We start from the raw sequence: 140,245 nt of genomic DNA, 5'->3' as shown, positions 1-140,245 counted from the left end.
TGGTGCATTAAAGGATCTGACAAGTCCTGCAGCAAAGAAAACTATTTTGCTTTGTGTTAACCCAGTGTTCCCCAAACTTCTTTGACTCAAGAATCCTTTTCTTACACTGAGCACCCATGAGCATCCCAAGGGCTGTGTTTTTTGGAAACACCGATTTATTCAATCCCCTCAGTGTAGAGATGGGGAAACTGAGGCTCAGAAAACTCTTTCCTCAAGTCACACCCTGAAGTGGCACAGACCTGGGACTAGAATTGTAGTCTCCTGACTCCCAGTCAAGGTATCACTGTTTTCCCACAACCATTCCTCAGCAGAAGCAGGGGGTCCTTTCTCCTCTCTCAGAACCATGATGTTATTGGACAATTGGCCTTCTTTGCAGCTCCGTCCTTCTCTGTTATGGGTGTGAATTTCAGAGGCAAGTGGGAAGGGCATGGCTGCCCCTTTCTTCTGACCCATTCCAGGAGACACTTTGGGGGAACTGCTCTCTGAATTTTATTTTATTTATTTATTTAAAGATTTTATTTATTTATTTGAGAGAGAGAGAATGAGAGAGAGAGAGAGCATGATGGGGGGAGGGTCAGAGGGAGAAGCAGAATCCCCATGAGCAGGGAGCCCGATGCGGGACTCAATCCCGGGACTCCAGGATCATGACCTGAGGCAAAGGCAGCCACTTAACCAACTGAACCACCCAAGTGCCCTTTTTTTTTTTTTTTAAGATTTTATTTATTTATGCTCTCTGAATTTTAGATAGTTAGCCTGGTATCTTTGAGTTTCATTGCAGGCCCTCAGCTTGGGCCATCAGCTCATTACCCCCAGCCAGCATTTCAAGCAGCTGGGGAAGGGCCTCCATTTCCCAGCCCCAGGCTGGAGGGAAAAGGCCCAGTGGACTTCCCCACCCTCCTTGAATCGCAGGCAGGGATCTTAGGGACAGCTGGCTGCCGCTCCCCTCTGTGCCTGCCTCTCTCCTTCAGGGACAAGAAGGTTATGACTTCTGTGAGACAGATCCAAACTCAGTAGCCTCTTCCTGCTCATGAACTAAAATTCACAGTCCTCCATAGGCCTCCTTGAGCCACGAGAGCATAAGTCGAATTCCTCCCTCGGGGGAGGCCGTGTTCCCTCCAAGTCCTCTTCTTTCTGTGCTGAGGGCCCCCACTTCTTCCCCTGTCCTCCTGTCACTGTTTCTCCTGAACACCGTCCTTTCCGGCCATCTGCCCTGTAGACATGCTCCGAGCTATCTGTGTCTTTCTTAAAATGCGGTGCCCGGAACGGAGTAGCAAAGGCCAGCACCGGAGGTTGAAGACACGGGCTTCAGTGCTGGGAAGCGCTGGGCGTGAGAGCTAGCTCTCCACCAGCCAGCCTTCTAAAACCGCGGCTATGTCATGACCCCTCTCTGAGCCTCTGTGGTCCTCGTGATTGAAACAGAACTTAGACAAGTACTTAGCTCAGAGGCTTTGAGAATGAAATCAGGCAAAACGTTTAGTGCACTGAGCACACAGTAAGAGCTCAAGACATGGTAACTATTATTAAGATCATCATCGTTGTCATCATCAACCTAGGACCATCCCTCGATTTGACCTCTCTGTTAACCGAACTAAGATCGAGGTGGCTTTCTTAGCGCCTGAGCCACCCTGCTGGCCTCATAAATTTGTAGTGACCAGCCACCCCGAGGAGCTCCTGCAAATGACATATTAGCCCAGCTAAGAGCAGTTGATTTTCTCAACCTAGAGTATCTTTGCATTCAGCCCTGTTTGATTTCATCTTCTTATTTTGGGGGTGGGGTGGGGCTGTGTCACAGTTCCAACCTGGCCTCACCTCTTTGGTCTCTTCTACCGGCAGCCCATTACCCCAGACCTGCTGATGACCCCCAGTGACCAGGGTGATGTAGACCTGGACATGGATTTCGCCGCCGACCGGGGGAACTGGACAGGCAAGCTGGATTTCCTGCTGTCCTGCATTGGCTACTGCGTGGGCCTGGGCAATGTCTGGCGTTTCCCCTACCGGGCCTACACGAACGGAGGAGGTAGGGGCCGGAGGGCCTGCTGGAGGGGCGTCTAGGCTTGTAGGCCAAGACTTGGGGTGGAGTGAGGTTTTCAGTGGCTTTGGCCACCATCTCCTATGTGGCCTTGAGCAGGATTCACCGAAAGCAGTGACATGGAGCTGGGAGAAGTGAGCTCTCTCTGCCTTGTGTTTTTTCATCACCCAAACCCCTCCTCCTCCTCTCATGCCCAGGGTGGATACCTCCTCACCTCTCCCCTGAAGCCTGGGCCCTTCCCGGGCCCTGAGTGATGGGCAGAGAAGCTGCCTCTGCTTCATGACAGCAGGCTGTACCCACCTGGCAGCGATCACTGTGCTCTCACAGTTCTCCCACCCGCCCTCCTCCCCCCACCCACCAGTCCTTCCCGCTTGTGAATCTTCGATCTGTCCTCCTCTCCTGGTTCCTTCCGTTCAGACTACAAACACGAAGCCCATCCTATCTTAAATAAATCCTCTGTTGTCCGTGCTTCACCATCAAGTGACTGTTCTGAGTCTCATTAACAATAGCTGGCGTTGAGCACTTACCCTCTGCCAGCCCCAGGCATTTAACCCTGATGACAGCCCTCCTGGGCGGGCACGGTTGTCCTGATGTGACAGCCGGGGCTTGGAGAGGCCAGGTTCCTTGTCCAAGGTCGCCCGCTGGGCGACCCAACATTCCACCTCCAGGACGACCTGCCCCAGAGCCAGTGTGCTCCTACCCACCCTCGAAGCCTCCTCCCGTCTCTGCCAAACTCATGGAAGAGGCACCTATTGGCAGAGTGGCAGAAATCCAAACAGGAGGGGATGAGGCGAGGACAAGATGAATGGCCGTGACCGGGAAGCGTGGGACTGGAGCTGGGGTCTGACGCTCTAGGAACTCCATAATGGCCACAGTTCTGTGGACTCTCCCTTTCCCTGGCTCCCAATTCTGTTTCTCTCTGGGTGCTGACCTCATTTTCTCCTGGGACCGGCTCCCTCCTTGCAGTTGGGTGGCGGGTGGCCACAGACAACTCTACAATGACTTCATCCTCAGAGCTGCGCTCTCTGGGTGCGGCCATATGCAACGGCAGGGAAGGTCTCTAACCGGCCCGCCTTGGGAGCCCGGCCCCTGTGGGGGTGGGGGTGGGGCGGCGGGTGTGACTGACAGCCCTTCCAGAGCCCTGTCGTGGGGGGCAGTCTTCTAAAGGAGCTGCCTGTCAATAGGGGAAGCAAATGGGGAGAGGTATTGGGCACATGCGACCACTGGTGGCAGCCAGAAGCCCCTAAGGTGGCATGGCAGAGAGGACAGGGGGAGGTCTATTGGGGCCAGATCCCGAGCACGTTCATTTCCTACTGAGGAGTTTGCGCTTTCTTTGGCAGGGAATTCACTCATATTCCTTCAGTCACTCAGTGTTTGCTCTGAGCCCAGCCCTGCTCTGGGCACTGGGGCTGCAGAGGAGGGTAAAGCCCCACGAGCCCCTGTAGCCCTCTGTGATCTGGTCCATCCACAGGAGAAGTGCTCCGTGGGGTTGCAGGTGTCTGCCATCAGGAGAGGGGCGGGGCTGGAGCTGGGCTTTAGGGGAGCCGGCCCACCTGAGACCTTCCCCTGACTGCCCTCCTCGTCCGCACAGGCGCCTTCCTCGTGCCCTACTTCCTCATGCTGGCCATCTGTGGCATCCCCCTCTTCTTCCTCGAGCTCTCTCTGGGCCAGTTCTCCAGCCTGGGACCCCTGGCCGTCTGGAAAATCAGCCCCCTCTTCAAAGGTGAGGCCTCATAGTCCCGGCAGGGGCCTGGGCCCGGGGGGAGGCAGGGAGGTTGTCCTCCATGACCCAGCCTCTAGGAAGAGGGAAGTGAAGCCCAGACAGGGGATGGCTTCCAGGGCCACACAGCCTGGCCTGCAGAAGGCTTGACCTGAGGGCAGCCCCCTCTCCCCCACGCCCAGGTGCCGGCGCCGCCATGTTGCTCATCGTAGGCCTGGTGGCCATCTACTACAACATGATCATCGCCTACGTCCTCTTCTACCTCTTCGCCTCCCTCACCAGCAACCTGCCCTGGGAGCACTGTGGCAACTGGTGGAACACGGACCTCTGCCTTGAGCACAGAGGCTCCAAGGATGGCAATGGGGCCCTGCCCCTCAACCTCACCAGCACCGTCAGCCCCAGCGAAGAGTACTGGAGGTCAGGCCACTGCCAGCCCAGCAGCTGTCTGGGAGGGCCCCGAGCTGCTGGGGATGGGGTGGGGGGGGACTGGGGGCAGGAATGTGCCAGGGTCCCCAGGGGGCTCAGCGTGCACCTGGAAGGCCGAGTCCAGGTGCTGGTGTTAGGTGGACCCCGGGTTCTAATTCCAGCTCTTCACTGACCAGCTGTGTGACCTTACACAATGTACTGAGCTTCCGGTGCTTTATCTTTGAAGTGGGTATGGGAATAGCATTCTGAGGGTCGTTGTGAGGATTAAGGGAAGGAAGGTATAAGTTGCACCCCAGCCTATTGGATAATCATGCTGGGTAAACGCCAGCTGATAATCGAGATGCTGCTGACACCAATAATAGTAACCTTGCTGGCCACAGCTTTACCCCATGCCCACGGAGTGTGGCGGGCTGACCAGAGGACACTCAAATCTTCCTCTCCCACAGCCGCTATGTCCTCCACATCCAAGGCAGCCGGGGCATTGGCAGTCCCGGGGAGATCCGCTGGAACCTCTGCCTCTGTCTGCTGCTGGCCTGGGTCATCGTGTTCCTCTGTATCCTCAAGGGCGTGAAGTCCTCGGGCAAGGTGAGGCCCGGGAGGTCCTAGAGGCCTGAGGGGCTGGGAGGGGTGAGGGTTTCCTGGAGGAGGCAGCTAGGGCATGGACTGAGTCTGAGAGGATGAATAAACGTCGACAGGGAAGAGGTTGGGGGTAGGAGTGGGGGGTGGGGGTCGGAGGCACTGCCTGGAGGAAGATTTGGAGGTGAGGATGGATGGTGGCCAGGCTGGTTCACCAGACCGGAAACTTGCCAAGGACAGGACCTGTTACTCAAGTTTGTATCCTAACAGAGTGCTTGGCACTTTGAAGAGGCTCCTCGGGTGTTTGTTGAATGCTTGGAAGGTGGGTCTATGACTCAGGGTGGTGGGGGCTTTGGGAATGTGCAGTGGCGGATGACCACACAGGGTGGGTTGCATGGGCTGGGGGCAAGGGGAGTGGACACATGGAGGGGGAGAGTCTCATCAACCCTAGGCAAGGCCTCCAGGCAAGGGCCAAGGGTGGCCTGGAGCAGGGCACAGCAGAGCTGGAAAGGGTGGATGGGTTGGGGATGCTTTGAGAAGCAGTGACAGGACTTTAAAGAGGGATCCATGTGCAGAGGGAGGGAGGCAGGGAGGGAAAGAGAAGCATCATGGATGGTGGCTGTTCTCAGCTTGCGAGTTAGGTAAGATGGGGAATTCTGGAAGAGGAACAGGATAGAAGGAAGGTCACCTCGGCCTTCCATCCCCACTTATCACTCTCAGGTGGTGTATTTCACGGCCACGTTCCCCTACCTCATCCTGCTCATGCTGCTGGTCCGAGGAGTCACCCTCCCAGGGGCCTGGAAGGGCATCCAGTTCTATCTCACCCCCCAGTTTCACCATCTGTTGTCTTCCAAGGTGAGGTCCTCGGGGCTGCGGTGCAGAGGGAGGGGTCAGGCCTGAGCCAGAGAGTAGAAGGAGGAGGGCTCCCTGGGGAAAAAGGGGCAATGGGTAGGAATCCTCCCTGTGGTGGGCCCCCAGTACCAGACCCTGTGCTCTGCACTGTGCTCAACACTGTATGTCTTTTTCGTTTCTTGTTCTTCACTGTCCTACAAAGTAGACATTATTCTGGGGCACCTGGCTGGCTCAGTCAGAGGAGTGTGCGACTCCTGATCTTGAGGTCATGAGTTTGAGCCCCACATTGGGTGTAGAGATTACTAAAAAAATAAATCTTAGAAAAGGGTAGACATTATTCTCCCATTTTACAGATGAAGAAACTGAGGCCTGAAAGAATGATAAGCTTAAGATCACACGGCTAGGGGGTGGCAGAGCTGGAATTCCAACCCAGATCTGTCTGACTCCAAACCCCAAGGAGGGCATTAGGTAATGATGGAAACAGTGGTGCCGACAGCTAACATTTCTTACTTATTAACTGCCAACGGGCTGACCCTGCACTTGGCATGGATGCAGTCATTAAACCTTACCACCACCCTATAAGGGAGCTACTGTTCTTATCCCTGCATTACAGAGGGGGGACCCTAGGCTCAGAGAGGCGATGTGGCCTTGCGAAGGCCATACAGCCGCAAAGTGGGGCAGGTGGAATCAAATCCAGGCCCCTCCAACTCCAGGGGTTCCATGGGCTTGTTGTCAATATGGATCTACTGGAAATTCACATAAGACACTACTTCCTTCAGAATTGGACCAAGCTTAGCCATCATCTAGATCCTGGATGGGGAAATTGAGGCCCAGAGAGGGAAAGGGACTTACCCGAGTCCCCCGTGGAAGTGCTAGAACAGGGTTTGCCCCGGCCCATGTCATTTTGAGTCACGCCCTTCACCACGCCGTCAGCTGGACCTGTGGACTTGCTCCCGCCCCACCTCCTCCCTCCTCTTTCCGTGGCCCTCTGGACAGGGCCACGGCGTGCCAGCCCTTCTCTTTGCTCTCCATCTGCATCCTTCCCTGCCACAGGTGTGGATCGAGGCTGCTCTTCAGATCTTCTACTCCCTGGGTGTGGGCTTTGGGGGTCTCCTCACCTTTGCCTCCTATAACACGTTTCACCAGAACATCTACAGGTGAGTGCAGCCTCCCAGACCCCGCGGCCCAAGCAGGGAGGAGAGTGGCCGGCCAGGGCAGGCCCTGTGGGCTGGGGGCGGGGCCAGCTTGCTCTGGCCTGGACCTGTGTGCCCGGACGTCCCCCGGCAGAGACACCTTTATCGTCACTCTGGGCAACGCCATCACCAGCATCCTGGCTGGCTTCGCCATCTTCTCTGTGCTGGGCTACATGTCTCAGGAGCTGGGTGTGCCCGTGGACCAAGTAGCCAAAGCAGGTGGGCAGGCGGGCCAGCCCTGGGGGTGAGGGTGCGTGTTGGGGACTGCCGGGGCCGGGCGAGGGAACATACGTGTGCACCAGCAAGGTTGTGGATGGCTACATCCCGTGAGTGTGTGAATGGGCGCCCACACAAATGAACGTATCTTAACTGGTCTCTGGGTGTCCAAGTGCAAAGGGGGTGGGAGGGCAACGGAGTGTGTCCGGAGATAAATGAATGTGTGTACGACATTGTCTTAGGTTTTGTCACATCTTAGTAGCTTGCCTTGCTTGTCCAAATGAGTCATTTCCTGTGTAGCGATGTCTTGTGCAAGTGAACTGAGGGTTCAACTGATGATGCGAAGCAGTGTTTGTGCTGGTGGACGTGTCCACGTATGCGTTGGTGGGGTTGTCTGTGTGAATGATGGTGCACATAAGTGTATTCAAATGAGGCCTTATACCGAGTCTTGTGTTTCTTCCTGTACTCATTATTAATTCATTTATTTTGTCCACCTGTGTTCATTGAGCACCGACAGCGTTTACTGGCCGGCGTCCTAGGAGTTAAGTGTCGGAAGTGTGCAGTTAGGGTGCATCTCTGCGTTTCGCTTAACTAGTGTGCCCACGTGGGTGGAAGCGACCATGTGTGTTTGAGTGTGCCTGTGGGGGCCTGCCTCGGGCCCCAGGCTGCTGACCCTTTGTGCCCTTGGCCCAGGCCCCGGCCTGGCCTTTGTCGTCTACCCACAGGCCATGACCATGCTGCCTCTGTCGCCCTTCTGGTCCTTCCTTTTCTTCTTTATGCTGCTGACTCTTGGCTTGGATAGCCAGGTGAGCCTTGTCTGTGTCAGCGGGCACCTTGTGGGGGGGGGGGTGCGACGTGTGCGTGCGTGTGTCCATCTGCGACGTGTCTGTGTGTATGACGTAGCTGTGTGTGTGTGTGATGTGTGTCTATCTGTGTGGAGTGTGTCTCTGTGTGAGCGTGTGTGTCCGTGCACGTGTGTATGTGTGTGTGGTGGAGGCAGAACTCCGACCCTCCCCTCCCCTCCCCCCAGTTTGCCTTCCTGGAGACCATCGTGACAGCTGTGACTGACGAGTTCCCTTACTACCTGCGGCCCAAGAAGGCTGTGTTCTCGGGGCTCATCTGCGTGGCCATGTACCTGATGGGGCTGGTCCTCACCACTGACGTGAGTGCTGCGGGGGGTGGGGGGCAGCCAGCAGGGGAGGCGAGGCCGGGCGCCTGCAGCAGTATCCGTGACTGCCCCCTGGGCTACCTGCTTCTTCCTCTTCGGGAGGAAGCTAGCCCAACCCAGGCCCTCTACCCAAGGGCAGCCTGGCCTCTGGCCCAGAGTCCTGACTTCAAGCCCGGCTCTCCCACTTGCCAGATGACCTCAGGACAAGGGGCTTCCCCTTCCTCAGCCTGTGTTTCCACCAATAAAATGGGGTCTACATCTAGGATTGTGGTGGGGCTCCAATAAGATGATGTGTGTAAAGGGCTCGGCAGGTGGGCCGCGGTCACACGGTCATCGTCTTGCTGTCACCGCTGGCCTGGGCTCGCACTAGGGAGCAAGACTGGGGTGAGGGAACCCCAGAGCTGTGGCTTGTGTTCTAGGGAGGCATGTATTGGCTGGTGCTTCTGGACGACTACAGCGCCAGCTTCGGGCTCATGGTGGTGGTGATCACCACGTGCCTGGCCGTCACCCGGGTGTACGGTGAGAGGGGCCGTGCGAGAGGGAGTGAGGCTCCCCCCGTGGGAGGATGGGAGTCTACTCTGGAGCCCCCCTGCACTGGGTCCCGGGTCCCAAGGGCCAGGGTCTCCAGTGGGGGCAGTGGCATGGAGGGGGAAGGGGCTGCTGGTGCTTGGGGGGGGGGGGGGGCTGCTGGTGGGGCCATTCTCCTCCCCTCCCCTCCCCTGCGCAGGCATCCAGAGGTTCTGCCGGGACATCCACATGATGCTGGGCTTCCAGCCGGGCCTCTACTTCAGGGCCTGCTGGCTGTTCTTGTCCCCGGCCACGCTCCTGGTAACTGGTGGGAAGGAGGGATGGGGCCCAGGGCTGAGAGTAGGGTCCCCCTCTGGGCATTCAGTCTGGAAGGCTGCTCTGGCCCAGAGTGGACCTCTGTCCGGGCTGAGGGGTGGGTGGGCACCAGGATCTGGGTCTACTCCCCCCTGCCTCGATGCCCCCAGCTTTTGTAGCTGTGCTGGGCCTAGCCCCGCGTGTTGTTAGCAAAATGAGGGGGGCTTTCCCAGGCACCAGGGCCTTAGGGCTGGGGCTTTAGACTGGTGTGTTGGTGCATGTCTGTGCTTTCTGGGCCTTGGAGTTGGAGTTCAGGCACAGGCTATCTCAAGAACTGGGTGCTTCAGAGCTGGGCTGTCTCAGGCCTCACAAAGGCTCCAAGGATGGACCATCTCAGGTTCTATACAGCTTAGGACTGGGTTGTCTCTGACACTGGGTAGCTCTGGGCTGGGCTCTCTCAGGCCTTCAGGTAGCTCAGACCTGGGCTGTTCTAAGCCCTGGGGCCTGCCCAAAGCCCACTGAGATGCTGGGGCCCCCACCTGCAGGCCCTGCTGGTGTATAGCATCGTCAAGTACCAGCCCTCAGAGTATGGCAGCTACCGTTTCCCAGCCTGGGCAGAGCTGCTGGGCATCCTGATGGGCCTGCTGTCCTGCCTCATGATCCCAGCCGGCATGTTGGTGGCTGTGCTTCGGGAGGAGGGCTCGCTCTGGGAGGTAAGTCTGCCTGGCCCTTGTCTGCCCCTGGCCTTCCTGCCCTGGGGCCCTGCCCTGGGCCCACCTGCTAGAACAGAAAACATCTGCGCCAGCACCTTACCCAGGGCCTCACAAGCTTTTCCAACCAGTAGCCTGAGCTATGAATCCTCTCAGACCTGCTGGGGGTGAGGCAGGCTCAGGGGGCTTAGGGTCCTCCCCTGTGGCCCCTGGCACCATGCGGGGCCTCTGGGGGTGGGGGAGCACAATCCCAAGACCACCGATGTTGGCCAATGCCCACATATCTCGGGGAGAGGACAAGGGAATGGCCCAGGATCCTACTGTGAGTCAGGCAGGGGTCAGGACTGGAACTCTGGTCACCGGCCCAAAGCTTCCCTATGGGAACTCAGGGTCAGAAGGCAAGATTGAGAGACCCCGAGGGTGGGCTGCAGCCCATGGGTGACCTGGGAATGCACTGATGGTGGGAGCCCTGCCCACGCCAGGCTTTGTGAAGAGATCCAGAAAACACAGAGAATGCAAGCTGTTTGGGCATGGGGATCTGCAGGTCTCAGAAGAGGGGAGTGGACCAGTGAGTGTGCGGTGAAGCTAGGTGACCACTGCAATGTTCTGGCCCTCTCTGAGCCTCACTGCACTCTCTGCACTTCTGAGGCCATGCGTGTGGAGTCCCTCTGGTTGGGGGAGGTTGTCATAGAGAGCAGAGCTGAGTGAGCCTGCTAGGGTCTGGAGAGAGCCTAGGGACCCCAACCCATACCCCATAGATCCCATCAGGACTATGCTGGAGCCAGCTGGTACTGTCTCATGATAGCTAATTGTTAAATTTTCAGGGATGTTGTGAGCTGGTTTGAAATCGATCTTGGTGGGAATATTTATACCACTGGAATCGGCTACAAATCAAGCCTCCTGCGCCCCTCCAACCACTGCCCGCAGCCCGCTTGCCATCACCCTGCTGCCCCCACTCCCCATACAGCTGCACTGTGCCCTCAGCTGTCCCTCATCCCACCCTCATATCTGCCCCTGGAAAGTCTCAGAGCCTTTCCCCAGCAGAAGTGGGTTGTGGCCACAGCACCAGCCCGCAGGGGCAGTCCCGGGGTCCAGCCACTGCTGTGTGTGTGCCTGGGGGCAAACCCCTGGCCTGCTCTCAACCTCGGGAGCCCCACCTTGCTGCTAAAGGAAATGCGTCTCCTTGCTTGAGAGCCAAGGTGTCTGCAAAGGAAAGGAGGAGAGCAGGGTTGCTCAGGGTAGAGGGCTCCAGCCCCCTGGAAGTTCATGGTTCCCAAGACTTGCTACGCTTCCCTCTTGCCCTGCTGCCACAGCCGCCAACCGCCAGGCCCAGGGCCGTGTTGTTGGGTGGGGAGCACTGCAGAGGAGTCCTTGCCCGGCTCTGGAGACCTTCAGAGACCAGGGCTTCCAGCACTGACACCCTAGGAAGAATTGGGGTCTGCCTTCTGCCAGCTGTGTGACCCTAAGCAGTTAATGCACCTCTCTGAACCTTGCTTTTCTCTGTCCTTAAAGTGAGGACAGTGATCCTTCCCCTAAGGCTTGCTGTGAGAAGAAAAGAAGCTCATCAGTGTTGTCAGAACCGTGAAGGGCAGAAAAACAGAGTATTTTAAAAGTTTAGGATGGAGTCAGACTGCCTGGAGTCAAATCCCAGCATCGCCACTTGTCACCTGTGTGACCTTGGCCAAGTTGACTAACCTTGCTGAACTTGACTTCCAGATAATATCTGTGGGGGTGGAGGGTGAAAGGCCTAATGCCCCCTCACAAGGACGCTGTAAGGATCGAAGAAGCCCACACTTAGCACAGAGCTGGAACATGGTGAATGTTTTGTTCCACACCGGGGATTCTCACGGGGGTGATTTTGCTCTCGGAGGCCATTTGGTAGCATCTGGAGGCATTTTGCTTGTCATAATAGAATGGTGTGCACAGCGGGTGGTACTGGCTTCCAGTGGGAAGAGAGCTGGGATGCTGTTAAACCCCCCTCAGTGTGCAGAGAGCTCTTACACACGGACTCTCCAGCCAAAATGTCCGGAGTACTCAGGTTGAGAAGCATTGGTCTAGGCTCTAGTGTTCAGCTGGGAACGAATCTAAGTGCTTGCTCTCAGGGACCTTGGATTTTAATGTGGGAGATAGACAATAAACAAATACACAAAGGTAGTAGTAAGTGCTATATTTTAAAAATAATTTAAAAAACTAAAACAAAGGCAAAGTTTAGGAATAGAGAATGATGGGAAAGTATTTTGGCCAGGGTGGCCGGGAAGACCTCTGAGGGGGTGACAGACACCTGACCGAACCAACAAGGTGATCGATATAGATATCTAAGGGGAGAGCATTCCAGGCAGAAGGACAATCAGTGCAAAGGTCCTGAGGCGGGGGGGTGCTGGCATGTCTGAAGGCAGCAAGGTCAGCAAGACTGGATCAGAGTGGGTGTGGGTGGAAGGAGAGTGGCAGGAGCTGAGGTCAGGTAGGTAGACAGGGCCCAGGACATAGAGGCCGTGGTGGGCACTTTGGGTCTTATTCCAAGTGAAATGACAAGCCACAGGCAGGTTTCTGAGCAGGGGGGTAACATGCTCTACAACAGTTCAGTAAGTGTCACCACGCTTTGAGTGTGGAGCCATGCTGGGTCCCAGGCTAAGGGCTCTGCACACATTATCCTCCTTGAATCTGCACCTAGTAGGCTCCACTTAATGTTGATTGTCTATCCTCCTTCAGGGGTCTGGGGCTCTTCTCCCCGCAGGGCAGGCATAGGGCTTTGGGAATGTGGTTTGGGAAGGGAGGAACCCTAGAAAGTCCAGACTTAGTCATTACCTTAGTCACCTCCCTCCTTCCATGGAAACTGGAGCTCGAGGAGGAAAGGTCAGACATCAGAGTCAGAATGAGGCCAACTGGGAGACACTGGAGGGTCAGCGACGACCCCGGCTGCAGTGCCCCCAGCTCCTGGCTCTTCCCCAAAGCTCCCCACTGCTTAGGACTCAGCATTTAGGGGAAAGGACCCAGAGTGGGCTCCTGGATTGGCTGGCAGGTAACCCTAGCCTGTTCCCGGCACCCCTCTAAGTGCTCCATCTCAGTGCCTGCTGATCACCCTACGAAGGCATCACGATCCCCCAGTGACAGAGGGGGAAACCAAGCATGGAAAGCCTAAAACCCATGCCCAAAGGCCACCCGGCTTGTGAGTGGCCAAGCAGGACTCTCACAGGGCACGTGACTCATTCCCCTGGGGACCTCCCCACCCCCCATGCCCCGGGATTGTTGCTGGGGCTGACACAGGTGACGTGGTGAGGTCTGTGCGGGGTGCCCACCCGCAGGAAGCGCTCCACGAGCGCCAGCCACCCCCGTTTTCACCGCTGTCCTTGCTCTGCCACAGCGGCTCCAGCAGGCCAGCCGACCGGCCATGGACTGGGGCCCGTCGCTGGAGGAGAACCGGACTGGCATGTACGTGGCCACGCTAGCGGGGAGCCAGTCGCCCAAGCCACTGATGGTGCACATGCGCAAGTACGGGGGCATCACCAGCTTCGAGAACACGGCCATCGAGGTGGACCGCGAGATCGCTGAGGAGGAGGAGTCTATGATGTGAGGCGGGAGGCCGGGGGCCAGGAGGCTCTGCCCGGCTGCGAAGGCTAGCCGTGCCCCGTGGGGTTCCGAGAGGCCCGAGGCCGTGGCAGGGCGCCACGGGGATGCCAGTGCCCAGGGCAAGTCCTTTCTTGTGGCCTCTCCTCTCTGTCTACCTTCTCCCCACACGCACACAGACCCACTCAAAGCTCAGTCCTCATCGTGCAGATGGGTGAACTGAGGCCAGGGAGAGGGCCTTGCCCGAGGTCACATGGCGGAGGGCACTGGACCCCAGGCCGCCTGGCCAACCAGTTTCCTTTCTCATGTGGCGGTTGGCATCATTCTCTCCTCTGTTCAGGGCCCAGGCTCCTCCACTCTTTTCTAGGAAAGTCTGTCCCCACACATTTCAAACAGCCAGAATCTCGAGCTGGGCAGGGACGCTCAGGGCGTGGCGAGGCCCCCAAGGTCCCAGGCCTCGAGGGTTAGCAAGTGCAGTGGGAGAAAAGCCCTGTGGGCTCCTGTGCCTGGGCCAGGTTTCCTGAAGGAGGTGGGGTCTGAGGGCCCTGGAGGATGGGCAAGTTGGGAGGGAGAGAGGAGGAGGAGGGCAGGGTGTGGAGGCCCCAGTGTAGCCCCTGTGCCCCACCCCCCAAGCCCAGGGCAGAGGTCAAGGTGTTACCAGATTACAGCAGGGTCCAGGTGGGAAGGACGCATGAGGGGGAGGGGGAGCAGGGGACAAGGGGCGGGCAGGGGTTTGCATGATCTGGTCGTGCTTTAGATAGAATCTCTATCAGGTCAGTGTGCAGGGTGGATTAGAGGGGATGGGGTGGAGGTGGGAGGCCTGTGGAGGGCAGGCAAGAGGGGCTGGTGGCCTGAGTGAGGGGGTGGGGGTGGGGAAAGGAGGAGGTCCCCACACTTTTCTTTCCCCCAGAGAAACTAATGTATTTTATTTTGACCCACACTTCTGAGAAGGGCCCACAGCTTTCCTCACTGGACCCTGTGCCCTCCCGTGTAGGGAGCCCTGGGAATGATTAGGACAGAGGACACAAGTGAAGAGGTGGGAGTGAGGGCTCGTAGTCAGGACCCAAAGCCCCACCATTCTCTTCTCCCTGTTCTGGTGGCCCTCACTGTCTTCTCCAGCTCCAGGCACTGCTGGGAGACTGGCCTTGGCTGTGGACCCACCAAGGCAACTAAGAGGCTTGGAGGTGGTCCGCACACATGGCTGGCTGTCCTGATGCTGGGCCCGGGGCATGAGGATGGAGGCAGGGAGCCAAGGACAGCCAACACCTCAGGCCTGTGGCCAGAGGCCTTGGCGTCTTCAGTCCCAGGCACGGGAGGGGCTGCCCTGGGGTCCCTCCTTCCCTGAGAGATGAGGGTGGAGCGTGAAAACGTGCCCCCCGGGGGGGGCAGGGCACCCTCATGCAGCTGGGCCGGCCTGTGCGCCCTCTTTCTCTCCTGCTGTCTCCCCAACCCATCCATGTTCTGTTGGTTTATTGTTAATAAACACCAATGAGGTCATCCTTCTTACCCTTTCTCCTTACTGCTGAGAACCTGGGGGTGGGCAAGCACAGGGTTTTCCAGCTTCTGTAGGACGGATGAGGGGACTGAGGCTTGGCTCTCCTGGCTTCTGACACTTGCTGTCCCATTTCTCTGTGGCACTGGCGGTGGCGGGGGGGGGGGGGTGGATGTTGAGGAAGGGCGGTGAAGATGAGGAAGCCACTCAGCCCCCGGTACGTATACGGACAAACTGAGGCCCTTCAAGGGGAAGACTGGCTCAAGGTTACCCAGCTGAGCTCCCCTCCCCAGCCCCAGCTGTTCTCCGGCCTTATCAGCAGGTGCAGCTGGGGCTGGAAGGATTTCCTGGTGCTACCCACCCCCTCCTGGCAGGACCTGGCCGCATAAAAGAGCCCTAGGGCCTTTCAAATGCGAGGCCCAGGTGTTCGGGAAGGCTTTGATTGCGGGTGGAGAGAAAGGGCTGCCGCATATTTCGGATATTAATAAATTTCCCCTAACAAAGGGCCAGGCCCCCTCCTGCCCCTCTTTGTTTGGGGCTCTAGATGGAGGAAGAGCATGGGTTTGCTAATTTGCTGAGGGCTCAAGAATGGCCTTCACAATTCAAGGTGCCTCTTCCCACACCCTGGGGGCAGGCTCCAGCCTTGCTCACAGAGCCCCTGGGGCCAGCTCAGGAGGAAGCCCTCTCCAGGCCCTCCAGGCTCCCTCTAGGACAGGCCCCAGCGGCCCCCCCCCTCCCCCGCGCCCTGCCGGGGCCATGGTCCTATGAGGACTCCTCACCCAACCTCTTGGCTGCAGCCTGGGGTCCTGGGAGTCTGGAATGGGCGATCCTAGAAGTCTGGGCTTCTCTTCTCCCAGATTCCCAGTCTGCAATTACAGGATTCTAGGAGCCTAGGGAGCCCACCAGCTTCACCTCCCCCTGCCTCACTTGCCCTGCCTTGCTTCCTCCGACTGCTCTTGCACTCGCTCACCGCGTCAGCACCTGGGCCTGAGGTTCCTGGTCTGTCCTCCCCGGCCCCATCTTCCCATCTTCTGCTTTTCCACTTCCGCCGCTCCCAGACAGGCTGTCCTGCCACCTCACCCTTCTCCCGCCTCTGCCACGTCCCAACAGCCCCCATCCCCGTCCCTTTATTGACTTCAGGTCACCCTGGCTCAGAACAGACCCCCAGCCAGGCCCAACGGCAGTGGGAACCGATTGAAGGAACCCATGGCAGCACAGGGACAGCTCAAGGAAGGCATCAGCCCTGTTTGGAGTAGAACCCCAGCCTGGAATCCTGGAATGCCCCAGCAGGGGACAAGCCCAGTGCCCCCAGAGCCAGGCAGAACAGCCAGGTGAGCGAAGCCAGAGGTGTGAGCCAAGAGTAGGTGGTGACTGGCCCCCAGGGGTTGTGGCAGAGAGGAGTGAGGGGTGGGGACCGTGGTGCACTAGAGAAGAAAACATGGCTCTCTGCAGGGGAGGCTGCCCCTCACAAGGATGGGCCCAGGTTGCCAGATACCCCAGCTTTTTAAGAGAAGTTGGAAGTTTGGATTTTTGTGAGAAATTTCCCATTTTTAAACATGAGCAACTGATTGAAAAGCAGTGAAACAGCACGGCCCCGTTCGGGTGGCTGGCAGGCCCACTGCTCTGCAGAGGCTGGGGATTAGCAGGGCCGTGGGCCACGGTGAGAACATACCAGAGCTGAGGCCAGGCCCGGGGTCCCCACCCCTGCTCAGTGCTCTGCTCCCCTTCTCAGCTGCTCTCTGTGTCCATGGCCACCTGACCTGGGGAGGCTGGGGCAGGGGGGGAGGGGCTGGGAGGCAGCATCTGTGCTTGGCTCAGGTGTGGAGAGGATGACCTGGGGCCCTTTATTCCTGTTCCAGGAATGTTCTAGGACTCATCAGAGATGGTGTTCTCTTGGTGGGCACCGGGAAGCACTGAGATGGGGCGCTGACCCCCCCCCATAGTCACTTCTAGCCTATGATCTGTGAGAGCAAATATCTGGGAGGCCGGGGGAGGAAGGGGAGCAGGAGGGGGCAGGGGAGAGGGCTCCACACCATTACGGTGAGCCATAGTCCCAAGGTCAAGTCAGAGTCAACAGACAACACTGGGGTCACACTGTTACCTTGTGTTTGGTTCTCAGTAGGCCCTGCCCCCTGTGTTCCCCTTTACCACCCCAGCCAAGTTCACCTTGTATGATACCCTGAGTAGGCCCAGGCCTCCAGCTCCAGTGTCTTCCCCGTTCACCCATGGGACTCCTGTTCATCCTTTTAGGTCTGTCCTCCATACGCCCTCCATTCCCCACCAGGTGTAGGCTCCTGGAGTCTTCAGGGAGCCTGGCTCAGCCATACACCTGGTGAGCCGTGACAGCCCAGCTCAGCCTGCATGGGACGCTCACGGCCTCCAGAGACAACCCCCTTCATTTCTGTGCAGTTAAGACCCTTCTAGCACTCTCCCCGGACCCCAGAGTACCTGGGGCCACGGCAGGGCATCATGGTGGGGGGCTTGTGTTGCTCAGCCACACAGACCTGGGTTCATTCCCAGCTCGGCCCCTCCGTGGCAGTGCGGCCTTGGGGACCCACAGAGCCCGTACACAATTTTGCACAACACAGCAGCAACTCAAAGCAGCGGGTGGCTCTGGGGACAGCCAGTGAAGAGTTAAGACCGCCCCAGCCCCTCTGAATTCCACGTGACCCTGGGTTGCTGAGCCTACGGTTTTGCGGTGGACACTCTTCTCCAGACTCATTTTTTGCCCATGGCTCATGGAAAGTTTGGCTCCTTGAGCTCCAGGCCATTCCCTCTGGGGCCTGAGGCCTTGCTGACGCTGTCCTGCCCTGGAAGGGCGTCCAGGGCTGCCTGCCCGCCCGGTGATCCTTGGCCAGCGCTCCACCCCCAACCCCCTTCTGTCTCCGCCTGACTTCCTGCAGGCTGACCTTCTCCCCCAGGACAGGGTAGCAGCCCGCCCCCCTTGGCCACGCTGAGTCCTCCTCCCAGCGCCCCATCCAGGATCGCTTTCTATTTGAGGGAAAAAAAGCCTCTTCCCCTAATGTCCACAGCATCTGTGAACAGCCTCCCATCGAGAACGATAGCCAACAGGAGTCAAGGCAAGCTTGGACTCTGCCCCTCGGAGCCCAGTCTTGGCCCTGCTGTCCACTGGCTGGGCAACCCAGCTGGATCTGCTGCTTCATCTCTGACCCCCAGTGTCATCAGATGGAAGATGAAGACAATGGATTTCCCCTTGCAGGGAATGAAATGGAATAATATAGGTGCTTAGTGCATAGTTTTAAAAAACCCGTCAGTGCTTAGTGCAATCCATGGCAGGTAGAAGCCCTGTAGGTGGGATGGTTCTCAGGAGCCTGCTGTCCCTAGTACAGATCAAGAAACTGAGGCCCAGCTCCTGCCTCCAACCAGCAAAGGGAGAAGGAGGGTGGGGACGGGTGTGCTTGGAGTCTGGGTGAGGCAATGACGGAAGCCCGAGGGCGAGCTGGTATCTTCCAGTTCCACAGCAGGGCGCCCTGGAGGCTGGGCCTTGGTGTCGCCATCTGTAAAATGGATGGGTTGGAGAGCCACAGAGGGGAACAGTGCCTATTCCTCAGAGCTGGGTTCTGGGACTGGCCCCTCTTGCTGGATGGAGTTAATGATTAAGAGTTCTGATGGCCTCTCCAGCGGGCGGGGAGGTCTAGCCAAAGCAACAGGAGGTGCGGATGCAGATGTGCTGTAGGAGTAGGGCAGCACTAAAATCCTCCAGGCCCCAAGGCTGGCTTTGACCCTGACTCTGCTGACCCAGGGTCAGGGTCTCACAGAGTTTTAGGAATTGGGGTAGCAGGAGGGCAGGGGCAGGGGTGGGGCCGATGGTCAATATTGATCTAGCTGTGTCAGGGAAGTGGATGGAGAAGTGGGAAGCCTGGGGTGGGGCTTGCTGATAACTGGTCTTCCAGCTCCCAGTGTGGCTGTGGGAACTGGGGAACGGGGTGCTTGGGGCAGAATTCCCAAACTGCTTACTGAAACTACAGCTGCCTGGAGGCCTGCCCAGGCTTCATGCATCCTGTCCTCTGAGGGTAGGGCCTAAACATCTGTATTTTTAGCCTACTCCCTGGGGGATTTGCAGCAGCCAGCTCAGTTCCCATATTTGGGGACCATAGGTTCAATCCCCTTATTGTAACAATGAGAAATCTGAGGTCCAGGGAGGAAAAGTAACTCGCTCAAGGTCACACTGGGAGAGAATGATGATAATTCTCCCCTTTTTCTTGGGTGAAAGGGTAGTCGACTTCTAGATAGCTCCATCCATCCCCCAGCTGTGGCCCAAAGCCCAGGAAAGGATGGTGGGGACAGGATGCCCACAGGGAAGTGGCTTCTGAGACCTTGGTAGGTCCAGTTAGAGAAGGGAGGGTGGGGCTTGTCCCAGGAGGAAGGACAAGGAGCAGGGGCCATTCCCACAGGACTGGACCTGCCCCACCCTGCCCTGTGCAAACACTCCCAGCACCTGCTAGAGGATGTTTCCCAAAAGATTTACTGTGGCCCAGTCTGGAGAAGGCCATTTCCATTGCTGGGGACCTACCTGGGCCCTGGAAAAGCACATCTACAACAAAGGAGATTTGGGACACACTCTGACACTCTGGCTTCCCACAGCCTCCTCCCTAGCCTCGTCTCTCCCCACCCCTACCTAATCCACTGTTCTGGGCGGTCAGCCTTTGCCTTGTTTCCCCCCACTTCACCCCTTTGAGCATGTTCACAAAGCCTCCCCAGCACCCCCAGTCACTGCCATGCTTTGGCTGCTCCTTCCTCTGGCTCTGGTCCACTTCGCACCTCCAGGTCCAGCCCCCACCCCAGCCCACCCTGCACTCTGGTTTGCTGCATGGCTCTCACCCTCTGGGGTGGCCCCTTTGGGGACAGGAGACAGGTCCAGCTCATCACTGGGCCCTACTCAGAGCCCAGCTGGCTGCCGTAGTCCCCAGCAGGTGTTTGGAGGGGCTAAAATTCCGAAACCCACCCCCCTCCCTCACATCCTGGGCCATCCCAGTCAGGTTCCCTCCCTCTGCACTACAACGTCTTTGAAAATGAAAAGAAGAGAAAAGTAGTGGCTGGTGGAGGGGCAAACTGAGGATCCTGCGAGCACACACAAAGGAGCAGGGCGTGCCTGGTCCTTGGTGTGAAGGAGGAGTGAGCCTCTGTTATCGCAGAAGTGGGTGAGTGGGTGGGATGCTCAAGCCCCTGCACTATCCATCCCTCCTCCATTCCTGCAGCACACGTTTGCCGGAAGTTTACCCCATGCCAGCACACTGATACCCCCTGCACACGTGGGGAGCAGGGGCAAGATGCTGTTCTGCCTTCAAGGAGCACTGAGTTTTGCAGACTCCTGCTTAAGTGCCTTCAGCCCAGAGCGCTATGGTGAGGTGGGTACAGGAATTGGGTAAGCCCACAGAGGGCCCTAACCCAGCATGTGCTGGGAGAGTGTGGGAGAGGCTTCCCCAAGGAGAAGACACTAGGGCTGTGTCCTGAAGGGTGAGGGGGCATTGCTGTGCACTGAGCAAGAAAAGGAGAGGAGCCAATAGGTTTCATAGTAAATAGGCAGTGGGGAGGTAGGAACTACGGGCAGTCGCTGGAAGGGATGGAGGGTCAAAGAGAGGAGATTCCTAAGAACCCCAGTCACAGTTTGCTGGCTGTTCAGAGACAGGAAAACATGGACTGAGACACCGGAGGCCCTGGAGGGACCCCCGGTTCTGTCTGGCAGGAAGCGTCTTTGCCTCTGAGCCTCATTGTCTTCCTCTTCAGGATCGGGCTGTTCTGAAACAAGAGGTATTGTGAAAGCACTCTATGAACTCTAAAGGGTCATGTTCCTGTCAGACAACAGTAGTGTTTTGGGTGGAGTTGGTACTTTCTGAGAGTTAAAGGGTACCTCTTGAGGTTCACTGAGAGCTGGAGGTTCAGGGCCCCAGGGGCCGCCTGTAACCTGTTCCTGCGCTGCCACCTGCTGGTGGGTATCTGCAATGGCAGCATGAGCCCTCAGGCCCACCCTCAGGCCCTTCCTCCCGCCCAGGCCCGAGATCCCGAGGCGGCAGGAAGGCCGAGCTGGGAGAAGTCCAGGCGCTAACGCTAGTAGACTCCCCTGCAGGAGTGCAAATGGAAGGCCCCGATCCCTTTGCAACCCACCGCCTGGCCCTTCGCAGCCTTGGCCTCTACCCTCACTGTGACGATCCTTGTGTGTGTGCAAGGGGCACCCGCCTCGCGGCCCCTCTGCACACCAACAGTGAGGATGGACTCTGGAAGTGGCTGGTGCAGGAATTCTGGAGTCCCAGACACCCCAAGCATGGTCTAGAGGGGACTGCGGGCTCCAGAAGGCACATCCCCCCTGGCGCTGTGGAATCCAAGTAACTTAGGTGGCTGCGTGGCTGAGTGACCATCTCACCTGGTTTGCTTGGGACTGTCCTGTGTCAGCAAACCACGACAGGTGGTCACCCTGTTGTGGCCCGAGGGCCAAAGCCTCTGCATCACCGTGTTGGCTCTGCCTGCAGTCTGGACGCAGAGAACCAAACTGGCCTCTCCTGTGGCAGGGGCCTCCCCTTGGCCATTGGAGCCTCTCATACCATCCCTCTCTCTGGCCCCAAGGACCCCGTCCCAGGCACTCAGTCTGCAGATAGTGTGTGGGTATTGAGGGATTTCTCCCCTTACCCCTTTCTCCGAACCAGTCTCCAGGAGTTCTGAGGCCTGGCAGCTTGTCTGTGAGGTTGGGCTGGGGGAAGAGAATAGGTGTGGAGGGACTTCTTCTGGAACAAGTTCTCATTTCACAAGGAAACCGAGGCCTAGAGGAGAAGAGCCTTATCCCAGGCCCCTGAGGGAGACTTTGCTGCTGGCTGGCTGTTTGTGGCAACCCCTGTCCAGCCCCCTACCGCTCCCCCCCATCCCCCCACCCCCAGCCCCGCTCTAGATAAGGGCCCCTCATGTGCCTGAGAGAAAGCTGGCCTCCTCCCGGGTTCTAAGGCTATAATCCCACTGTAATTGGTTTAGCCTTGAGCATGAGACCAAGTTGGCCCAATCAGAATGGAGACCTTGACTTTTATTTTGCAAATGGTGAGTTCTTGAACAGGAAACAAACAAATAAACAAAACCCACCCAGTGCTGATGATTGACCGAGACCGAGACCGGGAGACAGCAAGGTGCACAGAAGTTGGTAGCTATTTATTGCACTGAAAACACCAGTAAAACAGACACCCCTTCTCCCCCCCTCCCACCCAATAGCAGAAGTTTTGAGCAGTGGTCATTCAAGTTCACAGCCACATATTTAAAAAAAAAAAAAGAAAAGAAAAGAAAGAAAGGAAGAAAAAAAGAAAAGAAAAGAAAAAGAAAAGGAAAGAAAAAACTGAAACAAATCCCCAAACCAATAGTAACAAAGAAACCAGCATGGGGAGTCTGGCAAACACATCCCCCCCCCGCCACCCCAAGGATCTCCCCTTGGGAGACAGGAGGCCAGGATTAGCGCCATGGTGTGCACAATCCTGGGAGAATACTTTCCTATAGAGGTGTTTGCATGCTGGAGCCTAGGTCTGGTCTTAGGCCTGGATTTTTTTTTTGCATCTACAGGATGTTTTAGAGGAGCAGAGTTTCACTGTCTGGTGGGGGTGGGCTCTGGGCCACTTTGTCTGCCCGCCTCCCCTGCGTGCCGCCTCAGGATCATGCTGGTGCCCCGTGGTCCACACTGGCTGACTACCCACCCGCCGGAGTGGCCTTCCTCGTGGAGGCCGTTTCCTCCCGGGGTTGGGACCTGCCTCCATTTCGCTGGCACTCGGAATGGGACACAGTGGATAGGAGGCATGAGACATGTCAGCAAATAGGAATCGGGACATTGGCGTCCTCCAGCTCAGTTCCTCCTGGTGGAAAAACCCAGGGCCAGAGCAGGAAAAGGTCACACAGCAAGTCTGGTCAGAACTGGGAATGGAATCCTATTAACCCCCAAAGCATGGCTCTTTTCCTGCAGTCCACTGCTAATGAGCAGTCGACAGGCACCAAAGAAGGGAATGAGGGGCAGGTGGGGGCGTGGAGGGGGGCTGGCCAGGCCCAGAACAAAGCAGGAGTCTAGCCAGTGACTAACCCTGTCAGTTCTCGCAGGTATATTGGGCTTCACTTCACCGTCCCATTGGATCCCCCATCAGCCCTGCAGCAGAGGCTGGGCAGGAATATTTAACCCTTTTGCTGATGGGGAAACTGAGGCTGAGAAAGGGACAAGACTTGGTCTTGGTAATTGCAGCATCCCCTGTGAAGGCCACACCCTCACCTTGGGCTTGGGGATTGCTGTGGAAGCTGGCAGCTCCACAAGGGAGGCAGGCGGTCTTACCGCTGGGACGCTGGGATCACTGGGCCTTACTGGGAAGCCCTCTGAACCTGGGGCAGGCCAAGTGCCTGCCCCCTGGGCCTCGGCAGCAGGGTGTCTGCCAAGGATAGAGGCCAGTGATCAACCAATTTGGAGAGCAGGAAGCCCAGGCAGCCTCTTTCCTGGCCTGCAGCCCCAGTCCAGCCTGCCTCACCTGCCCCCAGGGGCAGCTTGTAGAGAAAAGGGCCCAGCAGACATCTCATGATGGGGGGAAACTCAGAAAGTCCTGGATCGAACATCCCCACCAGTCCTCCAGCCAACACCCAGGACTCCCCAGAGGTTCGGGGGAACCAGAGCCTCCTCCAAATCCCTGGGGCTATGGCTCTTCCTCCCCTAAAATCCTCCAGAGGGGACAGTATCTCATGCTGGCAAAACACGGCCACACAGAGGCCAAAAAGCACAGAGAGGCGGCAACATAATTCCGAGTTGGACACTGAGAATACAACCTCTATTTTTTTTTTTTTGTCCAAAACATGTAGATTGTTTTTGCTGAGTGTTTTTCTTCCTTTTTTTTTTTAAACATACTTACTGCATATAAAGTCATGCAAAGAAAACAGTGCAGACAGTAGATCCTAGTGGATGTGCCAAGGCATTCCACATCAGAGTCAATCCCGGGGAAGAGGGAAAGAGAAGGGAAAAAAAGATTCGAACCCACGGCTGCAGGACGAGGCGTGAAGAGGAAAAATTCCAGTGCTCTGCTTGGACCAGCAGATGCGGAGGGGAGAGGCAATGAAGACACATGCTCATGAACCCCCAAAGACTGGGGGAGGGGCCGGGGGGGCACACACGGATGTGGTGGGATGAAATCCTGGGAACCTCAGTTTGGGAGGCAAGCAAAAAAAAAAAAAAAAAAAGATATTTCTGTCCTGACAACCTCCCCCACTCTCTCTGCCCTGATTTGCTGTTTCTTAGCACTAACATCTGGGGTGTTTCTACAGTCCTGAAAGGAACCTTGGGACCAAAATGTCAGCGAGGACCCCACCCCCCCATCCCCAGGACTGAGTCCACCTCGGCCCCAGATAACCACAGGTGACAGAGTGCATCTCAGAGATGACATGAAAAAAAAAAAAAAAAAGACCTAGAACAGAAAAAAACTACCCCTCACCCCTCTTCCCACCTCCCTTCCCAACTCGACCCGACCCTCCTTGCTATAATTTGAGAGGTTTAGTTATTACATAAATATCCAGGAACGCAAAATCCATTTACGAAACACACAGAAGTTTGGCTATAAAAAGGCATGCGGTCCGAGTAGAAGTGATACCTAAATGTTGCCTTCTTTGCCCCCAAAAAGCAATCAGATTCTCTCCCTCCGATGTGACAAAGCTGGAATTCTCCCGGACTGATGGAAGGGTGGAATGGGCGTTACTGTCGGAGGTAAACATCAGCCGAAGGCAGAAGGAAAGAGTGGGGGGCACCCTGAGAGGATTGTGCTCCACACCGAGGGAGAAGGGTCCGCACGGACAGGAGGACAGGGTAGGATGGGGGAAGAGCTAGGGAGGCAGTGTGAGGTGGGGGCTCCTGGTGTCTGCTCCTCGGTCACCCTCTCCCACAGGGGAGGCCAGCTCACGGGGCTGGGGGGACCCTGGAAGGGAGAGACAGGGAGATGGGGGGCGGATGCCACATTCTTCCTGATTCTGCCCCTCTTTTTCCTCAGCCCCTGGGGGGACACACAGCTGGACATTCTGGCCTACAGCCAAGGCAAGACCAGGCGGACAACAGCCAGGAGGGGGGGTCCTCGGAGCCAGCACCCGGGGCACCCAGGGCACCCAGGCCTGAGGAAGCCCCGCCCTGGCAGGGGACACAGAGCCAGCGTGACAGGTGGTGGCAGGGAGACGTGCCACTTGCTCGGAAGTCGTGATAGCTTTTGTGAGCAGACAGACTTTCTTGACGCAGGTGTGACGGTGATGGTGATGATGGTGGTAGTGGGGTGACGTGATTGGGGGAGTTCCAGCAAAATCCAAGTGGGAGAACCAACAGCCACATTCCGTGAACGAAGAGTAAATCTCTGCGGTACAGGGCTTCCGGCCTGGTCCTTCAGCTGTAAGAAATAGTATGTGTGGTAGGTAATGCAGGTACTTCTGAGGGCGGCCTGTTTCCCTTGGGCAACCACCCCGCACCCCCCATCCTTAGGTGGGGCTGACGCTGCTTCCTGTGGGTCCCACGCAGCTTCCCTCCCCCAGGGAACCTGCAGGTCTGGTCTCCTCCCTGTGGTCCTCCAGCCCCCACCCCGTGGCCTTCCAGCAGCCAAGTTCCCCAGCATGTCCCCCTCCAGACTGACACCACCCCTTTCCTTTAGACTGTCCCAGATGACAGATGGCAGGAAGGAGGGGCTCTTACTGGGGCAGGACGGAGGGCGCCCCAGATCTGTGGAAGTGGACGATCTGCCATTTGCCGTCCCGGCGGTGCCAGACGCGGGTCTCCTCCGACTGGGCCGTGCGGGGGATGCCGCCCGCATCCAGGTACTGTGTGATGCGGATGTAGGCGATGCAGGCCGACTCGTCGCCCATCAGATGGATATGGGGGTTCAGGATGGTGGTGTGCACGGGCTTGCTGTTCCGAGACCACACTGGAGGTGGGGATGGGAGGGGGCAGAAGAGATGCAACTGGGGGCCTCCTGTGTCCCTTCCTTCACTTCCCCATCCCCCAGTGACCCTCTCAGCAGAGACATCCCCCCCGTCTCATTTCCACAGGAGGGGTCTCTGTGACAGGGCTCAGCTAGGAGTCAAGGCAGAACTTCTAGATGGCTAGAGCAGATCCCAGATTTCAGACATGCCAATTCTTTAAACACAGGGGAATGGGATTTTAGAATCACGGTATCTCAGACACACAGAAGTATAGGGCTATGATTATAGAATCAGATGAACTTAGACCAGAGTCTCAACCCCAGGTTCCCTACAGAGGCCAGGCAAGTACATAAACGAGGGGGGTGAGTGGGGTATAAGATGCTAAATGGCAACAGACCCTTTGCCTCTGGGTCGGGGAGCGAGCGATAGGGAGTGGCAGAGACTGTGGTGAATAGCGCACCCTGTCCCACCTGCAGAGGGCTCCCTGTACACAGCTTCCTTGGTGGCTGCTCTGTGAGCAGCTGACCCTTGAACGAGGCGGGGGAGTGGGGGGAGTTAGCCCCACCCCCACCCCCCACTTGGAAATCCACATATAACTTGACTTCCCCAATACTTAACTGCTAATAGCCTTCTGTTGACTGGAAGCCTTACCGATAACGTCAACAGTCAAATAACCCACATTTTGTATGTTATTTGTATTATTGTGCTATATTCTTACAATACAGTAAGCTAGAGGAAAGAAAATGTTATTAAGAAAATCACAAGGATGGGGCGCCTGGGTGGCTCAGTCGTTAAGCGTCCGCCTTCGGCTCAGGTCATGATCCCAGGGTCCTGGGATCGAGCCCCGCATCAGGCTCCCTGCTCAATGGGAAGCCTGCTTCTCCCTCTCCCACTCCCCCCTGCTTGTATTCCCTCTCTCGCTGTCTCTTGTCAAATAAACAAATAAAATCTTTAAAAAAGAAAAAAAAGAAAATCACAAGGAAGAGAATATATTTACAGGGTGGGGCTGTATTTATTGGGGAAAATGTGTGTATAAGTGGACCTGCATAGTTCCAACCCGTGTTGTTCAAGTGTCAGCTCTAAGTGGAATCCACATTTGCCACAACTGATTTTTCAGGAGAATGTGGAAATCTGGATTTTTATGTGAAAAGGCCTCATTTTTATTATTGGTCTCTAATTCGAATTTAAAACCTCATGCAGGCCACGTGAAGCATATATGTAGTCCAGATATGGCCTGTGGACCCCTGATTTGCCACTCCTATTCCAGATATATGGAATTATGGAAACCTGAGTCATATTAAAATTGTACAATCCTAGGATCTTGGAATTGTAAGGATGGAATTGGTGGTCATGGGGTGAGGTCATGGAGCTTTCCAGAGTCAGGCAGAAAGGCATAACTCTTCTAATCATGACAGAACTGAGAAAAGTACCGAAAGCCAGCTTTCTCTATGCAAAATATGAGCCACTATGATTATTATTATTATTAATTATTAATTTTTTGGTTCTAGGAACTCTCCATTTTTTTCAGCAAGATAGAAAACAAAAGCACAGAAAGACAATGACAAGGGACCGGTGTTGTGAGGGGTGCCCACTGCCTGGACTCAGGCCAAGAGCTAGTTCAGCCTTCTCTTTGTGTTTATTATCTCTGGGCCTTTACAGCCGGCTCAGCCTGGTTTCCGCTCTGCTCGGTGGGGATTGGGGAGTTCACTCTGGGAAACCAGCACCTCCAGAAGACAGACCTGGATAGTGGTGGCCATGGTGATCAGCCAGGGAGCTCCAGGGTGATGGAGAAAACTTGGGGTCCAGCCACCTCTCTTCACATGAAAATCTAACCTCCACTGCTAGGCTTGGAGCATCAGAGTTTTATTAATCAAAGGAAAAGGCAACTTCTTTCTTCACAGCTTGTTGGGGGTGTTCTTGGACCACTCTAGTCTATAAGGTCAGTCTAATTGGGTGCAGGCAGGAGAGGAGTGTCCGGCTGGGGGCTGCTAACACGCAGATGAGAGGGGGCAGCCCGGGGCAGGGATGGGGAGGAACAAGTCAGGACTGGGTTCTGCCACTGACTTTCTGGGTTCCTTCGGATGAGTCACTTCCCCTCTCTGGGCCTCAGTTTCCCCTTCTGGGTGAGGTATAGCCGGACTAGATCCTATTTCAGTCACTTAAATACCGCCTTTGTTTTTGCTATCGACTTGTACTTACTTCATTAAAATATTTCCTTGAATCAATACACTTTATTAATTTATGTAAATGTATTTTAAAAGAAAACTTTCTAGTACAATCAATAATGAACAACCGGTATCACAGAATACAACTTTAATCATAAATCCAGTGTAAATGAAATAAAGCTATGTAACCCTAGCTCCGTGCTCTTGCCTGCAAGGGATCTGAGCCTGAGACAGTTCTTTCTTTGCTGGAGAGGTAAATGAGGCAGTGTGAGAGAAGTGTTTAGCGCCCAGCTGAGCCTTTCCCCCTGATGAAGCCGGACGTATTGAAAGAGAATTTAGTGGGCGCCTGGGTGGCTCAGTTGGTTAAGCAACTGCCTTTGGCTCAGGTCATGATCCTGGAGTCCCGGGATCGAGTCCCACATCAGGCTCCCTGCTCGGCGGGGAGTCTGCTTCTCCCTCTGACCCTCCTCCCTCTCATGCTCTCTGTCTCTCATTGTCTCTCTCGCAAATAAATAAAATCTTAAGAAAAGAAAAAGAAAGAGAATTTAGAAAGGGACCAGCTTTCTCACTGTGCGATCCAGTGCTGTCTTAAGTGGTGCCCACATGCACCGGAAATTATCTTGCATAGCCTCAATGGTATATGCCTTCCTTTTGGGGTACCCTGGGTATGCCACTTCTCCGGGCCTTCCTCTAGGTCCTGAGCTAGATGAGTCTAACCTGCACGTGCTTTGGTTCGTCCCCGTCTGACCCCTGGCCAAGGTGAGACATGGACACAGGCAGAAAGCGCCCTAGGTCAGGCCCAGCCTCAGCCCCCTGACAGCCCCTGGTTGCAAAGCTGCCAGGGTCTCTCCTGCAGAGGAGAGACCCAGGAAGGACAGACAGGCGGACAGAGACCTAGACATACAGGCAGGGGCACAGCAGTGTGAGCTCGGGTCCCCTCCTCTTCCCCGGACTGCCCACCCACAGGCATAACAGCCCACCAGCCAGCTTGTGACCAGTGGGGCAGCTGGGGTGGCTCCAGGCCTCTAGATGGCTGTAACATGGGTGCATGCCCAGGCAGGAAGGCTCCCTCATCTGTAAACTCCCAGGGGCAGGGGCAGGAGAGGGCTGGGAGGGCTTGTCACACTTGTCCCAGGTCCCCATCCTCAGCCACAGGAGGGACGGCTGGCAGTCAGACGGGCCCGGGTTACGAGAGGGAACCAAGATGGTACCAACCCCTGTCCACACAGGATCTTCCTCTTCGCTGGCTCCTGAGCTGCCCCGGGGGCCCTGCCCGTCACCCTGCTGTGCCATCCGGCAGGACATGGAACGAGAGCAGACAACAGGCACCCCAGAGAGAAGGGATTGCTCACAGTTTTCAAAATAGAATCGATGGAAGTCCAGGCCCTCGACCAGGTTCCCCAGGGCCTCAGGTTCGAAGGCCGTCATCCCGGGGTCACACATCTTCCTAGGGGGAGGAAGTCAGAGGAAAGAGGGGTTGGGGTGGCCTCTTGGGGCTGCCCTCTTGCTCCAGGGGCCTGGACTGGAGGAGGGTGGGCCTGCGACATTGGAGTGATTGCGCTCATGTCACAGGATCAGTGGGATCAGTGGCTGGGACCCTGCTTGCGAACTGTACCATGAGGCACCCACCAGGGGGTGCCACTTAGAACTGGGAAGCCTGGGTTCAGCTCCAGGGCCTGCCACTCGCTGGTCATAAGACCCCCAGAATCAAGCAAGAGCGCCACGAGGGGCCGCGAAGCGTCGTGCGCAGCACTCAGGCACTGGCCGGGGTAACTCAGCCTGTAGGCTCCTCTCCACATCGCGTCTCCCCGCCCAGGGCAGCGGGGCCCAGAGGGGCTTTTCCCAATTTGCCTTGGCGGGGGGGGGGACTTTTTTCTTCACATGAAAGTGACTTCTGCTCGCAGAGCAGGTATGTCCCTGGAGGGGGTGTGTTTTGCTTCTTTAAAGGTGCCCCTTTTGCCCTCAGTGTGAGCCTCAGTTTCCTCTTCTGTAACGTGAGGAAAATAGCCTTCCATGAAGTCATGCTTGGGAGGAAGGCATGTATTTTCAGCTCAGAGCTCCCTTCCAGGTCTCAGCCTTCTGGGGAACCCTGACAACCAGGTTGAGGAAGGAAAAAACTGTCTTCCCCACCCCCAGGCCTCTGGAATCTGTGGCGCAACACAGACCCCCATTACAGTGACAATGCAGCCAAGTACCTCAGGACAAGCAAAGATCCCAAGCCGGGGAGGAACCGGAGCCACCGGGAGGGCAGGTATCGGGCCCTGTGTTGTCTGAGTTGGACACTGTGGTGACTGCAGGGCACTCTGTCCCTGCTCTTCCCTGAGGTCCTGTCCGTGTGACCCCAGACAACTCACGTCTCCACTCAGGACCTCAATTCTCCAAGTGGATTGGGAGGGGCTGGTGGCCCTGCTCAGACCATATGAGATGCTTGGGACCCTTCAGTTCCAGAAGCCTTCAAGGTTGGGGGCCTGAGCTCCGAGTGTCGGGGAGACTGAGCACCCCCACTGGAGAAGCCCTTCTCCAGGAGGTCTCTGGGGTCCCTGACTCTGAAGCGACTCAGAGACCACCTGCTCCAAGTCCATTATACATCTAGGGATACTGAGGCTCAGTGAGTGAGGGTTACACAGGGCCAGACTCGGGATACCACAGGCTCCCGAGGTCATGGCATGGGGTCAGAACCTAGAGTAGGCTGCACATGCCAGGGAAAGTGACATCACAGAGGTGGGAGTGGGTCCCCAGAAATGGCACTGTGGGGAGGGGGGTTGGGGTCCACAGAAACCGCCTCTCTTTCCCTCCCTCTCTGGCTGTATCTTTCCAGAGATGGCCTCAGGCTCTTCCCGTGGCTGATTTAGCTCTCTTGAGGGCTGGCAGAAAGACCCGTTTAACGGCACGTTTCTGTGCTTTTAGGCTTTACCCAGGTAAAGTCACAAACGTGCACGTGTGGACAAGTGCATGCACACACGCATCCATGCGGCCTCAGTCTCACACCTGTACCTTCTAGAGTCCTGGTTCCTCCGACAGAAGCGGTAGATTGCTGGGGCTTTGCCACCTGCTGCTGCTGAAACCCTCCCACAATTAAAACGCACCTGGCCTGCCTTTGGGAGACAAACTTAAGCTCCTGGGCCCAGTGGAAACTGGGAACCAGCTGCCCAAGAGCCAAATCCCAAGTTAGGTTATTCCCACCTCACCTGAACCCAACAGGCACGGGTCATTCTGCCTCAGCTGGCAGCTTTTGTCCACCAAAATGCATATGTGGGGTCTTGTCAGCCCTAGCTGAGATGTTGAGGCCTCAGCCCAGAATCCTCCTCTCCCTGGAGTGGGCCTGCTTCTGGGCCAGACCAGGCAGTGTGGGGGGTGGCCACTAGGGGGCGCTCCAGCCCAGCCTTTGCACACAGCCGCCCCTTGACAGGCTGGTCCAGGTGGGTAGGGGACATCTCGTACCATCTGTTTCATTTTATGTTATTTTTGGACACTTGGCCTTATTCCCCAGAGGATTTAAGGTTCTGTTTTGAGGTTCTTTTGCTCGCGCCTGCTCACTGGAGGACGCACCCTATGGGTTCCTGCCTACTCCTGCCCACCTGAGGTCAGAGGCCTGAGGAGGTCCAGGGTGAGGAGCAGGCCCATGCAGCAGGTCTGAAGAGAGACCCGCCTCCCTCCCCTCCTTCCCCGCTCATCTCCTGAGGGGGCCCGTGCTGTGGTGGGGAAGCAAAGGAGTTTTGTTGGAGTTCCTCCTGGGGAACAAGAGATGAGGAGGAGGATAGGAGGAGGACCGAGATACAGAGTACTGTGAACAGAAAGCTTCATTAAAGCATAAAGTCTAAATGCAAAACAGAAGTATGAGTTCAGTCTGGTTCACGGCACATGCAGAGTGAGTGACTGAGGGTCAGAGACGAGGACCCCCAAAGTTAGCCATCAGCGCCCCCTGAACAACGATCCAGGCAGGACATGCAGAATGGACCCAGCCGACTCACGTGTAGGACTCAAAATCTCCATTGCTTATGGCTTCAATCAGCTGCTCTGTCACTTTAATAATCTCCTGTTTCCGCACTGTAAGGCAGGAGGAGACACAGAGAAATGATAGTAATAGTAATGAAGCACCAACTACCATTTTCTGAGTCCCTATCATAGGCCAGGCCCTGCGCTAGGATCTGACGGCCTCGTAGAGACGGTCTCCGTTAGCCTCACATTATCCCTGGGAGGTCGGTATCATCACTCCCATTTCACAGAAGCAGAAACTGAGGCCCAGAAAGGTGGAGAAAGGTGGGAAATTTCCCTCAGCTGCAAAGGGCAGAGCCATTGTCCTGGTTTGTAGCCTTTGACTCGGTGAAGCATGCATGGTGGACGTTCTGACGTTAGGCCTGACGGGAAGCCAAGCTGACTCCAAAATACGCTTCTCCGTCCCCTTGCTTTGCCACCTGAATCAAAACTGGGTCAACAGCGGTGGTTGTCACTAGCAGCCACGAACCAGGGGCTCTCCCTGGGCCCAAACTGGGGCCCTTAAGGAAGGTCTTAGGGCTTACTCATCCCTTAGGTCTGGGTGAGCTTTTTGCTCCATTTGGGGGCCGATAGGAATCAGGCACTGAGGGGTTCAGCACTTTCTAGCCATCATGAATCCCGGTTGCTGAGACCTGGCCTCCGCTGTCCACCCCGCAACACGACGAATCGCTGGTCTTTCTGGTAGAGGCTTAGGCATCCGCTTTCACATTGGATGGGCGCTGTTCTGAGCCCCAGTTTTCCCAGCTGTGAAATGGAAACAGCACCACCTCTCGTCCCTCCAGTGCCAAACCCAGACTTGAGAACCAGACAGACTTCACGTCAGTCCCGGCGCAGGCCCTCACAAGCTGTGTGACGCGGCCACAGGGCTCCTGGGCTGTCCGACCAAGACAACAGCGCCCCCCTCCCGGTGATGAGGTAACGAGGTGGGATGAGGCGCTGCTCACCAAGCGCCTGGCACACAGTAGGTACACACTTCTAAGCGCTGCCACTCCCTGCCTCCCCCTAGCCAGGTGGCCACACCCCGGGAGGTCAGCAAGGCCAGCTCCCCCTGATCTGACGCACGCGGAGACTGAGCCTCGGGGACGCAGGGACTTGGAGCCGGGTGTCCTGGCTCCCAGCAGGACTGTCCCACCGGAAGCCTGGCGCGGTTCCCTGGGGCAGGCTCTCCCCACCACAGGTCCAAACTTCACTTGCAACCCCGTCAGCTGGCTGGCCTACGGAGCAGCCTCCGGTGAGGTACGTGGGCACGCTGCCATGTCTCAGTCTGGGACGGAGGGAGGGGAGCACGCCTGGCTGAGGCCCCGTCCCTGCCCCCTTCCTCACCACTGCCGTGCCACCCTACCCCATCTGCTGCCGGGGAGCTCACCTCAGGCCCAGAGGACACAGAATCCTACAACATCCAGGCTGAAAGAACCTGTGGGGACCAGGGACTCAGCCTCCTTGTCAAACTGTGGGGGAAATGGAGGCCCAGGAAGGGGTTGACTTGCCCAAGGACATAGAACACCTTGGTGCAGAGTCTGGCTCCCAGCCCAGGGCGTTTTCCACAGCACCCCCTACCCCCCTCCACCCCGTGCTCCCTGACGGGTTAGGCCCGCACACTTGTCTCTTTCCCAACTCAGAGACGTGCTCCGTGGAAGCTGGGCTATGGCTGCCCTTGTCACACTGGACGCCTGGACCTGGAACAGACCCAGCCCCACAGGCATTCCCCACTGCATGAACAAGCACACTAGGCGTTACACCGCGGGCTCAGCCTGCAGCATCTGGAAGCCTCATGCACGGCTTCATGTGGCTATCACTTCCACGTCAGAGATGGGCAAGCCGGAGGTGAGAGAGGTTGACTGGTCTGCTGTGGGGGGCCGGCCGCCCCCACCAGAGTTTGCGGCCCCGAAACCCGTCACACTGTCCTCAGGGCAGGGGCCCTGTGCCCAGCATGGCTCTTGGCACGGGTGGGGGCTCCGTAGACGTAATTGTCACTGTCTTCAATGTCAGTAGCACAGCGAGGGGCTAATTCTTTATCTCCTGGCTCTGCCAAGATTTACCAGGGCTGGGGGTGAGCCTGTCTTGGGCCATGAGACTGAGGCCTTGCCTGGGGCGGGGGCAGAGGAGGCAGGAATGAATGAATTGGTGGGTGGACTGAACCAGGGCCTGGGGCTGTTGTCTTCGCCCTGTGTGCTGGAATCTACCAAGTTGCCAGGGGGTCTCTGTCCCTTGGAGCCCAAAAGCCTGGCCTGCTGCCCAACTCTGCCTTCCTTCATGGAGACCAAGGGCAAGAAGACACCCATCCCTGCCAGGAGACTCCTCATTCCACTCCCACGCATGAGCAGGGTGATGATCCAGAGCGGATCCACGTGCTCCCGGCAGGCCATGGGACCTGTGCCGCCTCCTAGCTTTCTCTGCACAGACGTTAAGATTCCTTCCAGCCTGACATTCCATAAGCCTGTGCTTAATTAATGCCCTACCTCCCATGGGCTCCTTCTCACTGCCATCCCAGAGACACTAGGAAAGTGGTCAGGGGCCTGGATTCTGGAGCCAGACTCCCTGGGTTTGGATCCTGACTCTGCTACTTAGTAACTGTGACCTTGGGCAAGGTACTTCTCCATGCCTCAGTTTTCCCGTATGTATAACGGAGCTTCTAATGGTACTTACCTCACAGGGTGGTTCTAAGGACCGAGTTAAGGATGCATCACTAGAAATAACTAACACATATATGGTTCTCACTAAGAACCGGCTACTGTTCAAGCCCTTTCTATCAACTCATTTATGTCAATAATGATGCATAATATAAAGCATTTAGAGGAGTGCCTGGCAGTCCGTGAATAAGAGCTATGATTATTATCATCTGGAAATCTCTGAATTGGAAGTTCTCCCTGAGGACAGCCTCTGGTCTTTAGCCAGGGCATGGATGCTTCCCAGCAGCCTGAGATGTGATGGATGCTTCCATCTTGGTTGGAACTTTGGGGCTTGCAGCCTGCCAGGAAGCCTGACACACTGTCAGGCATCTCTCCCTTTGCACCCACCTCCTTCTTCTTTAAAGTCAGACTCTCCCCCCTGAAAGCCCCTTGCTTTCTGGGGCCCCAAAGTGTGCACCTGCTTGCCCAGACCCAGTGCCCTCCCCCTCTACTAGTCTTCTCTTTCCAGGGCTGAAAGCCTCGAGGATAGGGTTTGCAGGATCTGAGTTAAGCTGGCCATCCACTCTTTGAGGGTCCTTGAGCTGCTTAAAGGCCTTCCTGAGTGTTAGCACACAATCCTCAATGTGGCTTGAATATTGCAGAATATCAGGTCTGGGGCAGAACTCTATCCCCTCCCTAATTCTGGACACTATACCTCTATTAATGCATCCAGGGACAATGCCTGACTTGGCTGTGCCTCTAGACACTCAGGACATCAAGTTTGCCAACAGTGGAAAGCTAGTGGGCAGAAATCTCCCTAGTAGCTTCATCTCTAGCACAGAAGATCTGGGAATCTGGTGCTTCTTAGATCTAGAGAAACTCACTCTGGTTTTGGGTCCCTTCCATGTCCTCAGCAGTCCTGTTGCTGTGAGAGATTCATTCAGCAGCTTCTCAGCAGCAACCTCTGGCATTTCTCATCTGCCATCCAGGAGTGCTCTCATTCAGGTGGGAAAGCTGAGGCCCCAGAGAGGTTAAGGCACTCTCTGAAGGTCACACAGCATGCTGAGGCTCAGATGGGATCAGCATTCCTGGCTGGTATTTCCCAGAAGGTCTCTGTCTAGATTCTGAGGAAGCTCTTTGGGTTGGGGAGGAAATTAATTTTTCACGGAACTGACCAGTAGGAGGTAGGGAAGTAGGAAGGAAGCCTGGCAGAGTCCCGTCCGCGCAGCTCAGAGGGCCAGAGGCCTGTGCATTAAGCCTGAGGTGCTCTGAAATATTAATGTCTCTTTCTTTGCTCAGGGGAAAATGTTCCCTGGAGGATGACATTTCTAATTAACTTTAATGTTAGGTCAGAATCTATCCCACCAGCTGCTTTTCTCACTTAGTGAGAAGACTTAACAAATTAACACCAGAAAATGGTTTTTTTTTTTAAACTTTCTCTGAGGCCTGAAGAAGCTGGGGGAGGCACAGGGCTCCTCTCTCCTGCCAAACACAGGGAGAAGCTCCTGGCTGAGCCAGCGTCTCTTCTATCAGACATAGCCTTTTACATGTGGGAAACTGAGGCAGAGAACGGGGCTCTAATTCTGCCATTAATAACCTGGACGTGCCCTTTCTCTCTGGGCCTCAGATGCCCCTCTGTAAAAGGGGGAACTAAAATTTAAGACTCCACAAATTTTCCCATCCCGATCTCTCTAGAGCAGAGTCTAATGGCAGCAAATGTGGGGCCTCAGGGATACCACCCAGAGCCATTACCCCAGGTGGAAAATGTCTTCGATGGGTCACATTTACATTTATAACACATACAAATTTTGCATTCCTTTCCAAATATTTCTAACATAGAAATATCTGTCTTAAAACAATCTTTGAGTAAAGCTGATTCTCCAAGAAAATTTCATGTGGCTTCCTGTCATTCAGCCATAAGCTCCAGTTTGAAAAAAAAGAAATTAAAATTTATCAAACCATTACCAGTGCCAAACACTGTGAAATCACTTTATACACAGCCTCCCGTTTCATCCGCACAGCAATCCTCTGAGATTGATAGTATTATCATCAACCCTTTACCGAAGGAAAACTGAGACTCAGAGAGGTTGAGTAAGTTGTCCAAAGTCACCTAGCAAATGGACTGCCGTGAAGAAGCACAGAGCCAGTTCACCTCTATGATCCCTGTCTGCTCCAAGACCAGCACTATGAGGCCGTAAGGGTTTTTCAAAATCCGGTGCCTCTTATCATTAGCACAGCGAGCCTCAAATGTGGGGACAGTCTTGGAAATGCCATGTCTTGGCCCACCACAAACCTATGGAATCAGAGTCCGCAGCGACAGGGCTGGGGATGTGGTTGGAAAACACACCTGAGGGACTTAGAATGTACACTTGCCCCCAGTGGGGAGTTTTTCTACAAGATCATTGGTTTTTAAAGGTCGTCCCTAGCGCCATGGTGGAAGACTGATCTGCTCCAGCGCCAGGCTGTGGTGATGAAGTGACCGCCCCCACGGCCCGACTGGGAAAGACCACACAGGGACCCACAGGGTGGGGCTGATCTTCCAAGGCACCCGGGTGGAGGCGGGAGGTAGTCATGGTGCTCAGTGTGCCAAACTGCCTTTACGTGTGGAAACGCAACTGTGCAAAAATGTTTGTCACGTCATAAAATGCCCTTTGCCCCTTCACTGTACTCTTTTAGGGGCCAGTATCTAAACAGAAAAACGTACACCCTGGTAGAGCTGCAGTCTCTCCAGGTCAGTGGTGCGCTTCTACGGTGCAGAGACTCCCGGGGGTCTCTGACATGCACGGAGTGCGAGAACCCGGGCCCCGAGGACGGCGGGGGCGGGCAGGACAGCAGGACTTCACTAACTCGTCCAAGGATGTGGGTCCCCCGAGCAGAAGGTGACACTCATCCTTCCTCCTCCAACTCCAAGCACGCTTGCCACGCACCGAGCCTTCGAGCCACGGTTACGAGGCGGGGCCCTAGAGCCACATTGCCCGGGGTTCAAATCCTAATTCCACCCTTAGGAGCTAGGGGACCTTGGGCCAATTTACCCAACCTCTGTTTCCCAGGCTGTAGAATGGGCTGGACCACAGTGCCCAGCTCACAGCTCAGGTAAATGTAAGGCACTTGGACCGGGTCTAGCACGCAGCAAGTGCCCTGCGCAGGGCGGCCACGATTATCGTCCTTATTGGCTCCCCTCTCACTAAGCCGGTCACAGTTCTCTGGGGTTTTGCTCCTTCCTCCATCTGAAGGCTTGTGGAGACTGTCAGCCACCTGCCTTTGGGGGGTTGGTCTTAGGCAATGTTTCTTGTCACCTGAATTTTCTGAATTTTTGCTTTCCCTTCCCTTCCTCTTCTCACTTCATGTTTTTAGAATCAATGCATGTTTATTATTTATTTATTTCTTCATTTTTAAAGTAAGCTCTACGCCCAGCGTGGGGCTTGAACTCACGACCCCAAGATCAAGAGTCGCACGCTCCACCGACGGAGCCGGCCAGGCGCCCCTAAAATCAACTCATTTTTTTAAAAAAAATTCAAAAAGAAAATGTACGCCACCATGATACATTGTGACCTGAAGAAGTTAATTTTTCCCCCTAAAACGTACTAAACTACGCACACAACCCCTACAGGAAGAACAGTCCGTCTGCGTACCGCCGGGGGACTGAGTGCCTTGCGCGGGACACAGTGCCTGCGGTAGCACTGCCCAGTCTGCAAGGGGCTACGGTCAGGTTGTCTGTGGAGGAGCAGAACACAAGGTCGGCCCTGGGGCCCTTTCAGGCCAGGGCTATCAGTGAAGGGGGCCTGCCGGGAGGCCCGGGGGGCCCAGACGCTGAAGGCAAGGCCCCCCCTACCTTTGGTGTCTTCATCCTCGATGGTGGTGTTGGTACTCTCTGAAGATTCCTGCCAAAGAGAACACGGGAGGCGGTGAGGCCCAGCTGGCGAGCAGGAAGAGGCTCGGCCCGTGGGGGGCTGCCCCCCGGCTGCCTGATGCTGCGGCCCGGTTTCTGTAAGCACCCCCGGCTCTGCCATCCAGATGCTGCCCTGAAAACCCTGCCAGATTTCCGAGCCTAAGGAGGGGAAGGGCCCAGCTGAGCAGGTGGCTGGTGGCAGGGGGCGTGGATGAAGGGGTGGATGCAAGGAGAACCCTGGCCTTTCTGGGAGGGCTGGGAGGGCTCCCCGGCCCTATCTGCTTGAGGGAGCAAAGAGGGGGTGTGGAAGAGCAGAGAGGCTCATGGTGGCCACAGAATGGGGAAGAAATACACACACTGGCAGGAGAGGAAGAGAGAGAGGTGGGGAGGCCCAGTGTGAGAGAGGCTGGGCTTTTCAGGGGGAGAAAAACCACACAACTGCTGGAGACAGCCATGGAATCAGAAGAAGAGGGATGTGGGCCACCATGCCACCACTGGAACCCCTAGACAGAGACAGGGGCTGGTGGCCCCTCTGCCACCGGCAGGCCCTGGGGAGCATCGAGAAGTTCAAGAAGGGCCTCTCTGGCGCCCACTCCTTTGGCCAAACCAAGCCCCCCCCGCGCCGCAACCGGCACAAACCAAGCCCTGAGATGAGATCTAGAGCAGAGGGCGGGGAGAAGCAAGAAGCCAAGGGCTGGACGTGGGATGGGGTTCAAATCACCCTTCATACCTGAGGGGGTTCTCAGGTCTACGGCCAGGCGGCTGGTCTGGGCCATGGAGTTGGAGGTGTCAACAGAAACACGCAAACAACACACACACGCAACACACAGATTGTCACACAAGGCACACGTACCAAGCACGCCCTGAGCACCCTCTCCCCGCCCCGGGTTCCCAGTGCAGCCTGCAGGAGGGAGGCAGGAGCGAGGGTTCGAGGCCCAGCATTTACCGGCGTTTGGGAGACGGCAGACACTCACCATTAACTGAACGCTGGAACTGGACTTTCTTTTCTGGAAAAACAAGGAGAAGAGATGGGACAGGAAAAGACACAGAGTGAAAACGGCAGGGAGCAGAGAAACAGCAGGGAGCAAAGAAACGAACGACAGGGGAGGTTTGGAAGGATGATGGGCCTCAGGGTCATCCTCTACGGTCCCTTGCCAGCATGACATTGGGGCAAGAAGTCAGGGCCACGAGCAAGAACTGCCCAGCAGGGCCAGTCCTCTGTCAGCCTGAAGCTCCTGGGGGCCTCATGCACAGCCACCTGGGGCTCACCATCCAACCAGCAAGCTCCGGCCCAAGCCTCCCTTGGACCAGGCCTCCCTCTACACCAAGCTCTGGTGGGGGCAACAAACCCTGGGCCTTGGATGCCAATTGCCTGAGGCCTCTGGAAGCCAAAGCTCTTGCAGGACAAAAGGGTGCTCAGGTCTGGAGATGAGGCCCAGTGCCTCCTCCTAGCCTCCCCATGTGTCTCTACTAAAAGAACCCCACCCCTGGTTTGGTTGAGTGTCAGAGTCACTTGGGAAACCTGTCCAAAAGAAACATAAGAAGGCCCCCTCAAGGAGTTCAATAACTAGGTCTGGGGAGGGGCCTGGGTATCTGCATTTTAAACAGTATCCCCAGGTAACTTCAAAGCAGGCCCGGCTATGGAAACCAGTCCTCTAAGTGGCCTTTGAAATCCTGCTTGTGGTCCCAGCTTCCTGGCAACAGGCCTGTTCATCTCCCTTATGTTGACAGAGAAACTGAGGCATGGCCAGACGCACAGCTGAGCCCTGCCATCCCTCCTAGTCCAGCTTTTGGAGGATTTGCAGCTTCACTCGTATTATTGGCCGTGGAAGCAAGGAAAGGGGAGAAAGAGAGAGGAGGACACATTGTCCTTTCGTTCTCTCACTCTAAGCCAGGAGTCGTAAAGACTCGCATTCAGGGAAGGCTGCAGGTCTAACACTTGCATTGCATGGATGGGAAGCCGGGGCCCAGAGACGGACAGTGACCCACCCGAGGTCTCTCATCTGGCTGGTAGCAGAGTGGACGCTAGAACCCCTGAATGTAGACTTTCTCCTCTGTCCAGGTCTCCAGACCCTGCAGCCTGACCGCTCTGCCTCGGCTTGTCCTTCCCGGACGCGCTTCCATCTGAGAGGCCTGGAGGCTGTTCTCCTTGCTGTGCTATGGGGCGGTGGGTGGCGGTGTGTGCAGGGAAGGACTTGAGATGCCCTCAGGGTGGGCCTTTGCCCTGAGGGAGGCACTGGCTATTCTCTGAGGATCCTTAGGTCTAATTCTGGGCTTTCTGACTCCAAGATCCAGGAGCCTCTGAGGGCCTGGAGCCCAGGATCCTGTGCTGTCCTTCCAGGGTCCCCACAGACGTGGCAGAAGTGGATGACTGGGCATCACCCAGCGTAAAGGCTCATGGTCCCTGCCTCCGCCCCAGCTGGGTAGATAGTGGGATTCCCACAGCCAGCAGCCTGCAGCCAGGCCCTAGGGTCGGCCTCACTTCTGGCCAGAGCCCGGCCAGGCACGGTGTACATGGGAGGGGACAGGCCCTCTCAGCTCGCCGTCAGCAGAAACCTGAGGAACACGGGGGCCAGGGTTCCAGGCGGGACACGAGGAGGGAACACAGAGCAGAGACTGCATCAGAGTCGGACATACAGTGACAGGATGGGACATGGGGGAGAGCAGTCACGATGGCACGGATGGGACACGAACAGGGGGCAGTGAGTGGGGCTGAGGGGTGGGAGCAGTCGGCCGCTCCTCATAGAAGAGGAGGCTTAGCGGTGGCGGGGCGTGGGGGGTCAGCACTCCTCGGGAACAGAAAGACTCGATTTTCCTGGATCACAAATGATGACGGTACTAATAATAACCCCGTACTGACCAGGGTCTCTCACCACGAGTAGAGTCACATCTGTCAGAACCATGTGTAGAAGCATGGTTCTAAGGCTAGCAAAGATGGTAGAAATAAGGTAGGGTCAACATTAGCCTCGAGAAGCCCCTACAAGCCCATAAAGTACAGTATCTCTGTTCTCCAGCCAGCCCATCTTCCCTCCAACTAAGCCTCCGATGAACGTGGTGGTTTCTCCAGGGACCACGTTGTAAGAAGAATACGTACTTCCCCACTGGGGCTGAACATGTGTTGCTTAAAGGAGCTCATGGTGTGATTCCCCAAGGCCCAGTCTGGTGCAAGCCTCTCGTTGGCCCCACCTGCCCTTCCCCCCCTTGCACGGACGGCAGAACTGATGACACAAGTCTCCAAAGGGTGGGATGATGGGGCCCGGCAAAACCACAGCTTCTTGACTTGGGGTCCAGCATCACTCGTAGTGAAACACATGACTGGACCCCAGGCCGGCTCCCCAAATCCCGGGCAGGTCCCCTGGTTACTCTCATCTTCCAGCTGGACTTTTCTCCTTCTCCACCCCCAAAAGGGGCAGGAAGCTGAGCTACAAAGAGACAGTCTGGCCAGGAATAGCCTTTGGGTCTCTCTTCATCCACACCCGAGCCACCCTGAGAAGTCACTCAGGGTCCATCCTGCTGCTACAGGAAGGAGTGGCTTTTTCTTCAGCCGTGCCCACTGGTAAGCCCTGCAGTGACTGGCCACCATGTTCCGCGATGTTCTTGACCTCAGACAGCCTCTGCCTCCTGGCCTCGCCTGGAGAGGAGCCAGAAGAAAGCTTCATCCCAAGACCCAGCCTGAGGGAGGCCCTGACCTCACACCCGTGGCTCTGTGTCAGCCCTTTGCCAGGGCCAAGCGAAGAGCCAAGCAGACGGGGTAGCCCTCTGTCTGCCCCCTCCTCCTCCACTGACCTGGGCCACAGCCCACTGGCCCCGGTGGCCTCTGCCCTGTATCTCCCAATTATGATTTTTTCCAGGGAACCCAGCATCCCCAGTGTCTCCACGCTATGGCCGAGAGGGCCCCAGCTGCTCCAAACTGGGCCACCCCCAAATCGCACATCCCCCCATTACCCTTTCCAATTAGAGAGGGGAGAGAGTTTGATTCATGGATAACCCAAAACAGCAAGTAAGCCGGAACTCAATTCTGGATGCCGTCATAGCATTTGGGATAAGCGGGTGTTAACTTTATCAATTGGGTTGGCTTTAGATCTGTGTTTCCAAATACTTCCTTGATCAAACTTTGTTTTTAAGAGAAATCTTACTTGCAAGTCTAATCTAGAAAACATAATACTGGCTAGCATCTCATGAGCATGTATCCCGTGCCAGCTAAATCCTCAACACCCATTATCTTCCTTCATCCTCACAAGCAGCCCTGGGAGGTGGGAATCCCTTTTACCCTCATTGCCCGGATGAGGAAACACAGGCTCAAGGGATTCAGATACTCAGACGAGGTTTCCAGCTGCTAAGTCCAGCCTGGCTCCCTTAACCACTGCGATGTCTGTTACACGGAGCTGTTCTGGCTATAGTGGGCACGAGAAGCCCAGAACCTTCTCTGCTCAGCCTCCCCCTTACTATCCCACTCTACCCCATCTGCTGCTAAGGGTGCCTCCCCAAAACCTTCAGGCTCCAAGAAGTTCAGTTTGAAAACCACTGACTTTGGCTGATAACCAGATAATTATGTGTTCCTCAAGTACTCAAGATGAGAAGGAAAAGTGATTAGATAGGGTTTTGTTGCCTTTTTCTTTTCTTTTCTGTTTTTAAAGCTAAAATCTTGGAAATCATGGAGTCCACACCCCTCCCACCCCACCCATTGTACCTATGAGGAAATTCAAGCCCCCAGAGGGCTCAATGCAGCAGAGAGGCCCAAATCCTGGCCTCAGCCAGCCAGCCCAGATCTCCTCCCATGCAACCCTCAAACCAAAGCCAGTGGCCTGAGACCATAAATACTGCTACATGAAGCCATGAAGCTACCAGCCCACCTGGGTGGCTGTGTTTGGACTGTATCCCACACCATCCAGGGTCCTGGGCACAGCCCAGCCCTGGGGTCCTGGCCAGGCAGGGCTCTGAGCCCAGAAAAAGGCAGGGTCTCAAGAGAGGAGAACCCACAAGGCAAGCCAGTGGCAGGGGAGAAGGGAGCCGCAGAGAGGGGGGCCAGGCCCCAGAGAGCAGAGGGAGAAGAGAGAGGAGGGAAGGAGGGGTCAGCGGGATGTGGAAAGAAGTAGCTCGGGCATCAGGGGTGGGGATGGAGGACAGGCCTGGGTCAGGGGAGGAGGGGATTCTTGGCACCGAACTGGCCAGCCTTGACAGGGGTAGGTGCCTCTGGATCCCAAAGCCAAGAGGGGTGGCTATCCATCCTTCATGGGCTTTGTGGGTTGGACTGGGGTGCACACTGGGTCAGGGGCCCATTCCAGCCAGCCCACACTCGGGAAGGAGGAGGTCACCCCTCATGATCAGCTCTGTCTCTTCTTTGTACCTTCTCACTTTCCAGTCCTCCCATCCCAGAGAACCACAGAAATCTCCTTCAGACCTGCTCCTTTCCTTGTGGCGACCCCCCCAACTCCAGGCCACCTGCCTCTCCCCCTCCCCCCCGCCCCCACCAATCCTGGGGACAGCCCAACTGCACGAGTGACCACATCTGCCCAGAACACCGTCAGCAAGGCCTGAGTCTCGCCCCAGCCCTGAAAGCCAGGCCCTGTCGGCGGAAAGGCTGCCAGATGCAGGCCCTGCCAGGCTCCCGGGGGCTTACCTTCACACCATCATTCTTCTTGTTTCCTCCACTCTTCCCTCCTGCGGAGGAGAAAAAGTAGAGGGTTACCAACACCAGGCAGGGCACCAAGGCCCACAGGGTGAGGAACAGCAACATCCGTGGGCAGGCGGAGGGCACGGAGCCGGCTCAGTGATCTGGGGGACACCTCCTCCTTCTGCTCCTCCTTCCTCCTTGGGGCCTGGACTGCCGGTGGCCCGCGAAGGGGGCCTGGGCTCCCCCGTCCTCAGCAATCTCGAGTGTTCCCCTCTGGCTCCATGGGTTGCAGGAGGTGACCCACGCGTCCCAGGCCCGTGGGGTTGCTGTTTCAGCCTGGGGATTCCCTCTGGATCCCAGTCACCACCGTGCTGGTGGTGGCCAACCTGGAGGCCTGGCTGCCTGGCCCAGGGCTGGCCGCTCCCTCCCCGCCCCAACCCGGCCCGCTCTAATTTTAGCCCCATGCTGCTGCCGAGGTCATGTGTCAGCCCTGCCTACTCACTCCGGACAGCTGCGAGCCTTGTTTTGCCGGTGAGAAGAAGCAGATGCCCCACTCTGGGGGCCCACCCCTGCCAGAGCGCCCATCCCCTACAGAGGCCTCCCTACCCTCCAACTCTGGAGCCCCATGCTAGGCCTGGCGGTGTCCGTGGTGGCTGGGAAAAGCAGAGCAACGGCTCTTAGGGAGGCCCCACCTCTGCCAGTCCTCTTTCCCTCCCTCCTTGCCTCCTGGCCAGAGCCCTTGGTGAGGACGCAGCCAGGAATTGGCATGAATGCCCAGCCCTGCCCGACCTGGTATCTGGCTGCTTCCGACCTCAAACAGATGCCTTACGTTAAAGGAGACAGGAGATCGCTAAAGCACTTAGCATAGCACTTGACCTGTATGCAATAGATGCTCAGTAAATGGTAGCCACTGTAAGTCCTTCTCATGGTGCCTGGGGATGGCGAGCCTGGGAAGGGGGGCGGCTCGGGACACGGACACCCCAGAGGCTCAGAGGGACAGGCTCATGCTGGCCCAGCCTCCCAGTCCCTCTTACAAGTCCACCTGCGACCCCTTCCAGGCAAGTTTCCCTCTTGCAGAGTAAATGCAGGGGTGAGTGCCTCTGGATCCCGAAGCTGAGAGGAGTGGCTGTCCATCCTCTATGAGCTCATGGGCTGGGCTGGGGTGTGCAGTGGAACAGGGGAATGGTCGCCCCTCCAGCTTCAAGGGGTCCCTCTCAGCTCCAGCCCACAACCACAGGACTGAGGGTCCCATGAGGTCACACGTTCTGATTTTCAAGAAAAGACAGAAATTTGTGTTGTTCTGTGAAATCTCCTCATTTTTAATTGCTGGAAACTCTTTTCAAAAACCCCACTGTTTTATGTTTTAAAACACCACTGGTCCTATAAGCCCGTCAAGAGATGGGAACTGACCCACGGGCACCATTTTGTGAGCTCTGGACTAGAGTTTCTAGGGGCACTTCAGAGGTTAAAAAAAGACTCTGACTGTCCGGGTGGCTCATCTTTCAGTTTGAGGAACTGCAGAATCCTTGTGTGGGGAGAGAGTGGGAAGGCAGTTCTGTGCCCTGGGGCAAGCCCACATCAGAAGTTCCCGAGTTTTCCCACCTCTGGGTCTCCTTCTTCAGGCTGGTTAAATGGGCAGTGGCCTCTCGGCAAAGTCAGAGCTATGGCTTGCCAGAGCCGACCCCTTGCCGTGGAGCCAGCCACGTGTCCACAGCAGGCCTGCCTGGCCGGCCCCAGTCAGAGGGCCCCTCGGGTGAGCTTTGCTGTATCTGCTCCGCGGCCCTGTCAGCTGTCCGGTCTCCCCAGAGAGGAGCCCCTGGCAGGCGCTGGCCTGGGTGCTCTCCAGTGTGCCAAGGGGAGCTTCTTGCTAAGCCCTGACACTTATCCTTTCCTTTTCTCTTTGGGGCTGCATGCTGCAGGTCGTTGTGTACTCCCCGCCTTAACCAGCCGGCTCCGGCCCAGGCCAAAGGCTGGCTCCCTGGCTCCCTGCTGACCCATCTTGGTTAAGGGCACTTGCTCTGGGGTGGCTCAAAGCTGCACTAAAAGCAGGCTCTGCCTCTCTCTGCCTAGCCACAGCCCCCACTGCCTTGTCACGAAGGCCACCTGAGCGAAAGCATGGGGACTGCTTAGCACGGGGCTCAGTACTGGCGGGGAATGGGAATGTTGCTATTCCCTGGGCCTGGTTCAGTCCTGTCTGGACCTATACCCCAATATTCGGGAGGCCTCCCCGCTCAGGCTGGCCCAACCTGAGAACCCCAGCACTGCTGTGAGGCTGGGAGCCAGACTCAACCTCTAACCCTTCCTCATAGGCCTTTCGCTTGCTGGCCTTTCGGCTCCAGCCACTTCTGGGTGCAGGTGACTTAAGCCCCCAGTCTTAGGGTCCTCTGTAGCCCTCACTCTCAGCAGGCCCCTGGCCTGAGGCCCCACGGATATCCGACAGGACAATGCTCCCAACAGACCTGTGCAGGGTGTATTTGGGACTTTGCGGTCCCACCACCTACCAGAGAAGTTCCTGGTAGCCAGCATAGTGGTGAGGATGGCTCCCTGCAAAGATAAGGAGGGGGTGTGGGAGACAGAAGGTCGGAGGTGAGGGGGGGAGAGGAGAGACAGAGAAATGGGATGGGAGGGGGGAGGGGAGGCAGGCGCTGTCTTCAGACACAAAGCCAAAGCTTTCTGCCTTGCCCCTCCATTTGCCCTCACCCCACAGCCAGGAGACCATCCCTGCCTCCCTGGGGAAGTCGGGGTGAGCTGGGCCTTAGCTGGCACAGCTCCTAGAACAGGGCCATCCTAGCAGCAGATATTAATAGGTTCCACTGTCCTGGCCAGAGGTGGTGGAAGGGCTCGGGGACACCTGTCAGTGGGGACTCCTGAAGGCCAAGGACAATAGACCCTGCCCTCCTGGGCCCCCTTCACCCTCCACCAGGGCGCTCAGTACCTTGCTTCATCACTAGTTCATCTTTCCCGGGGCTCCCGGGCTCACAGCCGAGGAGGGGTGACCTAGAGAAACTCTCCTGTCTCAACAAGGGGCCTAGGGGTTGGCTCTCCTGGTTCTGACGCTCTCTGACCTGGACCCTCTCTGAGATTTCCTCTGTGACCACTCCCGGTGGGGGGTGGGGGTGGGACTTAGTTCTCCTGGCATCATGCTGGCCTGGCCACCCCTTTGGCCCATGTCCCCTTCCTGGGCCACCACGTCAGGCCTGGGAGCAGTTGGTGGGGAGTTTCCGAAGGAGCTGGGGCCTCAGCATCTGTCACTCAGCGTTCTGATGACTTCTCTGTTCCAGCAGGCTGGGTACTCCTCAGTTACTCTTCCTACCTGTTCATGGGGTCCCTGGCAAGGTCTAGGTCAGCAGCTATTACAGCCTGGGAGCACACACCCCTTGCTCACGAGGCTGGCAGCTCCTGGCCCACCTGGGTCCCACTGTGGCTTCCTCTGGGCCCCTGTCCACTCTCTTGGCTTGTCTTCTCCAGCGCTCGGCAGCAGGGCCTCTCACCAACACTGGTCTCCTGCCCAGCTCCATCTCAGCCCCTAGACCCTCTTGCCAGCCACGCCGAAGCACTTACAGTCCCCCTACGGGGTCACGCTCATGCTTCCAGACTTAGGCATGAGCTTTCTCTCTGTCTGGAACGTCTGTCCACTCTGTGCAGCTAATACCTGCTTATCCTTTGCGGCGTCCAGCTAAATGCCGCTTGCCCAGCAAGGCTTCCTGGAGTGCTTCCCTGGTCCTTCCGGACCTGGTTCAAGGCCCTGCTATGGTCACCCCCGGCCTCGGGGTGTGCCCCGTCCCAGCACTCACCACTCCCCCTTACTGTCCCAGGTCCTTGTCTGTCCTTTCCACCTGCTCACTCCCCAGCCCAAACAGTAGGTGCTCAGCACATGCTTGTTGACTCAGTGAAGGAGAGAACTCATGAGTGAGGCTCTTGGCCTCTGCACAGACCCAACCAAGCTACTCCATGTCCGGGGGCTACGGAGGGGGAGGACCTGTTACCTTCAGTTTTCTCCTGGCATTGAACTTCTTCAGGCAGTCCACGGTCTCCTGTCTGTGCATGCAGGAGGCCACAGTGGAGCGGTGCTGGAGGAAGTAGGGAGAGGTCTGTGAGTGGGAGGCAGGCCCGCCCAAAGGCCCTTCAGCGGGGCATCTTGTGGAGATGTGGTTGGCATCTTTCGGGGAACAAAGCTTTGTTCTAGGGGACGTTGTAAATGCTGTAGGTGCTTAGCATCCCTGGCACCAGATATCCCATGCTAGTACTACCCCTCGTCGTGATGCCAACACAGAACACCTCCCATTTTCGTCGTGATGCCAACACAGAACACCTCCCATTTCCACTTTCCCTGGAGAACCGCGGCAGGGCAGCATCTCTGGATGAAGCCCCCTTGATCCTATGCTGGGTCTGATGGGCCAGGGGCAGGGCCAGGACTCCATGGGGGTCTGGACCCTGAAGCTGAGAGGGCCTCCTGGAAAGAAGGGCCCTGCGGGGGAAAGCTCACCGAAATCCAGGGGTGCTTGAGGGCCTCAGCGGCCGTGATGCGTTTGGATGGGTTGATAGTCAGCATCTTATTGATCAGATCCTTGGCTTCTGGGGTAACAGTGTCCCATTCTGGTGACGGGAACTGGAAGGGGCAGAGGGGCCAGGTTTGCCCAGCCTACCCCAGGCCACCCCTGCGATCCCCCAGCCCCTGACTGGCAGGGGAGCAGGCAGGGGTCCTACTGTCCATCCACTGGGCATCCACAACCAGGAGGAGCTGGGATCCTCAATGCAGGGACCCCTCTGGAACCAGAAGAGGGGCAGGGTCCTTGGTCCCCAGGACAAGTGAGAGCAGGAGCCAGAGGGAAAGGAGGCCTTCCTCTGTTTTTCTGATACTGTGCCTTATCTCGGGAGCAGGAGGCCAGTGATTAGGGCCAGACTTCAGAATCAGAAGGCTGGGTCCAAGTCCTGGCTCTGCCTCCTGGGCTGTGTGACTTTGGGCAAGACATGTGACCCTCTAGCTGCCTCTAGAGATGTTGTGAGGATTAAATATGATACAAAACACATAGCACGTGGCGTGATAGAATCAGCCTTATTGAAAAGCAGAAGAGCTTGGTCATTAGAAGCACAGACTCTAAGAGCCAAACTGCCTGGGTTCAAAACCCAGCTCTACCATTTCTTAGCTATGCAGTGAGGACAGTTATTTAACCTCTCTGTGCCTCAGCTTCCCTATCTGTAAAATGGGGATAATAATCATACCTATGTCCTAGATGGGTATGAGGATGAGCTCTAATAATATATAAAGCATTTAGAAGAGTGCTATGTTAGCTATTATTATTATTTGTGTGTGCATTATTATTTGCAAGAGAGAGAGAGAGAGGGTGAGAGTCTTTAGCTTCTGGGGCCTACTTTTCTGACCTCCGGGGCCGCGCATGGTCAGTCCTCAAGCTCCACCCGCCCACAACTAAGGAGTGGCAGGGGGCCTAAGTGGGTTGGGAGGGTGGGAGGGCGGGAGGGAGGCACCTCAGGTCTCTGAGCTCGCTGGGTGCTGGCTTTCACTGGAAGGGACTCAGGGGATGGCAGGGAGGCTGGAGAGAGGAGGGACACTCACATCATAGGCGCCGGCTTTGATCTGTTGGTACAGGCGGTGCTGGTCCTCATCCCAGAATGGGGGATACCCAACCAGCAGGATGTAGAGGATGACCCCTGGGGAGAGGACCAGGAGAAGCCTCACCCCCCTGTGAGGAGGAGCGATGAAGAGGGGACGGATGGGAAAGGAGAGGGCACCTGAGGGGTAGGCGCCCAGGGGGATGAGAGGGCTTTGGGATGGACTCACCACAGGCCCACAGGTCCACAGGCTTCCCATACGGGTCCTTCCGCAGCACTTCCGGGGAGAGGTATCCCGGCGTCCCTGCGAACCCTGCTCCCCAGACACACAGACGGGCAGACACACACACAGAGGTTGGCACGTAAGCAACCCAGGGCAAGGTCCTGCTGGAAGTGGGATGAGGTTTCCCTGGAGATGGGGAACACATGCCCCGCCCCCAAGAGTGGGTGGAGGGCAGCAAAGCCTCTAGATCAGGGTGGACAAGTGCACAGGGCACCTGTCACCACCCCCACTCCAGAGCCTATGGCAGAAGTCTTTGGGCAATCCCAGAGTCCCTCCCGTGGGGTCCTGCCTCAGCGTCACACACTAACAGCCCTCCTGGTGGCACTCTAGACAAAATGTCCTTGCCGTGTCAGCTGAAGGCAGAGCTGAACCCTTGCCCACTCCCCACCCTTCTGGGAGCTGGTCCTGGGCTAGTAGGAGGCCTGTCCCCAACTCTGGTTTTGCCCTAAGTCCCCTGGTGGGTCTCTCTTCCTTCGAGGCCTCAGTTCCCTCATCCATCAAATGAGAGATTAGGGATTCCTCCCTTTACCACCTCCCAGCAGTGTGGGAAGAATCGCTTGAAATAAACAGGCACCCCAAGTACTTGAACAAGGAGTCATAAGAACAGTTACTATTTATTGAGTGTGTGTGCTCAGCCTTGGGCCGAGCACTTCCACACCTGGTCTCACTGACTCCTCACACAGCGCTGAGCACCATGCTCTCATCATCCCCTTTTTACAGATGAGGAAACGAAGGCTCAGCAAGCTGAAACATCACATACCTCCTAAGTGGCAGAGTCGGAACTTGAACTCAGAGCTCTGATTCTTAACCACTGATCAATAGTGCCCACTGAAAAGGTTCCCCAGCTAGCTGAAAGCCCTCAATTATGCCAAAACCTCTGAGCACGCTCTATCATCTGAGCTTAAATCCAGACTCTGCCCCTTTTACCTCCCCATGAACTCTTCCAAGTTTCTCAGTCTCTGTTCCTCGTTCGTAAAGTCGGGATAATCAGCTCTGGAAGCCACAGAAGCCCCCAGCCAACAGTCGCAGTGTGTGTGCATGTGGAGAAGCCATGTACTGTTTTAAGGATAACCACGTCCCTGCACCTGACCTCTATGGGGACAGGATGGGCAACGCCCACTGACCAGAGGCTGTGCGGTGGGACCTCTGCTCACGGAGCTCTGGCTGGTGCAATGGCAATCTCCCGCCTGCCCCTGCTTGGGCAGGGGGCTCCTAGAGGCCAGTGTGTCAACACAAGGCTGGCCCCCCACACCCCTGCCACCCCCTGCCCCCACTCACCGAACCATGCTTGCTGCTCCCCTTCCACCTCTATGGCCAGACCAAAGTCCGCCAGCTTCACCGCAGCGCCCTTGAGCTTGGAGGCCAACAACAGATTCTCCGGCTTCCCAGGACCAGAGAGAAGAGTGAAATGGGGGAAGAAAGAGCCAGAGGACAGTGAGCAGATTCAGAGCCTCACCTCCAGGGAGCCTGAGCCTATACGAGGAGCAGCTGGGCAATCCAGAGTGCCCTGTCCCCACCTCCAGTCCCAGCCACAGGACCCTGCGCTCCAGCCCCCAGAGAGGGGACTACCCTAGGGCAAGACCTCTGTCTTCGGCAACAGGAAGATCCTTTCTCCACCACCCGTCCCCTCCTTCGCTTCTCCTCAGGGTTTGGGGCTGAGGCTGATGCAAGCGCAGGGAGTTGGGGAGACAGCCACCACCACATAAGGAAAAAGGAGAGATATTCATTGTGCCCCTACTATGTGCCAGCCATCGGGCTAAGTGTTGCGCATATATCATCTCGCTTATCACCTCAACAACCTTTGGGGCAGGCATTATTATTCCCTTTCTCCACAGCGGCCTTCCTACGTGCCCTGAAACAGTCACGCTTGTTTGCACCTCAGGGCCTTTGCACTCCCTATTCCCCTCGTCTGATTTGCTCCTTCTCCAAGCTTCACAGAGCTGGCCTCTTCTCTTCATCCGCTCTCACCTTTGTGTCACCCCCTCAAAGAATCCCTCCATGACTATCTAAAGGAGGAGCCCCCAGGTATCCTCTGTCTTAGCAACTTGTTGCTACCTTCACAGACATCACCACAATTTGTCATTTTTTCCCCCATCTGTCTATGTGCTTGTTCATTATCTGTCCCCTCTATAGACAGTGAGCTCCTTAGCTGTCAGTCCACCACTATATCACCAGCACCTAAGGCAGGGGGCAGCACATAGCACACTTCATAAGTATTTGTCATACAGATAAAGATGAGGAAACCAAGGCTCAGAGAAGTTAAGTGACTTGACCAAGGTCACACAGCTGATAAGACACAGAACCAGAATCTCTGTCTGCTGTCTTCTGCTGGGTGTGGAGAACAGGAAATCCCCCCACACAGACCAGAGGGGGTTTGAAATGAATTCTGCAGTTGGATGGCCCTCGCCTCTGACCCAGCTCTGCCACTTCTATGCTATGGAACTTGGGCAAGCCATTTTACTTCTTTTTTTTTTTTTTTAAGATTTTATTTATTTATTTATTTGACAGAGAGAGACAGTGAGAGGGAACACAAGCAGGGGGAGTGGGAGAGGGAGAAGCAGGCTTCCTACTGAGCAGGGAGCCTGATGTGGGGCTCGATCCCAGGACCCTGGGATCATGACCCGGGCCAAAGGCAGACGCTTAACGATTGAGCCCCCCAGGCGCCCCAAGCCATTTCACTTCTCCGAGCTTTAGTCTCCTCTCAGAAAAATGGATAGAGCCCACCTCATGGGGTGGCGTACGGATCAGTCGTGATAATCCACGTAGAGCACTTGGCAGTGGCCCACGGCACATGCGTGATGAGCATTAGCACTCACATTCTCTGCTTGGGGTGGGGTGGGGGCACGGGCTCTGTGTCCCTGGAGACGGCCGGTTTCCTCTGACCCCCTTCCCCACCAGGACTTCGAGAGGGTCCCACCTCTGACCTTGCACTGCCCGAAGCTAGGCGGGACCCAAACAAATATAGCTCCTTCTGCCCCTCTTGAAGGCCTCTTTTATCCTCTGGGGACTGCGTTCCCAATGTGTCCTGGGTCTTGGTAGCCGTCCTGCCCTGATTTGATGAATATGCCGCTAATTAATCTATCCAGAGTGGCCTAAATTTGTGCTGCCTGTCCTCCTGTCTCCTCACATGCAGGGGCTGTAGCTATAATGGGAACAGGCCCTCTGGGAGAACTGCCCCGCCGTCTGGCCAGGACCCTCCTGGAGTGCACACTTGCCTGTGGGTCTAGACTGAGCCATAGGGAGCTCCCCTGTGAGAGTCGGAGGTAGACAGGGCTTCTGGACAGAGCACTGCATCCCAGAGAGGGACCTGGACCTCCTGGACGATGCCCAGGGAGCATGCCCAGAGAGGCTGTCCAGGCTGAGGAGGGCCTGGAGGGCCCGTCCGGTGAGGATGGAGGAGAACGGCCTGCAGAAGACTGGGGAGGTACCACAAGTGCCTCTGGGGCCCGGGCTGGAGGCTTGATCTGTGTGGCCCCAAAGGGCAGAACTGGGGCTCACAGGCCACAGCAGGAAAGATGGAAGGAGATATTCCCAGTGGCTCAAGGGGCTTCCCCGTGAGAAGTGAGTTCAGAGTCACTGAAGGCCAAAAAGCAGAGGTTCAAAGGCACCTAGAAGGGGCTCCTACAAGAGCAGGAACTGCACTGAGTGGCTTTTTGGCCCAGACCGCCGCAGGCCCAGGGGCTGGGGTCAGAAGGCCAGGGCTCCATCCTAGCTCGGGTACAACTGAACAGCATAGTCTTGGGCGAGTCCCTTAGAGTCTGTAGGCCTCTGTTCGCTGCTCTGAAAATCAGGGGGCAGTGTTATGAGCTACTGGCCTCGATGCCTTGAGGCTCGGCAGAGGGGAGCTAGGAGTCTGTGCTGATCAGGCTACGTGGCTGGCACCAACCCTAGATCACACATCTGCCTAGGCCTGTTCTTCTCCTTCAGGCGGGAAGAGGAGGGACTCCAGGAGCCCCAAGGCCTGTGTTTCTTCTCCCCGCATCTGCCAGCGACCCAGAAACAAGAAACGCAATGTTTCTGTGCACCAGGCGCTGTGCTGTCGCCTTTGACAGAATCAGCAACCCCGAGCAGAGGTTGCCATGGCAACCCACCATGAGGAAGCTGAGGCCCTGCAGCTAGAGAGTGGCCTGGCCGGGACCTGGACGCCGCCAGGGCCAGCCTGGGTGGCCTAACGACAGCTTACCTGGTCTGGCCCAAAGCAGGTGGGCCGGGGTATCAGGAGACTGGATCCCAAGCCTAGATACTTCTCCATGCGCCCAGTTTCCTCATCTGAACAGTGGGGTGATTATTCCCCACCCAGCCCAACTCAGGGGAATTAAAGGGATTCTGATAGTCCCCCGGGCTCCCGGGGGCGCCGCACCCTCGGATGAGTCACTCACCTTCAGGTCCCGATGCACCACACCCATCTGATGGCAGTGCAACACGGCCTCTAGGATCTGCTGGATACAGTGACTGGGGAGAGAGAGGGGAGGGAGCTGGGAAGCCAGTGGGGGAGACGCCCTGCGCCCCCCCCAACCCCCCCACCCACCCCCACACCATCGCCAGGCTGCACCCGGCACTCACCTGGCATCAGCCTCACTGTAATACTCCCGGGCCACAATGTCCTCAAACAGCTCCCCACCGGTAACCCTGGGGAGACAGGCACAGAGTCACCCTCCCACAGAGTTCCCCGGTGCTGCCTCTTCTGGAAGAGTCTCCAGGAAGCTAAGGGCGGGACCCAGGGACCTCAGAATCTCAGCCCAAACGGAGGAACACCAGGGGCCCCGAGGGCGCCTCCTGTCGCAGCCCTCTTCCTGGCTCCCAGCCCGCCCTTCCCCTGACTTCCCTCCCTCCATGACTTGCCCTTCTCTCCCACTGGGTCCAGGCTGGAGTTAGGACAGGGGGTGGGACACTCAGAGCATATCACTGAGGTTCATTAGGAAGCCCAAGGGCTGGGGTTTTTGTTGTTGTTGTTGTTTGCTTGTTTCATAGACTTTATATTTTAGAGTAACGTGAAGCACACAGCAAAACTGAGCAGAAGGCACAGAGATTTCCCATGTACCCACACAGGCAGAGTCCTCCCCATGATTAACGGTTTTTTGCAGATGGGACCAGCGTCTTCTATCTTCTACCTGTCATTTCGTTACTGTTTTTCATTCAACTGACTGGCTTTCAAAACTTTAAAATTACTCCAGAGGAAACTTTATATTGCCACTAGACGTGGAAAGCCAGCATCGCTGGCCACAAATAGAAACAAAACAATAAGACAACGAAAGGAACAAGTGTGTGTTGGCGTTTCAGGGAGACCCATGTGCACTGTTTGGGTGGCAGGCCTACAACATTCGGGAAACTTTTATCTCGGGAGAGGGAATTCAGCCCAGCCTGGGGGCATTTGGGAATCAGGCCGAGGGACTCAGCTAGGTCATCCCTGCTCAGGCTGCATCTAGAGCCCTTGTACATCCCGGGGTGGGCCCAAACTCACAGGTCGAAGATCAGGTAATGGTGTCCCTCCTCGGAGATGCTGTCGTGGAGCCGGACTGTGGGAGGGGCCCAGGCAGCCAGTTAACCCGGAAGCACTGCTTCCCACCCCCTCCTGCCCTCTCACCTCACCCCTCCAACAGCCAACATGCCAATTTCTCAGGCCCTGAGCACAAGCCAGGTAACAGGTGCTTTGACAAATGCAAGTGAACGATGGCTCACTGACCTCGGGCATCATCAAAAGAGGCCCAGGTTTAAAGATGGAAGACCCCTCCCTGCTTTGGTCAAAGTTTGGCCTCTTCCTTTCTCCAACCCTCGGCTTCCTTGCTGGGCAGGCTGGCATCGTGGAAATAGCCTGTGGCTCGGATCTCCACCACGTGCTAGCTGTGTGGTTTCAGGAAGGTTGGGTGCTACACCTTTCTGAGCCTCTCTTTTCTGGCCTGGACAATGAGAATGAAACTCCTGCACCTGCAGGCTCGTTGTGAGAATTCCACGAGGCACACAGTCGGTGTTTGCCCAGTGCCGGCCCTGGGAAAGAACCCTGCTATGCATCCAGGTGTGGATAAGAGAGCGGGGTTGGTGGGAGGACCGCAGTCCCTGAGTTGGGCATGCTGAGAAACTGTCATCTCTTCATACCCCACTTACCAAGAACAGGGGCAAGACTCCCAGGAGCCCAGAGCTCCCAAAATTACCCCCCTGAGATTCTGGAAGGAAGGGCCCAAGGCCCAGGGCTGCCTCTGGGGGGCTGTACCCTGCCAACCAACCGCATTTTCTCCCAGGACAGCTTCACATCCTTCCCTGAGCCGCAGCCTAAAAACGGCTACAGAGTGGGGTACGTGCTCAGAGAATCAGGATACGTCATACAACGGAAGATTCCACAGCTGTTAAAATAATACGGCAGTTACGTATCCCCTGGTTCAGAATCTTCTCTGAATTATGTTGTTTGACAAAAAAGCAAAGTGCAAAACAGTGTGCACGGTACTTCTTAAAAAAGATGTAGTTAAGCCTGTTTATGGCATAAGCCTCTCTGGAAGGATACAAAAAGTGGGCACTGGGGGACCTTGGGGAGGGGAATCGAGAGAGTAGGAGTGGTGGGTGAGTGAGACTATGTTTTCACTGTGAGCCCTAGTGCCATTTGAATTCTGGCCATGTGCATATATTTCTGACTCAGTATTGAGTCCCTTCAATGGCATATGGTTCTCCTATCTGCACGTAAAGTTTGAAGAGGCAGGCGTCAAATATACCAGAGTATATCTACTACTGGACAGGGGAGAGATAACCAGAGATGGAGGAGGATAGGAACATAAATTTCTTTAAAAGATTTATTTATTTAAGTGATCTCTACACTGAACACAGGCCTAGAACTCACAACCCTGAGATCAAGAGTCACACACTCCACCAACTGGACCAACCAGGCACCTCGGGAACACAAATTTAAATTAAAATTTTTTTAATTCTTAAATGATGATATGTATTTCTAAATGACTGGTATTTTAAATATATTTTATTTTATTCTTAAGTAAGCTCGACACTCAATGTGGGGCTGGAACTTTTGACCCTGAGACCAAGAGTCACATGCTCTACCCACTGAGCCAGCCAGGCGCCCCTGTTTTAAATATATTGCAAAGCAAAACTAAAAATCAGAGTACATATTATATGATCCTGCTTTAATTTTTTAAACAACATATCATTATAAAAAAATTCACACGTACACTCAAGTGAACACCCATCTACCTACCACTTAGGTTCTATCATCAATCCTTTCTTATACTTGTTTTACTACATTTATTTTTTTTTTTATTTTTTTTTTTAAGATTTATTTATTTATTTATTAGAGAGAGAGAGCATGAGAGGGGGGAAGGGCAGAGGGAGAAGCAGACTCCCTGCCGAGCAAGGAGCCCGATGTGGGACTCGATCCCGGGACTCCAGGATCATGACCTGAGCTAAAGGCAGTCGCTTAACCGACTGAGCCACCCAGGCGCCCTGTTTTACTACATTTCTAACCATTCCTCTATCTATTCATCTATTTCAATTTTTTAATGCATTTCAAAGCAAAGGTATGCTTGGTTTTTGACATGTATATGTGTCTTGAAATGAGCATCCTGTATATTCCGTACGCCGAATCTGACAACCCTAGATTGGTGCCCTGGCCGGCTCTCCTTCTGTAAGCCGGGCCAGCCATCCTGCAGCCTCTGCGAGAGGCGGCTACTAACAGCTCACGTTTACTCCCCTTCGCTGGAGATTTACCCTCTACTGCTGAGCCGCCTTGTATACGAGGTTACCTGCAGCCTGCAGCCAATGACGGACTAACTCAGGAAGTCAGCGTCCATGCAAAGGGCCAGTCTCCTTGTCTTAGGGAGGGACACCCCCAAAACAGGATTTATGTTCCAGAGGCCTCCCCACGGCATCCTGTAGACACACCTGGAATCGGGTCAAACTTAGGCTTGACCTGAGGCCACATCCTTGGTCAATTCCTCCCCGTTCTCCATCCTGCTTCACCCCGTCTCTTGCAGGTCTCCCCTGGGAGCACACGCTCAATAGATCACAAACATCTGAATCCCTGCCTTAGGCTCTGCTCCTAAGAAACCTGACCTGAGACAACATGTAGAGAAACACTTGAGAAGGTACAGACACATCATGTGTCATACGGAAACATGTATCATACAGTATTAGCGCTAAGTACCAAGGTTATAGAAGATACTTCAAAAATTGTCTTCTCATTGATCTACAATAAACTTGCATTCTTAGTGTATCAAGATAAAGTTTAAAAAAAAAAACCTTTCCGGGAGCCTGGGTGGCTCAGTCGGGTAAGCCTCTGCCTTTTGCTCAGGTCATGATCCCAGTGTCCTTGGATCAAGTCCCACATCCGGCTCCCTACTGAGCAGGGAGCCCGGTTCTCCCTCTCCCTCTCCCCCTCCCCCTGCTCGTGATCTCTCTCTCTCTCAAATAAATAAATAAATCTTAAAAAAAAAAAAAAAAGGGCTGCCCTCTAAGCAGCCAGACAAGGGGGACACAGGCTGGATTCCAGCCCCCACCTGCATAAGGGCACTGGGGTGGCCTTTAGTCCCTGAGAGGTGGCACCATCACAGCTCAGAACCCAGGAGACAGGACACATAAAACCTCTCCTCCCATCAGTGAAGGCTGCCCTGAGAAAGAACAGTCCAAAGCCGAAGAGGAAAAGAAAGATTCAAGAGCCATCACAGGGTATGAAAGAGTCTCACCACCTCGTAGAGATTGACACGTCTGTGGTCATTGAGCTAAGCTGCCAGTTTGTGACTTTTTATATTGCCAGAGATCCAACAGATCTGTAACCTAGTTTTCATTTATATAGCTGGACTCACGAATTTCTGACATTCCTTTCATATTTCCAACAGTGATTAGTTTTTTTTCTTGGAAATTGAAAGGTAGTGCTTGCTGCCCTACCCTCTGCCCGCTGACAGCATACTCCTGATGCCCCCGTGGGAAGCTCAGTGGAATGGCTGGGAAGATGGGCTCTGTAGTCAGTCTTGCTGGGCTCACCTCCCAGATCTGCCTCCTATAAGCTGTGTTAACTTTGGGCAAATTAGGTAGCCTCTCTGAGCCTCCTTTCCTACCCACAGTGGTAACCCACTGGCCTGCTGCAGGGGGTTAATCGATGATGCTTGCAAAGCCTTCAACACAGTGCCCGGCTCCGGCAAGAACTTGACAAATGTAGACACTGTCATCTTCCTCATTGACCAGCCTCACTTCTCTTGCCCACTCCAAATCCCCTGCTAAACTCTCAGGGTGTCCCCTGCTCCCTGGGGTGGCCTTCGGAGTCGGCCCCATCAGCAGGTGTGGGGCACTGACCCTGTCCCGCGTGCACAGCATAGTTGGACCCTCCTGTGCTGAGCCAGGGCCTCCCTGACCTGGTCCCCCCAGGGCTGCACACCAACCACACATGGGGAGCAGCGAGTAAGCCTGGTTAGAGTCACCGAGCCGCATGACTAGGACTCAGTCTAGCACTTCCATGCACAGATTCGCCTCTCAGGTTCTGCATCCACAGCTTCACCTCTCTGCACTTCTTCGGGCAGATTATCATCGACTTAGAAGTGAGATGCTTAGAGGCTCAGGAAGCAGCACCTTCCAGGGCCCTTCCAGCCCTGAGATAGCTTTGGGGTTCTTCCCCAAATCCTCCTGGTCTGGGGCTCAGCTCTGCTCTCCACGTCCCTGTGCATCAGCCACTCCAACCCCAACCCCATCCCCACTCCTTCTGCCCGTCCTCAGCCCCCAGCAGAGGCCTTGGCATGTGGTGGGGCCCCAGATACCCTTGCCGTCAGGTGCAGGAAGGAAGGAAGGAGTAAAGGCCTCAATGATGATGACGATGAAGTGCCATTTCTGAGACTTTACCACGGGCCAGGCTTGTGCTAAGTGCTTCCCTTGCAATTTCTCATTTAGCTCACCCAACAGCTGTAAAGGGTGGCTACCTCGATTACCCTCATAGCCCGCGCACGCTCCAACACCTGTGAATGCCGAGCTGGGATTGGACCCCAGGTGCAAACCCCATTCTCTTAACCACCACGTTAAATACAGCGCCCCAAACTGGTGACCGAACATCGTGATGGCTCAGAGGAATGAGAAGCATATGGAGGTTACGTTTTCGGGTAAGGTCGTTTGGTGGGAAGGGGTGGACTGAGGAAAAAGGGGAACGGCACTTACCTCGGGACTGTCATGGTGCTATGCTTTAATTAATCATCACAACCCTATGAGGAGGGTATCATTGCCATTTTCCAGATGAGGAAACTGAGCTTCAGAGTGGTTCAGCAACATGTCCAGGGTCACACAGCAATCAAGCAGCAAACCCAGGATTTGAGCTGCAGTCTGTCAGCCCCAGAGCTCATAAGGTACTGCTCCCCATGTATGGGGGGCAGGGGAGGGTGGAGGACGCAGTGTGGAACTGAAACCACCGCGTGGGCAGCAATACACACACTCCCCGCCTCCTTCCTCTGGGGCCGCCAGCCTTTCTAAGAACCATGGGACTTTGTGGTCGGGGCTCCCTCCCCACCCCTCCATCACAGTGCTGGGCAGCTGGAGGCCCCGAGAGGGCAGGAGCCGCCCAAGGCCACACAGTGAGTCTGCCAGCAGGCCAGGGATCGGGGTACAAGCAGGGCTGCTGCCCCCCCTGGCCGCCTTGCTGCCCCTCCTCTGATTCTGGTCCTGGAGCTTCTGGCTGCTGTCTGCGCAGTTCTGCTCCCCTTCACAGGGCCCAGGGAAGGGGAGGTGCCTTTCGGGTATAAATAGCAGATGGAGATGCTTCTCTCCAGCAGGAGAGTTAACCCTTGGGGCTCTGGGCACAGAGAGATGCTTCCTTCCCAAGGGCAAAGGCTTGGTGGCTGTCAGAGTTGGAATATTCCTTAGAAGAGCATCTAGGCCTTGTTCCTCAAAGTGGGATCTGAAACTGCAGCCTTGGCATCGCCTTGGAGCGTGTCAGAAATGCAAAATCTTGGAACCCACCCAAACCCGCTGAACCAGAATCTACCTTTTAACAGGATGCCCAGATGATGCAGAGGGTGTCTCCTTGTGCAGATGGGGGAAAGTGGCTCAGAGAGGGCAGGGATCCCACCCAAGGTCACACAGCCATTCCCTGACAGGACTATATCTAGAATCTGCTCTTCCGCCCCTCCCCCCACCCGCCCCTGGCCACACCACCCCAACTCAGAACCCTGATGGGCAGGGCTGCAGACCCCCAGTCATGCATGGGGGAAGAGGGGAGGTCAGGCAGTGATGCGTGGTCTAGGCCCAGCCTCTCCAGCCTCTCCCCGGCAGCAGGTGCTCAGTCTACCCTGGGGCAGTGGCCACCTCGGAGCCTGCCTCTGAGGGGCAGGCAGGCTGCTGGTCTAGGTAGGTGGGCAGGTCATAGTGCCAGGCTGACTCAGCTTGGGGTAGGTTTGGGGAGTGGGCCGTTATGGTCAAGGCCACGCCTGGCCTATTTTTGCCTCTCTCGGAGCTTCGGAAGTTTTCCTGAAACAGCTTTTCTGAAGGAGGCTGCCGGCAGCGTGGGCTACAGGAGGAAGGGCCCCTTCTTCACCTTCTCCCCAACCAAGCTGGTCTCTGAGAAATGTGGAGACCATTAAAGTCACCCCCTTTCCCATCACTACTGCCACCATCCCCAGAGAAGAGAGCAGCTACCCCCACCTGCCCAGAAGGCCCACCAGCTCAGGCAGGGGTGCAGGGCCAGGCTCCACCCACGTCCCTCATGCACCCCCCACAGCTCACCGATGTTGGGGTGCTTCAGCAGGCGGCAGATGCGGGCTTCACGCTCCAGCTTCTGATGGTCTGAAACCCAGATGCCCAGGTGAGTCCCAGATGAGGGAGGGAACTTCACCCACTCCGTCTCTGCCTCTTCATGGCCTCTTATGCTCTGCACCTCCCAGGGCAGCCCCTGGGCCCCCATCCCCCCACATAAGCTGGCCTTTCTGGCAGGGCCCCTGGGTTCTCCAGGAAGGCGGTGGGATGCAGCAGAGGTGAGGTGGTAGGGGGCAGGGTTGCAGGGCCTCAGAAGTCCCTTCCTCTCTCTGGGCCTTGGTTTCTGGGGCTCTCAAATGAGGTGCATCCCTGAGCCCCATCTGCAGAGCCTGCAACGCCCCCCCCAGGGCAGGCTTCTGCTGCCCTGCCTCCAGCCTTGCCCCTTGCACTCACGGCGCTCTGGCCAGACTGAACTGCTAAATGGCATTTCTCCAGACCCACCCTGCTCAGTCCTCTCAGAACCACCCATGTGGTTCTCTCAGCTTGGAACTTTCCCTCTCAACCTCCCACCTGTCCTTCACTGGCCATCACCCCGTCACTCCCACCTATCCTTAGATATACCCTCTCCTGGCAGCCTGGTAGGGGCCCCTCCTCTGTGTGGTCAGGGTCCCGGGACAACACATCTCACTTTGGCTCATTGGATACCTTTACCCTTAAGGGCAAGAGCTTGGTCTCTGTTGTACCCCTGGCATCTACTCAAATGTCTGGCACATAGTAGGTGCTCAAGAAATAATTGAATTAAAGAATAAACCATTGAATGATGAACCTTTCTAAGGGAGTGTATATTTCTCTGCAGGAGAAGAGCTGTATTCATTCACAGAGGCCGCCTCCCTTACAGGGGACACAGAGAGCCCCAAATAATCTGCAGGGGCTTTACCCGGAGCTCTCGCACCTGCTTTCCAGGGCTTTTGTCCAGACCCCCAGGGAGAGAGGCTTTGTTCAGGATTTGCCCCCCTGGTCTCCCGCTCTGAGGCTGCTGGGAACAATCCTTCCCGTGACTCTCTTCAGTCCTCCCAACCACCTTGCGCTGTGGGCATCACTGTCCCCATTTTATGCACTTCTCAATTTCCTTTCTGGTGCTTTTCTCACAATTCCATAGTTAATGCCTTAATTTTAAAAACCAGAACAATACGAAGGGAGCCAGTAGAATATTTACTATGTGCCAGGCACTGTGCAGAGCACCTTTATATCCATCTCAAGTTCTCACAACAACCCCTTGAGGGAGGTGCTATCACATCCGACCTTACAGAGGTGCGTAGAAGCCAAGTACCCGGCTCAGAGTCGCACCCCCGGTGATGAGTGGCGTCGCACTTTGCACCAGGCAGTCAGGACCCAGGGCTGAGCTTTACCGTGTTACACTGCTCTCCACGCCCTGACTCAGTGCCGCCGCCTCCATCTGCCCCCAATTTCTGAATGGGCAAATCGGGGCGCATAGGAGGGACCTCACGCAGACTCTCAGTGGCAGAAGTCCGGATTAGAACTCCAGTCTCTGACTAGCCCCTTCAGAGCAGGCAGCCACCAAGGAGGACAATAAGGAGGGAGAAAGTCCCAGCCCTTGTCCCCAGGCAGCCAGCTTCCCTTTCCCCTGCCCCTTTAGTAGAGCAATCACTGGCCTTCCTCCAGGGGCTGCAGAAGCCAAGAGCAACACTGAAATGGGGCTTTTTCGTCAGCAAAGCAATTAAGTCCACTCCTGTCTCCACAGAGGGTAAGCACATCTCCCCAGCAGCAGGTGGACTAGGGGCTAGGGGAGGGGAGGTTGTCTACACTGGGGGACATCCCCCCTGGTCCCCCCTCCCTCCCAGCCTCCTTCCACATCCTCCAGGATGGCAGGAGGCCAATTCCCACACAAAGGAGGGGCATCTCCATCCAGAGCTGCTGAGGGCCCTCAGTGGACTGAGGACAGCTGGACACTCCCCTAGCCCTACAACCCTGTCCCCCACTCCACCCATCCCCAGCAGAAGAACCAGAGATCAGGCTGGTCAAGTGGGGCCTATCAGAGGGGGCTGGAGGCTATACATTCAGGGTACAAGGCTGGTCCAGACTATACATTCAGGGGATGAGGGACCCAAATGCAGAATTCTGATGTTTCCCCACCACGTGAGCAGCACTGAAAGGACACGCAGGTCACACAGCCTCAGACTTGGGCCTGATGGCCAGCCCTCACTGCCAGAAATGCCAGGAGCTGACTTTTTATAAATCTGGCTATCATCTTGTGCATAGTCCAATCACACCACATTGCAAATTTCTGGGCTAAAAGCATTAATTTGTTGAATTTATGTAAACATATATGTTATTCAACAGTTTTTGTAACTCTGACATGTTTTTATTTTCTAACATTCCTCAAAGAAAGTAGGGATTGTGTTTCTCTTGACCTCTGAGGCCTTGCTCTGTTCTGTAGGTAAGGAAACTGAGGCCCAGTGATAAGGAGGAATCCCGTTATCAAAGTCACTTAATAAGGTGGTCAAGCCTCCTTAGAACCCACAGCTCTGAGGAACCACTCCTGGATGTTCTCCCCCCTCCAGCCAATCATCTTTGGCAGCAAAGGACCTCTTATTAAAACATGAATTAGATGCTGTCTCTCCCTGGCTTCAAACTCTCCAACAACTCTTCAAACTCCGCATTGTACTTGCAATCCAAACTCCTCACCACGGCCAGCCAGACCCCGCTGGTCCTGCCTTATCTTGGCCTTGGAGCTTCAGCCACAGTGGCCACCTTTCTGGCCTCACGCACACCATGCCCCTTCCCACCTCAGGGCCTTTGCACTTGCTGGGCCTTTTGCCTAGAATGCTCTTGCCCTGGGTCTTCTCATGGCTGCCTCCTTCTCCTCAGGCAAGTCCAACACAGTATCACCTCCTCAGAGAGCTTCCCTGGCTGCCTTTTCTGAGGGTCCCTCCTAATCCCCCATCACTTCCCCACTCTCCTGTCTCATTTTCTTTATAACTCGTTGCTACCTAAAGTTTACCTCGCTTATTTATATGTTTAATGTTCTTTCCAGTCTTCCTCCCTAGAGAACAGGTGCAATGAGAGCAAGACCTTGTCCGTCAGTCACGGCCATGCCCCAGGGCCCAGAGTCACTAAGCAGCTTGTCCAAGGTCCCATAGCTAAGAAATGGCAGAGCTGGGATTTCAACCCATGTTCAAAATTACTATACTACATTGCCTCCCATTCTCATAAATAATTAATTGATAAATCAGTCCTTTCAGCTTGATACAGTCCCACATGGTGAAAGGCCTGAGGGAAACCTCCTGTCCAGGTACCTGGAAGGATTGCCCCCTAATGCTCACTATGATACCTTGTGAACCTTCTCCCTCCCTCCCTAGGGGCAGGCCTCCAGGGTGTTGGGGTTAAAGGGCCCTGCCCTGCCCAAGAGCTTGGCAGGCAAGGGCAAGTGAAAGTAAAGTTCAGGGTGAAGTTCCTGGGGCCAGATAGTGCGAGCAGGGCAGGGCAAGACAGCAGAGCATGGGGGAAGTACAATCAGGCAGCCCAGAAGGCTCTGCCTGCAAAGTGGGGCGGGGGCAGGGGGGAGGGGTGGGACTCCTGCCAGAGGCACAGGAACCAGGGAAGAAAATAGGCTTCCAAGTCTTGGAAGAGGAAATGTCCCCACCCTCTAGAGGGCCTCAACAGGGCTCCTGATCCTGGGAGGTTAGAGGAATAATTCCAAGGGCCAAGAGTGCCAGGCAGGAGTGGGGAGTAAGATGAGGAAAACGGGAAGCATCTGTCTCACTGCCTCCTTCACAGCATGGGCCTGAGGCTCAGGGGCAGCCTGAATGAGCTCACGCCATGCTTCTCACCCCATGTCCCGGGACTGGTTGCCAGGGAGCCGAGGAAGTGAGCCCTCAGCGCTCAGGTGGACAGTGGTTACTGTGGAGGTCTCTGTACCCCCGTCAGTCACCCCTGGCTGCACCAGCCACATCCATGTGCCCAGCGTCCCCTAAAATGCTAATGAGTGTCTTCTGTGCGCTGGGTGAGGCTGGGGCTGGGAAGCCTTTGGAGGCCCTGGCAGGGAGTTCTCCCTGAGCGTACTGGCTATCATCACTGCAGACGGGAGTTTTTCAGTGCAGGAGCTTGGGCCTCACCTACTGACTCCAGCCCTCCAGGGTAGAACTAAGGCAGCTGCGTTTTTTTTAAAGGCCCCCGAGGGGATCTGGCAGGGCCTGAGACAGGCAAAAATTTCACTTCCCATTCCATGTCTTTATGACTTCTTGAAATTGTTAACACTTTGAGCATTTTATCTTAGAAGAGTAGCTTTAAAATACATAGGAAAAAATATCTTCTGGGTTGGGGAGCCACTCAACAGAAGAAGAGGCGGACCCTGGTGGGGAAGGGGGAGCTGCAGCTCTGGGTGGGGGGGAGGATGGACACCCCGGCTGGGCAGGCCCCTGCCGGGAGCTGCCAAAGTCCCCAGGGAGTGCCAGCAGGAGCAGCTTAGAGTATGTTGCCAAATAGTCAGCATCAAACTTCTCCTCTCCCCAGGCACCATGGGTGGAAAACAAAGGAACCTGCTAGAAGCAGCTCCGCTCTTCCTCTCCCGCTGGGGAGGGAAGAGTCGGCAGTTGGCAGACTTGTTTGAGAAGGCTCCCCTGAGAACCTCCACACTCCCACCCTCCACACTCACCTAGGCCCCGGGCCACCTTACTGGAAGGATGGCAAAGCCTCAACAAATTGCCAAAGACAGGGGACTTGCTGATTTCGTCGTGGCACGGCCCAGAGTCCACACTGCCCAAGGAATGCTTAGTCACCTTCCAGAAAAGAGGCAGTGCCCCTTCCATTGTCCCTCATACACATCTGTCTCTTCCTGTCAGAGTGTGTATGTGTGTGTGAGAGAGAGAGAGGGAGGGAGGGAGAGAGAGAGAGAGAGAACCAGCGGCGGGGAGAGGTGTCGCTCTGAGTGAACTGACCCAAGCGCTCCAGCATCCAGGGAGGACCCTGACTCCTGACCCTCCCTCATTTTGAAGCAACCTCAACCTGTCACCCCCAGTCGTGGCCCTGATCTTGCCCCCACTGTATCTCAGGGATTGGGACATCTCCTTTGACCAAAGCACAGAAAGGGCGCCAGACTGCCACTCGTCCCACAGGAAGCAAGGCAGACCCCAGCCTCTGGACATGGGGCCGCCCTAGCCGCCCTGGCTCCGCTCTCCGCCCTCCCCCCCCCCGGCTCTGGCCCCAGACTTCCCACGGGTGTCATCCTTCCACACCGGCTTCCATGCTGAATGTGTGCCGTCTCGGCCCCCGGCCCTCAGAGAACCACCCTCCACATGCCCAGCCTCTTCTCCCCGCAGAACACTGGCTGCCTACGGGGGAGTTCAGTAACTAGGAGAGGGTGCTGGGCTCCCAGCAGCACTGAGCCAGAGAGATGAAAGGCAGCACCACGCGGTCCAACACGGGGCCTGCTGGGAGGCCTTCGGGGGACCATGTGAACATCCTGTACCAGCCTCCGTGAACCCCGCACCTGCTGGGCCCCGGCCCCAACACAGCTGCCGCTATGCCAAGTAAACACCTGACCACCTGACCACCCCATGACATCTCCCATGCTGCACTTGTACCCGCCTCACCCGGCGGTCCCCAAGGCAGCTTAGACAGCATTCAGAGCGGGCATTGGATTTTTGAAGATAACCTTCCCCAACACATTGACCACGGTTACTACCACTACCATTCTAACCACAGGCTAAGGGCAAGAAGCAAGGCTTCTGGGCAGGCTTTCCAAGTTCCAATACCCACACAGATCACCAGGACATCTTGGTAAAATGCAGATCCCCCCCCCTTTTTTTTAAATGCAGATCCTGATTCCTTAAGTCTGGAAACAAGAATGTGCATTTCTAGCAATCTCCTGGTGATGCTGACGCTGCTGGTCTAGGACCACTTCCAAACCGGAATTACCTAGGGATTTTTTTTTCCAAACCCAGGTCACACCCCCACATGGATGAAGTCACAACCTCTGGAGGCAGGGCCCAGGCATCAGGAGTTTTTGAGGCTCTGCAGGGGTTCCAGGGTGAGGACAGGTTTGGGAGCTACTGTTCCAGAGAATATTTAGGGTTGAGAGAGCAGACCAGTGTGGCTGAAGTGGAATGCACCTGGAGTTTACTGGACACTGGTGGAGCGCTGGGATGTGTTGGGTGCTGTCCCAGGTACTGGGTATAGCAGGGAATGAAAGCCATCCCTGTCCTCTTGGAGCTTATGGTCAAGATGCATGCTTAATAAGGGACCACGCCAGCAAATGGGATAAGTGCAGACTGGGGGAAAGCCACACAGAAGGTAAACAGTAATAACAGATATAAAATGGGGGAGACGCCCTCAGATGTAGGGGTTGGGGAAGTCTCCCAAAGGATGTGACATTGATCTGAGGCCTGAAGGTTGAAAAAGGGCCAGCCTTGTAAGGAGCCAGGTAAGGGAATGGTGGTTGCACAGGTCTGGAGATGAGAAAGGAAGCAAGTAACAGAAGGGCAGGGAAAGGAAGTCCCACCTGGTACCTTAGCCTTCACCTGGGTGGGAGGCAGAGAGCCTGGCCTGTCTGAGGGGCTGTGGCCTCCAGTCTAGATCCCCTAAGGAAGGAAAATGGAGGGATCTGTTCTCATAATAGCCACAGGAAGAGGAATCTCCCCCCTGCAGCATCACCCAGGGGGACAGACCCAGGTCCGGCTTCTAACCCAAGGCGTTGAGGGAAGAAGAGCCCCAGAGGGCGGGTAAGGCATGGATCTGCCACCTACCTCTGGCCGAGAGCTTCTTGGTGTTGATGATCTTCGCAGCATACTCCTGGCCAGCCAGCACCTTCACACACCTGCGCACCACTGAGAAGGCTCCCCTGGGAGGACAGAGAAGGTGAAGGAGGGAAGCAGGGGCCCAAGGGATGCATCGCTAGGACATGCCAAAGTTCATGCATCTGTACTGTGTTGGCTAGGGAGCCCTCCTGCAGGGCTGCTCAAGCTCACAGGGGTTACATGGCCTGACTCAGGGACAGGGCAGGGATGGCGACCCAGGAGAACCCCTGCCAGCAGATTATGAGGGCCTTGGCCTCGTAAGGCCTTCCAGAGTTGTAATAAGTTGGGCTCACCAAGTTATAAAACGTTAGAATCATATAGTGTCAGAATCACAGAATCTAGGTCTCTGCAAGATTGTAGTTTTCATTCTTTGAGTAGGTAACACATCAACACGGCTCAAAGTTCAACTGATATGGAAGTGTAGATAGTAAGAAGACTCCCTCCCACCCTTGTACCCCAGTCTCCAAGGTCCTGTCCCCAGGGACAGTCAATGTTACCAGGTCCTTGAGCATCTTTTCACAAATACTCTCTGCCATACAAGGGTTTTGGACCTCACATGCTGTTCTGCACCCTTCCTTTTTCAGTAAATATTTTGGAAATACTCCTTCCATATCATAACATAAAGAGATCCTCATTATTTAATCATATGGCTGTCCTATAATTTACCTAGCCAGTCCCCTATCAATAGGCAATTAGGTTAGTTCAATCCATAGTTCCATGCATTTTACAAACAGCACTGCAATGACAAATCTTCTATGTGTGCATTAGAATTAACATTTCCCATGTGTGCAAGTGTCTGTGGATCAACTTCAAGAACTGGTATTATTTGGTCAAAGGGTAGGTGTTATTGGTAATTGTGAAGGATGATGGGAGATTATCCATCTTAGAGATCGTACCAATTTACTTTCCCTAGTATGTGAGGGGACCATTTTCCTCCACCCTTGTCTACAGTGTGTTATCAGACTTTCTTATCTTTGCTAGTGAGACAGGTGGGAAATGGCGACTCAATGTAGGTTTGATTTGTAATTCTCATATTGAGTGAGGCTGAGCATCTTTTCATGTTTTATTTTATTTTTTTTAAAGATTCTATTTATTTATTTGAGAGAGAGAAAGCGAGAGAGGTCACAGAGAAAGAGGGAGAAGCAGACTTGCCGCTGGCTGAGCGGAGAGCCCCATGCGGGACTCGATCCCAGGACCCTGAGATCATGACCTGAGCAGAAGGCAGTTGCTTAACCGACTGAGCCACCCAGGCGCCCCTCTTTTCATGTTCTAAGAGGCGCCTGGGACTTGATCCTCAAAGTATCAGTGGTTGGGAAACGTTTGGAGGGAGGGTTGTACCAGTACTTTGCACGGGGACACTGATGAGTGGCAGGTGGAATGTGGCCTGCTTCCCAAATTGTTCAATTTTTCAATTAAAGCCTGAAGTCTGGATATTTATGTGAAGTTTCCCAATTTTTAAATACTGGCACCTTATTCTAAAAAAAAAAAAAAAATGTAAACATAGTATCTGGCCCAACAAACCTAGTGTGAGGGCTCAATCTCGCATCTGGGAATGCTGTCATACCCCCTACCACAGAAGTCACCTGGTGCAACGCCTTCATATCCCAGAGGAGGCCCCTAAGCCTCCGGACACGGGCCGGAGTCACCACCATTAGCCCTCTAACCGCAGACTAATGTTAGGGGGCAGGTTTCCCCAATTTTAATGTGCGTATGAGTCACCAGCGTGTCTTATTAAAATGCAGATTCTGACTCCTTACGTCAGCAGTGGAACTGAAGACTCTGAGCTCCAGTGTAGATGGTGTAGACGGCTCACGCAGTTAGCTGTAGGCAGGGCCAGGCCTAGAACTCAGATATTCGTACCCCCCCACCACCACCAAGGGAGCCTGCCACACCCAGGTTCCTTGACAAGACCACACCTCATCACATCCTCCAAACTTCCATGCCCTAGCCTCAGCATGAGGGCGGGTCCAAGCCCAGGAAGGCTGCAGGCTGGGACCTCTCCGTATGCCCTCTCTGTACACACCCTGGGCATGGTGTCTCTGGTTTCTGAGCCGCATGAATGGAGCAAGTGGAAAACTGGAGAGGGATGAAGAAGAAAGAGCCAGGAGGGGGCATGAGCCGAGGAAATGTGACCTTGTAGGAAAGCACTAGAAAGCGCTAGACTATCCACTTGCACTGGAATTCCTGGGCAAGTGGATCGTCTCATGCAGCAATAGACCTTCCCTGGGGTGTGCACCTTTGCTGTCCTTCCCCCACCCCTCCCACCCCAGGAAAGCAGCACGACCAGAGTCTCCTTCCCAGAGAAGCCTCCCTGTTAAGGACTCCCTCCCCTGTGCTCCCAGAGTACTCCGCCCCTCCCCGTATAGCCCAAGCTCACGGTGGCTCTTGCTCAGTTGCTCGTCCTATTTGTGCCTCCCACCTGACGGTAAGTTCCTGAGGGCCAGGACTTTAACTTTCCTTTCCACATCCCTGTGCCCCAGTATCCAATGTCTGCTACCAGTAGGGTCTCCATAAATGTTACTTGCAGAAACAAGAAGTGGATTGAATTCACAGTGAGGGAGATTGAATGAGATGGGGGAGTGGATTTTCCGTCAGGGTGTTAGGAATAGGAACAGGCATCCGAAGAAGGTAGGGCACGACTGGTGTCTCAAAGGTGCCCACCCTACCCAGACAGGGGGATGGACCCAAAGACCTTCAGGTCCCTGCCCTGGAGGCCACGATTCCCAAAGGCCCCGGGGGAGAGTGTTTAAAGTGGCCCCTTCTGGGAAAGTTGGAGAGCTCCATCGAGAGCAAGGGCATGGAAGGAGAGGGGCTATAAGGTCCTGAGGGCAGGGGCTGGGTCCTGCCTCACTCACCAGCATTTAGCCTGTGTTTGGTCCAGAGCTAGAGTTCAGTTAATGTGGGATGGAGGGATGGAGGCATGGAGGGGGAGGGGGAGGGAGGCAGGGAAGAAGGGATGGATATAATTTCTCCGCTAAAGGAACAAATTCTAAGTAAAAAACTAAGTAAAAAATTCCATTCCAAGAAAGATCTTAGACCGATGGTTATCAAACGGGCTGCTTTGGAATCCCCTGGGGATATTTTAAAAATACATATACCAAAACCAGACTTTTTATTTTAATTTTAATTTTTTTTTTTAAGATTTTATTTATTTATTTGAGACAGAGAGAATGAGAGACAGAGAGCATGAGAGGGAGGAGGGTCAGAGGGAGAAGCAGACTCCCTGCCGAGCAGGGAGCCCGATGCGGGACTCGATCCCGGGACTCCAGGATCATGACCTGAGCCGAAGGCAGTCGCTTAACCAACTGAGCCACCCAGGCGCCCCTAAAACCAGACTTTTTAAAAGTCTGGTTATCCAGATTTAACCAAACCAGAACCTCTGGGCGGGGGCACAAGGGATCTGTATTTTCATTTAACAGCGGTCCAGGGGATTGTGTCCTGCCCGCCCTCTGGGGGAGTCCTGCTAGATGCCCTGACGTCAGCCCTGACGGGGCAGTCACATGCAACTCTCTGCAGGGCAGCTTGGCAGCCCCGTGAACCTGGGCTCTGCCCTAGGAGCTGAGGACCTAAGAGCCACATCTATAAAACAAGAGAAGGTACATTTGCTAAATTTCCTTCTCGGAACACAGTGCCAAGCTTTTGTGTAAATCCCAGCTTCTAACTAGGGGTCCTTTTTTTTTTTTTTTTTTTTTTCAAAAAAGATTTTATTTATTTACTTGAGAGAGAGTGCGAGAGAGAGCACAGAAGGAAAGGGAGAAGCAGACTCCCCGCTGAGTGGGGAGCCCGATTTGGGTTCGATCCCAGGACCCCGAGATCATGACCCAAGCAGAAGGCAGCCGCTTAACCGACTGAGCCACCCAGGTGCCCCTAACTGGGGGTCCTAACTAGGTTCTAACATGGGGAGGGCAGCCGCAGGGGCCATGTACCCACTGAAGGACATCCTGTGCCTCTGAAAGTAGGTATGTGCATTTTTTTCTGGGGCAAGGATGCATAGCTTTTAGCAGCTGCTCAGAGGGAGGAGTTTATCAAAACCAGTTCAGAGCTACTGATCCAGAGGGTACCAGCCTCTCACGCACCTGGAAGGTATCCTCCTTTTAAATGCATGTGCACTGCTAAGCTCCTTCTTGACCACAGCAGCACTGTGGGGTTGGAATTATGATCTCCATTTAACAGGTGGAGAAACTGAGGCCTCGAGTGAATAAGCATATTCCTAGTGGGTCTGTGAAGAGGATCCAGGTCACCTGCACTTGCTCTTCTGACTCCACCAAAGGCAGGAAAGTGTGACCCTCCAGAGCGGGGGCTCTGGGCTCACAAAGCTCTGTGGTCTGATCATGACTTATCCTCAACTGTGGTATTGAATTTGGCACTTCACCCCTACCTATGCAGCCTCGGGTTCCCATCCACCCTGCTCGCCACAGGGCTGGGGGTCAGGGGGACGAGGGGCAGAGGAGAATCTGCAGCAGAAATGAGACTCCTCTTTTTTGTATCTTTTGCTTTAAAAAGGCCTATTTCTGCATTCCCGTCCTGCATGAGCCAGTGGCTGCAACCCAGCAGCCTTGGCAAACAACAAAAGAGCCAGCCCAGTCCTCCCATGGCCCTGAGCCGAGAAGGTGGGCAGCAGGTGGAGGGGCAGGAGCTTGGAAACAGTGCGGGGCAGAGAGGGGAGGAGGCCAACGCGGGCAGCTCAGGGTGGAAGGGAGTGACTGGGTGTCCTGAGAGGAAGGGGTGAGGCCTGCGTGTGAGAACCCAGTGTGAGTGTCCATGCACGGGTCCTGAGAGGGTCTGCGAAGGTGTTCCTGGATGTTAAGGGTCAAGGGGGCATGTGTGCCCACAGCTGTGGGCAGGCAGCCCAGTCAGTGCCCTGTGCATGAGCTTCCATGAGGCTCGGGGTGTGACAAGGCCCACATACATCACCCTGGGTATGAAATATGTCTCCACGTCAGCAAGCACGGAATGTGGGCAGGGAAGCATGTGTGTGAGACAGACAGACACTGGAGGGACAGAATCTCAGCTCTCAGTCCTGCTGGGAGGTCTTGGGCAGGGGTCTGCCCCAACACGGGCTTCACTGTCTTTCATCTGCAACATGGGGGTTTGGATGGGAATGAGGCTGAATAGTACAGAGCCCTTTCCAGCTGTAATATTTTATACCAGAATATCCTGTGATGGTGGAAATATTCTGTGTTGTCCAATGTGGCAGCCACTAGCCTCACATGGTTATGGAGCACTTGAAATGCGGCTAGTAGGACTGAAGAACTCAACTTTTAATTTTATTTCATTTGAGCAGCCGTATGTGCCTAGTGACCACCACACTGGAGAGTGAAGTCTATGGGGATAAGCACTCCTGAGCCAAGCCAACCAGAGTTCAAATCGTGGTGCAGCCACTTACTAGCAAGCTACTTAACCTCTGCAAGCCTGTTTCCTCTCCTGTAAAATGTAGATCAGAATAGGACCCGCCCTGTGCAGTTGTTTCGAGGATTCAATGAGATATAATAAGGTATGCAATGGGTTTAGCACAGTCCCTGGTGTCTAGTAAATGCTCAGGAAACAACGCCTTTTATAGGCATCATTATCTACAAAGTGATGATGAGAACAGCCAGCATCATCGGAAACAAAATGGACCTTGTTTGCCAAGCTCAGGGAAGAGGAAAGCCAAGAGAGGAGGTTGTGGGGGCCTTGGTGAGGAGGGGAAGGGGCTGCTCCCCAGGGCAGAGCACCCTGCCCCTATGTGTGTGGGCACAAGCAGGCAGGGAGGCCCCGCCCTGCTCTCCAACACACAGATGGAGAGGGCGCAGGAAGAGTGGGTCCAGCATGGCTGAGAATGTAGGGAACGTGCTAATGGGCCGTGAAAAGCAAGATTCACACTGGGAAATTGCTTTCTGGCTGCCTGGCAGGCTCTCTGTCCTGGGAGTTGTTGGCTGTCAGCCCGCAGGGGGCTCAGCACTCTCTCTGGTCTGAAACAGCCCAAAATGCTGACATGGAAGCCAGGTGAGCCTGGGAGCATTCGATGGGGAGTTGAAAGAGCTGGGTCCTCACCCAGCTTGGCTACCAGCTTGCTTATCCTCTTGCAGGGGTGGTGGGGTCACATTTGAAAGATGGGGATGAGGACCCCCAGCCACACTTCTTCCTGGGCCATTTGTGAGAAGTCTCTCCTACACGGGGATGGGAAGAGGTTCCTACCAGCCAAGACGGCTTCCTGCCCATTTCTTCTAAAGTAAACCTCCCCATCTTTACTCTGAGCTGCCCAGAGCCCAAGGCAGGCCCCTGGGTCTCAGCAGGCAGAAGACTGTTTATGGGGACCTTCTGGAGACAGCACAGTAACCAAAACCCCCCAACTCTGGACTCCTTAAGGGTCTGATTGTCAGGTGTCCTGACCATTATTAGGGTCTTCTCTTCACCGGTTGCTTCCTCAAACACATACAGGTCTCCCTTATTCTGGAAAAATAAATAACCATCCTGCTCCCCCGAATTTTTAAAATTAAAAACCAAGAACCTTTCTCTCGACCCAACAGCTTGGGCCACTTCCTTCCTCCCTCTTTGCTGCCAAACTTCCAGAACAAATGTCCGACATCCGCTGCCTCCTCTTTCCACCTCCCACACTCCATGAACCCACCACAATCTGGTGCCCACCCCCGGGCTCCCTGGAAGGAAGCCGTGCCAGGCCCTCCCACCCAATGCCCCCCAGCCCCTGCAGCCCCAACGGGCCTGATCCACTCTGCCTGCCCCACACCAGGTGGCTTCTGGCCCCACTGACACCAGGCTTTGAGGCCCATCCTCCCTTTTGTTTCTAGGTGGCTGCACTCTCCCTGGCACCCGGCCTCCTGTCCCCCTAAATCACTACCCCCTGTTCTCTCTCCACTGCCCTCTTACCACTTCCCTCCATCCCCGCCACCTGGGCCTTAGCTTGGGGGCCCTGGGGAGGCCCTGGGTGGTCATGAATGCACCTAAAATTTCAATAAAATGTTTTTGTGTCTTTGCATTATTCTGGGCAGAGGATGCATAGTTTCCATCAGCTTCACAAAGCATTCTGTGACCCCACCACCCCTGCAAATGGTAAAAGCCACTGACCATCATGCAGGATTGAAACCTGCGTCTCTACAGCCCCTTCTCTCTCCAGAAGTCCAGTCCCAAATTTCTAGCCACTCACCATCTTGCCTGGATGCTACATGACACGGGGCTCATAATCAAAATCTGGTCTCCCTGGGAAAGTCTCCCCACTCTCAATTGAGATACCTAAGCATTCTGCCTCGCTGAGATGAGCTGGGGTGATTCCAGAAAGTTCCTGGTCCAATGCAGTCAAACCTGTTATCCGTGAGAGGATTAGCACCTCTTGGTGGTCAGTAACTCACAGCCCAGGTTAGCTGATCTGATCACTCAGCAGAGAGCAAGGCCTAGGGGTGGAAGCCAGAACAGATGGAGTCAGAATGTCCGGGGGAAGGGACAGAGCTGGGGCTGGCCACCAGAGCAGCTCCCCCGAGGGGCCAGGGTGTGGGCCACGTGTGTCTACCTGAGGAGCTGCCATGCCCAGTAATAACTTCCCATTGAGGTCCAACCTTTCCCCATTTCACAGATGGGGAAACTGAGGCTAAGACCTTGAACCCAGGACTCCTGACTCATCGTCCATTGCTCTCTCCAATACCCCATCCTCTCAGGTCAGAGGGGGCCCTCACCCGGGGTCTGTGGGCTTTAGGGCAAAGGGATCTGTAGGAAATAATACACACATTCTGTAGGTTGTCATGAGTATGCGTTTTCCTAGGAAAAGTGCCTGTGGGTCATATGAGATTCTCTGAGGGCTCCTGGATTTCCAGAAGAGTTAAAAAGCTGGGGTCAGGTTTGCTGAGAAATGAAAGGGAGACCCTGTTTCCACAACACCAACTTGCGAGTGCTTTAGGCAAATCCCTTCACCTTTTTGGGCCTCAGTTTTCCTGTCTGTGATATCAACTATGGGTCATTTTTAAACCTGCTCTCTCTTTCTTATTTATTTCTTTTCAAGCAGCGATGCCCTTTTAAAGATTTTTTTTTATTTATTCATTTGAGAGAGAGAGAGCACGAGCAGGGGGAGAGGCAGAGGGAAAGGGAGAGGGAAAAGCAGGCTCCCTGCCGAGCCAGGAGCCCGATGCGGGGCTCCATCCCAGGACCTCAGGACCATGACCTGAGCCGAAGGCAGATGCTCAACCATCTGAGCCACCCAGGCGCCCCGCAGCGATGCCCTTTTAAAATAACAAACAAAACACAACTATGCAGGTCCTCAAATGGCAAATGGATCAGAGGAGATAGGGACCGTGGGGGCTGGAGACCCCATTTGTTTGGTTTTCTCTCTCTTCTCCCCAGTTCACCATGGCAGCTCTGCCCAGAGCTCCACAAACTACAGCATTTTACAGCCAGAAAATTCTAGGACCTTATTACTGAAACCATACATCTCCCTCCTCCCATCCCAGGCTGAAGCCACCCACGGCCAGGCTCCAGAAGATGCGGCAGGGACTCAGTGTCTTCGAGCTGTTCCCCACCGCACAGGCCTGCCCCAAGGCCAACCCAGCAGAAGTCTCGTCGGGGACACAGAAGGCCTGGGAACCAGAAGATTCTGTTTGCTGCAGGGAACACTGAATCAACAGAAGTCCCAACATATTTCTTGTTTTGGCTGTGCATGGGTTTTCTTGAATGGGTTACAAAAAGGGAAATCAAAAAATATTCACAGACCTTGGAGACAGGACCAGAGCAGACAGAGCAGGGGGGATGCAGAGGGTCTGCTTTCTCCCCAGGCTCCATCCACGTGCACACGTTGAAGGCTTTCAGAGGTTCAGAGAGAGAAGCTCCAAGGGGTAAGAGGGTCAAGCGCCAGACTGGAAAGAGGCTGGAATGCCCTACTCTTATGTGTCATTGGCTTGTGTGACTTTGGCCAAGGCCCTGGCCCTCTCTGGGCCTGAGTTCTCCATCCGTAAACAAAGGAGCACTCCTCGCTCCAGTAGTCTGAGTGAGCCTGAGGATCTTCTGGCCCCTAAACCATCTCCCACTTCGTGCCTGTGGCATCTCACCAGCAAGGGCAGGAGGAAGATGGAGGCAAGAAGTGAGGGAGGGCTGTGAGTGTGCGCATGCCTGGGGCCAGAGTGCTCCTTACCTCCTAAGGCTGTGTCCATCTGGCGGCGGGGGCGGGGGGGGGGGGTGCGTGATGGGAGAGGAGTGGTTCTGATAATTCAGAAGTCCTGCCTATGCTGAGCTGAATCCACCTCCGTGTTCCTCTACACTTTGGCTCTGCTCAGGATACCCCTGCTGAGTGGAGAGGACACCACCCCACCCCCACTCTGAGGGGTCCCTTCTTCCTGCTCAAGTCCTCCAGCTCCTCAGCTTTCTCTCACTTGACTTGGCTTTCAGAACAGCACCACCCTGCCTGGCTCCCTCTTCTAGATAATCTAGAAAAGGCTTTTACAAGTCCTTCTAGGCCCTAAGCATCCAAAAGCTGGGGGCAGGTTGGGCAGGGCTAAGAAGAGTAGGACCCCCAACTTCCCTGGGGCTGACATGCTCCATCAAAATACACACCTCAGAGCCTTGGCCTTCGCTATTCCCACTCTGAGGCACACTCTCCCATCCTCTTCCTTCTGATTAACTCTGATTCAACCTCCAGCTCCTCAGCGTCACCCCTACTTGGGGGAGCCTTCCCTGATACCTTCCTCATCCCAACCAGTCGTGGTCTCTACATCTCATAGCTCCGTGCTTGTGCTCATAGTTCTTATCCAGTTGCATTTAAATAATAACTTCTGGAGGTGCCTGGGTGGCTCAGTCGGTTAAGCGTCCGACCCTTCCTCTCAGCTCACGTCCACTTCCCACTAGGCTGTGAGGCCTAAGGGGCAGAGACTACGTAAGTCTTGCCTGTGGTACGTCCTGGGTCCAGCCCAGGGCTGGGAACAGACCGTGTGCTCAGGATATACTTGTTGCATGGATGCAAGAGGCACAGACATGTTCCTCCTCTTATGTGACCCCAAGGCCCTCCACCTTCTCCAGCACAGGCGTCTCGGGGGAAGTCAAACCCTGCAAGGACCTGGAGGGCCTGGGCTGGCCTCAGCCAGTGGGGACCCGCTCTGGGGGCTGCGCCGGCCTGGCCTGGGGTGCAGGCTTCCCACTGTGCCCCAGAGAAGCTCCGTAGAGAAGGCAACACGGGCAGCATGCGTGCACGAGAGGGTGGGCTGTGGCACGGGACGACTGTGCAGAAAGGGGGAAGGGCAGGGTTGGGGAGCAGGTCCCATGCTGTTCCCACCCTGAGGGACACTCAGAAGCCCAGCCAGCATCATCTCGCTCTGCCTGCACTGGGAGGTAGGTACCTTTGTGCTGGATGCTCTGTTGGAGCCTGCGTGTGCGCAGGAGTGCGCACGCGTGTGCAACAGGATGCAGGCTTTGCGTTCCAAGGCTGTGCCCTCACGGCCCGGAGAGGGCCGGGCGCCCAGACTGCAGGGCGGCTGGAAGCGGTGCCACTGCGTGCTTGTGCGGGGAGGCGGGCGGGCAGGAGGGAGGCTCGGCAGAGTGTCAGTGTGTCTCAGCCTGTGTGGGGGCGGCTGTGTGGGGGCGGAGGGCTGCGGCATGCACCAGAACATGTGCGTGCCTGCCGCTCGGTGGCTTGGAGGGGGAGGAAGGAAAGTCTGTCCCCTTCCCTGTTCCTGCCACCCTCCGCCCAGCCTTGAGGACCTCCCTCCACCCCAGCATCCCATCCTTGGCCTTTGGCCCCTGCCCAGGATCTGGTCCCCTGCCTTGGCTTTAACACAGCCTTTCCCTATGGCCTGAGGCTATTTCTCTCTGGGTGTTGGTTTCACCATCTAGGTTATAAATAGACAGTGTATTGGTCCTTCCAGTTCTGATGTTCTGGGAGTCTGAAATTTCCCAAGTGTGCCTTTCATAGAGGGGAGCTAAAGAGGGTAGCCCCTCTAATGGGGCATTTCAGCATCTGCAGAGTTATTCTGATCCCCTTTTCACAGATGGTAAAGTTGGGGTTCACAAAGGCCCAGGGATCCACACAGGGCGGCCCAGTAAATCAGAGGCAGAGTCATGATTGGAAAATAAGCCTTAGCTCAGAATTCTCTTACCCAGAAGGCGGGGGCCCCTCTTCCCTAGTAGCGTTCCTCAGACACGGCAGCAAGCGGGGTCTCTCTCACGAACTGTCCCCCCCATATGCAGGGTGCTGGATGCCTGCACGCTGGCCCTTCCACCTTCTCAAGCCTCAGCCTGCTCCTCTGTCAGGTGGATGCCTAAGCCCTCTGCCTCCCTCAGAGCTAATGGATGGAGGGGTGTCTCACTGGCCCCAAAGCTCTGTGAATGTGAGAGGCTATTAGGAGCAAAATGAAAGCACGCCCCCATCTTCGGGCGGTGTGTGGGTGCCCAGGTGTTCTCTCTCCCCAACATTGCCCCACCGAGCCTCCTGACCACTGAGCCAGGGAAGGCTGGGATTGCTGAACACACTTGGCGGATGTTAGAGCTTGTATCCCGTGAGGAAACCTCAGCACCCAGGACCCCGGTACCTCAGTGTGGGGAACAGCCTCTGGGCCCCGTGTCCCCTGGCCCAGGCCCAGTTCCTGATACACACCATGGGGGTAAGAGGGGGCAGTGGGCCAGCTCTCACCCGTCCCTCTGCCCACCTGGCTGGCCCCTAGAGCCCCTCCCCCCAGCCCAACACAGCCCTTGAGTTGATTTCAGATCCCAGTTTCTAGAGAAAGACGGGCTGCACTCTATCCGGGCTTCCTCCCTCCCTCCTCCTCTCTCAAGTAAAATCTCCTTCTGTACCACTCAGTGATTGCACAGGCTGCAGGGCAATTCTCTGCCTCCTTACCCTCTCCTGGAAGTGGGATCCAAAACCCAGAGAATGTCAAAGGCTGGAGGAGGCATCCTCCTTCCCTGCCTCCTGGAACCTGACCCCTTCCGCCTCTAATCTGGTCTTTGGAGAAGGTGGGTTCTGCCAGGAGCTCGGGCTCAGCTGCCCAGACCCACTCTGACCCCGAAGCTGACATTACTACAGCCCACCTCCTGACAAGCGCCTGTGCTCCTAAGGTCTGGGCTTTTATTTCTCGCATCTCCTGGGAAGAAGGAGGGTGGGGGTCAGGGAGGAGTGAGTGAGCCAGTCTCTGGGTTCTACCTCAACCTTCTAGGGGACCTGGAATCAAGATCCTGGCTTATCTGAACCCCATGCAGAGTGAGACCTTTGTCCAGTAGCATCGAGGGGCCCCAGAAGCCCCTGCCCAGGGCCCTGGGGACTCGGGCCCACACCCTGCCCAGCTGTTGCCCACCAGGTGGGAGAGGAGCAACTGCTCTTACATCCGTAGCCAGCCCTACCTTGGCCTCCTAGAAGGCCAGCAGTGACCAGGCAGGCTCACCGAGTAGGACGCCAGGAAGCCCTCGAGAGGCACACGCTCTCCTCTCCAGCCGGGCAGTCGAGGTCCTGCCGAAGGACATCCAAAGGCTCCGATGTCCCCTTGCAGGACCGCCTCAGCGGCCTTGGCAAGTCACCCTGCCAGGGATCTGGAGTGGGCTCCTGGAATGGGGGCTCAGCTGGTGGGTGGTGACTGTAGTGTCCCAGCCGGCCGGGAGGCTGGGCCCTGTGGGCATCTTCCTGGCTTCTCCCCAAAGAAGAGGAGCCCGGTCAGGCCCCTCCCCCAAGCTGGACCAGCTCCAGACAAAAGGTAAACATGTGGCAGTCCCTAGCGGCGGCTTCAGCCTGCCTCACCTTGGAGAACAATGATCCCAGCAGCAGTCCCTGCTGAAGGCCCACTGTGTGCCAGGCTTGTCACTGTGTCTTCACGCGTGCCATCTTATTGCATCCCCACAGCAACTGCCTTGATTTCCAGACTACGGAAGGAAGCGTTGCGTGGCCAGCTCCAGAGCCCGGGCCGTGTGCAGGGCGCCGCCCTACCTGCCCCACTGGGCACCCAGCGCGCGGAGCAGGAGCCCCGGGTGCCCCGCGATGTACCCTGGCCTTTTTAACCCCTGCATCAGAGGCGTGGAGCCTCGTTCTCTTCCGGTACAAGCATCCTTCACCCTAGGCCCATCCACAGCCTTCCTAAGGTCCTGCAAGCTCCTGACATTGCCCGCAACATTTCGTAGATTTGTGCATTTCTCTGGAGAATGTAGACTTGGACTTTCATCAGATTCCTGGAGGAATACGCGACCTAAAAAAGGTTAGGAGTCCATATAGTTCTAGAAGGAAGAGGTCTGAAATCGATCCGACACGGACTGGCCATGCCTACCACCCTCGGTTTGCCTGTCATGGCCACACCAGAGCTCCCTGTCACCTGGCATTCTGCCCCTGCCCCGGTCCTGGCCGGCAGTGGGGTCGAGAAGGCTCGCAAAGGCTCTCTGCACCAAGTCACCACCACCCCACCCCAGCCCACCCCCAGCTCCCAGTCTTCATGATATCCATCTCCTCTTGGGGCAAAACATCACTTTTATTTTCACTTGAAGCGCCTGAGTCACATCTCAACTCCATTTCACTGCATCCTGTGACGCAGCCCTCCCAGCACCGAGCCTTGGTCATCCCCTGAAGGGCAGCTCCTAGCTAATGGGGGAATCCTGGCGTTCCAGGGGGGCACAGGACCCCCGCCGAGCAGGGGCCCATCACACTTTAGCAGACAGGGTCAGTCCTCTGGAGCGGCCTCCTGCCTGCTGCCCACCCCTGCCCCCAGCATAGAAACACACTCAGAAACGCAGGAAGTCTGCAGACAAGAGTGACCACACACCTGCACGTGGGTGTGTGTCTGTACAGGGGACCTGGTGTGTACCTGTGAGTGTCAGGATAGCCTGGTATGTGAGTGTGAGTGTGTGTGTGTGTGCAGGCAGCCTACTTGTCCACGGCCACAGGCCCACCTCCCACACATATGCAAACACCAGCATGAGCTCACACATGCCTTCAACACCCACACTCCCACCCGAGCCTTTGGCCCCGGCCTCACACGCACGCACATAAACCTTCCCGTGTGCATGGCCCCCCATCCTCGTGCAAATGTGCGTGTCTGGACCTCATAGGGATACCACCGTGCCCAAGTCCCACACGTGAACCCTTACACAGCCATATATTTGCACAGACCCAGACCTCACACACATGCTCTGGCTGATGTGCACACAGCTCTGACCTGCCACACGTGTGCATGCACAGTGACGCACATTCACACCTGCACTCCCGTGCAAACCGGCCAATGGGACCCCGTGGGCCCCTTGCACGCATCCACGCTTGCAGGCCTTTCACATGAGGCACACACCAGCACCTCCTCCTGGTGCACACATGTGAACACTTGCATACTCTCTCAGAGCACACAGGCGTACCCCGGAGTCAGTCCTTACACAGCACCCGTCAAAATGCCCCTTTGGATGTGTACATCCGGACCTCACACGGGCACGTACCTGCTGCCAGGGCCCTTCCCCCCTGCACTCCTGCTGCCCTAGCAAATGGCCACCCTGGGCAGGCGAGCCGCTTTGCCCGAGGGGCGAACTCTGTCTCCAAACTGTACCCCTCCCCTGAGCCCTCCCCGGAGCTTCCCCAGACCTAGCTGGGGGTGCCCAGTGCGCTTCCTGACACTCCACGACGCTAAGGGGCTATCTTCTCCCCCATCCTCCCACCCTTCTCCCCACACCAGTCATCAGGGGCATAAAATGAGCTCTGGGGCCGGACAACTTTGCCAAGGGACCAGAGCCGGTATAGCACTGGCCCCTGAAATGATAGTGTTCCCCCCAACTTGCCTGAGCGCCCCTCCCTGTCTCTCCACACCCAGGGAGCCCCACCAGTCCCTCAGTTATTCAGCCCTGCCTTACTGACGCCCTCCCTCCAAGAGGAGCTGGGAGGAGGGAGGGGAGGAGGGAGGGGATGCGCTTTCACGGAGAAGTTGGCCACTCTGCACAGTCGCCGGTGGTGCCTAAAGTCAGGAGGGACTACCTGGGAGATGGTGAACTCTCTCCCATCAGAGGTGTCCAAGTTGAGGCCAGATGAACACCTCAAGAGAAAGTCAGCAGGGGGGTTCTGGCTTTGGACTCGGCTGCCTGGGAAGATCCCTTTTTAACCCTGAGTTTCTAAAAATCTGTGTGTGCCCAGTCATGTGCAATCGGGCGTGTGTGCATGCGTGCGTGCATGCACACTGGCATGCACCACCAACCCTTCACCCCTACACACACTCACCCGGCTGGCTGTGGCACATCTGGGCACACATAAACATGCCTACACCCAGCTCTGGGCACTCGGCACAGGCAAGTATCCCCCCAAACATGCAGACTCCCTCCCCGTGTGTGTGCACAGGAAGCACACAGGTGCACATCCCCTGCCCGTGACGCTGACCCCCTGCACCCTCCAGAACTCTCTGAGGTACAACTCACTTTCCCAGTTCCTCGAAGAGCTGGTACTCTTCCGTGAAGCGGGTGCAGGTGATGGTGGCCATCCTGGCTCTGGGCGGGCAGGCGAGGCGTGGGGCTGGAGGACCAGACCTGGGGCTCTGCTACTCTGCTCCCGGAACTAGGGGCCACTCGCGGCCCTGTGCTGCCGAGTGCGAACCGAGAACCAGCCTGACTGACGAGCCCAGGGCTTCTGAGCAGGGCACTGTGGCTGCTCACAGCCTCGCGAGCCTTCGTCAGCATCCAGGTCCCCATGGCAACCACCTCCGAAACGCCCTGTTCCCGTTGCCCGGGTAACTGCCCCCCCAACACCTGCCTGCCTTCCACTGCGAAACCGGCTCCGGGACGCCCTGGACCTAACCACACACAATACTGCAGGCCTGTGTGGGCCCAGGGGCAGGTGGACACGGCACCCCCGAGGTGATGGACCGACAGAGGGGTCTGGGGAGGGGGAGAAGAACAAACTTAGTCCACAAGTGATCTTCTCTCTTCCCACCTCCCCCACCTCCAACTGTGGGTCCCTTGTAGCAGACAGGATGGGATTAAGTGGGGCAAAAAGGCAGTTGCCATGGTAACGGCCAGTGGGTGCCACATTCTGGGATGGTCCCCAGGAAAGACAGGATGCAGTTACCCTGGCAACTTCATCTCCTCTGGAGAGACAGGTATTGCCCCGTTGCCCTGGCAACAGCAGGGTTCTAAGGTTTACAGGAAGCGATGGCTAATTCATTGGGATCTCTCTCCCAGTGGATCACTGTAGTCTGTCACTGTCTCTCTGCTCCCCTCTGTATTTCGTTTCTGCCTCTGCCTCTGTCTTCCTCATTCTCTGCCACCTCGTCCGTCCCACTGGCGCTCTAGCTTGAGGGACAAGTGCATTGGAGACATCGGGATTCTGGAGAGAATGGCCCTGCCCGCCTGTTCACCCCCACCCCTCTCCTCCATCCCGTGCCCCCAGAGGGACCATGGAGATCTGGTCTCCTGGGGCTCACGTCCCAGTTTCGGCTTATGCTTCAAGTCAAGGTGAAAGAGGCGGAGGCGGCAGTGGGGAGGGAAGCATGGCCTGGCATGGCGGGGAGTGGCCATGGGCCTGCCCTGGAATCCTCATTCCCTCTTCCTCATTCCCGTTTTCCCTGCCAAGTTCAACTCTTCAGGGCAGCAGCCAGATCCGGGGCCCCAAGATCTCACCCAAGCCCTGGGCGGGGCGGGGGGGGCGGTTCGGAAGGAAAAGGCCTGGAGTTTAAGGATCTGAGTTCAACTCCAGCTCTGATGTTCATGAGCTGTGTGACTCTGGAAAAGTCACTGCCCCTCTCTGAGCCTCCAGCGCCCTTTCTGCAAAACAGAACAAAGCTGCCACTGCAGAGGAAGGCTGTGAAGAAGGAGTGGGCTAAGGGCTGTGGAAGCCTTTGGGAAGTATGTAAACATGAGGTCTCTTTTTAGTTTCTGGAAGAGGAAAAGGAAGGTCTAAAGCGGGACCATGGCCACCCCCATCACTCTAGCTTGGACTCAGAATTTCACACCCACCTCCTCCACTCAAGCTCATTTCACAGTCCACCAGGCTGAGGTCTCATGCCAGTATTTGCCCACGAGGAGCCCAGGTGGGATAAAAGGATCCAGGATCCCAACCCTCTGAGTTGCTAACCCACCCCTCTGAACCTTTCAACTGCCTTACTGGTCACCTCACTTGCTGGACACGTTGTCTGCTTGTTGGTAATCCCCAACCCTAGCAGGTCCCTGACTCACTTGACCTTAGGTCCAGGGGCCCCTGGAGACATCTGGGTTCCCTCTCCCACAATTCTGCCCCTCTTCCTGGGCATCAGGGGTGCGACAGAATGATGGGGCTGGCTCTCCAATGCGGGATGCAGCCACTTCTTCCCAGGAGAGAAACGGGAGGGAGGCCAAGGGGAAGGAGGGGAGGCGAGCTAGGGAGGAGGGGTAATGGCTTGGCCACTAATTGCACCATTACCACCTTCAGAAAAAGGAAAAACCACTCAGTTTTGTTTCTGCGCACAATATGCTTCCCGCTCCTGCCGCCAACGTTGCAATTCAGAGGCAGAGAGGCCTTTGCTTGGGGGCTGCACAGCTGGTGGGAGCGGGCTGGGCACGGAAAGCGGAAAACCGCCAGAGGTGAGAGGCAGATGCGGGGAAAGTGGGGGAAGGACTGCACGGCCACCTCCCCGCCCAGACCCTCTAGCCCTTCCCAGGAGATGGCGCCCACTCGCGAAGGCACTGCAACAGCCCTTAGTGACTGCTGAGGCCACCTCAGTCACTGTCCAGGGGAGAGGAGAAGGACTTCACCATCTATGGGCTGTGTGATTTTGGATGGGGAGCCTAACTTCTCTGTGCCTCGGTTTCTTCATCTGCAAAATAGAGTTACTAATATTCCCTACCTCCAGGGCTGTTTAAGGATGAAATGAGACGAGCAGGTGAGCACAGCAGCTGACACACTGCGAATGCTCAGAGATGGGAAATTATTACTAGTAAGAGACTCAGAAGCCTTCCCTCCTCACACTGCTCTGTCTGAATCCTGGAAGCACGCACCACCATCCTTGTTCCTAGCACTTTGGTGCCAGTGCTGTTCTCTGAGTCCCCACTGGAGTTGAGTTCCTGGTTTGAGAATCACCCGGCCCCATCCTGGGTGACAGCAATGCCTGTAGAACAAAGGACTGGGGGGCGCCTGGGTGGCTCAGGTCATGATCCCAGGGTCCTGGGATCGAGCCCCACATCGGGCTCCCTGCTCCCTGGGAAGCCTGCTTCTCCCTCTCCCACTCCCCCTGCTTGTGGTCCCTCTCTTGCTGTGTCTCTCTGTCAAATAAATAAATACATAAAATCTTTAAAAAAAAAAAAAAAGGACTGGGGCTAGGAGGAGAGGGCTCACAAGACCCCTAGCTCACTTAAAGGGGCTTTAGAAATTAACACATAAAACAAATGACAAGTGTGCCCTGAGGCTGTATGAATGGGTGTCTGAAGTTCTGAACAAAGGAGGTGAAAGTCCTGCTCCTCGGGGAGCTGACCTGACCACTCTTGCTCTGGCTTGGCTGGCCCCATCCCCAGCCCCCACTGGTGAAGAGAAGCACGTAGAAAGCAGAGCACCTCGCGGGAGGGCGGGAGGGCGGGAGGTCGTGCCCTCAGGTCACTGGAAGAGCTAGGGGGACAGAGGCTAATGGCCAGCTCTCTCCCTGTCTCTGACAGCGACCACGGAGGTGGCCTATGTGGCTTCAGGGAGCAAGGGCAACCTGGCCCCGTACCACTCCGTTCCGCCCCCTACCCCAGTCTGTCTTCCTTCCCTACTCTATCTCCTCTTTCAGCCCCCCTTTCTCCTCTCCTTTTTCTCTTTCCCACCTTTCCCCACTTTCCTCCTTCCCTTGAGCACTTTCTTCTCAATCCTCCCTATCCTTCCGGTGCTTTTCACCTCCTTTCTTATTTCTACCTCTCTCCCTCCTGCGTCTTCTCTCCCTCCCTGGCCCAGACCCTGTGCACGGGGGTGGGACACGATGCGCAGGACCTGGAGCCAGAGAGATGGCTGGAGAGGAGGGAGAAGACCAAAAAGGTCTCCTTGGCAACTCTCTCTTACGCATACACCCGCTTGGAACCTTCCAGAGCTTAGCTCAGGGGGGTGGCACTGCCTCAGACAGCCCCCCCATCCTGAATGTGACCACAGCCCCGCATGACAGCTAGCTCACCGCCTCGCCCGTGCCTGGCGGTGGCCGGCATTAGAAAAGCACACCTGCCTCTGGGACGCGGAGAGAATGAGCCCATGATTGCATGGGGGGACTGTTCCTGACAGACAGGTGTCGGGGGGCATCAGAGCCCCGGGTAGCCCTGTGCCAGCCCACTCACACTCCACCTTGCACAGCCCACACACACACATTCACATGCCCAAGCGCCTCAGGGTCCTGCAGGGCCTGGGCAGGTGCCACAGAAAACGTGCCATCGGAAGGGTCCCCACGAGGCCTGTCCCACTAAGGGCAGTGAGCATGGGGGGCAGAATCGGTGGAAAGTGGGCCAAGAGAGAAATGATCCTGCAGAGGGTCTAGGTGGAGGGTGATGTGGTTAATTAATGGCAGTAAGTAACATCAGGCTTACACTTGGGAGAGAAGTCAGGGGTCAGGGAGCAGCACTGTCCCCTGAGGGGTCCCACATAGGAGGCACTGCTTGCAGAGCAGAAGGAAGCCGGGAGCCGGGGGACAGAGGACCGTGGCTGCTGGGCCGACGTCAGCACAGCACAGCCTGCAGTTAGAGGACCCAAGTTCAAGTCCAGCTGTTGGTTAGGAGTGTTTATGGCAGGTCTTTTCCTCACTGGGGCCTCCACTTCCTCCTAAGAAATACAGGGACAAGATGTTCCTTCACTGACTCCAAAAATATGAAAAATAGTTATTTCTGCTTTAGAGCCAGGCCCCGTGCTAAGCATCCCGCCCTTACACCTCACACCACGTATCGGTGGGGCGGGCTCAGGCAGTGCCTATCTTGCAGAGATGTGACAGGACTCACCCGTGTACGGTCTGAGTGACTTCTGTACCTCTGCCTTATGTTCTCTGGCCTACATAAGGGCTGGAAGGACCCTGACAGAGCCCAGGCCCCATACAGATGGAGACCAAGGCCCAGAGAGAGGAAGCTGCCCTCCCTCAGGAGCAGAAGTCAGCGGCAGAGTCAGGACATAATCCAGAATTCCTGATTCCCCGAACAGTGCTCCTTCCCCTACCCTGCTCTGCCCACTCTCTTTCTGGCACTGCAGGGCTGCTTGCCTAAGTCCCAAGGGAGCCAATAGGTACCAAGGGAAAGGAAGAAACACTGCCAAGGCCCAGGGTGGGGCTCAGAGCCCTGCCCCTCCAGCCAGGTCCGGGGCTCCCTCCTGGTTCCTGGGGGACCAGTCATGCTTGCCCGAGACTCCACAGGCAGGGCCCAGCTTGGATAGGGCCACCCCTGGCTCTACCCTGGCTGGCTGGCAGATCTGCTGCCATCTGATTCAGCCAAGGGGTAAACCGAGGGTCTGTCTGGCATCTCTAGGCTCCACTCCCTCAGATCTGTGACCCAAGGGGCCAGAGCTGCCTCTGGTCTGCCCTTCTCCCCTCCCCCTCCCCACCGCAGGTGGTATAAACACTGCCAGCAATACCAGTCAGGGGCCTGATGCAGAGCCCAAAGCCTGGCTGGGGGGGACTCAGGGGCCACAGGAGACAGGAGGAAGGGTAGGAGCCATGCTGTCTGCTGGGCAGAATAGAAACCACAAGCAGGCTGAGCCTCTCATCACCATGCCCTAGTCCTGGTGGCTCCTGATCCCAATGCCCTCCACCCATCTCAGCCGTGGGCCAGCTGCCAGCACCCGGGGTAAGCAGGTTTGCGGACGGCTGGACTATGGACCAGGTTGCAGGCTGAAGCTTCAGTGGGGCTCCTGGGCTGTCTGCCGGGTTCTGGGTTAGGTAGGACTCTGAACCAGGCAAGCTCTAGGCTGGGTTTGAGATTCCACCGAGCTTCCTCCTAGGTGCGGGCCCCAGCCCCAGCTGGATTCTCTCTGTCTGAGGCCAGGTTAGCCACCGGGGATAGGCTGTGGTGTCTAGGGAAGCGCAGAAAAGGGCCTTTTATGGTCCTGCTCTTATGGCCCCAAAGGGCAGGGGCCTGGGAAGAGAAGCAGGGTTGGAGCGCGAAGTTAGGCCACCTAAAGCAGGGCCAACTCAGCGGTCTTGGGAGAGGCCTCCATTCAACTGGTGCAAGCCTGGAGCTGCAGGGGAGTCCTGGCTCCATGCCATTGCCATTCTGGAAGGGCACAGTCCATACAGCTAGGAGAAGCACCCGGTAGAGCCTGGAGTATCCTGGGTCATGGGCAGACTATGAACAATCCATCTGTGGGATATGCTGGGCTTGGGGCACCGTCCCAATGGACGACCTTTTCAGAGTCTCCCTCCTGAGCAGGCAGAAGTGCTAGGGGTGGCCGGAATCCAGAGGCCTCCGCCAGTCCTGGCCCCTGCCCCACACAGCGCAGGCATCAACATCCTGGAGACAGAGAAAGCTCCCCCTGGGGGGCAGAGGAAGGGGCCCAGGACATGGTCAGTCACCTCCGCCCTGCAGCCCCAGGCCAGACTCTCACTGCCGGGCCCAGCTACCTCTGCAGAGGGGATGCACTCTGGAACCCGTACCCAAACCCCCTCCACTGCACCGCACCCACCCCACCCCACCCGTCCTGCTCATCCACAAGCTGACGAGTCCTAACAGGCCTCCTTTGCCAGTGACAAAAATAACTATTTTCAAAATTCACAGCAGGGCTTTCGCCTACACATGCTGCACCGACTGGAACCTGAAGGGAGATATGCAGAACACAGTGTGTGGATGAAGGCACGCTATGCAGCAAGCAGGCTCTGAACCCCCCAGGCCCCTCCTCCCACCACTCAGCCTGTGCTCCCCAACACACACACACGCAGGGGTCCCCAGAACACCAAGTCGGAAGGGCTCTTAAATCATCTATTGTACCCAGGGGGACACTGAGGCCCAGAGAGGGTCCGGGATTTGCCAGAGGTCACCCAGTGACCTGTGGCAGGACTGTGCCAGAACCCATACATCCTGCTTCCTGGGCAGGCTGCCCACCTCCTCTCCCACTCACTCGGTCAATGGTGAGCTCCTACGCGCCCTCAGGATGCACATGCCCACACCCTTGTGCTCACAGATAGCCCTGCAGCCCTGGCGTCCATGTGACTGCATTTTAATCAAGTTCATGGGCTCCTCCACAACCATTACCTTGGCCAGTTCTCTATAGCCCTGTGAGGTAGGCAGAGCTAGGGCTGACATCCCCATTTGCAGATGGGGAAATCGAGGCCCGAAGGGGAAGGATTGGGTCCAAGGTCAAAGCAGCGCCCAGTGTCCTGATTGTTGGTTCAGAGCCTCTTTTCACAGCTTTTCCCACCACCGTTGATCCTGCAGCGGCTAAAAGCTGGGTCAATCCTCTGGGTGGTGGGGGCCGGAAGGGGAGCTTTCTCCCACAGCCCCCAGCACTAGTCTGGCCTCAGGACTGGCCCAATCCATGGGAGGACCAGGAAGGTTAGGCCCCATCCCTGCACCTCCACTCTCAGCACTCAGATGATTCCTTAAGAGAGTTGGCCGGACCGCCATGCCTCAGTGAGGGTCCAAGCCTAGAGTTACCTCCTTGTGGCCCCTCACCCAAGCAGTAGCACAGAGGTGCAGGCTTCAAGGGTGAGGCCTTCAATGAGCTGGGAGGTGGCAAGGTCAATGGGAACTCCATCATGGCCCCAGGCACCAGGTTCACACCACGGAGCCACCAAGTCATTAGAGCTCATTACAGACCAGGAAACTGAGGCCCTGAGAGCTCACGCAGGCCACTTGAGGTCACAGAGCAAGTCAACGGAGAGGCAAGACTGGAATCCAGGTACCCCAGTCTAGTTTATTCTGCCCCAAGCCAAGCTCCCCACCCTTCAACTGAGGGTCTCTGTGCCTTCCATTTCCCGGCAACTGGGGACTTGACCTCAGGCCCCTCCGTGGGGAGGGGCAGGCTCAGGCTTGAATGGGGAAGTACATCTAGGGGGACAGAGATCCTCACCTCCCCCCCATCAGATCCGCTGGGACATCAGCCTGGTGTTGAGTTTACGAAAAAAGGATCGCAGCTTGCAAATCTTGCATTTTTTCTTGCGGCGCCCTCGGGAGAAGCTTCGAGCCCTGCTTGCCTCTTCCTCGTCTTCCTCGTCTTCCTCATCACTGGCCCAGGGCCCCCAAGCACCCCCATTAAAGTCGGGATGGGCCCGGGGATTCTCAGCTGGGTAGCGCACCGGGATGGCCGTGCGGTTATAGTCCACCAGACGGGCCAGCAGGGCACGGACCACATCGGGGCGCTGGCCAGCCAGGTCCTCCCGTTCATAGGGGTCAGCGCTGATATTGAAGAGCCACACCGCCTGGCGGGCACTGGCCATGCGCTCGAGGTTCCACCAGCTGCCGGGAAAGGCGGCCAGCGTCTGCGGTGGGATCCAATCCCCATAGCCAGGGTCCCCCGTGAGCAGCTTCCACTCGCCCACGCGGATGGCAGCCTGCACGGCGGTGTTCCAGATGCCAAAGCCAGCCTCCAGGGAGCCGTGCCGGGCATGGTTGTAGAGGGGGTCGATGTTGTGCAGGATCTCTGTGCGCGGCGAGGCCCGGCCCTCGCTGATGGCTGGCCACACGTCGTAGCCGTCTAGCCCGTCGGCCCCCGAGGCGGTGCCACCTGCCAGACCTACCAGGGTCGGGTACCAGTCAGTGATGTGCACCAGCTCCCGGCTCGTCCGGCGCTTTCGCTTGAGCAGGGGGCTGTGCACGAAGCCGAGGCCACGCACGCCCCCTTCCCAGTAAGTGCCCTTGCGTCCTCGCAGTGGCCAGTTGCTGCCCCCCGAGAAGGTCTGGCCCCCGTTGTCACTGGAGAAAACGATGACACTGTTGTTGTAGAAACCATAGCGCTTGAGCGCCCAGGTGATGTTGTGCACGGCCTCGTCCATGCAGGTTACCATGGCGGCGTACTTGCGCCGGGCCACGTTGCCCATGGAGCGGTAGCGGTACAGGTACTCTCGCGGGGACTGCAGGGGCGTGTGCACCGCCTGGAAGGCCACATAGAGGAAGAGGGGCCGCCGGGGGCTGTGGCTAGCGAGGATGTGGCTGACCCGCTGGGCATAGAGCATGGTGGAGTACTGGCCGCTGAGGCCCCAGGCCACGCTCTCGCCCTCGTGCAGGTCAAAGCCGCACACGCCGGGACCGTCGCAGTTGTCATAAGTGTAGTAGTCCACGTTGCCGGTGAGCGAGCCCAGGAAGGTGTCGAAGCCCCGGCGGGTGGGCAGGCACTCCTTGCGGTAGAAGCCCAGGTGCCACTTGCCCACCATGTGGGTGGAGTAACCGGCCTCCTGCAGCTTCTGGGGCAGTGTCACCTGGTCCAGGGGCAGGCAGTTGGGCTGCCGAGGGCGGATGATGGAGTGCTGAAGTCCTGTGTGGATCTGGTACCTGGTGGGAAGAGGGGAGGGTGTGGAAGGCACAGGGGAGCTAAAACCACTGTTCGGGCCGACCACGCCCCCATTCCCTCCCTGAGGGGGGCTCTGGTCCCAGCACTCCCAGAAAACGCACAGTAGGCAGCATGTGAGAAGCACTCCAAATGCATTATCTCAGGGAGTCCTCAAAATCAATGGAAGCAGGTATTTACTGTCATTTTACAGAGGAGGAGACTGAAGCTCGAGATGGTTAAACCACTCACCCAGGATCACGCAGCTAGGAAGATGGGGGAGTTAAGAGTCAAACCCAGTTTATTCATGACGACAAAATAATAATAGCTAACACCACGTACTCTCTTGTGTGCTCAGCATTGTGCTAAGCCCTTTATATGAATTGTCTCACCAACTCCCCACTAACCTAGGGAGTGCATGCATGTCGTTATCATTCCCATTTTCCAAATAAGGAAACCGAGGCTCAATAAGTTATATCACTTGCCCAGTGATTCAAACAATTAGTAACTGGAGCTGGGATCTATATCCCAGGGGGTCTCCAAAGACCTCAGAATCCCTAAGTTTTAAGCTACTAACTTGCTATTGTGCCTAGAGCAAGTCCTGCTCTCCCAGGCAAACTCATACTCACTCTTCAAAGCCCAGCCGCAATGTTACCCCCTCTGTAAAGTCTCTCCTAACTCTCTCAAAGAATGAGTCACTTTTGCTTCTGGGTTAACATTTAGTATACATGATCATTGTCCCACTTGGCCATGGGATTCTACTCAGTGGTACGTGCTCTTGGGGCCAGTGATATGTAATGGGGCTGTCCTTTACTCAACTTTATATTCCTGGCATTCAGGTGATGTTTAAAGGATACTCAATTACTTATGGAAGGAAGGAAGGAATGCACTCAGGATTTTACAGGCAGAAGGGACCCAAGTCAATTTCTAGTGTATTTACCTTGTCTTAAAAATACAGGTCCAGGGGCGCCTGGGTGTCTCAGTCGGTTAAGTGTCTGACTTTCGCTCAGGTCATGATCTCAGAATCCTGGGATCGAACCCCTAGTGGAGCCCTGCATCAGGCTCTGCACTCAGCGGGGAGTCTGCTTGTTCCTCTCCTTCTCCCTCTGCCCCTCCCCCTGCTTGTGCTCTCTCTCTCAAATAAATAAATAAAATCTTAAAAAAAAGAAAAGAAAAGAAAAATGCGTGTCCACAGGAGGGGAAGGGCCTTGCTCAAGGTCACTCAGTGGTCAGGGGCAAAACCAGGACTTGAACATAAGTCCAAGCAGAGTCCAAGCACAGACTCTTTTTCAGCAAACTAGGCTGCCGTGTCTCTTCCCTCATGGTGGCTTCAGTGTGCTCACATAGAGGGGTGAGTTCAGTAGAACGGGAGATCTCTGAAAACCTTCCAGTTCCCAAATTTTATGAGACCAGTTCTCATGTGCCTGCCTATAAATTCATGCGGCCCCTGGATCTGGGTCACTCACCCAGACTAATGCTCTGAGGCAGGAGCAAATGGTTAGCAGAATCCTGCATTCCTCATCTATTCATTCAAATCCCTTCTGCGGTCAAGGCCCCCATGTGATCTGCGTGTGGTGTCCAGCCTTTACTCAAGTCTTAAAAGCCCAGAGTAAATAAGAAGCCTGGAACTTCACAAGGGTCTTAGAATCCTACACCTTTTTCTCACCCCAGGGGAACTGGAGTTAAGCCAAGACCTGAATACCTGACACCTTTAACCCAGGCACTAGGATGGGCTCTCCTGTTTTTGGTTTCCTTAACTTAGAGCTGTTATCGTTGTTAGCCATCATTAGCCACTATGGCCATTTTTACACTTGTCTATATGCCACATATATTATTTCATTCAATCCTCATTAAAAACCTACAGGGAAGACTAGTACTATCCCTATTCTACAGCTGATGAAACTGAGGCTCTCAAAAGTACAGCAACGGGCCCCACTGCAGACAGCTAGCAAGCAGCAGCTCTGAGCTTCGACCCCGGGTCTACACAGCTCGTGCTCAAAACCTCTCGGTGATCCTGGCTCCGCAGACTTCAGTCCAGCTGATGAATGATGCCATTTACTACAAGATGCACCCCAGGCCAAGCAGCGGCAGAGCCTCTTCACAGGGCTGGGCACCACGGAGCACTGGTTTGTAAAGTGGGTGGGCCAGCTAAGAGTCACCGGAGCCCGTCTGCAAGTGGGTAACGTGAGCACCTCTGGCGCTCTCCAGCTTCACCGGACACGACTGGATGCGCTAACGAACGCTAATGAGAGTCGTCAGCACCAGTCCAATGGAGCCAGCGGCAGGGGGCTGAGGGCAGCCGCTGCCCAGCCACGCTCAGCTAACTTCACAGATCAGGGGGCTGGAACGCTGCCCTGCTGGCTGCTCGGGCCCCTGCTTAAACCAAAAGTCACCTCTCGAGAGAGAAATGCTAACTTGTGCACAATTCCTGGGAATGCAGATTCTTTTCCCTCTTCTGGAGGTTAGTCAACATTTGGTCTTCACCACCACTACCAACGCCCCCACCCGCAACACATACACCAGCCCCTCTTCCACACTTCTCCAGTTCTCTCTCTCTCTCCGTTCCTGGAGCTGAATGCTGCGTGTCCGTGTGAAGGAAGAAAAGGCACCTATTCGACTCCCAGCTCTGGGACCCCTGCCAACCACCTGGCCTCTCAGCCCCCTCTCCCACAGACCCTGAAATTGGGCAGAGGCATGAGTTGGGCCCTCCCTGACTCCATGCCTCAGTTTCTCCCACCTGGGAAACAGGGAGAGCAAGGCTCTGGTTCCTGAGATCATACTAATGGCTTCTGGGGGGAACTTGGGAGAAGGCATGCCTTGGACCCCATCCAAGGAGGATTAGCTTCAGCCTTGCCAAAGGATTTTCTCCTAAGTGGCCAGAGTTTGCCTTCCACACCCCCATCTCCTGTTTCCCTGCTCTTTTAATCCTGTAATCCTGCAGACAACTCCTTACGGAGAAAGCAGCACGTCTCCTTGGGGCTCCCAGCCAACTTAGGAGGATTTTGCAGATGAAAAAACAGAGATTTGGAGAAATGAAGTAACTAGCCTAAGGCTCCATAGGTCACGGCATCCTGTGTGTGTCTTTTTGCCCCGCCTCTACGTTCCTTCGTTTCCTTTCCATGCAGCCCTCAGTTCGGGGACCCTAATCCCTCTGGTGACATAGGGACTGCCATTTATTACAGCCGCGCAACTCAACCCATCCTCACCACTCTTTTTCAGGATAAACACTGCTCTCCACTCTATGGACAGACAAGAAAGTGGAGGCTTAGAGAAGTTAAATGACTTGCTCATGGCCTCAGGGTGTGTAATTAGAAACAGCGTTAAAACCTAAGTGTCAGAGACTGCCATGTTCCTCTCACAGAGGGATGCCCAGATGTCTCCTTCACATGGTGCATAGCGCGTGTCCTAGAACATCAGAGGGAGGAGACCTCAAAGATGATCTAAGCCATTCAGTGTACAGTTGGAGAAACTGAGGCCCAGAGAGGGCAAAGGACTTAACTAATGATCACACAAGCGACTGGAGACAGAATTGGCCGAGTCCTGGTTTCCCAGGTCCGAGTGGGGGGAGGGTGGTCTGTGAACGCAGAGGAAATCTACAGACCGGATTTATTTGGGGCTCTTACGGCCCGCCCCAGCAGCCTGGGTCATGCCTACCTGCCAGTGAGAAGTTGGCTCCGCGAAGGCGTGCAGATGGGCTGGATATAGTAATTCTCCAACTTGACACCCTCGGCTGCCAGCCGGTCCAGTGTAGGGGTCTCGATATCTGAGCCATGGTAGCCCACGTCGTGGTAGCCCTGGTCGTCGGTGAGGATGAAGATGATATGGGGAGGCTGGGGTGGAGCGGCCGAAGGCGGCTCCACGCCGGCCTCCCCGGGCCCGTCGGCCACCAGGCTTGGCTTGGCCCAGTCCCAGGACAGGTAGCCGAAGCTGAGCAGGCTGACCAGCGAGAAGCCAGTGAGGGCGTGCATCGCCATGCCGGCCGTCGCGTTCCGGCGCACAGGGTTCCCGGGGCCTCACCGCCTCGCGCGCCCAGGGCGCACGGCCCGCACGCCCGCCGCCTGGCCGGCCTGGACGCTGCGAGATCGTTCAGCGGCCCCGGGGGGCGGCCCAGGGGTTGGTCCAGGACTGGCGGCCGGAACTGCGCGGCCGCAGCGGGGCGCTCTGGGGAGGTCAGGCCCGCGCCGAGCTGCCGCCCGCCGCCTGCGCGCCCGCCCTGCGCCGCGCTCGCTCCCTCTCCCCCAGCTCAGCCGGGCCAGCCTGAGACGCGGCGTGGCTGCTTCCAAAAAGTGCTCTCCACCATCCTCTGACTCTCCCCTTCCTACTAGCCTTCGATTTCTCCCGCCTCCTAATTTCTCTCGCCTCTGCTTTCCCTTCCTCCTCCTCCCGACCCTCCAGCCCCCCGCCCGGCCTCTCGCCCCGCCCGCAGTCCTGAGAACAGTCGGGCTCCCCGCAGGGAGGCGGGCAGGACCCCACCGGGGAACGGGAGGGAGGCACGGGTTGGGCGGGCCTGGGGGGACACCGCGGGAGAGAATGCGAGAAAGTTGTAACATCTGCCGGGGCAGAACCCCAGGTGGAGGGGCGGGACGTGGAGCAGCGGCTCCGCCCCCGGGCGGGAAGCCCAGGCCCGGTCGGCCCTCTGGCTCCGGCCCCCTCCCGGCCCGGGCCGGGGAAAAGGAGGGAGAGGGGCTGCTTGGAATTCAGTGGAACAGCTCCCGAATGGTCCGGTCAGACATTCCAAGATCTTGGAGTCTTAGCATCTTTGCGTGCCAGCCCTGGAAGGGACGCGCCTAGTTTTCTACTCCAACCCAATCGTTCTACAGTTGGAGAAACTGAGGCCCTGAGATAGGTGGGAACTCGTGTAAGTCACAGGGCATGTCAGTAGCTTCTTCCCTGGGGCTCAGCGGCTGCTAGAGCGGCAGTAGAGACAGCGGTGAAGAATAGGGATGCCGCTAGCAAGCACCTGGGGCTGGAAATCAGGAAACTAGGTTCTGGCCTTTGCCAGCTTCCCTCTCGCCAACCCCTCCCCTCCCCCTCTTCATTCTGCCCTCCCGTGCTAGAATCCAGAGGGCCCGGGCTGTTGAATACATATCCACAGGGTCCAGAAGCTCAATCAGCACATGTTGCATGAATGAATGGATGAATGGGCCTCCAGCAGGCATGCAGGCCAACTCCCACCCAAGGAAATCTCCAGGGCAGAGAAGGCAAGCCAGAAGGACTCCTGGGCCAGACAGGTATCAGAAAGGAGTAAAGCAGGGGGATGGCTGTATTGCCAGAGGAGGGCGGGGGCTGCCGTGAGCCAAAGACCACAGCCTTGTGTCCGGCTGACCATTGTCATGCAAAAACGTGGACCAGTGTTTCCAGATCTTATGATTTTCCAAGAACATCCAAATCCAGATTATTATGAGAAATATTCCAACTGTTAAGTGCTAGCAACTAATTTAAAGCAAATTTAGGGGCGCCTTGGTGGCTCAGTTGGTTAAGCGACTGCCTTCGGCTAAGGTCATGATCCTGGAGTCCCAGGACTAAGTCCCACATCAAGCTCCCTGCTCAGCAGGGAGTCTGCTTCTCCCTCTGACCCTCCTCCCTCTCATGCTCTCTCTCTATCATTCTGTCTCCCTCTCAATAAATAAATAAATAACTTTAAAAAATAAAATAAAATAAATAAAGCAAATTTAAGCACTGCACAGACCAACTCAAACCTGAGGAATATGTTAGGCCATGCAACTTCCGCTCTGCTTCATTGTTTTCCAACGTTTTCCTAGGCCGCATTTTTAAATGGGAAAGCTGAATTAAACAAAACCGGTTAGGCTCCCTTCCTACCAGCACTTCAAATGTTGGATATGCTGATCTCCAGGAGGGGAGCTGGTAAAGCTGAATTTTCCAGTTTTATGTGGCCAAGGACCCTCCTTTCCACAGGGCTTCTCGAAGGGCCAGTGTTTGGGGGAACTTAGTTGAACGAAGAGTGCCCAGGTGTGTCTTCTCTGCTAGCATCTTTCCCCTGCCAGTATTCTGTCATGATCCCTTCCCTCTTCCTTAAAACCACTGTGTGTGGGGAAAGAAACCAGACTTCCAAAATAGCAGCCCAAGTGAATCCACGTTTTGAAATGAGGGCTGCGTGGGGCCGGCCGCTCCTGTTTGCTCAAAGCCCCATATTTAGGGTGACCAGATTTATCAGAAGGGAAAACTGAGCCTGTTGTTCTGGCAAAAGAAATGTTGAGGACAGACAGGAAAAATACAGCCTCCTGAGGGGAATGCTGCTAAAATGGTGCTTCCGAAGGCTTCAGCCTGAAGGCTATCCTGGGGGTCAAAGTGGGACAAGTCACAGGAGGTCAAATGGACTTGGGTTTTGCTGTCTTTGCATTGTCCCAGACCTCGGTCAGGAGGACGAGGAGAAGCGGCACAGGGAGAAATGGCAAGGGAGGTAGGGTGGGGATGTAGCCTGGAAGAAGAAAGGTCTGGGGAGGGAAGCTCACAGGCTGCAGATCTGGGCGGGGGGCATCAAAGGGACAAGACAAGTAGAATTTCTAAGAGTTCAAGACTGTAGGCTCTGACATCAAACTGCTTGTGTTCAAATCCTGCTGCTTATTTGGGGTCAGGCCCTGGGCAGATTATTTGGCCTCCCTCCGCCTCAATTTATTCTTCTGTAAAATGGGTTAATAATATAAATGAGACACAACACAGTGTTCAGTAAAGTGCCCAGCACAGCGTAAGTACTCAATGAATGTGAACGATTATGATGATTGTTCTCTGTGGTTCAGGGAGAAAAGACCAAGTCCTGTGGGTTGAACATTACTGGGAGGCAGATTTCAGGCCAATTTAAGGGATTACTTTTGTAGGAAATCTGGCAGCTTTCTTAATAAAAGGATGGCAGTGATGGGTGAATCACCACGTGGAGAGGAGTAGGTGGAACTCTGGGGCCCAGCTCGTGTTCCCCAGTATTCATGTTTAAGGGCCCATCAGTACTCCCCCACACCCATGGTGGCCTCAGGGGGCATCTTTCCTCTCTAGCATTCTAGGGAAATAAACACTGACCTGCAACTCTTAATGCCATTACACAGAAGGACCAGGCTAGAACATTTAGGCCGGACATTTCCAAAGGCTCAGGGATGCTGAGGGGGAAATAAATAAGGAGTAACTTGAATTCAGGTCATATTGCTGTTAAGACGTGACTCACTCATCTTCCTTTTATGTTCCCTACAGGATGCCTACCTGCCTTCTTCCTGGGACAATGTCCATCAGCCCTACTGCCACCCAGATGGACTCAAGAACTCTAAAATATCTCAAGTTCAGGCTCAAAAAGTAAGTCTCAGAGAAATAGAAGTTCCCTCTTGAGCTAAGCCAGCCTTTGCAGTTTCTGTCTCAGGACCCTCCTGTTTCCAAGGTGAATGACAACAGGAATATCCATCCCCTACGGGCGGGGGAGATCTGTCCCCGCATTCACGTAGGTGCATGCTTTCCCCATCATCCCCGAAGAGCAGCCTCATTAAAGCAGGACCAGAAACCTAACATCGGCACATGAAATGTATATCGCAGATATCGCAGGGGTATAGTGGTGTTACTTTCTGTCGGACTTCAAAAAGCACTGAGCTCTGTGTTACTAGCACAATGCAAAAGGGGCAGAAAGTGCCCATCTGTCCAGGAGGGAGAGAGATTCCAAACTAAAATGGGGAGCAAAACTTTGAAAGTTCTTTCCAAGGACTTTGAAAGTTCTTTCCAACTTGAAAATGTTATGATTCGGGTTATTTATCCATAGAAAACTTGTTAGGATGCGGAGATATAAAAGTGAAAAAGTGGGTGAGTCTATTTTGTGGCTTTGTCTTTCATTTGCTGTGTGTGGTGTAGGTGTGGGTGTGGGTGTATGTGTATGTTTGACCATCTTTGAGCTAAAATTAACTCAGTACAGATATTATTTTCTTGTGACTTAATTAACCTTGGCAAAGATCTTATGCACGGATTATGCATGCTCTCGTCCTCTGGAGGTCAATTTGTGTAGGCTGGGCCAAGTCAAAGACCAGAGAGATAACATAGAAGGCCTCTGAACAGTCAATAATGTCATAGAGTTCAATCCCTTCACTCGGAGGAGAGCTCCTCAGGCCTTCCTCACTCCAAGCCTACTGACTCTTGCTTCATACGCAATTCTTACAAGGCTAACGATTTTGTTTCCCAGGCCGGTAATATTGGAAGTAGTTCAGAGGGAATAGATAAGAAGGTGGCTTGAAGCATTTGCCTGTTTTATAGTAATACAGTTTCGCAGTGAAAACATCAGGGAGAAACAAAAGAATAAACATAAAAATCAGACCAGTCAATTCCAAAAGCCAGGGAGTTCGGGCCATTTGGTGCAAAAGCAAAGAGCTACGTCCACCTGAACAGACCCGAGGGCATCACCAAATCACAGCCAAGCCACAGAAGGGAATGAGGGGGTCACCCTTCAGCGTTTAAATTCTGTTCAAGTTCTTTTTAAGAAAGCTGGAGAAGGCATCAGAGACGTTTTAAGGTTTCCATCCAAAATGGTTACTTTGGTTCACGGCGTAAGCTCAGCTTCAGCTGTAGAGCGCTTCCCCAAAGATGCAGCCTCAGGCAGCAGCTCCGTGGCGAGAAGGGTGCCGCCCTGCCGCGGTGCTGGGGGTCGGGCTCCCAGAGGCAGGCCCGGCTCAGCCACCTCCTGTCTCTCCTCGGAGGCCACAGGTGCCAGAATTAGGTTCCCCGAACTTGAAACCCCATGAGCCCCTGGGGCTTGAAAGGTCATATATATGGCCTGTGGCGCCCGGGAAGGAAGCACACTGAGTGGGATCACAGAATTCTGCTCCTGGCACCCTTTCCAACAGTTAGGCCCTACCCTCCTAATGAGCACTTTCTCTATTTGAAAAAAGGCCTCCCTGAGAGAAATTCCACAGGTTTCCTTGGTCCTCTGGTCTAGTGGCCACTGGTTCTCACTTGAAGTCCCGCACTCGACTAGTGCATCATTAATTACAATGAATGAACGATCAAAGGTAAGGTCAGAGGTGTTCAAGGAAGCTGTGCTGGCCACCTCACGAGACTATACTGCTTGCCCAAACGAGCTCTTCTCCCCAGTGGGCAGGCTGAGGGGTATCTGAGGCCCAGTCCTTGCTGGATATTATTTGGGCAAACTGGTGCTGGGAGGAAGAGCATTTTCCTCCTTGATGTTGGTGTACCTCCTTCTGCATTTCCGAGGGGGAGACACACTCCTGCCCCTTGCTTCCGGCCCTCTCGGTGGTCTCACCGAGTCCCCTTTGTTTTAGCCTCAGGATCCCCATATCAGACATCTGAACCAAGAGTGGCAAGAGCCAGGGCACCCTAGTCCCTTGCCTTTAACCCTTCACAGGGCCCCAGTCCTGGGCATTTCAATGGCTCCTTTCTCTGGCGCTCAATGAAACATTCTTCCAAGTAGATTATTGAAAGCAGAGCTCTGGGCCCACAATGGGCGCTCTGTGCTCACAGCCGCTGCCCAATCTGTTTGCCCAGCTCGACTGCGGCCTTGCCTCTCCGCACACTCCCCACCCTCCACCCACCCGACCCCGGCCCCACCTCGAGGCCAGCTCAAAGGGAGGCCGTATGAAAGGACTTGTTCTCCACCTTCTCAGAAGTTCCCGCCATGACCTCTGCCAGCCTTGGGAGGAATTAGCCCAACGGGACCCAGGCCTGCCTCCAGCCCATCCATCCGGGGCTCTGCCCACTTTGATGTCCGGAGGTTTCCATCCTCACTGGTCAGCTGGTTTCTCTCTCTCACACACACACCAGGTGGAACTTTCAGAGAAAGAGGTAAAGTCCCAGAGAGTCAGATTGGGAGTGGGGGGCCCTGAGATCCAGATAAGTGAAGGTGCTCCTAAAATGAGGCTGCCAGGCTGCCCGCTAGCATCCCCTCCCAGGTTCAGAGAAGGCAGGAGTGCCCGGGTGAGACCCCAGGAGCCAGTGGCTGTGTTCCTTCCCCACTCTGCCGTTGGCTAGCTGTGTGACTTAGCTACCTGAGTTGACCTCTCAGTGCCCCAGTTTTCTTGTTTGTAAAACAGGAATAATTATAGTAGCTACCTCATAAAGTTGTTGTAAGGATTACAACAGACAAGGCATGTGACGCTTAGCACAGAGCCGGGTGCATAATAAGCTCTCACGAAATGATAGCTGTTGTTATTATTGTTACTATATTTAGATGTTATTGTCATTGTACTATTGCTACAAGTGCATAGCCTCAGGGAAAAAATCTGCACTCCCTTGATCAAATCCTTTTTCTCTTCCAAAATTTTCAGTGGCTAGCTACCCACTGTCTGTAGTAAAGGGCTCAAGCTCCTTGGCTTGGCTCTCGGGAGACAGAAACTTGACTCCCGCCTTCATGATAATAGTCACCAGAAATGTGTCAGGTAAATGGGTCCTCTCACTACCTTTACTGTTGTCACTGTCCTCATCTACTATATTTGGAGAACCTGGCTTTTAGCACCAATATAAGGTAACCCTGCCTGGGGGGAGAAAGACGCTAAATCAATACCAAATCGAAATGTGGAGGTCATAATAGTGCTATAATAGCTTGCATTTAGTGGACACCAACTGTGTGCCACGTGCCATGCGTGACTACATTATCTCACTGAATTCCTGCGCAGGCCTAGGACGCAGGTAAAATTATTACCATCATCTGCATCTTCCAGATAGAGAAACTGAGAAGCAGAGAAAGGGTAAGCAATTTGCCCAACCTCACACAGCTAGAAAAGTGTCAGAGCCAGGATTTGAACGCAGGTCTGGGATCTAAGTTCTGTTGTATCGAATGCGCCACCATTCACTCTCCTATTAGAGACCCCCAGCCTGTCACTGGGGTCTTCACTTACGGTTCCCCCTGTGCTCTTGGCGGTTAGATGCCAACTCTCTTGGTGCATTGGAATCCCCTGGCGCTCCCCAGGGGTCCTGGGAGGCAGCCTCACATCCTGGCATCCTGGGTAGAGCTCCACCCCTTGGCCACCACTGGCTCTCCGGTCTGCTCCCTGCCCTTTGCATCCCCTCCCTGAGGTCCCAGTGCCTGCTCCAGTAGCTTGGGGATGTCCCGAAGCCCTTTGAGGCAGAGGCTTCCCCTGGCTGCCTGACTTCTCAAAAACAGATGTCACCTGTCAGCTCTGCCTCCCTGTGAAACAAGAGCCCGTCTCCCAGGGCAGCAGTCTTGCCGGGCTTCTAAGGGACAGGGCAGGGCAGCCCAGCCCCCACTGCCTCTGGCCCCGGCTAGACAGCTCCAAGCCAGGGATGCTCACTAATGACGGGGAAGAGGCGTGCCTCTGTTCCTATGGCAACGGCTGCGCTCCACTTAGTCAATCACTTTTTGAAGCTCCTGCTGGTGTGAGAGTTATTTTGCATAGACATGCTTAACTCTTACCCAGGAACACTGATCTGGGTCTTTAGATCCTTCCAGATCGCTTCTGAAGTTGATTTTCTCTTTCCTCCCTTTGTCGAAGTCCCTTTATCTTGAAAGCTCAGCTCAAAATTCCACCTCTTGTAAGAGACCTTTCCGGTTCCCCTCCCCTCACCCCTCCCCAGGTGGAGTCAATCTCTTGCTCCCCACACTCCCCTGAGGCATGTTTATGGCTCTCTTAGATCACAGTCTGCCTGTTTCACAGTTATTTATGTGTCTCCCTCTGAGCCCCTGGTGAGTGATCAGCCCGTAGTAGGTGCTAAACAAACATTTGTTTGAATTTATTTGAGTTTCCCTTTCAGGGTTTTAAAAAAATTACTATTATTAACAGTACAGACCATTACTAATAATCCCTCTGCTTGTAAAATTATTTACAGTTTATATATAGCTTCATGCTTGAGGGCACTGCTTTAAGCCCAGCTCCACCCTTGCTAGCTCTGTGACAACGTATAAGCCCTGTAACTGCTCTCAGCTTGCTTCCCGTCGGAAAAAGGGATTGTTGTAAATATTAAAATAAACGTGTAAAGAGTTTACTTAGCACAGGGCCAGATGCTCGCGATGCCTCAGTCATTATTATAACTCAGTCTCCTTTGGACCCCACCAAAGCTCTAGGATGAGAAGTAGGGCGGGGCTTTTGCCAGTGTCATTCTTGTCACCAAGGACACATGAGGAGGCTGACGCTCGGAGAGGGGAGGTTTGGCCTAAATGTCCAGACCTCAGCCAAGCACTGTGGTGGGCACCTGTTATCAGCCGTGGAGCCGTCTCCCCTTCCATGGTGATGGAAGTTGCATTTTCCTGTGCAGAACTATTCCTTCCTCTTGGTGGGTCCACTCCAAGGCAGACTTGGCTAATCAGAGCACCAGATGTCCCTGGCCACGGTGATTAGTGCGGGGACGGGCAAGGGGACCCAAGTCTGTCCAGTGAGACTCACTTCTGAGGTTTTTGTTTGCATTTCTGAGAGCAAGATTGTCTCTTTGCTGCTGGACTGTAAGCCTAACTCTAGGCTGACTCTAGGGGCTAACTCTAACAGGAGGAAAGCCAAGGGCAGAGGGGAAGACAGATTCATCATATTGTCAGTTGAGCAGAGGAATCCCAAACATACAAGTCCCCGTGAACTTTGGTAGTGGGAACGGATACAGTCTTTCCATCACGCCAGGTTGTGTTGACGTGTTCCACCTGCAACTGAACAAGTACCAGCTATTGCAAATATTCTATCTCCTCCACACCAAGGTCAAGGATCTCTCTATTCCATTCATTCATGCAACGAACACTTACTGAGCGCTCACTATGTGCCATGTACTTCCCTGGGTTGAGACCGTAGGGAAGGACGAGACAAACCACACAGCCCTCTTGGAGTTGATGGTCCATTGACATGGAAAGAGACCGAGACTCAGAAAGGGGGACACCCCCAAAGTATGTGTCCTTCGAATGATTCAGGGTGCCATGGTACAGAATGAGGCTGGGCAGGAGCTGGGGCAGGCAGCTGGGACTGGTCAGTCAGTGGCAGGAAGGACTGGTTTAGGCATTCATGAGTTTCTGCTCATTCCAGGTCAAAGCAGGAAGGTTCTAGACCAAAGCAAGAGGTTGGACACAGAGGCTGAGGCTCTAGTCCCTCAGATCTAGGACTCCTGATGGGACATTTTCCCGGGAACAGTGTGGCTCTGAGGTCTGATTTGGGGGATTTGACTCCCATGCTCCTGGCTGAATGGATAGCCTCTCCTCTTGGGCCAGAACTCCAATTATTAAAGGCTCAACAGCATCAGGATTATCCTAGGAGGAGGCTTCTTCTCCTGGGATCTTTCACTACACTTCTCAGAGGGAAAGGCCCACTTTCCAGCCTAAACTGAGATGAGTTTTTCTCCTCCATCTGATGACTCACCCCCTGGGAGAGCCCAGTCTCTCCAGGGCTGGGCCCCTTGGGGAGGTTGTGATGTCTAGAAGTTGGATTTGCTCTCAGCTTGCTTTGTTTGTCTCTGCCTCATCTGGATCCAGCACAGAGTCTGACATAATAGATGAGTAAGTTTTTCTCGAATGAATGTTTGTGAGTTTTTGTTTGGTTGGTTTTTTACTTGTGGGGGGTTTTCAGAGGGAGAGAGTGTGCCCATCCCGAGGCAAACTGACCGTAAAACTAGTACAGTTTAAGTATCAGGACCTTCCCTGGCACAGGCCCCTCTCTAAGCCCCGGGAGGGGCCCTAGCAATGTGTTCACATGGTCATGTGCTTCTGTAAAAATTGCACAAGACATTTTAACTGTAATCAGTTGAGATCACTCACTTTTTCCATTCTGTCCTCCTTACTGTCAGATCTTCCTTTTGTCAGATGGCTTTAGAATGGCCGTGGCATTTTGTGGATCTGGCTAAGGAGAAGTGGAATTGGTGATATCTTTAGTTTGCGTTTGGTGGCTGTATATATTTAAGTCAGCTGTTTTGGGATAGAAATGTCTTGGAGGACCCCCTTGCTGTCTACTGAGCCCACTCACCTGGCATAAAGACACAGAGATGTAGGCTCCGAGCTGCATGGCACCATGAATGTGTCCTCCAGGGTCTGGCAACAGAACTGTGTGTGTTGAAGAGGAGGGATCATTTGAAATCTAGGAAGCTGGAAGCTAGGCTGTAGACAGTTCTTCCAATGATCAGGCCTCTACGATTATAAGCAGATAACCTTTCCTTTCTTTTTGTGTTGTTTATGGTTGAACTGTGTCTCTCTGAAAAAGGTCTGTTGTTGTCCTAACTCCCAGTACCTCAGAATATGACCTTGGTTGGAAATAGGGTCTTTATAAAAGTAATCAACTTAAAACGAGACCCTTAGAACGGGCCCTAATCCACTATAACTGATGCCCTTATAAAAGGGGGAAGTTTGGACACAGAGACAGACACACCGTGAAATCCCAGATAGAGATGAAGGCAGAAATTGGGGTGATGCTTCTACAAGGCAAAGAACACCAAAGACTACCAGCAAACCCCCAGAAGCTATGAGAGGGGCCTGGACCAGATTCTTTCTCACAGCCCCCAGAACGAACCAATACTGCCAACACTTTGATTGCAGACTTCTAGCCTCTAGACCTGGAGACAATACATTGCTGTAGTTTAAGCCACCCAGCATGGCACTTGGTTATGGCGGTCCCAATAAACAAATACACATGGGAAACAGAAGTTGTCAGAAGACCTGTGTCTGTAGGCCACGAACCTGGGGCAATACCACACATAGTGAGTACATCCATGTGTGAAGCCCCATGTCTCATGCATTCCAACTAGCACAAATCAAAAAGAAAAATCCAGTTAACCATGCAAGAAGGAAGAGCCGATTATCTTTCCATTTTCTTCCCAAGAGTATACCTGTAGCCTCCTCCCCCCGCCCCATTCTCCAAGACCTACACGGCTCCCACCATCTGGAACTTTCTCTTATTGTCCACAGCTGGGGCTTCCCTACCTCCACCCCCAGGGCCTCATCCAGTTACCTGTGTGTGCTCCCCACATCATATTTAAAAAACAACCAGCTGGGCTCTGCTCCTGTGGGCCCAGATCCCAGATTTGAGATTCTAGAGATTTAAAGGGTAGAGTGGCCTGAACCCTATCCCCCAAACCACCCTTCCTCATCACTTTCCATTCCTTCCCCCCAGCCCAGAAAACCAAATCAGAGTTCTTTCCTCTCAGACCCTGAAGGAACATTGCCTTCATGTTTGGCCCCAGGCGAGCATTCTGAATTACCCTGGAAAGGCCATCTAAACATTGGCGATTCTGCTGGGTTTTTTCTTTCCACCTTTTCCTCCTCCTTCCCCTGGCCTGGCCTCCAGCCTCTCTTCCATATTCCCTGCCCCACAGTGTCCTCAGGGGAACCCGGCCCTCTCTTCCCCTGCAACCCACCTCCCACCCACCCTTACCACCAGCCTCCTCTCTCTTATCAGATGACCAGCCATGGTTGTTTTTCTTAGGCATCTGTCTGAGGCTCTTGGCTAAGGATGTGGGCAGCAGCAGAGGGAACTACAGTGTGGTTCGGCTGCAGGGGCCGGGCGGGGATTCAGTGGCTCACAATGCGGAGGGTTCCATCTAGAGCACCCTCAAGCACAACTTGACTCATCAAGATTCTGGACTTGGCACTGAGAAGAGGGGATTGATCAGGATCCTTGGAGTTACAGAAACCCATTTTGCCAGCTTAAGGCAAGAAGGGGGAGTTTTTCGACTGGTGGAGCCACGAGGAAGGAGATGGGAAAGAGTGGGGCTGCTAGGATGACTTGCACTCTTCCATTTTTCAGCTTTTCCCCTCTGTGGGTGTCACTGGTATTCTTCCAGGCTCACCAGGAAGACGCTCAGAGACACTTTCTTGGCCCAAGTTAAAAGCTCCCAGAGAGCTGGCACATTACTGATGGGAAGGTTCAAAATGGTGCAGCCACCATGAAAAACAAAAGTCAACAGAGAATTACCTTAAGACCCAGCAATTCCACTCCTAACTGTATGCCCCAAAGAATTGAAAACGAGGACTCAAACGTACACTTGTACACAAATATTCGTACAGTGCTATTCACAATAGCCAAAAGGTGGAAACAGCCCAAAGGTCTTTCAGGGGATGAATGGGTAAACAACTTGTGGTAAACACATACAGTGGAATATTACTCAGCCATAAAAAGGAATGGGGTTCTGATACATGCTACAGTGTGGATGAGCCTCAAAACCAATATGCCAAGTGAAAGATGCCAGACATCTAAGGTCACATATTGTAGGATTCCATCTATGGGAAAGAGCTAGAAGAGGAAAATCCATAGAATGCAGATTGGTGGTTGTCAGAGGAATTGGAAAGAGGAAATGTGGAGCAACTGCTTAATTGGTGTGGGGTTTCCTTTGGAGGTGATAAAAAAGGTTTTTGAATGAGAGGTGGCAGTTGTCCAACATTGAATTGAGTTGTTCACTCACCTTTAGAAAGTTAATTTTAGGTTGTATTCATTTCACTACAATAAAATGTACCCCATAGATGAGCTCTAGTTGGCCTAGCTTGGGTCACATGCCCACCCTGGCCAATCAACAAGGATTAGGGGTGGGATCTACAAAGACATGGCAGCTCTCCTTGGAGTCACGTGGTTGCAGTTGGGGGAAGTTACATTTCCTGAAGAGGTGGGAGACAGGGCACTCTTCTGAGACAATGAAACTTTAGTTTAATGAATAAAAGAATGGCCAAATGACAGGGCTAAAAGAGAATCTGGAACCACACCATCTGTTTGGTGGCTACTAGTTAAATATGGCCATTTATTTTTTTAATATTTTACTTATTCATTTGAGACAGAGAGAGAGAGAGAGAGAGAGCATGAGCAGGGGCAGAGGCAGAGGGAGAGGGAGAAGCAAGCTCCCTGCTGAGCCAGGAGCCCATCACGGGGCTCCATCCCAGGACCCTGGGATCATGACCTGAGCCAAAGGCAGATGCTTAACTGACTGAGCCACCCAGGCACCCCAAATATGGCCATGAAGATTGAAATTAATTCAGTTTCTAAATGGCATGAGCACCTTTTAAGAGCTAGCGACTACCATATTGGACAACAGAGATACAGAACTTTTCCATCACTGCAGAAAGTTCTATTGGACAGCACTAATTTAGGGATCATGAGTCCAAGCCCTTCCTTTTGCAGGTGAGGGAAATGAGACCTAGAGGAGGAGGGGACTTACATAAATACAGCAGTTGAGGGCCATAGCCAGAACCAACACTCAGGCTTCTTGACTCCTATTCCGACAATGTCCTCTCCCTACAGTGGCCCACACTGTAGGGTGCTATCTCTCCTCAGGGGGCTCTCAGTTTCATGGGAGAGGAGACATGCCCACAAGAAATGACAGGGCAACCCCTTCGATTCCATTCACTGATAGTCTTAGGCTGCGGGGGGCCAGGCTCCCAGTCACGCCAGGAAAAGCAGTGTACGCCACAGGGAGGATGATTGGCAAAAGGCCACACAAGCGTAGGGCAAGTAGACATGAAGTTCTTAATTGGAAAGAAGCTCTAATGTCTTTCTGTTTATAAAAGCAACATGTTTGTTGCATGCAACTTAGAAAACCTCAAAAAATATTAAGGAAAAATAAATATCACCATAATCTTCATGACTCAAGAGATTGTCATAGTTAACATTTTTATATATATCCTTCTGGGCCTTTTTTTTCTCTGCATTTCCAATTATAGACACATATATATGGATCAAAATGCATTTTATACACTTTATTCTGTCTTCTGCTTTTTTCACTTAATATATTTTGTACATTTTTTTATGTAATCAAATGTAGATTCATGTCATCATTTTAACATCTGTGAGAGATGAATTTTGAATAGAAAGCTCTGCAAGGCTCCTTGATGAAGTGGCATTTGACCAGGCCCTTGAAGGATCAGGAGGCAGACGGTGGCCAGGGCATCCTCAGCAGAGGGGGCAGTGTGGACGAAAGTCAAGTCAGTGACAGTCCACTCTGCCCACTAAGCTGGCCGTCGATAGATGAGGGGATTGAGGCCCAGAGGCAGGAGTTGATGTTAAAAGGGTGAGACTTGAGCCCCGGACTGCAACCCTTCATCCAGGGCATCTGCCCTCACAAAGTCCAGCCCAGAGTCCCCCCACCCCCCCACCATGGGCACTTGAGGTCCTGCACCACCTGGTTCTTGTTCCCTTTCATTGGCTTTGTGGCAGATGACTGCCCATCCTGGATCACGCTGTGCTTCTGCTTCCTGCACCGACAGGGAAATCGAGGCCCACAGAGGGAAGGGTTATCTGGGTCACCGAGCTAGAGGATAATGATGGCCGTCACAGAGAGAGCCCTCACGCATGTCAGGCCACGAGCTGGGGCCTGGCCTCCGTTCCACCCGGGGACCCTCTCCTCCCCTCCTGAGGGCCGTGCCCGCACCACCGTGAGTCACAGCCGGCATGCCTGCTTGCTGTGAGTCAGCAGCGTTCTTGGGGCCTAACAGTACCACACTGCAGCCGCAGGCCCTGCCTTGTGCCTCCGTGAGCCTGGCACCTTCTCCGGAGAGGCGAGACGTGAGCGCGTCAGCCAGACGAGCGGCCTCAGGTCACGGTCCGACAGCCTGGGAGCTGACCCGCAGGGGCCTCGGGGATTCGGATGACTCAGAGAAAGCCCAGCTGCCTCTGTGCTGGCCCGGAGCTGGATGCTGATGCCACATGCTCTCTCTGAAGGAAACTGGGGGGGCGGCGGCGGGGGAGGCATCAGCCACTGTCCAGGCTGGGAGAGGTTGTGGGGGAGCAGTGAGAAGATTCTCTGATACCCTCTCTGCCCCGATTTGGGCAAGTCATTCCCCACCTCTGTGCAAGGGGGGATGTTAAGAGTAGAGGCTTTGCCATGAGACAAGCGTGGGTTGGGATTGAGCCCCAACTCGGCCTCCTACGACCCATGATCATGGCCAGTTCCTTAACCCCACAGGGCCGCAGCAGGAGGAAATGAGACGAGGTATGTAATGCACTTAGCACAGGGCAGGACACAGGGAGGGCGCTCAAGAATTGGAGCTCTCATTAAGGTAGGAAATACTATCCACAGTCTTTTCTGGCAACCCCCTGTATGCATGCACCCATTCACTCATTCATTCATTTAACCAGTATTTACTGAGCGCCTCCAGCTGGGGACAGAGCTGGGAACAGGGCTTTCCGGGGAGTGGAGGTCACCTGCTCAGCTGATGTTCATGGCCAAGGCCTCTGCTGAGCCGAGAAAGCGCAGATGTTGACCATCACGGTCTCTGCATCATGGAACTTACATTGTAGTGGGGAGAAGAGAGACCGTGCAAAGTTAAATGGATAATAAGAAAGAAAATTGCAGGGCACCTGGGTGGCTCAGTCTTTAAGTGTCTGCCTTCGGCTCAGGTCATGATCCCAGGATCCTGGGATCCAGTCCCACATCGGGCTCCCTGCTCCACGGGAAGCCTGCTTCTCCCTCTCCCACTCCCCCTGCTTGTGTTCCTGCTCTCGCTATCTCTGTCTCTGTCAAATAAATAAATAAAATCTTTTTTTTAAAAAAATGCAGATAGACGGTTGAGGGTGGCGGGGGGAGCCCGTGTAGATGGAGTGGCCAGGCGGCCTCCCTGGGGAGCGTGATGTTTGTTCTGAGACGTGAGGGCGGAACCGTGAGAAGAAACCAGCCTTGTGAGGAGGCAGGAGGAGGGCCCCCGGGCCAGGGCCAGAGCAAGGGAGACGGTCTGCTGGGGAAGGCAGGGCAAGGAGGTGTGTGGCACTGCCCTGAGAAGGGGAGTGGCTCGAGATGAGGACAGAGAGTGTCAAGGCCTTTCAGGCCATGTGAAACGTGTTTATTTTCTCCAAGATGTGACTCCATGCCTCTGTAGGTCAGGGTTCCCTGCAGGGCAAGACCCCCCAATGCCTGAATCGGGACTAAAGCTAGCAAGAGCTTGGCCATTTTCCCAAGGGGGCAGCCTGTGTTCTGTGTTCTGTTCCCGCTGCTGTGCCTCTCAGCCTTCCCAGCACCAGCAGGGCCCTTGGAGGTGAGCCCCTCTTTGCTCGAGCACAGAGACCACAGCAGAGCCACCTGGAGGCTATTTCTGGCAGGGGGCCGAGCCCCCCAGCTGCATTCCAGGAGCAAATCTGCCTCGATAGTTGGTTCTGAGGAATGCAGAGTCCACCTCTACCCTAGACACAAGGAGCCTTTTTTCACCCAGGCCCCTGGGGTGAGGGTTTCTGGGGCTGGAGGTCACCCGACTTCTGCTGTTCACGGTGAAGACCTGTGCTGAGCAGAGAAAACACAGCCGTCAGCCAGAGGCCCAGCACAACACCTGCAGGGAAGGACCTGGACAGGGGAGGGGTGGGGGCTGCCAGGCTCACTGGGTCCCTCCCTGCCTCCCGAAGTTCAGTCACACTGGCATTCAAGGACCTGCATCTCCCTTGCCTATTCTAAGCAGGGATGACAGCCTGCCATACCATAGATCATCTCCTGAACCCACTTCAGAGACAGGGAAACTGAGGCCAGGGAGGGGAAGGGGCCACCCAGCTAGATAATACCCGACCATTGAGAACTTGTCATGGGTCAAGAGTGTGGTAAGAGCTTGACCAACACTTCACAACAATCCTGTGATGTGGCCACTCATGTTACCACCATTTTCCAGATGGGGAAACTGAGGCTTAGAGAGGTTCACTTACAGGCCCAAGGTCAAGGAACTACTAAGAGGAAGAATCTAGATTTGAACCAAGGCCTTCTGGGTGACTAAAGCTCACTCTAATGTTTTTGTTGTTGTTGTTGTGTTTTATTTACTTAATTTTGTGACTCCAAAACTCACTCTAATGTTTTTTGTTGTGTTTTATTTACTTCAATTAATTTTGTTCTCAAAGGAAACTTGTTATTACTACTACTAGTGAAAAACCCATGTTGGGCAAAGGTAAAAATAAATGCAACAAAACCCAAATAATGTTAGTAAATTCTAACTAATTCTAACCAAAGTCTAAAAATATTGTTGCTTTTCAAAGTACCGCAAACTGGGTGGGTTAAAACAACAGAAATTTATTCTCTCACAATTCTGGAGATTATATGTCTCAAATCGGGTGTCGGCAGGGCCATGCTCCATCTGAGATGCTGGGTAGAATCTTTCCTTGCCTCTTCCTAGCTTCTGGTAGTGGCCATCCATCTTCCGTGTTCCTGGGCATGCAGACGCAGGTGTCCGATCTCTGCCTCTCTCGTGTTGTGTGGTCTTTTCCTTGTGTGTCCGTCATATTGGATTAGCAGCCCACTCCCAATCCAGGATGACTTCATCTGCAAGCCTCTATTTCCAAATAAGGTCATGTTCACAGGTACTGGTGTTAGCACTGCAACATAGATTTTGGGGGGGAACACAACTCAACCCATAACACCAGGAGTCGGAAGGCATGGCCCTTTGACCTCTGGTTTTCCCTGGCGGGTGGAAGGGGGCATAGAAACGGAGGGAGAAGGTGAGCGGGAGCTCTGATCCGGGTACCCGGACATCTGGACTCTGCCAGCAGCTTCCAGGGTGACCTCAGACACTCCCCTTTTCTAGGCCTTATTATTCTTCATGGTAAGATGAGGAAAAGCACGCCCCGCCCCCAACCAGGTTCTCATGAGACTCAAATAGGCCAGGGGCTAGGAAGGGGCTTTGCAGCCTGGAAACCCATACACGGTTTCCCTCGGCCTTTGACTTCCCTCTCATCCTCTCCCCTGAGCTGGGCAGCATTACTGAAATGGTAGTTTTTCCACCAGCCCTGCTAATTAGACATGCACGAGGCTGGGCCCTCAGCCCCCACCCTCTCCATTTCCAGGGTTTCTCATGAACTCATCCTTTCTCCTGTTCCTCAGTTCGGTTACTTGGCTCTGAAAGTCTGTTTCCTTCCCTCTACAGTGGGGAGAAGGTTGCCACCACATATGGTTGTTGCAAGGATTAAATTTAGAGGCAATGCAGTTAAGTCAGCACCGTGCCTGACGCATGGTAAACTTGAATAAACACTCATTAATATTGATTTGATCATCACCGTAAGGAAATAGCCCCCACAACATATAGACACACAGCGGCCACTGTGTCCCCCCTTAGCTCGTGCGCCTTTGTTCCTGCCTTCATTCCACAGCCTTAGATTTGGCCCCTCCTTAGCGCCTTGCCAGGTTTCAGAAAGGATGGGCCTGGTTTGTCGGGAGACCCCACCAGTTCTGCTCACGGTGTGGGTTGGGAATGGCCCCTGTCTCTCCGGTCCTTAGTCTCCTCCTCCGTACAATGAGGGTATTAGCCTGGGGGCAATCTCTGGCAGGCCCCAGCAGCTTTCTTGCTGTATGATTCTAGCCTACAGGGGCCTTTTAGGGCAATTCAGGCCCCAGACCTTGAGGGGCTGAGCAAAGGCATGGTGGCCAGAGTTCAGACAAAGGCCAGGACTCCTGGTTCTGCTTCCTGCTCCGCTACTGACATACTTGGGCAATACCTTTCCGTCTTCGCGGCTCTTCTCTCCATCACAAAAGAGGCTGGCCAGGATGAAAGCCCTTCCGGTCTGCTTGTCTATAGTTCAACAACCAACCCTCCTCTGGAACAAGGTTGTCCTCACCACCTGGCCTTAATATCTACTGTACATTCCTCCAGAAGGCATGTCCCCCCCTGGCCCCACTGACCGCATGGTGCTCTTCTTCACCTCACTCGGCTCGTTAGCATTCAGCAAAGCCTCCCCTTTCCAGCCTATCTGAAACCACACGTATACACACAGCCCTGAGACTGCTTCTCCCTAAAACAGCTATTACCTGGTATCATACTACACACTTATTTGTAGCTTACTTTTTCCCAGGCTCCCCCACTAAAATATAAGTCCTCTAATCACAGGGACCTTCTCTTTCTTGTTCAACACAGCACTCCAGTGCCCAAGATAAGACTGGGCACATAGTAGGTGCTTGATATACTGTGGAAGGAAGAGAGGGAGGAGAGAAGGAAGGAAGGAAGGAAGGAAGGAAGGAAGGAAGGAAGGAAGGAAGGAAGGAAGGAAACGTTACCTACATGCGTGAATTTAGCCAAGATCACCTAAAATGCCTTTTCTTTCTCACCATTGCTGTTGCTAAGCGATGTCTTTTTGTATTTATCTGTTCAACCAGTATTTATTGCCAGCTGGCTCTGCCCCAGGCGTGGAGCTGAGGCCAGGGGATAGGGAGGCCATCTCCTCTGGGTCTTATATCCTCCGAGGAAGAGACAATTTAACATTTTACCCAAACAGTAAACCAGGCTTGCGGTCAGTACCGTGAAGGAGAACAGGACACCATGTGACCCTGGAACGGGTCACGGGCTGGGGGCGGGGAGGAGTTAGGGAAGACTTCTCCGAGGAAGTGACACAGGACCTGAGTGGTCAGTCTGGGGACGGGGAGGGGCGACTGGCTCCCTGGTGTGGACCCTGGCAGCCCCCGGAAAGCAGGTTCTCTGGCCTGCTTTCCTGAGAACCCTTGCTCGCCCAGCTGGACACCCTCCTCCAACCAAGCCAGGACCTCTCTCCTCTCTGCACCCTGAGGCAGCAGATCCTCGCTTCTGAGCTGTCTCTGCCTTGCATGGCCTCGGCTGCCAACCTCTCCATGGGCACTCCCTCGCTGTCTCCCTTTGACACACGCCAGGGGGCAGGCCCTGGATGCACCCCCTGACCTCGGCCCTGTCGCAGCTTGCAGCGGCCGCCCTCCCCTCTCTCACCTCACCTCTGAGGCGGTGGCTCTCTGACTCCCCTTCCCTGTGGCCAGGGTGCAAACCTACATCTCTCCACTGAGTCAGAACCTGGCCGACCCCAGGTGGTGTTAGAGGACATCCCAGGAGGCCACTGTCAGGCAGGCTCTATTTAGCAGCAACAATAACCACAATAATAATAGTAACAACAACAACAATAATAGTAACAACAACCACAACAATAATAGTAGCAAGGACAACAATCATAAAGGGCCTTCCTCTGACACTTGTCTTAGTAGGTGGTTGAGCAGGGGCTCTGTGACAGGGCTGTGACACCGAAGCCCTCCGTGTCTTACCGAAGAGCAGGGCCTATCTGTTCCACACCCCGTGGCTGGGCTTACTGGGGCCGGCAAGTGAGCCAAGGGCCTGCTCCTTTTCCAAGAAGCCAGCTGTGCTCCCTCATGAGGGAGTGGGATAGGGTTGGGAGGCAGTCAGAATCATGGATCTTTTCAATGTTGGGCAGAGCCTTGGAGAAGGGAATTAGATGGCCATCCTGCCCTCTGGACATTTCCATAAATGATAGTAATTACAACAGCTACTATTTATCTAGTACTTACCATCCAGGGCCGGGCGCTGTTGTAAACAATTACACATGCATTCGTGGCCTGATCCTCACAGAAACTGTTATCCCCACTTTACAGATGAGCAAACTGAGGCCGGGAAAGTTACATCCCCATAGCTACTGAGCGACTGTGCTGTGGTGGAAGCCAGTAGGCTCTGGAGTCAAGCTCTTAAGCTCAACTGTTCAAGCATCTCAGAGTCACTGACGTGGCCCTTGCACACAGCCTCCCCCGGGCTCACCCCCACCCCCACGTGGAACACACAAGGGCAAAGGGACCAGTCATCCCGGCCCACATACTCCCCCAGCCCTTGTCCTCCAGACCAGAGGCCATGTTCACAGTGATGGGTCTGGACGTCTTTTAGAAGAAAAATACAATTTTCTTTTCCACTCAACAAGCCCATGTTTCTCTCCCCTACCTCCAGCCCCAGTGTTTATTTCAGCAAGGAAATGGCCTTTGAAGTCCTCACTTCTTGAAAGCTGAGAGGGAAGGGAGGCACTACAAACATTTCAAAGCATGTCCACATTTTGGTCAGAACGTGGAATTTTTTTAAGGATTAATAACACTTTTTGGAATCCACCGACCCTGCTGCTTTTTCAAGGTGAAAAAAATAACCCCTTGAAAATCACAGCTGTCGGGGCCTGGGGGGAGAAGCCCACGAGGGCAGGGAGCAGTGCCGAGGCCCTTCGTAAGCAGAACCAGGCAGACTGATGAGGAGCCGCCCGAAGTGGGCTCCGAGGGGGGGATTTCATAGATTGTGGCAAGGTGAGAGGAAGAACAACCGAGTCGTTCCTAAAGCTCCATTCACTCAGCTTAAAGGATTGTCTTTCGCTCAGGGGTTATGCCCTTCCTGCTTTGCTTGATGTCAAAAAGTACTCTCTTTAAGGAAATCGTGGCTATGTTCAACGATAGCCTTTTAAAAGTGTCTTTAGCAAAAGAAAATAGTTGCCAATCCAGTTTTGGTCTCTCCCAGTTTTTAATTTTTAATTTTTTTGGAATGCGTCTGGTCTATGAAATTTCAGGTCTGGGAGTATAGTTGGTGATGACGAACTAGCTGGACCCAAGTTATCATAATCCAAAGTAGAAACAGGGGCCTCCTAAGACTCTGCCAAAGTGTTGAAGAGGTTCAGGGAAGGTCTCTCCCGACGCAGATCCTAAGAAAGTCTTCTCAGAGGAGGGGGCGCTAGATTAGGCCAGGAAGGTCAGGGAGCACTCCACCCCACCCCCACCCCGGCCAGGGCCAAGGCAGAGCTCCAGGGAGAGGGAAGGAAATGAGCAAAGCCACAGAGGAAGAAACCAAATGACCCTAGGGGGACACCTGCCTGCCCACACGCTCCCTCAAGCTGATCTCATGTACTTCTCACAACACCCCTGCAAGGGACGTACCCCAGTTATCCCCGTCTGACACGCTAGGAGAAAGAGTCATGGGCAAAATCACACAGCAAGTAGAGGTGGAGCTGGGGAGTGTGACCAGCTACATAATTTGCAAGCCCAGTGCACCGTGAAAAAACATGAAGCCGAGGGTTCAAACATTAAGAATTTCAAAATGGTGACTGCAGGACATTCATCCAAGCACAGGGCCCTCCTAAGTGCAGGGCCCTGTGCGACCGCCTAGGTCATACACCCAGGACATGAACATACACCCAGGACATGAACATACACCCAGGACATGAACTTGGCCACCTGGCCCAGAAGTCTAGTTCTTTATATGCTGCTGCTTTCCATTAGATGGAAGAGTTAAGTTAAACAGAACCCACATCGACAATATACCACGTTGTTCCTCCATGGCTATGTTTGGGGGCTTAAGACAATAGGTGGATGTTTTTCTACTTTTCTATATAACTGATTTTTAATACAAGTATGATTTTCGTTAGACTAGAAATGAAGAGGTGCCTGGCCTTGGCATTTTAGTGGTTTTACCTATAGAACAGGAAAAATTATGGAGTTTCCTGGCCATTCTCTGAGCTTCCTTTTCAGGGTCACTTGGTTCTTCTTTGTCTGTCATTCTCTCTGACTCTAGACCCCTACCCACCCCCTGTCAGGGCCCCAGCCTGGCCCTGGCCTATGGCAAACTGTCAGGACCAGAGTATGCTGTGATAAACCAGAGCATGTGGAACAATGGAAAGACCATGGCCTGGGAGAGAAACTAGGTCTACTTCCTGCTCTGCCATGAATGTACTGTGTGGCCTTAGGTAAGCCCCTTACCCTCTCTGGGCCTGATGTTATAGTAGGGCCCTTTCATACAGAGTGGCCTACAGTTCAATTACTGCAATGATCAAGGGGGCAAGCCCACCCACCACGATCCTTTCTAAGTATCCTCCTTTTCCACAGAGAGAATAGAGGGAGTGAAACAGGATAGCCTGAGGAGAGGTGATATAGTAGAGTGGGCAGACCGCTGAGCCTGCCATCAGGAATTCTAAGTTGGAGATTCTCTAGGTGGGTGCTATCTGCCCTTCTTAGGACCTCTGTCCTCTCTGTTCCAAACTCTCCGTGGCTTCCAACTGCCCCAGAATAAACCCCGAACTCCTTAGCATGGCCCTCCATGACCTGTCTTGCCAGCCTCATCTGCTGCCATCTGTGCCTCTTGCTCATGCTCCACCTGCCATGCTAGCCTCCTGCCTTCCAAGCTCATTCACCCTCAGGACCTTTGCACTGGCTGTTCCCTCTGCTGAGAACTCTCTTCCCCAGACCTTCACGTGGCTGCCTCCTTCTTGCACTTGGAGCCCCAGCAACATTGTCACTCCTCAGAGAGGTTCCCCCAGTCCCCAGAGTCATCCTATGAGCTCATGTCTGCATCTCTACAGTCTTCTCAATCACCCAAACACTTCCTGTTTGTGTTTTTTATTGCCTGTGTGCATCTCCCCTTTCCCTCCCTGTGACAATCAGCAATCATACCAGGAGGGACCTTCTGCCTCCTTCCCTACTGTGGCCTCAGTGCTTAGACATTCCATAAATATTTGATGAATGAGTGGATGAATGACCAGCATGGACATCAATTTGCCTATCAATGCAATGGGAGTGTAGGTATTACCCGGCTCTGGTCATAGGTGCCTTTTCAAATATAGCACAGTTTAGGGATCCCCTCCCTGAGAAAGCACAGACACACAACATTTTTTAAAAAGATTGATTGATTGATTGATTGATTGATGGGGGGGCACAGATAGAATCCCCAAGCAGATTCCCCACTGAGCGTGGAGCCTGATGCAGGGCTCTATCCCATGATCTAAGATCATGACCTGAGCGGAAATCAAAATCCTCAACCAATTGAGCCACCCAGGCGCCCCAGACACCCAACATTTTACGTCAAGTTTGGAGAGGGTGTCCCCAGCCCCTTTGAAGCCTACCCCAGACTCCCTGATCTTGCTCTGAGGTTTTTCAGATTTGGAAACAGAAAACAATGAGATCGAGGGGCTGTTCCTTTGGTTGCAAAAGGTGCTCAGGATTTGACTCCCCTTTCATGGACTTTGCATTTCCTCATTTGGAGGCGAAGGTGCCCCTGGGTGCCCCCTCTCACTCCTGTCCCTAACTCCGCAGACCTCTTACAGTCTGGGCCCATTATTCTTGCTCCTTGGTTTGCCACCCCCGTTCCTCCTGGCCCTGTCCCCTCCTCTTCCTGCCACTGGGATCTTAAGATAGCAAACTCAGGCCCCCTGGAGAAATGGTCTCCCTTAACACCAACATAGTCCCCATCTATAAAACCTTTCAACTTCATAAGCTCGTAACTGCAGAAATCTGTCCAAACATTCCGGGGCGGTTGTAACTATTGGTGTTGGCTTGCAGACCTGAGCCAAGCTGCCAGGGCTTTAATGAGGAAATACTTAACAGTCCCAGCCCAGGGTAACGGCCAGGGAGGGTGGGGAGCCCGCAGATGGGCGCCAAGCAGCCATGAGCTGGCCTCCAGGGCACAGTGGATAAGACAGGCTCTGCAGCGTTTTCTCAGAAAAGTGAAATTGACTTAATCCTGTTACCCTTTGCGGGTGTGGGCGGAAGAGGCCAAGATGGGTCAGGACAGCTGTCAAGAGCAAGAGCTTAGCCAGGGCTGAACTTTTGAGTTGAGAGCCGTGTAGCCAGACGGATGAGAAAGGCGCTTTCTCCCTCCCAGGCTCGGCGCTGGCTTTTCCATGATTAATGTGGAGAGAATGGCTTACACGCTTTGGAGGGCCGGCTGCGAGGAGAAGTGGTCCTTTTCTTCCCTCCTCCTCAGGCGCCTGTCTGGGGGGTGGTGGGTGGGGAAGGGTCAGCCGTGTTGGTGGGGTCTGCGGCGGGGTTGCCTAGAACTCCTGCAGGAATCCACATCACTGAACACCACCCCCCCCACCCCCCGCCCCGCGCGCTCCTTAGGAAGGGGGGCTGCTCTGGCCCCAGAGAAGCCCGTAGTATTTTCCCTCCCACAAGCCACATGAAACAATTCCCGGGGGAGAGGGAGAGAACACACTTGAGAAGTGGGTGTGAAAATTTGAGCCTGGTAGATGAGGTGCCATCCACGACAAGGGGGCAACTCGGTGGCCTTGGAGACTAGTCTGAAGGAGTCCCCTTCGGTCTGGTCACTGGGAAAAGCGGCACCCCGGCTGTGTGGCAGGAGGAAAGTGCTGTCCCACTGCACCCCTGCCAGAGGTCCCCTCTCCCTACACAGTGCTGACAGGGCCACACTTTGCACCTGTGGCTGGCGGGGGGCAATTCTAAAAGTCGATACCCAGAGGTACTAAGCAGAGCCGCATACCTGACTACCCCATTGGCCCAGCCTGTCACCACCTTGGAGCTTCAGTTTTTCAGGGTAGTTGGCCCTGGGCCACGGAGATTCTATATATTCCACGTACGTGGAGAAATGAAGGTCACTGTCGTAGGAGCTGAGGGTCTTTCCCAAGAGAGTGATGGGTTTCTTTTCCCTTCATCACATCAGTAGCTCTTAAGACCTTGTCTTGCCTAAGGTCCTGTGCTCTACTGAGATTCTCCAAGACCCCCATGGGATGGAGCCCTACTCTCTTCCCAGATAAGACCCTGGGAATTATGCTTGAAGCCCTGGGGGTCAGGAAAAGCATTGCTTAGGTTTCTGACTAGGGAAGGAAGAAGAACCTGAGGCCCCAGAAAAAAGCTGAATTGGAATCATAAAATGGATTTTCCCTTGGAGGTCATCTGGCACCAGGCTGATTTTGCAGGTGGGACCTCTCCAGCTCAGAGAAGGAAGAGGACTAAATGTGCCTCCGACTCCCCCCCCACCCCCACTCCCCACCCACCACACCACAGAGCTGCGTGATTCCCTCTGCCCAAGGACCCCTGAACGTGGCCTCCCCTTCCCTTCCTCTGCTCCCATCTCTGGAGAGGGCCCGGCAGGCCATGCCCGTGCAGATGCTCCCCCAGCTCCCAGCAGAGGCTGGGCTTGGGCCAGAGGAGTCTCAAGGACCTCATCAGAGCTGGGGGGTGGGGTGGCTCACAGGCAGGAAAGCAACAGACGCAGGGACAGGAGTCAAGAAAGCTGATTTCAGTCCCAGTTCTCTGCTAGAAAGCTGTGTGACTTTGAGGGGGCGCTTTTTCAAATATCCCTGTTATTTGAAGAACCCATCACATTTGACAAGGCTCTTTCACATATGTTACTTCATTCTACCCTGAATCCCTTGGGGCCTCAGTTTCCTCCCATCAAAATGAGGGGATTGGACCTTCAAGGCATTCTCCACACACCCCCCCCATGCTAATATTTTGTGAGAAACTATGTTTTCTGGTATTTGATATATTTTATTGTTCGTTTTAGGATTAATGATGCTAAGAGTCTGCATTCTGGGATTCTAGAATCTTCGGCTTCTAAAATGCAATGGCCTTTGGTTCTGAGAATATATGACTTTTTTTGTTCCGTGATTGCATATGTCAGTGCTGCCTAAGTTTGTCTCGTACCCACACCACCTTCACCACCTAGGCTATGTCTGCATACCACCTGTATTTGTATGCATTTAGTATTTTTCTTTAAATAGACTCTTTTTAACTTAAATAAATGTCTTTAAAATGGAAACTTTATATCACTACAGCAAATGGAAAACCGGTCTCACCTGCCATAAATAGGACCTAAAAGTAAAAATAAATACAATAAAAACAATGTTATTAAATTCTAACTAGATACTGTTGCATGCCAAAGGCTCGGAGCCCAAGGCCTGCTCTTAAAAAAAAAATCTTTTTTTTAAGCACACATGTACACACACACGCAAGGCTTGGAGAGGCATTAAAGACATGTTAACATCAAATTAAAACAGTATAGTGAGAAGGACTGAGAATATCACTGAACCTTTCATCTGCTTCTCCTTAAGTGTTGGTGTATTTGGTGCTGTCCCTGGGCACCACCTACGTTCATTGCCAAGTGCGTCCCTTCACCATGCCAATCACCTTGCTCTCCTACACGTAGGTAAAGGAACCTAGAATTCTTGCCTTTGGGGCCACACACACATTGCCCAGGAACAATTGTCCACACTTTGTCCAGTTGGTTTCTTCTCCTCTGAGCTTTGGGCCAGGTCCTCTTTGCATGATTGCAAAACCAGGCTCTGGAATTCAGGCCTGGGCCTTCGCCCTGCTCATCTCCGTCTGGCTACAGAGAAGCTAGAGTAACCCTGGAAGCTCCCACCTGGAGACCGTTGGAGACAGTGACTCCAGAGCCACCAGCAGGACTCAGTGCCCATCTGGTGACAGTTGGGCCTGCGGTGATGCTCTTGCCTGCAGGACAGAAAGAGCGGGCACAGCCCAGGCCATGCCGCACCCCCAGGGCTAGGGAGGGTGGAGGCGGTGGGGAGAATCTGGTGTGGCCCAGCACACCCCTGCAGGTTCAAGGCTGGCTACAGAGCTAGGGTGGCATCAGGATGGGCACTGACCCATGGGCAGGAAGCCCCGAGTCCTAATCCCCTCTGCCACTGCTGGCCCAGTGTGGGACCCTGAGTAAATCCCTTTTTGTCTGGGCAGCCGCTTCCTCACTGTAAGACTGGGATGGATACACTGGCTCTGACTAGCCATCCGATTACTTATTGGGTCACACTCTATCTTAAGCCTGTGTTCACACTCAAGTAAATGGCTGAAGCTGTTACCGTTGAAACAGTAATAATTATGATTTGAGGCTCATGATTCTTCAGTGAAGGGTAGGGTGGGCAGTAATTTTCTCATTGACAGGGTCAATACATCTAAATGTTTTGGTACACAGAAGCACTTCATAAATTTGATAACAACTCTATTTCTCTCCTGCCAAGCCCCCTGGTGCCTAAGAGCAGCATCAGTCCCTAGACTGAGGTCAGTTTCTGAAGCTGGTCGCATGACAACTTCTCTGATAGTGACCTTGACCCCCACATCCAAGGCAGCCTCTGTCTGTCTGACTCCAGAGCAATTTATGAAAAGCCAGAGCCATCTCACTCCCTGTTCCCTTCACCTCTTGGCCACTGTCCTTGCTCTTGCCCTTCACTGGGGTGCCCTCTTCTCTCTGCCTTGTTTGACCCAGGCTCAGGACCAGCCTCTGAGACCCAGCTGATGGTCCTGGCTGGACTCCTGGTTCTCTTCTTACTTTGGGTAAGTCCCATGACTGCTCCAGGCCTTAGTTTCCCCATAGGAAATAAATCATTGAACCTCATGTCCTCCAAGTTCCTTCCAGTCCTAGCATTGGGAATGGTAGATGCTTTGGTGCCCACCGCAAGAAGGATGTGAGCCCAGCTACTCGGACTCTCTTGGCTCATTGAAGACCTGTCAGACTTGCAGTCAGGAGGGTGGGGACAGCTGGCTCTATGGCCTGTGAAGGTTCGGAGCCATCACGGCAGAGACTGCAGGCAACCAGAGGACAGGGCTGGGCCTGCATTTCCTGACCCTCACGTCTTCAGCCCAGCCCAGTGCTCAACACCAAAGCTGCTCAATAAATAATTAGCAAATGGATGCATGTATGTTTGAAAAGCACTATGGTAAGTATTATTAGTAAAAACTGAGGTTAGAGTCAGATGCAATCAAGCTAGGGCTCCTTAACCTTAAGCTTCAAAGAGAGAAGCCCCCTGACCCCCCACTTTGTGTTTTCCTCCAGGCTCAAACACCTGCATCAACCCAGTCTAGGGGTATTGGGGGGGGGGAGGACAGGGGGAGAGAACAAAGATCCCATTAACTTATTTTAACTAACTAGAGAAAACTTCACAACTACAGGCATCCTTACCCCACCCAATATTCTTTCACTTATTTCAGAAACATTTCTTGAGAACATCTGTGCTGCTACAGAGAGGGTTGGGGGGATAGGTATGGGATCTGGTTCCCAGCCCCAGCTCACTTAGACAAGTCACTTTCTTCTTAGTAGCCTAGTCTCCTCATCTGTAAAGTGGGGAAGTTGGATTTGATAATATCTAAAGATTCTTTCGTTTCTTATTATCTGTGATTGAGCTGCAGATCGCTCTGCAGGGGAGGAGCAGAGATTTCCTCTAAGATCTGGGAAGTTGTCTGTACCTTAAGCATTGTCTGTAAACTAAATCTATGAAATTATCACTCATCTCCTTTTATGTGTGATGGAGTGAGATGGCTAATGCATTTCACAAAAGGGGCTCAAACTTTGAAAGGTAGAACCTCTACTGGGAATAGCACTAGCTCCAGTCCCGACTCACATGGAGCTTACAGTTTTGCAAATAAGATAGACTCCAAGTAACTTGACCACAGGGCGAGAAACAGACGTGGGACCTGAAAGTTCAGAGGCAGATGAGACTAGTGATCTCTGAGGGGTCAGACCCCTCTGAGAATCTGAGAAAAGTACTAACTGTCCCCGATCAGGATGCCCTCATGCACCAGATTTCATGTACAATTAATTACCTGGTGATCACAGGTCTCCTGGTTCATCTCACAGACGTCAGCTTAAGAACTCTTGATTTAGATAAACCCATAAACAGAAGTCAGGCAAGTCTGGAACAAATGCCTAACTTGAGTTCTTGAACAAAAGCACCACAGAAGTTATTAGGAGAGGCTAGGGACACACAAGGTCTGTGGCCCCAGGACCTGGGGGCAGGGGTGCTAATCAGGGAGAAAAGGGGGGAGGGAGAAGCTTAGGTAAAATAAACCATGAGGCAGTCTCTTTGTTCCTTCTGCTAGACAAAGCAATTCTTTAAGCTGTTTTAAAAGACCGAACTCCTAAGCTTCAAAACATAAACAAGCAGAGCCTCTTAAATCATTGGGGAATTGTTTATGAATATAATTATTGGATTACATTGTCTGTTTATAATAAGCAGAGACTGGGCTGAGAATCCACAATCTCTGTGATTGGGTGGAGAAGGGCAGAAGATCGGGAAGGGTCCCTGTTGGGATGAGACCCCATCCAAAATGATCCTGCTCACAAGCAAGACCACCAGCTAGAGAACTCTGCCTCCATTCTCATGAACATGTTCCTTGGGGTGCTAGAAACCTGATGGAGAAGTAAGCTTTTAAAAGTGAAATATGCTTTTGATTCTTAAGTGGCAATTTGGAAAGTCACAGCCCCAGCCGTTGGATTTGACTAACAATTACACCCAGCAGTCTCGTGGCAAAGGACAAAGGACCCAATAGCCAAATGCAGTTTGATTGAGGCTGCCTGGCAGCCAAGGGCTCAGACCCCCTGAGTGAGGGTGGGGGTGGACTGGCTGGGGAGGAGGGAGGAAGTTCCGGCCCCTGAAAATAGGCTTCTCGCACTTTGATGTATATCTGAATCGCCTAAGCCTCTTGTTACAACGCAGGTTCCGAGTCAATAGGTCTGGGTGCACCTGGCAATGTGCATTTCCAGCAAGCTCCCAGGTAATGCTGATGATACTGGTTCTCAGGCCATACTTTTATAGCGAGCTTCAAGGACATGGCCCTGACAGCTGAGCGTGGCTAAGCCCATGAATTTCGGAGTCAGATAGACCTGGGTTCAAATCCTGACTTCCCCATTCCACTAGCTAACTAACTTCAGTTACTTAGCCTCCTTGAGACTCAGCTCCTTACCTGTAAAATATGAATTAGAGGCAGGATTATTTGTTCATTCAACAAACATGTATATAGCGTCAACTCTGTGTCGGGCTTGTGGTAGGCCCTGGGGAAGCAGTGGTGAGCCAACACAGGACTGGTTCCTGACAATCTTACAGATAATGGATGCGGAGTCATCAGCACAGTGCCTGGTACATGGTAAGAACTTAACAAATGATATCTATTTTTATTAGGAGGGGGAGGAGTATCATCCATTTTAAGCACCCAGGGGAAAGAACTCTTCTGTTAAATGCTGACTGCCTAGAAAGATTTGGAATTCATTCTGCAAACCAGGGGACCCAGATGTGAAGAGTACACAGTCCCTCTCCTTGAGGAGTTCCTGGTGTTAGTGGAAAGATGGGTACGTAGCCTGAGTGGCCCCAGTAAGCCACCCGGCTCTCCCCAACGGCACACAGTGACATGAGTTCGCTCTGTTCACACACTTGGTCCTGGCCACCAGCCTCGGCTCACGTCTCCAAGCTGGCCCTGCTTCTGGCCTGACTGTCCCATCCCAACTTTACTTTTCTTACTCTGCTTCCCATTTATCTACCCTTCCCTTACCCCTTTGACTTGAAAAATGCCGTTCCCCACTACCCCCCTTGCTCAGGAAAGATCCTGCTCTAGCTCCCATTACGCTGCCAGCCAGACAGCCTAGAGACCTCCCACTTTGAGCTGGGTGCCACCCCGAGGGCCTCCCTACCCTCCTGACCGTGGGGCCCTACCAGTCCATCAATCCAGACACTGAGCAAACAATGATGTTGTGGCTCGTTCTGAGGGAAAAAGTCACAAAGACTAGGCCTGCTCTGCAAATCTGCATAATATCCTCAGGCAAAGGCCTAGTTGGGCTGGGCTGGGCATAATCCAGAGGTTGGAGTTCTCAGAAGAAAGAATGACAGCCTGCTTCCAGGTGGGCTTGGCCAGAACAGCTGGGTCTGGGCCTCCCTGTCCCTTCTTCCTGGTACAGGCTTTGCAACAGTGGGGTTCTGAGTCAAGGCCAGAGAGAAGGAGCAGGGGGAAATTTCAAGGAACAGCCAATGACTGGAGACCCAGAGGCAGCCCCAACCTTCAAGTAAATGGCAAGTGACGGGGGCTTCTTATAAAACCATCATGGGCAGTGCTAGGCCTTGGGGACACAGTGAGGATCAGGGCTGAGCCCCTGCCCTCAGGGAGCTTACAGTCTAGCAAAGAAAGCCGATGTGCTGGCACTCCAGCTCAAGGCAGTGAGGAAGTCTAGGCAGGGCAGATGAAGAGCTAGAGTGTTCCAAGATGGATAAACAGCTCAGGTGAAGGCTGGATCCAGAGGGCTGGTCTGTACGGTCAGAGCGGCAAGTGTGAAAAATGGACATGGTGAGGAACAAGGCCGAGGGCAGGCCAGGGAAGGTTGACATCTCTAAGGGACTTGGGGGCTCTTTTGAGGGCAGTGGAGGGTTCTACGGTGCAATTCAGCAGTACAATGAATGATTAGTCCCCTTTCCCGGATGGGGAAACCGAGGCACCGAGGAGCAGTAGGTAACCGGCCTGAGGTCACACCACCAGAAAGTGGCAGGGCCAGGATTCCATCACAGCAGTCTGAGGCCGGAGCCTACACTCTCCAGCACATTGTTAAGTACATACACCGAGACCAATACACGTATCTTAAAATTAAAAAAAAAAAAAAAAAAACCAAGCTGCACCCCGGGCACCAGGCTCAGCCAGAGGCCATACAGGCAAACTCTATTTAAACCCAGTTAACAAGGAGCCTCTTAATGATCTCATTAGCCCGGACAGGGCCCTTAGGAAACTTGAGGCAAGGCCCTGCTTTAAATGGGGCTCCTTTGAAGTGGCCACCACCTGAAGCAGCCACCTGAGAGGGCGGGAACAAAGCCAGCCTGTGAGCCCCGCACCCGCTTGGGCAGGCGCCACGGGGCTGCTAGCGAGGTAAGACTTGGCCCCGGTGTGGCCCAGGGCGCCCGTCGGGTTTCCATTAGCACCCTCCCAGCCAGCCTCTCCACAGGCTTGCATGCATGGGTGATTCGGCTGGCCACAAATGAGCTCATGCGCCATGATGGCGGCAGCCAGGAGCCTGTGGCCTTCCTTAGGCCTCAGCCCCTCAGGATTGGACTTCGGTCTCCCTCAAGCCCTGGTCTGGCTCATGACCCTGCTTAGGTTCTTCCTGACCCCAACCTCAGCCTCCACCCTCTGCATCCCCCTTTTCTCTTCATCAGTCCTCTCGTTTTTGGACTGACCAACTCTGATCTCTCCATGACCCCCTTAAGGGGGAGTGCCTCACCTTCCATGAGAGTTGCTGTGAAGACCCCAACCAGACACTCCCCCATCCACATGGATGTCTGCCTCTCTGGCCAGCTCTGGGTCCAGCATGAAGGGGGAGGGTCAGCATCCCGGCAGGGCCATGCCCCCTTCCGAGCTGCCCCAGGAAGGCTCAGGGTGAGTGACCTTCTGAGAAATAAGCACCTGGCCAATTGTGCCACCACAGGGTGCAAAATCCAGACAGGCAGAAGGAACTGATCCACCTTTCCAGAATTGCATGCTGAGGCCCTCCCAGCAGGCTGTGGCTGAGGCCCCTGCCTATTAATAGTCAAGCAGCTGTTTGCCTCCCTGAATGAGACTCTTTATTTGCAAGCTGCATTGACAAAACAGATCCCGCTCCTTCCTGCCAGGAATATTTGGGGATGGAGGGGCCGCAGGGAGATGTTCCTTCCTTCCAGGGAAGTTGAGAAGGTCAGCGCAGGAAGAGACCTTACTGGTGACCCCCCTCAACATTGGAGAGGCCAAAGCTAAGCTCATTATCACCATCTTCTCTGCTCCCTCCCTCACTCCTCCTCCCATGTTCCCAGCACCAGCCAACGGCCCCATTCCTTCCCAAGTACTGCCTCCTCAACAGCCTCCCCTTCCTTTGTCCCAGCCTCAATCTAGAAGCCTCGAGGTCAAGTCCTTGGGTGACTGACATCCAGGCCTCATCTCCTGTGCCCCCAACCTTTTGATCCACTGTTGTCTGTGACTGTGCCCTCCCTGAGATCCTGGCCTTTGCACATGCTATTCCCTCTGCCTGGGGCTTCTTTCCACTACTCTCCCACCCCACCCCCGCCCTCTTCCCATGTTTAATGCTCCCTTACATCTTAGCCTAAAAAAGACCAGGAAGCCTTGCCTCCCCATACCCACCTCAAAGGGCTTTCACACTCTGCTGAATTTACCCCCTCACCTGAAGTTCTAGGAGGGTAAAGTGATGCCTTTTTTTTCCGTTGCATTTCTCCACCGGCCACAAGGACACTATATGACATGGAACTAAATCAGAGAAAGGGCATATGAATTTTTTCCTCTTCCCAGACCTCCATGATCTGATCGATCACCAAGTCCTGTTAATTCAACCTGGTTAAGAACAGGAGATCTGCAAATGTCAGTTTGAACCATGGTTCTGCCACTTACCAGTTGAGAGACCTTGGGTAAGTCACTTAACCTTGCAAAACCTTGGTTTCCTCACCTGCGAAACAGAGCCAACCATAGTGTCTGCCTCATAACATGGTCGTAAGAAGTCAATGAGATAATGCTTATAAAATGCCTAGCCCAGTGCCTGACATATTCAGCAAATGTGAGCTGCAAAAATGACTTTTAACATTTTGATTTGAACCAGAATCTCTCACCCGTCCCTGCCCCCCCCCCCCCCGCCCCAACTACCACCCATGATAGTTGTTGCTCCACAGCACATGCTTTGAGAAATGCCTGTCTAGGCTCCCCACCACCACCCCTGCTGCTGAACAGGCAAGGCATGGAAGGCCAGAAGGAACAGAGAAAAAAGCCATGAACCTAAGGGTTAGGCGCTGTCATGTGGCTGCATCTCTGCTTATTGGTACCTGATGGCCCTCGAGCCTGCAATGGCTAGCCTCCCGGGGAAAGACCGGGACCAAGGGGCTGGCTGTCTTCCCAATGGAGCAGCCCAGGTACCCATTTTGGGTCCCCAAGCCCTTCAGGGTGCCTAAGGCATGTTTTTGTCAGGAGTTAAGGGACTTTGTTCCTTCTCTGCCTGATGAAGGTTGCAGAGGGAGGGGGTTGGGGAGGAAGGAGACATTCATTCAAGCCTTGGAGCTGGTGCTCTCTGCTTCCAGGAGTTTGGTTGGCTTTTCCTGCTCCTCTGAGCTTCAACGCCTTCTTAAATTGTCTTCAAAGAGTGAGTACTAATCTCTGCCTCGCACAGGCCTTTTCAGTTCCCAAAGCACATTTACTTCCATGAGCTCACTTGGTCTCTTAGCTGCCCTCCCTGTGAGCAGAGTAAGGCTCTCCCCGACTTGGCTGATGGTGAATTTGAGGCTCAGAAAAGGCAAATGCCTTGCCCAAGGCTGCAGAGTGAGGATATAACCATGCTGAGGCTGGACTCCGGGTCTCCTGGCTCCCACCCAGCACTCTTACCTGGCTGGCGTTCAAGGTGAGTAGCTAGCGGAATGTTCTCTGTGCTGTGAGAGGGCTGGCCCCTTGAAACAAATAACTCTAGGCCCAGAAACCTATGAAAAGATGTTCAACCTCATGGGGATTCAGAGAAATACAAATTAAGACCATTGTGAGATACCATTTTACACCCACGAGATTGGCAAAAAGATAAGGAGCCTGACAATACCAAGTGTTGGCAAGGATATGGATACTGCTAACAGGAGTGTCTGTGGGGATAAGTGATTCAGAAAACCATCTGGTATTATCTTATAAAGTTGATCATTCACTTTCCCTACAACATGGTGGTTCTACCCCTGGGCATGTATATTCCCACGTATGTATACATGAGTGCTTACCGTTTGAACCACACTGGCTATTAAAATTTTGAGTTAATTTCAGGTCGGTTGGTAAATAGCTGCTCCTCCACATCTCTCTCCACCCAGCCCCTTCACCGTGTGACTCCCCTGTGCTCTGGCTGCCCCAGCTCCTCTCCTGGGGACCCTCCCAACGTTCCCATGATCCAGCAACTAAAGGTTAACACCTGGCCTCTCACAATACCTCCGGGACCAGGTTCCAGCTCCATAGCATTCATTCTGATGCCTCAGTGCCCTTACCTTTCCGGTTATTTGTTACTATTATACACACCGTAGAGAAACTCTTGTTCACATGCACCAAGAGAAATGCACAAGTTTATTCAGAGCATCAGGGTTCTTGGTAGATACAACAGCAACTGCAACAACCCCAACAACAAATCAACTATAAATAACTTAATGTGCGTGGATGGAAGAGGCCCATCCAGGCTGCCTCCTTCTGTTGGGTCAGAGAAGCTACTCAGAGCCTCTGGGCAGATGAAGGAGACAGGCCAGTCTTCCAGCGGGACCCAAGCCCCATCAGATGTCATGTTGGATGGCAGGTACTAAGCCCTCATTTCTGTGCCACGTGCTACATTCGTTAGGGTTGGATCTTATTTCCCAGCCGACGAGGCAGTTACGATGCTTCATCCCATTCACAGGGAAGGAAGCCGAAACGTAGAGAATTAAAGTGGTTTGTCCAAAGTCACACATTGCAGAGCTGGAGTTTGAGGTCACATCTGTCTGATTCCCAAGCCCAAATTCTTCTTCATCACTGTGGGCTCATTGCCACAGAGTAGGGGTTTCTGGGGTGCAGGACCTTCTCTGCTCAGGATCCCCAGCCTCTACCCCTGGCATATGGAAGATGCTCAGCAAACAGAGACTTGATACCACAAAGTAGTCAATCCGCCTGTTGAGTCTGACCTCAGCCTCTGGCCTGGCCTTACTCCTGCCTGGTCCCTGAAATCCAGGCCAGAAGGCCGTTTCTCCCCCTAATTCCCTTGCCTTGTGATGGCCTGATTTTGGCCTGGACTTGTTAGACATGTCTCTCAGAGGCCCCTCCAAATCTTGAAACACAAATAACATGACTCTACTCACACATTCCTTTATTCTTTAAACATTGATTGAGCCCCTCCCACATGAGGTGCGGAGCTCTGCTTGGGAGAAACAGCACTGACCAGAAATCGTCCTTGCTTTCTGAAGCTCTCTGCCTACCCCGGGGGGCCCCAACCCTGAAAACCACGTCTTCCAGAAGAGTGGGTGCTGAAATGAAGCCCACGTGCTTCGCTCAGTGGCCCTTCAACCGGTCAAAGTGGTAAATCAAGTTGTCTGGTATGGAAGCCCTTGGTTGGATGTTCAATCCCCGTGTGCCTCCTGTCTGACCTTCTGCCTGAGCAAGAATTTGTTTTCACTCCAGGAAGAGAGGTATAGCTGTGGAAAGTTCAACGTGCTCACTTGTTTGTTTGGTTTCCTTAATTTCATCTCTTTAATAAATAAAAATAAAGATGATGTGTTTGCCCAAATAGTGACAGTCTCCACCTGAGATGTTATTATGACACTTTAGGAATGAAAATCACACCACTGCGACTAATGGTCTCGGTGCCCAGGGCAGTGGGGAAGTGCCAGATGGGGTTAGGATCCCGAGCCCCCAGCACAGCTCTGCCAGGAACTGATGTTGGAAAAGTCATTTGGCCTCTTCAGGCCTGTTTCCCTCTTTTATGAAATGAGAGAGTTGAACGTGTTCATAAAGACAGAACTTTCACGTTCGCTACCTCGTTTTGCCATCATGATATCCTACAAGGGAGCCTCTTTGATCCCTAATTTAGTGGTGGAGAAATGAAAGCAGAAGAAGAGTCAGAAGAATCCGGGTGACTCAGCCACTCAGCACCAGACATGGGACCTCAGTCCAGGCTCCCAGCCCCTGTCTGGAATCCTCTTGTCTTCTGCAAGGTTTCTCAAGCTTGGGAAACAGACACATGCCTTAAAAAATTCTCACTGACCTGGGATCTTAGGGGTCTGCAGACACAAAATATAAGAACCTGCTCCGTTTGATCTTTGTGAAAATCTTGGTTTGTTCAGGAGGCTGGAGAGTCATTGATGATCCCAGGGCCAATGCGATCCTAAATACAAACACCAGCACAAGCGTAGTCACGTGGTCATGCGACATTATCAGGCAGACATCCCGACGACCCAAAAACATTATCTTTAATTGTTTTAGAGTATCACTGGAATGAACACCAAAAAACTAAAGTCTAAAAGAACTTGTGGGGAACCCCACCCCCCAATCTGATATTCTGTCAGGCTGCCTCCACATTGCCTGAAAACCCCTCCCAGTGTAACATTCTTTGAGTTTCCCTGGTAACCATCTGCTGGTGGAAATGACAATTAAGCTGTTCAGCTGCCTGGTTCACATAGTTCCCCCATTATGGCTCTGTGCCAGGGTCAAGAAGGCCTGAATTTACCCACCTCCAGTGACAGGCCAAAGTAAGAGGGAACCTCCAAGGTCAGGGATGAGTCTCGAAATACAGAGTCCAAAAAGCTTAAACCTGGATGAACATCATTCATTTATCCACCACCCCATCCACTAACCCATCCGTTCTTCAAATATTCACTCCTGCCCATTATATCCTAGGTCCTAAATTTGGGACAGAGAAGATAGGGTATAAAAAAAATAAGCAAAGTTTACCAAAATGTGTATAATGTGCTACTCTCAATGTTATATAAATGCGTATATGTATATACCCTCCAATAACATTGTTTCCTCCTGGGAAGCTGGGAAGAAGGGTGGGAAGCTGGGAGAATTTTCTCCACATCCTTTCTGTACCTTTTTAGTTTTTACATCACATGTGTGTATTGCCTACTCCAGAAATAAGTTTCAGTTGTAAACAACGCTCCTGACTGCCATCCCAGTGCTCCGGTCACTTGAGCAGGCAACCTCTCTGTGATGGTGGGAGGGGTGGTGGAGTGATTTAGGGTCAGCCGGGTGAATAGTAAGCATCTTTTGGCCTTCCTGTCCATGGGCTCTGTGGTCTTGTCCAAATGGCTGTTCGTCCCAGAAGCTCTGCCCACCTCCCCCCAGGCTTGATCCTGCCCCAACAGGGTGCCGTGTCCAGGATGAATTGCAATTGCTGGGAGGCAAGGGGGGTACCCCCCTGCTGTGGCCTCAAGAGACCTGTTTGTGCGGGCTGGCACGTGGTCACATAGGAAAGTGACTGGGCATGTGTGCCCTTTTCTTTCCCCAAATATTTTTTTTTTTTAAGATTTTATTTATTTATTTGAGACAGAGAGAATGAGATAGAGAGCATGAGAGGGAGGAGGGTCAGAGGGAGAAGCAGACTCCCCGCCGAGCAGGGAGCCCGATGCGGGACTCGATCCCGGGACTCCAGGATCATGACCTGAGCCGAAGGCAGTCGCTTAACCAACTGAGCCACCCAGGCGCCCTCTTTCCCCAAATATTTTCCTTGGAACCATCAGATGCTCCCTCAAGCCTGCTACCATGGATAACTGGCTTGCAGCTGCCGTGGTGTGCGTCCTCCCACCTCTCCTGCACGATCAGGAATGCGACTCCATACCTGTCCCTAACATGGAGTCACCTAACAGGGGCTCAGGACCCAGGGCCTGAGTGGGAGGGGAGGGGTGGTAAGGCTGGGTTGCACACATCCAGTTCCTCCAGAGACCTAGCCGTGTTCTGAGATGTAGTTAGATTTGAAGAGAATGTATCCATCCCTTTGGACCAGACAACATTGAGACATCCATGCTAGATGGGCCTCAGATGACAGCCTCTCTGGAGACCCTTGTCAGTGAGTCCTCCCTCACCTTCGGCCACTTGCCTCCTCTTTCCAGCCTTGCAGCATCCCTGAAGCTCAAGACCATCCTTATCCCTGTTTTCAAGAGAAGAAGCTGGAACCCAGAGGTAAAATAACTTACTCCCGAGTTCACCTCACCTGTAAATCTCTCAGGAAGGATTCTGTCCAAGCTGGCCCAGCTCCGGAGCCCATTCTCTTCCCACTGCAGGCCTCCTATGGGGGGCGCTATGCCGGCAAAATGGCGTCTGCTTACCACAGACCGCAGAAGCCCAGGCCGCAGAGGGAGAGACTGACGCTGTAATTATACTAAAATGTAAAATCCTTGTGCATCAAAAGACTCCATAAATAAAGTGCGAAGACAGGCCACCGACTGGCAGGAGGTAGTAGCAACAGGCCCAGGATTCGAGCTCCCAGAAATCCGGAAGAACGACACAGACAGCCCACTAGAAACATGGGCCAGAGATACAAAGGCAATTCACAGAAGAGGAAATGCAAGCGACCAGACAAGTGATGAAAACGTTTCAGCCCCACTGATCAGAGACATACAAATTAAAAACACCAATGAGAGGCATTTGGCCCTCATCAGAGCGGCATAAATTCCAAAGTCTGACAACTGCCAGTGTGAGTCTGGATGGGAAGCAACAGAAACCGGCCAGCCCTTCAGATGCAGTCAGGCGATGGCAGGAGGGCTGGGAGAAGCTCACGTGCCCGGCGACCCCTCCCCGGGCACACGCGGGAGACTTGTCCAAGGACTTTCGTGGCGGTGAGGCTCGGATCGTGAAAAACTGCAACTAGCTCGAATGCCCATCGATGGGAGAACAGATGAATAGGTCACAGCACACAACTACAATGAAATGGATTGGAAGAGTGGTAACATCTGCACTGAGCTCTGCACATAATACAGATAAATTTCAAACAAAATGTTGAAAGAAAACAAGCAAGTTGCGGAAGGCTATGTGCAATATTATAGCACTGACAAAAACTTTAAAAATCTGCAGCGCAATACTTTACATGTTTTATGGATGTATACATATATAGCATAAACATAAAAATATGTACAAGAAAGATTCATGCCAACCTCAGGGAACACGGTGGTGACTGTCTCTGGGCAGGAGGGAGGTGACGCTGCTACTTATTTGCGATGTCTTATCTCACAACCTGGGTCCCGGGAACATGGAAGCTGTATGTATGTGTCCCTATATTTTTCATACGTTGAATGTTTAATTTTTTTTAAAAAGCAGGGAGCCAGACAACGGCTCCAAGGTCAATTGTCTCCCAGGTCACTGATCACTGTTAGAAAATTCCATCTGGAATTTACCCCCTAGTCATGGCTCCTAATTCTGTTCCTTAAGGATCCCGTGTGATTGTGCAGGCTGGCAAGTGCAGAGAGGAGGCTGCATCTCCCAGCCACACCCCCTTCATCACCACCCCCTCCACCCCTCGCCACCCCTTCCAGGCTTTAAAGCAGATGGCTGTTCACACAGCATGTTCTTTTCTGTGGAAAGTCCTTGAGAAGCCCAGACGCAAGGGAGGCTCAAAGAAATCCCACCACATTTGTCAGTGGAGTTCTCTCTGCTAACCATGGACTAGGCTCAACAAGGGATGCTCAGTGAGAGGCATTGAGCTGGGTGTCAGGACATCTGCTGTTGATATGCTGGGTGACTCTGGGTAAGCGACAAACCTCTCTGAACCCCGGTCTCTCCACAGGTACACTGATTAAAATGTGTGGTCCAACGTGGTGGGCCCAGCCCTAGAAGCATCAGAATCGACTGGTGAGGTTTTTAAAGTGTTGATGCCCGGGCTCCATAATCAGAATTGCCTGAGGTGGGGCCCTGGAATTGCATTTCTCTTGAATTGCCAGGTGATTCCAGTGCACGGGCAAGTTTGGGGATCAGACGGTCATTCCAGGTTGGACATTCACATATGTCAGAAAACTGTCCACGTCGCCTTATTTTCTCTCCCCACCCCCAGTGCCTTCCTGCATCTTGGTTAATCATCACCCTGAATAGTTGATGCCAAGCAGGGTGCTGGGTGAGAATGAGGGAGCAGATGAGCTTCCAGAATGCGGCCCCTCTCAGCCTCCCACTCCTTAGTAACCGCAGGGAAGCTGAGAAAGAAGGCGGGGAGGAGGGGCAAGCACTTGCACCCCTCCACAGGTGGAGGAGGGTCTGGTGGTAGGGACATGGCCCATCTGCTGAGTCCCTAGCCCCCTGCTCCAAGTCCCAGTGCCCCAGCTCCTGGAGGCAGCGCCTTCCTCCCTGCCCCCATCCTTGGCAAGGGCAGGAATCCCCACAAATCACAGAATTCTAGAACATCAAAGGCAGACCAATGTTTTCTCGATGGAAGCCATTCACTGCCGTCTTACCACCTGTACTATTATTTAATTGCTACTTTCTTTTACATTGACTCACTGGTTTTTTTTACTTGAATGCCTACTTTAGCCCCATTCTAAGCAATAATATCTGTGAAATAACAGGTTTGATGTGCTAGTTATTTTTTGTCTAATACACATTAAAATAAATACATAATGATTTCCATTTTAAAATGTCCATCTATTTATCTCCTGAAGTCACTTTGTGCGTCACTGCGCTTTCAGAAACGCGGAGCTGGTCCAACCCTCTCGATTTACAGAGACGCAAACTGAGGCACAGGGAGAGGGGGGGCCACGCCACTGGGGTGGCCGTATTTCCACAAGCATCCACCTGGAGATGAGGGGGTGCACACCAAAGGGCTTGTGGCCGGCCTCGGGTCCCGTGGTGACCTTGACCTTTAGGGAGACCTTTCTTTGGTGGTGCGCTGCCCCCTCCTGGTGGGCCCTTCTGCAATGTAGCTCCTCCTGGAAGGAAGAGAGGGCCTCCTTGCAGAGCAGAGACGACTGGGCTCGGGTGAGAAGCTGAGGCAGTCAGGGAAGGCACCACGGAAGAGGTGGTATTTGCACTTGGGTCTGAAGCGTGACCAGACAGGGCTGAGCTTGAATACCTGTTAGGAAGCTGTGATTCATTCTCATGGTCAGTGGTTGACCTCCCGGGGGAGGTTTGATAAGCCGGGGAGAGAAGTCACGCCAAATGCAGTGTGGAGAACGGACAGGGGAGGAGAGAGGGGGGCAGGTGAAGCGGGACAGCACCTACCTCGGCCTCGAACCCGGCTGGGACCTCACCAAGCCGATTCCTGCCTCTGCTCTGGGCCTGTTTCCTTATCAGTGAGAAGAGAGAGCCAGGCTCCATGCTCTCCAAGGACACTTCCAGCTCTGAGAAATAAAACCACGTAAATAGGAAATTATGCTGATGAAGTTGTGAACTGCTACACCCTCTTGGCAGTTAATCCGGCTTTAGCTATTAAAATAAACCAGAGCATCCCCTCTGGCCCACTTTCATTCCATTCTACAAAAATTAAAGCTCCAGTCCATAAGGATGTATTTGCCAGGGCGTTGAGAGCAGTGCTGTTGTATTAGCCAGAAAAGTAGAAATAAATAACCTGACCCAGGCTATCTCCCACCTCTGTCAGCAGGAGTCCCCCCCCCCCGCCCAACCCCCCTGCAGCTGGCCTTCATCCAAACTCTGCCCCTCACCCGCTAGCTCAAAGCTCATGGCCTGAGGCCTTACCTCGCTGAGCCTCAACTTCTTCCTCTGTGAACGGGGTAGAGAACCAGTGACAAGCTCCACAGGGTGCTCTGAGGGCGAAACCCGTTAAGTGCTGGTTCACCTCGCATGGTAGGTGAGCTGCCACTCTTACTCAGAAGGCTGCAGCAGATCCCAATGTCTGGAGAAATGGCTCAGATCTGTCACTTGGTGAAAAAAGCGAGTTGCAGAGTTGTGTGTTTAGGATGATCCCCTTTTGTAAAAAAGAAAGAACAGAGAGAAGAAAACGGGAAATGGGAGGAGAGGATTAAAACCTTATAAAACCTTATGCAGGGTGTCTTTGTCTGAGCCCGGAGGGAGGGTGTGAAGGGACCTGACATCAGGCCCCTAGGGGTTGCTGGGGGTGGGGGTGGGGGCAGGTGGTGCTGGAGGGTGGGGAAGTGAGCTGGGAGTGGGTGACCTGGAGGGAAGGACTAGCTTTATCTTTGGACATCCCTGATTTGTTTGACTCCTGACTTAAGTAATCACTTTTATTTTTTTTATTTTTATTTTTTTTAAGATTTTATTTATTTATTCATGACAAAGAGAGAGAGAGAGAGACAGAGGGAGAAGCAGGCTCCCAAGGAGCAGGGAGCCCGATGCGGGACTTGATCCCAGAACCCTGGGATCATGACCTGAGCCGAAGGCAGACGCTTAACCATCTGAGCCACCCAGGCGCCCCTCCTGACTTCAGTAATCACTTTTAAACCTTTTGTAAATCTATAAAATCTCCAATGAAATTGAAGAAAAAAGAAAGCGAGAAATTGTCATCCCAGGAGAGGGAAGGGGACTGTGGGAAACCTACTGGCCCAAGTGACTTGGCCCAGGGAGAACCCATTGTTACAGTAGATGAAGGGGCCATCTTTGGGTTCTGGGGACAAAAGCAGCCTTCCCAGATGGGCCCCTCTCTTGAGAGTTCCAATGCCAGAAGGGGTTTTGTCCAACTTCTCCAACCAGTAGAAATGTTGAGGATCAGAGAGGTCAAGAGACTGGCCCAAGGTCACACAGCAGAGCCTGGCCAAAAAGGCAGTTTCCTGACTCCTGGCTCAGTAACCTCTCCCCTATATCATGCTACCTTCCAACTCAGAGCAGGAGCCATTCTGCTGGGAAAAGAAGGGTATAGTGTCCCACCTGCTTAGCTTCTTTCCCCTCTGCTGACAGTCCCTCCTTCACTCATTTCCTGAGTGCCCTCACTGTGCCCTGCTTGAGAATTCAAGATGACTAAGGCGTGCTGCTTACCCGAGAGGCACTCGCAATCGGGTGGTCTGGAAGCTTCTGGCTTCTACCACTAACAAAGACATCTTTTTCTAACTGGTAAAAAAAAAATGCTCTGAGGCTAATTTTTTTTTTTAATGCACTGTTTTGTTTGCTGCTGTCTTAATTGCTGCCATGTTATATTTTATCAGTT

At 54.3% G+C, this 140,245-nt stretch overlaps 3 protein-coding genes across 3 annotated transcripts in view; 1 reads left to right on the top strand and 2 right to left on the bottom strand.

Annotated features, from left to right (window-relative positions):
• The window catches only part of SLC6A7 (solute carrier family 6 member 7), an 18,171-nt gene extending 3,405 nt beyond the window's left edge, over positions 1-14,766 (top strand). Inside the window, exons 2-14 of the mRNA XM_045902842.2 lie at positions 1,834-2,017; positions 3,621-3,752; positions 3,932-4,166; positions 4,622-4,760; positions 5,472-5,606; positions 6,657-6,760; positions 6,891-7,015; positions 7,706-7,818; positions 8,043-8,174; positions 8,600-8,699; positions 8,908-9,008; positions 9,548-9,715; positions 13,074-14,766. Of these exons, the coding sequence (XP_045758798.1) occupies positions 1,834-2,017; positions 3,621-3,752; positions 3,932-4,166; positions 4,622-4,760; positions 5,472-5,606; positions 6,657-6,760; positions 6,891-7,015; positions 7,706-7,818; positions 8,043-8,174; positions 8,600-8,699; positions 8,908-9,008; positions 9,548-9,715; positions 13,074-13,283 (1,878 nt within the window). The 3' untranslated portion in view covers positions 13,284-14,766. The remainder of the gene's footprint in view (positions 1-1,833; positions 2,018-3,620; positions 3,753-3,931; positions 4,167-4,621; positions 4,761-5,471; positions 5,607-6,656; positions 6,761-6,890; positions 7,016-7,705; positions 7,819-8,042; positions 8,175-8,599; positions 8,700-8,907; positions 9,009-9,547; positions 9,716-13,073) is intronic.
• A 7,194-nt stretch (positions 14,767-21,960) lies between these two features.
• Positions 21,961-84,497, bottom strand: CAMK2A (calcium/calmodulin dependent protein kinase II alpha). The gene is made up of 19 exons (XM_045902830.3): positions 83,607-84,497; positions 68,226-68,320; positions 61,492-61,551; positions 55,262-55,316; positions 54,364-54,429; positions 54,180-54,252; positions 51,079-51,181; positions 49,747-49,830; positions 49,522-49,616; positions 48,433-48,555; positions 47,933-48,016; positions 46,448-46,490; positions 43,953-43,993; positions 39,307-39,339; positions 38,276-38,324; positions 31,810-31,885; positions 29,191-29,285; positions 25,447-25,675; positions 21,961-25,147 (listed from the first exon to the last, which is right to left on the bottom strand). The coding sequence occupies exons 1-19, from the start codon at positions 83,666-83,668 to the stop codon at positions 25,144-25,146; spliced, it is 1,470 nt and encodes a 489-aa protein (XP_045758786.1). The 5' UTR covers positions 83,669-84,497; the 3' UTR covers positions 21,961-25,143.
• Positions 84,498-90,977: 6,480 nt separating this feature from the next.
• ARSI (arylsulfatase family member I) lies at positions 90,978-97,136 on the bottom strand. The gene is made up of 2 exons (XM_045902810.3): positions 96,226-97,136; positions 90,978-92,576 (listed from the first exon to the last, which is right to left on the bottom strand). Exons 1-2 carry the CDS (start codon positions 96,543-96,545, stop codon positions 91,169-91,171), a joined length of 1,728 nt encoding a protein of 575 aa, XP_045758766.1. The 5' UTR covers positions 96,546-97,136; the 3' UTR covers positions 90,978-91,168.
• Between the last annotated feature and the right edge of the window lie 43,109 nt (positions 97,137-140,245).

This window comes from Mirounga angustirostris, unplaced genomic scaffold (genome assembly GCF_029215605.1).
Source record: "Mirounga angustirostris isolate CCGP_5_RB_7025 unplaced genomic scaffold, mMirAng1.0.hap1 SCAF_7, whole genome shotgun sequence".
Classification (NCBI taxonomy): domain Eukaryota; kingdom Metazoa; phylum Chordata; class Mammalia; order Carnivora; family Phocidae; genus Mirounga; species Mirounga angustirostris.
The sequence above is the reverse complement of the archived record's forward strand: the minus strand, read 5'-3'. Positions and strand labels throughout refer to the sequence as shown.

Bases quoted from the DNA above. Each gene is read 5' to 3' on its own strand.
- CAMK2A (XM_045902830.3), bottom strand. From the start codon at position 83,668: ATGGCCACCATCACCTGCACCCGCTTCACGGAAGAGTACCAGCTCTTC. The intron at 43,994-46,447 runs GTAGGTGGTGGG...TCTCCTCCGCAG, and splicing joins GGCTACCAGGAACTTCTCTG to GAGGGAAGAGTGGAGGAAAC. The intron at 25,676-29,190 runs GTGAGCAATCCC...CCCCACCTCCAG, and splicing joins TCGATTCTATTTTGAAAACT to TGTGGTCTCGGAACAGCAAG.
- ARSI (XM_045902810.3), bottom strand. From the start codon at position 96,545: ATGGCGATGCACGCCCTCACTGGCTTCTCGCTGGTCAGCCTGCTCAGC. The intron at 92,577-96,225 runs GTAGGCATGACC...TCTTCCCACCAG, and splicing joins AGCCAACTTCTCACTGGCAG to GTACCAGATCCACACAGGAC.